Raw genomic sequence first — 143,832 nt, 5'->3', positions numbered from 1 at the left:
TGCTCAGATGTGAGGAGCCAGAGTGTGAATGGGACCTGCTTCTCTGGTGCTACCTCCTTTCAACATGGACCTGGGCCTATGGCAGCCAGTGGGTATCACTTCAGATAAGGCTTAGGACATTGAGGCCCAGGACAGAGCTTTCTGCATGCCCGGTCCTTGTTGTTCTGAAGAAGTCAAGTGTGAATGGGGAGGTGGTCGAGCTGTCCTAAGGGCAAGGGTCTATCCTCCTAGAGCTGTGAACCTGGCAGGAACTTCCCTCCTAGACCCAAGGTCCCTCCGAAAAGGGGGACTAGGCCATCTAGTGCAGAGACCTGGGCAGAAGAATCCTTGGGCTTCTCAGACCTGTTAGCAGGTAGACTGGCGCTTGCCCTCCCGCATTGATGGGGCTGCATTTTATATGAGATGGCAAACCCCCCAGCCAGAGTGTCCCAGCTATACCCAGGGATTGGACAAGCATCCTCTGGTGAGTGGGAGGTGGTGGCACCAGGCACCAGGAAGGCTTGTCTTTGCTCTCCAGACACCCTCGTCTCCCCCTCTTGAGCCTGGGTTTGGCAGGGGTGGGGCCCATGGAGGCCTTGGAGCTGGGTGGGATTGGGCAGTTGGGGGCTGGGCTGTACCAAGAGACTGACCCTGAGGGCTTACAGCCCAGTGCTTCGCACCCTGGCTCGCCTGAAGCCCACCATGACGCTGGAGGATGGCATGCGGCAGGCCATGCAGGAATGGCAGCACATGAGCACCGTTGAGAGGATGGCCTTTTATGAAATGGCAGCAAAGTGAGTCAGGGTCCTGGGCCATGGGCGACATGGTGGGGTGGGTGGTGGGTGATGGGCAGGCCCCAGGGCAGGATCTGGCTCTGGTGCTAGCAATCAGAGAGGATGCAAGAGGAGGCTGGCACCTGACACCTCCTGTTCCCTGAATCCCCAACCCCTATTGGCCTCCAGAATCCCCTCTGCCACCTGGAGAGCTTGGCTCTTCCAGCCTGCCTGTCCCAGGAGCTCTGCCCTACCGTGATGCTGATGTGGGGAGGCCTCAGGATGGCCTTGGGGAGCACGGCAGCCCAGGAGGGGGACCCCTGAAGGCATGGGGTCTGTGCAGTTGTGAGGACTCCACCCGGCAGCCTGGCACCCCTTCATGCTGGGTGCCTGGCCGTCACTGACCTAGCGTGTGGTAGGCCTCTCCTCATCAGCGGTGGCTGGAATGGGCAACCGGCCATCCTTGGGGAAGCCCATGGGTCTCTGGCCCTCCCTGTCATTTCTGCATGTGAATCTCCTAGTTTCCAAACAAAACCAAAGGAGCAGCTAGCTCTCAGTGGCAAGAGATGCCTCACCTCTAAGTGTAGGATCCCCAATCCAGCCTGTGCTGGGCCCTGTCTCATGCGTGCTTTCCCAGACTCTCACTCCCAGCCCCAGGTTCTGGGCTCGGGCAAGGGCTCTGTGGGGACACATACCTGACCAGGCCACTGGCCATCTCCATTGTTTGGGTCAGACAAGGTCTGGGGGCACATGAGCAGGGGCCCCCACCACCCACCATGTGTCCCTAAGCCTGGTCCCAGAGATTGACCTGGGTCTCTGCTGGGCCATGCCCTCCAGCTCCAGGGCTGGTCAGGCAGGAGGAGGCCCAGATCTTAGACCTGCACCAGAGCAGCTCCCTGCTGCAACAGCACCTCACAGGGCCCTAACAGCCCCAAGGACACCCTCTCCTCACCCCCTCGGTCCTGCTGCCCTGGGTGGGCTCCAGAGCCCAGGTGGTTTTCTCACTGGGGCCTGTCCCTCAACACCCCCCAGGTTCCTGCAATTTGAGGCAGAGGATGAGATCAGGATGGGGAACGTGGCCTGCACAACGTGGGCACAGGGCATGCCTCCTCCAGCTCCAACAAAGCTGGCTCCTCAGGAACCCACATCCCGCAAAAGGGGCACTCAGTCTGTGAGTCACCTTCCCCCTGGACGTCAAGGCACAGGTAAGAGAGGCCTAGGCCTGGTCCCTGTTCCCAGATTGGTCCTTTTCCCTCAAGGGGGCATTGGTCTTTCAACACGGATGGCCCCCGAGGGGTCTCAGTCACCCCTTTCCCCTCTGGGGTGTGGACCTGGTCCATTTAGAACCTCATCACCCTCCTCCCCATCTAAGGGGCCCCTGTGAAATCTGCCTAACAAGTGTGCTGGTGGGGAGACCCTTGATCATTAGATGTTCCACACGTTCTCACACCTGACTTTTACCTGTCCCTGACTTGAATCTGGCCTCCCACAAAACCTGAGGCTCTGGCTGCTCCTCCCCCTTCCCACAGGCATATCCATTGCCCCACAACAATGCCCTCCCCTGTGGCTGCTCAGGGTCAGCATCTGGACGCTGGGTCCCCTCACTTTCCCTTCCTCCTGCTCTGCCTCAGCCTGTGCTCCAAGGAAACACGGCCCCAGGGTCCAGCACACCCACCCAAGGCCACGCAGAGCCTGGCAGCTGCTGGAGAACAAGGCCCCCAAGGAGATTCCCCCTGAGGCTCGCAGGGAGCATGGGGACATTCCGCAGGCACTGGTGGGTCCTGGCCCCTCAGCCACAGGGGAGTCAGATATGGAATGTCGAGAGGATGGATATGAGCTGCCACAGGACGAGGACGGCTGCTTCCCAGACCTGGATCTCCTCAGCTACGTGGACAAGCTGTGTTCCCAGGAGGACGTTGACACCAAGGTGGCTGGCTCTGGAGTCTGAGACTCCAGGATTCCAGGGAGGGATGCTCTTAGCACCCTAATTCTGGCTTTGGCCCAGGATAATGGGATTTAGGCTCTGGTCCTTGACCCTGACATCTGTGTGTCTTCCTGTGTGTCTGAGTGTACTTTGGTGCATAGGATGTGTATATGTGGATGTGAAAGTTGTACATGTGTGTGTCTCTCTCTCTTTGTAGGCCTTTGTGTGTCTGTGTCGGTGCCTATGTGTTTGTGCTTTGGAGCCCATGTGTCTGCATGTGCACCTGCTTGTGAGTGTGTGTGTGTTTATGTGAGAGTAGACAATACCTATGGGAGTTTGAAAGCTCCCCCTTTGTGAGGGGGACTCTGGATTGGCCTCTGCTAGTCACGTTTCCCCCAGGCCTTCCCACCTCCCAGGGCACTCCTGCAAAGGCTGCTCACAGCCTCTTCCTTCCATTCCAGGTGGAGGCAGTCATTCACCCCCGATTCCTGGCAGAGTTGCTTTCCCCAGAACCAGAGCTGGATCTCTCGGGCCTGGCTGAGGAGCTGCAGCAGGAGGACGGACTCTCCCCTGAAGAGGTGGCCAGGGGAGGGACTGACACTAGGGAGACTGGGGGCAGGGGGGGTAGCCAGGGGACCCTGGAAATCCAGGAGGAAAGGACCCAGGTCAGCCAGGGTCGGGGAGGGCCCTAGAGCAGGAGGCCCTGAAGGCTCTGTCCTTCCCTCCCCTGACGGAGAGGCCCTGCACCCAGGAGGCTGCCCAGGTAGGAGCAGGACAGGAGGAATGGAAGGGGAGGAGGGGAGCTGGGGACAGGGCAAGGACCCTGCTTGGGAGAAGGTGCAGGAGGAAGGCAGGAGGGCCACAGGCTCTGTCTGTGGATGTGAGTCCCATCTCACCTCCCCCTGCCCATAAGCCCCGGCTCTCCCTGGAGGGTACAGAGCTTTCACTGTCCACCTCTCTCCCACCAGCTGGTGCAGACACAAGTCCTGGCCTTGGAGGATGATGACAGGGTGTCAGTCACCCCCAGTCACAGGGCACCCCACCTGGACTCAAGACCTTCAGAGTCTGTGGCCCAACAAGATGCCCAGAGGAATGAGCAAGGCCCACAGCCCGGGGTCAGAGATGAAACCTGGACACCCCAGATGGATTTCCATGGCCATCTAAGGCACCACCAAACAGACAGGGGCCTGTTCAGGCACAAAGGCTCTGTGCCCGCTCCAGGATATCAGGAGCCCCCTCAGGCTGGAAGTGCACAGCCATGTCCTCACCAGGGCACCAAGCGCTCGGGCCCTCCATCAGGACCCAGGGCCAGCAAGGTTCTCAGGGAGGCCTCTCCTCTTAGTGGAGCCCCAGGGCTGGGTCACGGGTTCAGTGAGGATGAGGAGGAGCTCCCCAGCCTGGCCTTCCTCTTGGGCCTTCACCACAGCCTGCTGCCCTGGGGGCTGCCACAGAGCCCTGTCCCTGCCTCGGGTCTTGTCTGCACTGCAGGGCAGAGGGCCCAGCAAGCTTCCCAGACCCCCTTTCCCCAGAGAATGGGCCTCAGCTCAGGCCCCCTGGAAGCTGCCAAGTGTAGAAAGCAGGCTCAGTGTGGAGGCCTGGCTGCTGCTGAGGAGCTGGGGATGGAGAGCTGCTTTTGTGCCATTCAGCCCTCTGGACACTCACCAGTCATGGGAATGGAGGTTGTAGGCATCCCTTACCTCTAGAGAGTTTCTCTTTGCCTCTCTGAAGTGGCCAGATGACAGGCTGGGGTGATTCTCCAATCATCCAGGGTGTCCCGTGTGGGGGGCTTAGCCAGAGAAGAAAAGGCTTGTCTGTCAGGACAGGACGTTGTGCTTCACTGCCTTGTGGGTGGGAGAACATCCAATAGTCTCAGCTGGATTACTGCAGTGTACAATATGGTGAAAGCAGATGCCTCATAGTCCCAATGAGGATGAAGCAAAGGGAGTGGGGAGTGGAATTTCATGGCCTATTAATGTCCTGGGTGGAGTATTTCATCTTGTCAAGCTCAGTGGTCCCACCCTCACCAGCCCACTGGCATCAACCCCCTGGTAGCTTTCAAGTGAGCAAAGCCTAGGACTTTCACTAGACCAGGCGTAGTGTTCCTGTTGTGGTGAAGAGGGTTAAGGATATAGGGTTGTCTCTGGGAACTTCCATATGCCACAGGTGCAGCCCCCAAAAAAGAAGAAACAAAAACAAAACCCCTGAAAAGTCTAGAATTAATGTTAAGGTGCAGGGACTGTACATGAGGAATTCTCTAATGTTATTCAATCCATAAAAAATGAAATAATGGGAGTTCCTGTTGTAGCTCGGCTGTAAGAATCCTGACTAGTGTCCATGGAGACATGGGTTTGATCTCTGGCATCGCTTAGTAGGTTTGGTTTCTGTCACTGCTGTCAGCTGTGGTGTAGGTGTCAGACACACCTCAGATCCTGCTTTGCTGTGGCTGTGGAATAGTGCAGCAGCTGCAGCTCTGATTTGACCCCTATCCAGAAACTTTCATATGCCACAACACAGCCTTAAAAAAAAGAAAAAATTGGGAGTTCCCATCGTGGCTCAGCGGAAACTTATCTGACCAGCATCTGTAAGGATGCGGGCTTGATCCCTGGCCTCACGCAGTGGGTTGAGGATACTGCGTTGGCTTGAGCTGTGGTGTCGATCACATAGCAGCTCAGATCTGGTGTTGCTGTGGCTGTAGCTCTGATTAGCCCCCTGGCCTATGAACCTCCATATGTTGAAGAGTGTGGCCATAAAAAGACCAAAAAAGACAAGAAAAAATTGAATGCAATAGAAATTGCAGAAATGAAAGTTGAACAGACCATAACCAAATAATATTTTAGGGAGATTCCATGTGGCTCAGCAGATGAAGAATCTGATTGGTGTCCATGAGGATGCAGGTTCAATCCCTGGCCTCATTCAATGTGTTAAAGGATCCAGTGTTAACATGAGCTGTGATGTAAGTCACAGATGTGGCTTGGATCTGGCATTCTCTGATTTGACCCCTAGCCTGGATCTTCCATATGCTGCAGGTGTGGCCCTAAAATGACAACCAGTCAATCAATATAATAATCAAACCGTGGTTTAATGGGCAATACATTCACAGAATCATAGAAATTACCAACATCCACAAGGTGGGGATTTGTTTCGTATTTGTTTCCAGTGAGCCGTGATGGGAACTCTGAGTGTTGCATCTTGTCAAACTTCCTGATGCTAACCTCACCAGCCTACTGGCATCAACATCCAAATAGCTTTAGGAAGAGCAAGACCTAGGATTTTAAAAAGACCAGGAATAGATTTCCTGCTGTGGGGAAGAGGGTTAGGTATCCAGCATTGTTCCAAAGAACTTCCATATGCCACGAGTGTGGCCCAAAAAAAAAAGGAAAAAAAAAACAAAACAAAAATAAAACCGAAAAAAGTCTAAGATTAACATTAAGGTGCTTGGACTGTAAATGAGGAATTACACTAATGTTCTTCAAGCCATAAAAGGAATGACATAGACAGTGTTCCTGTCACAGCTCTGAGGTAATGAACCCAACTTCTATCCATGAGGACATGGGTACAATCCCTGGCCTTGCTCAGTGGGTTAAGGATCCGAAGTTGCCATGAGCTGTGGTGTAGGTGTCATGTAGGTTTGATCCTGCATTGCTGTAGCTGTGGCATCGGCCAGCAGATGGAGCTCCAATTCCACCCCTAGCCTGGGAACTTCCATATGTTGAGAGTACACCCCCCCAAAAAAAAAGAAAAAGAAAAAGAATGAAAGAGAAATTAATAGAAATTTCATTCAATAGAATCAGCTGTAGCTCACATTTGACCCTTAGCCAGGGAATCTATATGCTGTAGGTGGAGCCTAACTTGACAAAAAATAAATAAATAAAATCAATAGTGGTTTAATGGATGATACACTCACAGAATCAGAGAAATGACCACTGTCCACAGGGTGGGTAAAGGAGGTTCCTAATTCCAGCGGCAGCATGACTGGAGCTTGTCTGAAACAGAGGCAGGTGCTGGGCAACCTTTGCATATGATATACACCAAGGGGAAGCCTGCCCATTGACAACAGGGAAAGGCTCAACCCCAAAACCCTCAACATGGATCCAGAGCATTGGCTGAAGGAACACACTTGACAGAGGCTGTGGGCCGCCTAGTTTGGGTTCTTCTCCTTACCAAATCATGGTATGTTTCTCTAAGAACAAGGCAAGGAGTAACCCTTTTCTAAATCACAGACATCATATCTTAACGATACAGCTCTTACAATTGTGCAGCCAATGTGCTTTGTTTGAAGGGCATTTTTAAGTGGTGGGTATGGAGCAGTGTGTTCCAGAGAGGATTTGGGCCATCTGGCTCACGGGTGACCTCTTGCCACACAGGCCAAGTGACACATCTGTAACCAGGGTGATTTCCCAGGCACTGCCTGCCTTCCTCAGATGGCAGGGATACAAAGGGTTTGAAATGGGGAGCACAGAGCACAGAGCCATCACCTACGGTCCCCTGACCGCCTCTGCCTGGGGGGGAGGAGCTTCCTGCTGTCACAGAAGCTATTGCTAGCACACCAGTCATTGGAGGAGTTCTGGATCCCCAACATTTTCCTACTCAGCAGCAGGCAGGAGAGAGCAAGGATGGTCCACGGATGTAGCTAAGGGTCCTTTTTTTAGGGGAACTTGCTCATTTTCAAGAGGTGCAGGTACAGCATATGGCAGTTCTGAGGCTCGGGGTCAAATCAGAGCTGCAGCTGCAGGCCACAGCCACAGCAATGACAGTTCTAAGTCTTGTCTGTGACCTACACCACAGCTCACAGCAACACTGGATCCTTAACTTAGTGAGCGAGGCCAGGGATCAATCATGAACGCTCATGGATACTAGTCAGGTTCATTTCCGCTGCACTACAACGGGAACACCTAGAGGAGAGTTTTTAAAGAAACAGCTAAAATGAGGTCACTAAGGTGGCCCCTAATACAATATGACTGGTGCCCCTATAAAAAGGGGAAATTTAGACCCAGAAACACACAGAGGGATGCTGATGTGAGGGCACAGGCAGAAGATGGGCATCTAGAAGCCAAGGAGAGAGGCCTCAGGGCAAACCAACCATGCGCATATCTTGATCTCAACAGTTACTTGATACATTCTTGTTGTTTAAGCCCCATTGCCCGTGGGATTGGTGATGGCAGCTGGAGCTGACTGATATACTCTCTCTGAAGGCCTGTACACTCCCACCACAGGATGGAGCCTGCAAGTGAAGACACCCTCTCTGTCCCCAGCTGGGCTCCACCAGCATCCTCACCCCTGCCTTCCTCCTGAGACAGCTTCTCTGCCAGGGCCTGTTTCCTTGTCCAGGGAGTCAGACAGTGGACCTCAATGGAAGAGGTACGGATGGAGGTCAGGAGGGGCTGTAGGGCCCCAAGGCAGGAGCAGGAGGAGTCTTTCATTTGTTTATTTGGGATTGCAGGCTTGGTTTGTGGGGTGGCCACTGTTGGACAGAAATGCCAAGATGGGGCCATGGAAAGCTGATGGAGCTGGTGGGGGAGGGGCCGCAGTTTCCAGAGAAGAGACTGGACTCTGAGGCAGAGACAGGAGCACAGGAGCTTGGCGGGTCAGCACCAGGCCTGCCACGGGACCCGGAGCACAAACAGCAGCAGGGTCCAGGTCTCTGAAGGCACAAAGGCTGTGCCAGGCCCAGGCGAGCCAGCAGCCTGCAGAGACTGGGATGGAACCTGGGTGTGAGGAGGAGGGGCCATGGGCTCAGGGAGGGGTGTGCACTTCTGGATCTCGTCAATCCAATGGGAGAAGTAGCTGACATTGGTGAAGATGCTGGGGTAGGTGGGATGTCGGCAGTCCAAGCCCCAGCTGGCCAGCCCCACCAGAACCCATGAACTGAGGAGGTCACAGACGAGGGGCCCCCCGGAATCGCCCTAGGAAAGAGAGGGGAGTTACTGTGAGCAACTGAGTTAGGTCAGAGGAGTCTCTGCCATCTACGGTCCCTCAGGTGGACTTCTGGGAAGGTCCAAACACCAGCATCCCACAGCAGACCAGCCTGTTTAAGCCATGCAGGGAGGCAATGGTATCATGTTTTAGGAGGCCCCTGATTGACCTCAGGACAATCACAGGTTTCAATCTATGATCATATGGACCCCTGTGCCCAGAGACAGCCTGGATATCCCTGACAAGGCACTGTCCAAGGAAGAGAAGGGACAGCTACACCCACAGTGCCCAAGAGAGTTGGTCTGGGTGTGGAGGCTGGCCAGCTCAAGCCCCTGCCGACCTCAGCTCTTGCAAGACCCTGGGCTGCACCAGCACACCCCTTACCTGGACCCTCTTCATTTTTCATTCATTTAGTCATTTGGTTTACTTTCAACACCTTGGTTGAGCAATTTCAGAAGATGCCCATACCCTGGCCTGGCGGAGGCAACCTCTATTGCTCAGGGAGTCGGTGGGGGTTAGAAAGAAATCTGCTGGGACTTACTAGAGTTCATGCTCTCAGGGCAGGGCCATCTGGTTGGAAATCTCCTCATGTCATCAGCCAAAGGGAGGGTCTGGTCCTTGTGGCTGGGGTTAGAGGGGCAGGGGCCTTAGTCATGCTTGCTGCTCCTCCACTTACCCATCCAACATGTGCAGCAAGCAGCCAGGAAGCCTCTGCCCTGGGCACAGGGTCTCCTCCTTTGTGGTGCTTTTGTCAATAAGCCAACCAGCCTGCCATTGGCAGATGTGACATGTGGAAACAAGCCATGGGAGGGTCAGGACAGGAAGGGAAGGGCACTTCATCAAGTGGAGGTGAAAGGCTACTCTTCTTGCACTAGGAAACACAAGGTAGAGTTTCCAAGCGGGAAACAACTGAACTTTCTGAAGCAGGAGCACTGGGAGGAGTAAGTGCAGACCAGGGAAGGAGGGGTATGCCAGGTGGGTGGGAGGAAGAGCAGTGACATGTGGGGAGTGAGGAAAGTATATGGGACGAGGGGTCTCAGGGCCTATGGCAGAGGGTAGGATTTGATCCCCATGGAGAACTGTCTAGGTCATGTCTAGTGCCTGGATCAGTCCAGTGCTGTGTGGAGAATGAACCAGCTGGGAGGCAGCTACAGGAGAGATTACTGATGGAGAGGGGCCAGGTGGTAAGAACAGTCAGATTTGGAACAATAGTTTGAAGCTGCCTATAGGACCTGTCAAATCTGAGCCTTTCTGTCATTAACCATGGGGTAAGTGCAGAGGGATAGAAGCAGGCTGAGCATGGAGTCCTGGGGTCCCAGCATTTAGAGGTGGGAGGGGAGGGGACCAGGCATAGAGCAGAGCATCTGGTGAGTGCCTGGGCCCAGGAAACAGGAGGGAGACTTGCTTAAGTGCCAAGTGAGAGGAGGACTCAGATCCACAGGCGGTTCTGGTGAGACAAGCTATTGGGGATGGTGGCCTTGAGGTTTTGGATAGCAAGCTGGGGACACTCCTAGGTGGAGTGGGTTAGATTCAGGACTGTTGGGAGGAGTCTTTGGGGGAAGGGAGGTAAAGAAACTGAGCAGTAGATGGTGCGCATGGAAGGGGCATCAGAGGACATGGAGCAGGAGAGACTCTGGGCATGGCAGGGATGGAACTTGAGGCTGAGAAGAGAGGGAAGACGCTGGGATAGACGGTGTGTAGGGTTTTCAGGATGAATGACTCTAGTCTGATTGGCTTCTTTTGGGGTTCTCAGTGAAACAAGCAAGATCTCCAGCTGAGAGGGCGGGGTGGGGGAAGTGGCAGGTTGAAGGAGAGCGAAGGGTACATGGTGTGGCTGGCCAAAAACACCCCTCAGAGATGCCCATCCTCACCCCTGGAACCTGTGGCTATTAGCTCATGTGGCAAAGGGGACTCTGCAGCAGTGATGGAGTTGAGGATCTTGAGCTAAGAAGGTTTTCCTGGATTCTCTGGGTGGTCCAATGTAATCAAGATCCTCATAAGGAAAGAGAGACGCAGGAGGTCAGAGTCAGAGCAGAAGATGTGACGGAAGCAGAGGCAGAGGTGTTGCACTTTGAGGACGGAAATGCTGTGAGCCAAGGAATGAGGGTGACCTCTAAAAAGCTGGGAAAACCAAGAAAACATTCTCCCCTAGGAAAGCCTCCTGAAGGAACCCACCTGGCCAACACCTTGATGTTAGACTTTTGACCTCCAGAAATATAAGATAAATTTCCGTGGGTTTAGCCATTCACTTGGAGGGGATTTGTCACAGCAGCTCCAAGTAAGGCACCTTCTTGGGAACGTGCCATCATTACTTCAGCCCTTCCCCTCTGTGGTCCCCACCTGGGGTGGCCTCAGCCCTCTGCACGGTGGACCCCCTCCCAGCTGTGTGAGGCCAGTGGAAGGCCTTTCCCTGTTCACTGCAGCCCTCAGGGATTCACACAGGGGACCCATGCAGTTGCGGAAATGATGACGGATTCTGAGTCAGGCTCCAATAGCCTCCTGATTCCTGGGGAGCTCTCAGAAGGCAGGAGAGAGCCTCCTCTGGGACCATCTGTTCTGCTGCATCCACTTTTCTAGGGCAGATGTCGGTACAGCTCTCATAGCCTCAGGGGGCGTCCCTTGAGAGGTGGTGATGTGACTACACCAATAAATTTCCTCCAAGGTTAACTGCGCTACCTGACTTTTCATTATTGTTTCTATATTCTTTAAGGTGGACTCTGGAGGTCTTTAAAAAATTGAGATGTTCCCATTGTGGTTCAGCAGGTTAAGAGCCTGACTAGTACAAATGAGGATGCAGGTTCAATCCCTGGCCTTGCCTAGTGGGTTAAGGATCTGGCATTGCCACAAGCTGTGACATAGGTCCTAGAAGTGGTTCAGATCTGGCATTGCTGTGGCTGTGGCAAGGGCTGGAAACTGCAGCTTCCATTCAACCCCTAGCCTGGGAACTTCCATATGCTGCAGGTAGGGCAGGAATAAAAGAAAGGAAGGAAAAGGAAGGAAGAAAGAAAGGAAGGGAAGAAGGGAGAAACCCCAAATCTAAGGTATCACATGAAACGTGAGCTACAGTTTGCACTACTGTAGATACAAAGCAAACCTTGCGTGTGCACTCTTGCATGTGTATGCATGTGCATGCATGTATGTGTGTGTGTGTGTGTGTGTGTGTGTGTGTGTGTGTGTCTGTGTCTGTGTCTGTGTCTGTGTTGGGCAGGGCCGGAGCAGTGAATTCCACCTTCAGCAAGAGGTTGGGTCTAAGCCAGGTACAATCCAGAGAGAGGGAGGCAAACCAGGTCAGGAGACTGGAAGCCAAAACTTGTTAAGTACCTACTGAATGCCAGGCACAGTGCTGCATTTCTATAGGAACCTTCTTCAGTGGAGGCCATGAGCAATTCCATTTCATGGGTGAGGAAACTTAGCTAAGGCCACAACCGAAGTCAATGGAACCAGGTCTGTCTTGCCCCACAGTCTGAGCATTGAGTGCCTTGGCAGGCTCTCTCTCCTCAGACCTGTTTCTGGACCCCCTGTGCAGAGGGAGGGGCCCTTGTGGGGAGAGGTGGGAGCCCCAGGTTGGAGGGTGGGGTCCAGAGCAGGTGACATGGCAGAAGAGGAATCTAGGTGGAATCTCTCAGTCAGGCGGTGGTAGGTGAAAGGGGAGGCAGGAGGGGGGTCATTTGCTGGGACTCCCGAGTGTCCAGCTCAGGAGAGAAACCAGCGGAAGAGTGGGGTTGAGGGGCACTACGAATATCCAGCAGGTGAGCAGACACAAGGCTCTGGCCTTGAGCTCCACTGGCATAATTCCTGCAGGAGAAGGGAGGTGGACAAGGCTGTAAGGGAGGTCCATGGTGACAGCCGGATGTGGACTGGGCAGGGTGGGGGCTGAACACTTGTTCCACTTCCGGGTGGAGCTGGCTCTGTGAGGAGGCCAGACCAGGCCAGGCAGCTACAAATCTATACCACTGTTTAAGAACTGGGAACCAAGAAATATGGGTCTGCCTTCTACCAGCAGCTCACTGGCCTGCCATGAAGATATCTATCCATGTGGCCTTCTCATGGGCTAGGCTAAAGTCACAATCCCAGTCATCTTGTCCCTCCTGTGTGCATCTCCTGGGGTGCCAAGGCATAGTGCCACAAACTGGGTAACTATAAAAACAATGCAAATGTATCCTCTCACGGTTCTGGAAGCTGGAAGTCTGAAAGCAAGTGTCTCTGTGTCTAGCCCTCTTCACATAAGTCATTGGTACAGGGCCCACTTGAAATTTACAATGGTCACATCTCAAGATTCTGAACTAATCACAGCTGCAAAGACTTATTTCCAAAGAAGGTCACATTCTGAGATTCCAAATGGATACGAATTTAGGGGACACTATCCAACCCCCTACACCACCCTTTCAACAATCCCATGAAGGAGGCCTCAGACTCCTACACCGTGAATAGGACACAGGCTCAGATGGTGAAAAGACCACCCAAGGGCAGAGCAGTGCCTCTAACTCCAGAACCCTCACCCTCTGCCCTCCACTCCACGATGCCATCTGTGTAAGAGCTTGGCAGCCAATGCCAGCTCAGGGTGCTGGGCCCTGAGGGGATGTGGTGAAGGCCTGGAGGCCAGGTGAAGCTTGGAGTCAGAACACGCAGGCCCTCCTTATTTTATGGGAGTGCTTTCCCTCTTTGGGCCTGTTTGCCCACTTCTAAAATAGGACACTACAGAGAGTGGATAGACATCTTCACAATTCAACAGTACACTCATGTCTGGAATGTATATCATAGACACATGTACCAACAGCCCCTAAAGAAAAAGACACAGGGGGAAAAAAACGGAAGGTAAATTAGGAAGAAGATATTCAACGGCAATAAACGTACGGAAGTATATTTCATCCATCATCAGGAAAATGCAAACCACATAAATCATCACCATTAGGAAGGATGGAAAGTGCCAAGTGTTGGTGAGCTTGTAAACTCTCAGCCACTGCTGGAATGTGTGGAACTGGTGCAAGCCCTCCGGAGATGTTTGGTAACATCTGCCAAAGCTGAACATGCAGATAGCTTTTAATCTAACAGTTCTCCTCAGGGGCTTCTGTGAAATCAAATAGAAAACCTCTGGAAGTGAAATGAAATGAAAAACCTGGAAGCTACTAAAATATCCATCGAGAGCAGAACTGACCATAGAATTCAATTCACACGATAGTGTCTTGCAGGGCAATGAGGCTGAACAAACTATACCTACGTGTGACAGTGTGGATGGACCTCACAAACATAATGTTAAGACGTGAAAATCTGACAACTGGAAATAAGTTCTACTTATGGAAAATTCAGAATCTAATATAAAGTGTTAAGGTGAAGATGAGAGTTTCCATTGAGTGTTGGTGACAAGAAGAGGAGAGGAGTGTTGGCCACCTGGGGTGTAGCACTGTGAAAGTTCATGCAACTACACACGTAGGGAAAGAGTATGAATGCCTTCTTCTGTATGTATATTTCAATAAAGGTTTTAAAATATGCCTCCAGAATTGATGCTGCTGGAGTGTCCTACCAGTAGTAGATGTCCTCCTGTGCAATGTGCTGAGGAAGGGGCTAGCCTGGGGGACACTACCAAGAGATAGAGCCTGGGAACATAGGTAGAGGGACGAAACAGAAGGTACCAGGGGTCTCCACAAAGAGAGTGGAGGCAACACAGCCTCCCACCATGGAAACTGAGGCCCTGAGAACAGGCCAGGGAAGAAGGGAAATGACCTCACTTACATGGCAGATGGCCTTTCCTGTAGAGAAGTCCCCAACACACAGCATCTCCTCATACACGGAGAAGTTCTTGCTGAGCCTGTGTCCATATACCAGATTACAGAACTGGTTCTCAATGAGGCCTACCTTAGCCTCCTGGAGATGGAAGGGTGTGGGCAGAGGCGCTGTGAGGATAAGAAGGAAGTCAGTGAAGTTTGCTAGAGCTTAGCTACAGGCTCTTCTGCCTTACTGCTCACCATCACCCCTGCATCATAGGGTTTTCTCAGCAAAGCTGAGCTTTCAGCTCTCTATCAGTCTTCTACCTATGCCTAATAAGGCCTCCCCTGCTTCTCAAACGTTTCCAAACTCATCCTATTCCCACCACCTCTCTCATAGCAATAGACCACACCACTCGTAGTCCATAAAGAAAAAAGGCAAATCCTAGCAATGCATACCAATCACTGATGCTTAGCAACCATTCACCAACCCACCTACCCTCTCACAAACCATCCTTTCCACTTCCATTTGTCAGTCATTACCTTTCCTTCCCTCCACTAATTCCTCCATCCATCATCTACCCATCTTGTCTCATGCCCCATTCATCCACTCACCCTTCCATCTATCTGCTGGCCTATCCATCTTTGGATCTATCTCCCCATTCTCCCTCCATCAATCAATATATCCACTCTCTCCATCCCTCTTCCCACCCACTCAACCATCTTCCCCTCCAGGCACTCATCTTCCCTCCTATCCATCCCCCATCCATCCTCTCATTCAATCACTCATTTATTCATCTGTCTTCAGGTTAGCTATTGTTTAGACACTAGTGATAGAGGGGAACATTTTTAGTTGGGGAACCAGGGTAAGTGAAGTAAATAAGTAGGATCATTTAGCTCTGAGAAGTGTGGTAAGGAAATACAACAGGGAAATGTGACATTATGGATTGCCTGTTTTAGGTTTCACATCAAGGAAAACTCTTCAGAGGAGGAGCTGAGTTGTATATCAAAGAAATGAGTCACCCAGATTAGCAGGGAGAGCCTGTGAGGCTGGGGAAACAGCCAAGGTAAAGGTCCTGAGGTGGGGACAGCCTCAGAATATTCAAGGCAGGAAGGGGCCTGGTGGCTGGGATGGCGTGGGTGAGGGTGCAGTGGGAGCTGAGCAGAGAGGAATGGGGGCCAACATTGCACAGGGCCTGAGAGCCAAGGTAGGACATTTGGACAGTTTTCTAAGCATAAATGAGAAGGCACTGAGGATAAAGAGCAGGGAACTGGCACAACACCTGCTTCAAAGCAAACACTCAGGCAGTTGTGTGGAGACTAAAGTAGGGCACACAGGGTGGGAGCTAGCAGACCAGTCTGGAGGTCCATGCAAGAACGGGTGGTCTACAGGACCAGGGTGGAGGCATTGCCACCTACCCCGCTGCCAGGCCCTGGGGCATAGGCTGGGATATTAAAACAAGAAAGACAGAGTCCCTGTCCTCAAGGAAGAACCAGACTGTGTGTGTGTGTGTGTGTGTGTGTGTGTGTGTGTGTGTGACAATGCTGGGGACCTGGTTATCTGACCTGAGGTTGGGGATTGTTACTGATACACTATTGAGAAGGGCCAGCAATGCTGGCACATCCCACCCAGTGAAGACAGGGTCTTATCAAAATCTGACCTCCTATCCTGAGAAACACCTACCAAATTACAACCTTACAAATAATTGCAAATACACATTCTTTTCCCCCTAATTCTGCCACATAAGCTTGTGCCCAACCATAAACACTCTTTTCTTTAATAAACACTCTTACTCATGAGTTTTTGCCTGCATTTCTTCCCTTTCAATCTTAGAAAAACACAAACTTTTTCTGTGTTACTCAGTTCACCTAATAAACCCACAAAGTAGACAGTTGACCTGGGTTGGGAGAAGAGCAAAGTGAGGTTCAAAGAGTGAAACACTCTTAAGTTGTAGTCATTCTAACTTGACCTTGGAGGCTCACAGGTCAGAAGTCATAAATATGTTTTCTTTCCATTTTTCCTAAGTGCCTCCAATGGAAAATCTTGGTTCCTCCATGGCCTAGAAGGGGCCAGGCCCCAAGCAGGACCTCTGAGTTGAATCAAGTCATCTTAGATCTATAGTTGATTAAAGCCTTGAAATCAAGAAGCTGACAGGTTCCAAGAACCTGAGTTCTTAACATCCAACAGTCAAAGATTCCCAGATTTTCAGAGCTTTGCACTTTGGGAACACTGAATTTTAGAATCACACACTTTCAGAACTAGAACCAGAATGGTTCAGTCCTCTGGAAATGAGGCACAGTGGACCAAGGTCCAGCCATTGTTTTGCCTGGGCACCCCTACTTCCCTCCTCCCCTCCTCTGTCCTCCTTCCCTTCTTCCTCCTCCTCACTTCCCCCTTATCTGCCCTCCCACCCCAGCCTCTCCCCTACCCCCTCACTTTCCTCGTTGAGCATCCCCCAGCCAGTTATCCAGCAGGATGCATTATTAAGCAGCTGCAAGCCAGGGGCTGGGAGGCAGGCAGGGATGATGTAGGAAGTGAAGTTCACAGGAAAGAGCAGCTGTAACATGGCTATGTCACTTCCGAAGGGATGAAGCTTCTCAAAGTCTGGGTGCATGACAATCTGGCTCACGGACATCTCCAGGGTGTGCTGAGTGTGTTCAAACAGCTGCGTGCTTCCTAACAGGACCCGGTAGTTCTCTGGAGCATGGGATTTTCTGGAGGAGGAAGAGCATGCTGTCACCATCATCCCTGTGTGTGGGCTAGGTCTCTTCCCCTGCATATTCATCTAACTGCTGACATCCACCTGGACCCCTGCACCCCCCATGATGCCAGCCTTGGTCTCTGCATTCCTAAAGTTCAGGAGCACTTCTTTCTTGAGACTGATATTCTACTTACAACCTCAGACATATGGTTTCTCCACCATATCCAAGAATCAGAGGAGCATTGAATCCTTGTGCTGGAAAGGTCTTTGGTGGGCTCATCAAATGAAGGCCCTTGGATTGTTTACAGGAGATGTTCTGGATTGATCCCAGCTCTACTTTTACCTTCCCAAGGCTCCTACAACCCACCTTATGGCCCCACAATTTTCCTGACCCCTCCCTTCTTTAACCACCTTCCTGCCCAATAGCTGTTTCTCCGCTCAGTTAGAAGCACTTGCCAAAGATCTGTAAGGTAAAGGAGCAACTGAGTGTAGGAAACAGAACCTTGCATTTGCCCTGAACACAGCTGCTCCCGTAGAGTAGGTGCTGATCAGATTCTGAGCTCCCAAAGCTCCAGCTCCCAGACCTGGGCTGTGATGTTCCAACTCCCTGGGGATGCCTCCTCATCTGTTCACAAGCTGGGCACTGAGCAGACCCAGGAGGGCCAGGTGTGTAAGACTCCTGAGCAGCCACATCACTCTCCCAGGGTGCCCCATCTCCCACCTGCACAGCCTGGCATCACATCTCCCACATGCACACTAGTGACCATGATTCCTCCTGGGCACACAGTTTTGCAAGAGTAAAAAGTAGAGGCATTTAGCTGCTCAACAGACATGAGGTCCCATGTCCCTGCCTAGACTCAGAAACCTGGAAATGTGGGGACCTTGAGAAACTGTGATCTGAGATTGGTCCTCACTGCATGGCAGCCAGAATGGACACTGCTACTCTTCTGGGGCACATCTGTGTTGGGAGACAGGCCCAGGGGCTGAGGGCAGAGTCTGGGGAGGGTCTGGGAAAGGGAGCCAGGAGGACAGTCCAGGTAGAAGGTACACAGGTCAAAGGCAGGAATGACATGGACCTCTGGGCCACAGACAGCCCGAGAGGAAAGCCCAGAGGAGCTGGGGTGGGACACCCTCACTCCTCCCCTGCCAGTGCCTCTGCTGGCACCCTAGGAAAGAGGACTCACTTGAGAAGCAGTGGGCAGCAGAAACCAGCCAGCGGGAGTTGATGAGGACAGCTCCACAGACATGCAAGCCCTGGTACATCAGGCTGGCCTGCCATGGCCACTGGCCAGCCACCACATCCTGACCACCAGAGATCCGCCACATCACCTTGGGTTTCCCACACGCTGTGGAGACTCCCCTGCCACCTACAATAGAGACATGGGTGAGACCCCAAATGCCACTACCAGGGAGGCCCCCTCCACTTCACAGATGGGAAAACCAAGGGCAAGTGTCCAGTGGCCTGGCCAAAAGGACACGGCTGCCTGGACTCTGCCTTTACCAGCTGCCACTGAGAATTTGACAGCAGAGCACAATGGAGCAGGCTTTCTGAGCATGAAGGCCCAGGGCTATGGTGAGATGCCAAGGGTGACCAAAGGTGGCAACAGCTCATGGCAGCATATCTGCTGAGCTGGACATCACTGAGGGAGTCTGCCAAAGGCTGGCCATGTGCCAGGCCTTATTTCCCTGAACTAACACACCTCAACAACTCAAGGTCTCCGAAGTTGCCAACATTATGCACTCAAATCATAGCTTCTAAGGGCCGGTGCCCCTCCACTTTGCCCCAGTATCTTAGAGAAGCAGATCTGCAGGCAGGAGTCTGGGGTGATGTGTGACCATGGAACTTAGCAGGACCCCATGAGGCCCTCCCCTAATAGACCCCCACCCATGTCCTCTGACTGCCTTTTGTCTGTAGAAAACTTTAGTCACAGAGTACATTTACCTGGAGAAGTGGAAAAGTGCAGGAAGAAAGGAAAATAGTCAAGCAAAGCAAAATAATATTTTAACGATTAAACAGAGTAAGAATATTTAGCTCCTCCTCAAGGACTATAGATAATATTCTGAGCCATGTCCTTGGAAATGTTTTGCAGATACTGAAACCCCACCAGGTGGAAGAAGTTACCTATATGCTGCACACAAGCACATAGACCCAAACAAGGTGGAACCAGAAGGTGGATGAGGTTGACTCCCATGTACCTCACCACTCACCAATCCGAAGAAAGTCTACAAGCTGATCAAGCCCTGCTCTTTGAACCTCACTCAGCCCTCGAGGTGGGGGCACACAGCCTTGAGGCTGTTACCCCACTGTGGCCCCCTCTGCCTGGCAAAGCAATAAAGCTGTTCTTTTCTACTTCACCCACAACTCTGTCTCTGAGATTCAATTCAGAGCATGTCCACAGAGACTGAGCTTCAGCATCAACCTGGGGAAAGTCACTCCCTGCCTCTGACTCAGGATTCTCCATTTACAAATAAGAGGGGTGGGCGTTCCCTGGTGGTCTAGTGGTTAGGACTTGGTGCTTTCACCACTACAGCCAGGGTTCAATGCCTGGTCCAGGAACTGGGAATCCCACATTAAGCTGCGGCCAGCAGCGGAAAAAATAAATTAATTGATTAAAAAACACTCTATGCAGTGGCCAAAAAATTAAATAAATAAGAGGGAGTGGGCTAATGAAGACAGCCATGGTTCTGGGACCCACACGTGAGGGCAGGGGTGAGGCCAGGGCCCCTAGAGCAGGCATCCTGCTCTAGGGCCTGGGCCCCAGGGACTCAGGGCTCCCCATTCAGCAGTCCTGGGCTTTCCTCCACCCAGCCTCAGGCTGGACCCTGCCAGTGCCCACTTGCACAGCCCCACAAGGGTCCTGGGGCAGTTTCCATCCCAGAGGCCCCTCAGTAGGGGTCCTGTGACCCACCTGTGTTAAGGTGGTCTCTGGGCTGCCTGGTTAGATGGACCTGACCGCAAACAAAAGAAGAGGTTCAGTGACCCTGGGCACCAAGCCCTGGTCACAGTCAAGCCCCCTCAGGCCCTGCAGGCCCACCTTCTCAGCCCCACACAGAGGCCCCCACGCACCTGTGGCTTCCCAGGCCAATGGCTGTGCTTCCGGAGTCAGAGGCCCACCCTCCACCGCTCGCACGGCTGCAGGAGCTGGGCCGGGGTCGGCCCAGGACCCTCGCAGGTTTAGGGTGGTGGTGGGCGACCATGGCGGCAGCAGCACCAGCTGCAGCCAGAGGAGGGCGGAAGGCTGGCCTCCTACTTGCCGAAGCCTCTCCTCTGAGACCATTGTCAGTGTTGTGGACCTGGGCCTGAACCTGGCCTGACTCAGCCCTAGGCCTAGACCCTGCCCCCGCCCTGGCCAAGGCTTTGACCCCGCCCCCACCGCGCCTTGACCCCGCCCCAACCCAGCCTTGATCCCACGTGACCTTCCTATTAACTTTCTTTTTTTTGTCTTTTCGCCATTTCTAGGGCCGCTCCCCTGGCATATGGAGGTTCCCAGGCTAGGGGTCCAATTGGACCTGTAGCCGCTGGCCTACACCAGAGCCACAGCAACACGGGATCCGAGCCGCATCTGCGACCTACACCACGGCTCACGTGACACCGGGTCCTTAACCCACTGAGCAAGGCCAAGGATGGAACCCGCAGCCTCATGATTCCCAGTCGGATTCATTAACCACTGAGCCACACCAGGAACTCCCCTATTAACTTTTAAAATAACTCCACTGAAAAATTATTTCTATGCCATGAAGTTCCCGTATCACAAGCGACGTTTCAATGATTTCCAGTACATTTTTCTTCACTCATTTGTTTATGTTTGTATTTAAATCAATCTTCTATTTTGGGAGAGTTTTAGATGTATGAGTAAGTTGCAAAATAATACAAAGACTTTGCGTATCCCCCTACCCAATTTCCCCTCTTGTTAAGATCTTATATTGTTACGGCACATTTGTCACAACTAGTGAGCCAATATTGATACATTCATATTAACTCAATCCGGAGTTCCCGTCGTGGCGCAGTGGTTGACGAATCTGACTAGAACCATGAGGTTGCGGGTTCAGTCCCTGCCCTTGCTCAGTGGGTTAACGATCCAGCGAGCTGTGGTGTAGGTCGCAGAGGCGGCTCAGATCCTGCGTTGCTGTGGCTCTGGCGTAGGCCAGTGGCTACAGCTCCGATTCAATCCCTAGCCTGGAAACCTCCATATGCGGCGGGAGTGGCCCAAGAAATAGCAACAGCAACAACAAGAACAAAAGACAAAAAAAAAAATTTAACTCAATCCATTAGCTCTCTTTTTTTCAGTTTTTTTTAAAGTTTAAGGCATAGAGCTTAATGATTTCACTTACATACAATCATAAAATGATCATCACAATAAATTTAGTGAACATCTATCACTCATATAGATACAAAATTAAAGAAATAGAAAAAAAATCACTCATAAATTGTTGAGTGCCTCTTCAGGCAATCTATGAATTGGTTTTCAGAGTCAAACACCAAGGTTTGACTTGATGTTTCCTTTCACTTCTTTATCCATCAACCCAATTTTTTGTCCCTCAACCCACTCTGCTTCCTATCTGGCTCTTAACTTACTTCAACAGAGGCTAGACTTTCTGAACAAAATTCACAATTTATCATCTGATAAACACTTCTGTAGTAATGGTGCCATGGAACAAAGTATTTGAAATTAGGATTGTCTCAGCAGATCCAATATGTGCATAGCTGTAGGTATATAATTCCTAATGAAGAAGTCCTTGTGCTCCAACCAATATCCAGCAGCACCAGCCTAATATTCCTTTGTTCTGGAGAGCCCCAGTGCATCAAAAACGTGGTTGTGCAGCCCACAGGTCCACGACCAGAAATTATTATTGTTAAATATTTAACTTTTTCCCTGTAAATAATTTAATATTTTAAACTAATAATACCTTCTCATGGATCACAATCCAATTGTGCAAAATGGAATATGCAGTGTTGAGTCATGCGTCCTCCCACCTCTTTCCCCTGTCCACCCAGTCCTCTTTCCCACAGGGAACTAGTGTTTACTTAAATCCTTCCATAGATGTGTTATGCAAAGAATTTAGAATGCAATATATTTGCATTTTTTAAAATGCAGGGTTTTCTTTGATTCAAACTTAATATATTTTCAATACATTTGCAGATGTTTACAATGACTATCTTCTTACATTAACGAGATTCCTTTCTAGATGGGAGTAGACTTCCAGAACAAGAATTTCTACACCCCTTAAAATCAAAAGTTTTGGAAAGAATAAAATGGTCAGGTGTATTTAATTAAAATAGTAAGTACCCAAATGAATTAGAACTTCAGGTAAACAATATGTTGTGTTTTAGTATAATCATTTCCCATTCAATATTTTGGACATAGTTTTACTGAACATTTTTTCATTTTTATCTGAAATTTATTATTAAACTTAGATCTCGTACTTTATCTGGAAACTCTTCAAAAAAAAGTATAGCACAGTAAACTAAATTGTTAATTACTCATTGTAAGAATCCTTAACTGGATTAAAGATTCTTGAATGTGCCACTTGGCTCCAATAGAAGACACCCTAGTTGCACACACACACACACACACACACACACACACACACACACACACACCTTCAGCCTCTTTTGATGATATGGGATTTGGAAGAGCTATCATTCAGCACTGGGTTTATGTGTCAAAATGAAAGAGTATTTGTGTTTCATAGAAGAAGATTGGTAGGAAATTGGTCAAGGGAGATGAGAGGTGAAGACTTCAGAGGATTGCAAGCAAATCTCTTGAATTTCAAGCTTTACTGTCTGCTAAATGTTTCTTGCTCCTTGCAAAAAAAAAAAAAAAAGTTGCATGCAAAATGGTGGCTATTGAAGAAAGGCATTGAATTTTGAAGCCAGGCCCAGGTTCTTTCCTCTTCTTTCTAACAGTTGTGTAGGAAAGGCATTTCTAAACTCCTGACCAATTTACTTGTGATTTCTAAGGGTTTTTTTTTCTACCTCTAAATTTGAAAATGGTCTATGTTTGGTACTTTCAGAGAGTGTTTTCTTGGCCACTTGAAGGGAGTGACTTACACAGTGTTCATCCATTTTAATATTTCCAAGGCATTTAGTGGTCTGCAGTACAGAACTGTCTTCTTACAGGTTCTCTCTCTCTCTCTCTCTCTCTCCCTCCCTCCCTCTCTCTTCTTTTAGGGCTGCAACCTCAGCATATGGAAGTTCCCAGGCTAAGGGTTGAATCATTGGAGCTGCAGATGCTGGCCCATGCCACAGGCACAGCAAAACAATGCTGGATCTAAGCCACATCTGCGATCTACACCATAGCTTGGGGCAACACTGGATCCTTAACCCACTGAGAGAGGCCAGGGATTGAACCCAAGTCTTCGTGGATACTAGTCAGGTTCGTAACTTCTGAGCCACAATGAGAACTGCAACACTTCTCTCTTTCATTCTCTTTGGTAACTATTCTGTGTACTCTACCTTGACCTTAGCTGAGAAGATGAGGTGAGAGCAATTCAAGGCAAATCATGGTGAACTTTAAAAAAAAAAAAATAAGTGTTGAAAAAATACTCAGTTTGGAGACATTTCTCATGACTTGAGCATTTATCATGGAAAACTTTAAATTATTAACCAATAGCTTCATATTAGGGGAATAGTGTGGCAAGATAATGTACCCTGGCACTCCAGAAAGGCAGGTTTCCTTGTTGCTTCCTCCTCTTGTCTAGTCAGTCAGTAGTTAATAAACGATTCTCACTCATGGCTCTGACACAGAATTTCAATGAGTCTTCTCTGGACTACTGACATAAAAACCTGCAAAAACTTGTGAAAAATTATCCAGTTCCAATTCTACAATCACTTTTGTGCTATATCAAAATCCTAGACCACAAATATAATCAAATTAGTCCAGATGTAACTTGGGGAGACAGACAACAGAAGGGCATAGATAAAACTCCTTTGGACAATGATGTCTGACTATTCCTGCAAGAAACTGGGGGTGTGGTATTGACTGCTGAGAAAAAAAAAATCTGTATATGGATCACAGACCTCCGAAAACACATGATATTCTACACAAGCATGGAATATTAGCGGTATGGTGAGATACAATGTTTGTGTCTTGTAGAATGTTCAGTCTCTGAGCTTAGAGCCTTTGGTGGTGTTAGATGTGAGGGATCTTCAGAGGTATTCTATGCAGTAGAAATGAATGACCAGTGAAAGAATCTGATGATTGAAATTTCTTTGGCAAGTATAACAAACTCAAGTCAGTACGTTGATTCCACTACTATTTTTTTTCCAACTGAAATTGTGTAATATATTGCTGAAAAGTAGGAGGAGAGAATAAAATTTGGGAACGCTATGTCAACTGGAATTGACCCAAACTGTCAAAACTTGCTCAAAGTTACAACAAAAACCCTGCAGAGGCAACATCTATGAATCCACATCTATTGAAGAACCCCCACGTATTAAAAAAAACTCACTAAGTAAAAACATTATAGCAGAATCAATTCATTTGGAAAAACTCTAGGAATGGAGGAGCCAAGAGACAGTAGCTCTTAGAGTGTTTCTCAGGTCTAAAATTCTTCACTAGAATTGTTCTTTAATGGCACTATCAGGCTTGCTAGGAAAAAGAATCTACTATTTCTGGGGAGAAAAAAACTAAGGAAACCCAAGAAACTGCAGCCCAAAGGGCGTGAAAGCACTTGCCCCAGTTTGAAGATACTGTGCTTAGGCTGGTGCTCTCCAAAACTCTTTCACAAGGGTCATATCTAAATGAATGGATTTCACGTTTGCAATTTTAAAATCCCAGGGGCTCATCTCACAACCCCTAGTTTTAAGAAGAGAGGACCACAAAAGTTCTGAGAAGACCTTGCCATAAAATCTTCCCAGGGGATCCCAATCCTCCGTTGCTTTACTCTCATAGCAACCTCCAAGGACAGCTCCGCAAGGCCCCACCCCTGCACGCATGCGCACACCCACTAGGGGCGGGGCTCCCCGCATGCGCACCACTGTCCTCCAGCTGCTCAGAGCATCTGTTGAGGCCTGACTGCTTGGGAAGCCAGTAACACCTGTGCCAGCGTGGAGGGTGGGGTTCCAACGGTCATCCCGGCTGGGGGCGGGGCCAATCATGGCAGCATTTAAAATCAATTATTTGAAAGCAGGAGTAAGGAAAACGGACTTTTCACCTCTTGGGCGTCCTGCTGTGCACTCTGAGTCACTCTGTGGGTTATTTGTGGCCTTGTCCAAGTGAGTTCACCACCGCCCTGTGCCCCTCCCCCACCGCCACCAACTGGAGCTCGGTGTCCCTGCAGTGTTTACACCAGGGTTGTTGGCACCACTGTGGAGCAGGTTGCATGAAGGCTTCAGTGATTTCCGGGCCTACCATGAGGCAGGTGAATAAAATGTGTGAACAATTAAACAGGTGCCAGTCTAGTGTTTGCATTCTAAAGCGTATGAAAGCTAGAAGGAAGGTTTTCCAGTTTGAGAATGCTCACCCAGTTCACAAGAAATAGCTCAGGACACTGGAAATTGAGTGGAAAATGAATAAAGATCTATTGTACATCCTCATAGTTTCACCAGTGTCTTCCATTTTAACATAAAAATGTCAATCAACACATGTTCAAACTGCATATTATTGTCAGTGATGGGGGCAACTTTGCTGAATCTAACAATAAGCATTGATTTGTAGTCTAATACTCTCAAGAAATGACAGAATTGGAGTTTCCTCCTGGCTCAGCTTGTTAAGGGTCCATGGTTGTCACTACTGTAGCTTTGGTTACAGTTGTGACAGGCTGTTCATTCTCTGGCCATAGACATGCTTTGGACTGGCCATGCCACCAAAAAACAAAAACAAAAACAGATATTCTAGCATAGATTGGCAAGTGATGCAAAAGTTCAATAACAATCAAGAAATGCATTAGGTAAGAATCAACTGGGTAGGAGACAGAAATAAGATGGCTGAATAGAAGGACTGGAGATCAATTTCTCTCCTAAAAAACAACAAATTTACAACCAAATGCTGAGCAATTCTCAACCAAATGGACCAGAAACTTTCAAAAAGATATCCTATTCCAGAAGACAAAGAGGAGGACACATCAAGAGGTGGTGGGTTGATTACAGGATATATGCAACCCCATACCTCCCGGTGGGAAGATCCACAGACAGGAAAGTAACTGGTTCACAGAAACTCACCTACAAGAGTGAGAGTTCTGAGCCCCACATCAAACTCCCATGCCTGGGGATCTGGCACTGGGAGAAAGAGCCCCTGGAGCATCTGGCATTGAAGGCCAGGGGGCTTGTGCACAGGAGCTCCATGGGACTGGGGGAAATGGAGACCCCATTCTTAAAAGGCACACCCAGACTTTCTCATGCACTGGGTCCCAGGGCAAAGCAAAGTCTCTATAGTAATCTGGGTCAAACATGACTGCAGTTCTTGGAGGACCTCCTGGGAAAACAGGGTTGAATGTGGTTCATTGTGGGGGAAGGGCATTGGAAGCAAAGCTCTCAGGAATGTTCATCAGCAGCTGCCTTTCTCTGCAAGTGGCCATTTTGAGAAAATCTGGCCGCACACATCAGTGCTGAGAAGCCCCAGGCCAAACAACATAGTTTTGGAAGTCCTAGCCACAGCAATCAGGGAAAAAAATAAAAATAAAAGGAATCCAAATTGGAAAGGAAGAAGTAAAACTATCGCTATTTGCAGATGACATGATACTATACCTAGAGAATCCTAAAGACTCTACCAGAAAACTGTTGGAGCTCATCCATGAATTTGGCAAAGTCGCAGCATACAAAATTAATACACAGAAATCAACGGCATTGCTATACACTAATAATGAAAGAGTAGAAAGAGAAATTAGGGAAACAATCCCATTTACCATCACAGCCAAAAGAATAAAATACCTAGGAGTAAACGTACCTAAAGAGACAAAAGTCCTGTCCTCTGAAAACTATAAGACACTGATGAAAGAAATCAAAGATGACACAAATAGATGGAAAGTCGTACCATGTTCTTGGATTGGAAGAGTCAATATTATCAAAATGAGGGCATTCCCGACATAGCACAGTGGTTAATGAATCCAACTAGGAACTATGAGGTTGAAGGTTTGCTCCCTGGCCTTGCTCAGTGGGTTAACGATCCGGCGTTGCCGTGAGCTGTGCTGTAGGTTGCAGACGCGGCTCAGATCCCACATTGCTGTGGCTCTGGCGTAGGCCGGTGGCTACAGCTCTGATTCAACCCCTAGCCTGGGAACCTCCATATGCCGTGGGAGTGGCCCACGAAATAGCAACAACAACAAAAGACAAAAAAAAAATTATCAAAATGACTATACTACCCAAAGCAATCTACAGATTCAATGCAATCCCTATCAAATTACCAAGGACATTTTTCACAGAACTCAAACAAAATATTTTAAAGTTTGTTTGGAAGCACAAAAGACCCAGAATAGCCAAAGATATACTGAAAAAGAAAAATGGAGCTGGAGGAATCAGGCTCCCGGACTTCAGACTCTACTACAAAGCAACAATCATCAAAACCATATGGTACTGGCACAAAGACAGAAATAGATCAGTGGAACAAGGATACAAAGCCCAGAATTCAACCCATGCACCTACAGCCAACTAATCAATGACAAAGGAGGCAAGAATACCCAATGGAGAAAAGACAGCCTGTTCAATAAGTGGTGCTGGGAAAACTGGACAGCCACATGGAAAAGAATGAAATTAGAACACTCCCTAACACCATACACAAAAATAAACTCCCAATGGATTCAAGACCTAGATAGAAGACCAGACACCATAAAACTAGGCCAAAGACTCTCTGACATAAACAAGAGCAACATCTTCTCAGATCCACCTCTTAGAGCAATGACAGTAAAAGCAAAAAGAAACAAATGGGACTAAATGAAATTTAGAATTTTATACACAGCGAAGGAAACCCTAAACAAAACTTAAAGACAACCCACACAATGGGAGAAAATCTTGGGAAGTGACTCGATTGACAAGGGCTTCCTCTCCAAAATGTATAAACACTTTCTGCAGCTCCATACCAAAACAAACAAACAAACAAACAAACAAACAACCCCATCAAAAAATGGGCAGAAGATCTAAACAGACAGTTCTCCAAAGAAGACATACAGATGGCCATGGTATTTAGTTCCTTTTAACGGCTGAGTAATGTTCCATTGTGTATATGTACCACTTCTTCTTGATCCACTCCTCTATCGATGGACATTTAGGTTGTTTCCGTGTCTTGGCTATTGGAAAGAGTGCTGCGATGAACATTGGTGTACATGTGTCTTTGCGAGTCATGGTTTTCTCTAGATAGATGCCCAGGAGTGGGATTGCTAGACCAAATGGTAATTCTATTTTTAATTTTCTGAGGAATCTCCAACCTGTTTTCCACAGTGGTTGCACCAATTTACAATCCCACCAACAGTGTACTAGGGTTCCTTTTTCTCCACACCCTCTCCAGCACTTATTGTTTGTAGACTTTTTGATGATGGCCATTCTGGCTGGTGTAAGGTGATACCTCATAGAGGTTTTGATTTGCATTTCTCTAGTGATGAGTGATGTTGAACATCTTTTCATCACTGTGCCACAATGGGAACTCTGGGAATTGTGTATTAGTGCATGTGTTTCTTATGGTGGTTTTTCAGGAATTTTGTGGTTTGGGGTGTGTGAGGGTAGGTCTATGACTATTTTATGGGACTGGTGATATGCTGTATATGTGCAGATGAATGGATTGTGTGGGTTGTGTGGTGTGAGGTTATTATGAATTTGTATTTTGGAAGATGACTCGAGTTATTTCATTGTAATTATTTAGGAATGTGGGATTATGTATATATAGGCAACGTGAAGCTTTATGTGCATTTGAGGGTACATGGTGGTATGTTTCCATATATGTAGTGTGCTGGGTAATTGTGGGTATATTTGGGGCTTGTGGTGAGAAACATGTTTGTTGAGTTTCTGTGTGTATTCAAGGAGCATAGCAGATTGGATGAATATTTTCTATGGTATCTATTTGCATTTTTCATTAGGAGGTTATTTTTGTACCTGGAAATTTTTTTTGCATTAATGTAGTAATGGAGTTATGTGTACGCAGAAGAGTGGCAGAATTGTATTTGTACTGGAGGTATGTGGTATGGTTCTATGTGAATATTTAGGGGTGTGGAGGTTTGAGATGTGTACTTTGGGACTTTCAAGGGGTTTTATGTGTATTCATATATGATACGTTGGAGAATTGTCCTTGTGTCCAGGTGTATGTACTGGTTTATGTGTATGTGCATGTATGAATTCATGGGGTTTGGGGCTGTTGGAAACGTTCACAGTGGTTTCCCAGGATGCTGGGATTTTCATGTTTGGAAATATTTGGGGCTTGTAGTGGTAATGTTGTATTCTGGAAATGCAAGGATGATGAATAGTGTTTGGGGGTCTGTATATATTTAAAGATTAGGAATATTCATGTGTGTGTGTGTATGTCCATGAGAGAGTAGTGGTCATGAAAGTATAGTAGCTACAGTTAAAGGATGTTGCTTTTCCCCCACTTAGTGCAATGATTATTGGACTTTTAGTTTTCATTCTATTAGTGTGGTGTATTGTATCTATTTATTTGCATATAGTGAACCACCTTGCATCCCAGGGGTAAATCCCGTGTGATCATGGTGTATGATCCTTTTTTTTTTTTTTTGCTTTTTATGGCCACACCCATGACATATGGAGATACCCAGGCTAATCAGAGCTAGAGCTGACAGCCACAGCCACAGCAATGCCAGATCCAAGCCATGTCTGTGACCTACACCACAGCTCATGACAATGATGGATCCTTAAACCAATGAGCGAGGCCAGGGATCAAACTTGCAACCTCATGGCTTCTAGTTGGATTTGTTTCCACTGAGCCATGATGGGAACTCCCAGTGTATGTTCCTTTTAATATGCTGTTGAATTTTTTTCTGTTGTTGTTCTGGTCTCTACTTTACCTAATTCTGCTCTGATTTTTGTTAGTACCTTCCCTCTGCTAACTTTGGATGTAGTTTGTTCTTTTTAAAAAATATTATTTTTCAGAGTTCCTATTGTGGCTCAGTGGTAATGAACCTGAGTAGTATCCATGAGGATGCCAGTTCAATCCCTGGCCTTGCTCAGTAGGCTAAGTATCTGGTGTTGCCATGAGCTGTGGTGTAGGTCACAGATGCAGCTCGGATCCTGCATTGCTGTGGCTCTGGTGTATGCTGGCAGCCACAGCTCCAGTTTGACCCCTAGCCTGGGAACTTTCATATGCCACAGATGTGGCCCTAAAAAGACCAAACAAACTCTCCACAAACTGAGTATAGAAGTAATAAAGACAGTATATGAAAAGCCCTCAGCTAACATCCTCAATGGTGAAAGTTTACAGTTCTTCCTCTAAGATTCGAAACAGGACAAGGATGCTCACTCCTATCATTCCTATTTAACATAGTACTAGAAATCCTCGCCAAAGCAATTAAGCATAAAAAAAGAAATAAAAACATCTGCATTAGAAAGGAAGTTAAGATTGTCTCTGTTTGCACATGATATGACCTTGTAGATAGAAAATCCTAAGGTCTCCAACAAGTAAACTTGTTAAAACTAATCAAAATGAAGTTGCAGGATACAAAATCAATATACAGAACTTAGCTTTTTTTCTATATGCAAACAAAGCAAATATCTGAAAAAGATACAAAGAATATAGTCCTCTTTGCAACAACATCAAAAACAGTGAAATACTTTGGAATAAATTTAACCAAGGGGGTGAAATTTCTATGTAATGAAAATTATATGTCATTGATGAAAGAAATGGAAAATGACACAAAAAATGGAAATATATCCCATATTCATGGTTAGAAAGAATAAAATTGTTAAGTTTTTCTATACCACCCAAAGCCATTTATAGATTCAACACCACTCATCTCAAGATTCCAATGACACTTTTCACATAAATTCAAAATTTATCACAAAACTTTAGTAACCAAATCAATATGGTACTGGCATAAAAACACATACTTATACCAGTGGAACAAAATAGCTAAACGCACCCATATGTAGTCAATTAATTTATGATAAATTAGCTAAAAACATACAGTCTCTTCAATAAATGGTGTTGGGTGACCAGATGGCCTTGTGCAAAAAAAGTGAAACTAGACTCCTATCTTACACCATACATAAATTTAACTCAAAATGTATTAAAGACTTGAAGTAAGACCTGAAACCACAATATAGGTGGTAAGCTCCTTGCCATTGGTCTTGGCACACCAAAAGCAAAGGCAACAAAACTAAAAATAAATAAATGGGACTATATCGGACTCAACAGCTTTTGCACAGCCAAAGGAACGACTGACAAGATGAAAAGGCAGCCTACATAATGGGAGAAAATATTTGCAAACCATCTATCTGATGAGTTAATATTCAAAATAAATGGAACTCATACTACTCAATAGCAAAAAATAAGTCATCTGATTTAAAAGATGGATGGAAGCCCTGAATAGACAGTTTTCCAATGCCAATAATCAATAGATACATGAACAGTTCTCAACACCAGTAATTAATTAGTAGGGGAATAGAAAACGCACACAAGAGGTCAACTTATACCTATTAGAATGGCAAGAATGTGTAAAAAGGGGAACCTCTGTGCACTTGGTGGGAATGTACATCAGTAAAACAACTATAGAAAACAGTATGGAGTTTCCTTTAAAAACTAAATATAGAACTATCACAATAATCCAGCAAACCCACTTCAGGGTATTTATCAGAAGAAAAAAAAACAAAACACTAATTCGGAAAGAGATGTGTACCCTTGTGTTCCCTGCAGCATTATTTACCATAGCGAAAATATAGATACAACCAAAGTGTCCATCAACAGATGACCGGATAGAGAAGATGTGATATATATAAACAATGGACTATTAGCCACAAAAAGGAAATCTTGACATTTGTGACAACATAGATGGACCTGGAGAGTATTATGTTAAGTGAAATAAGCCAGACAGAGGAAGACATACTGTGCAGTTACACTACCTGAAAAATAAATGAACAGACATAAACAGAGTTATAGATACAGAGTCCAAATAGGTGGTTACCAGAGGGGAGTGTGGAGGGGATGAGTGCAATAGGTGAATGAAACTAAGATGTACCCACTTTCAGTTACGAAATACGTGAGTCATGGTGTTGAAATATACAGCATGGGAAATATTGTTACTATATTGTATTATCTTTGTATGGTGACAGATGGTAGCTAGTTTATCATGGTAATCATTTCTAATGTATAGAAATATTGAATCACGACATTATGCACCTGGAACTAACAGAGTGTTGTAGGACAATTATACTCCAATTAAAAATTTTTAATTAAAGAAATAAGTAACAAATGTTGGTGATGATGTGGAGAAAGGGAACACATGTGCACTGTTGGTAGGAATGTAAATTCATAAGACCACTATAGAAAACAGTATATAGGTTCCTCAAAAAACTAAAAATAGAACTACCATATGATCCAGCAATCCCACTTCAGGATATTTACCTGAAATAAATGAAGTCATTGCTTCAAAGAGACATCTGCACCCCCATGTTCAATGCAGCATTATTCACAATTGCCAGAACATGGAAACAAGTGTCCATCAACAATGGATGAAGAAAATGTGATACATGTATATATATATATATATGTCTAATCTTAAAGGCATTATGCTAAGTGTGAAATACATATACCATGTAATGTCACTTATATGTGGAGTCTAAAAACAAGACAAAACAACACATACACACACAAACTGAGTTCATAGATACAGAGAACATATTGGTGGTTGGCAGAGGCAAGGGGCTGGGGTGGAGAAATTTGTACAATGTATCAAACAGTATAAACTTCAAGTTATTAAATAAGTTATGAGTATGGAATAAGCCTAGTGACTACAGTTACTAATACTGTTTGCATATTTGAAAATTGATAAGAGAGTAGATCTTGCCCTTATTAGAGTTCCTGTCATGGTGCTGTGGAAACGAATCCAACCAGGATCCATGAAGTTGCAGGTTTGATCCCTAGCCTCACTCAGTGGGTTAAGGAGCCATGAGCTCACAGATGTGGTTCAGATCTGGCTGTCCTGTGTCTGTGGAATAAGCCAGCAGCTGTAGCTCCAATTAGACCCCTAGCCTGGGAACCTCCATATGCTGGGGGTGTGGCCCTAAAAAGAAAAAGAAGTCCTTAAAAATATTGTAGTTATGTATGGGGATGGATATTAACTAGACTTATTGTGGTTATCATTTCACAATATATACAAATGTAGAATCATATTTTAATCTGAAAATAATATAAGGTTATAGGTCAATTATACCTCAATTTAAAAAGGAAAGTTAGGAGTTCCCATTGTGAATCAGTGGTAACAAACCTGACTAGTATCCATGAGTATGTGGGTTGGATCCCTGACCTCGCTCAGTGGATTAAAGGATCTGGCATTGCTGTCAGCTGTGGTATATGTCACAGATGCAGCTCAGATCCCATGTTGCTGTGGCTGTGATATAGATTGGCAGCTGCAGCTCTGAGTCAACCCCTAGCCTGGGAACCTCCATATGCCATGGGTGCGGCCCTAAAAAATAAACAAACAAACAAACAAATAAATAAATAAAAAGAAAGATAATAAAATTCTCCTGGTAGGGGGGAAAAATGTGCTTTCCTGCTGTTAGGAATATTCTACATCGTTCAGCTATTCTGCTCCTGACTAAAGAGGTCTGGAAAAAATTATATGTGTGTTTGCTCATAATGAAGTTAAAAGGAAAAAAAAATATAGGCGTTCCCATTGTGGCACAGTGGAATTGAACCCGACTTATATTCATGAGGATGCAGCATACAGTTAGATCTGCTTAGATATGTACGTATTGCTGTGGCTAAGGCTATATACACATTTGGTTTGGTGGGCAGCTGTATATTCCCTCTTGGGACATGCTGGAGGCCACCAGTAAATTTCCTCCCAGGTTAACTTTGCTACCTGAATTTTCATTGTTGTTTCTATATTCTTTAAGGTGGGCTATGAAGGTCTTTAAAACATTGAGATACAGTTTACATATAATAGTGTATTCATTTTGATATATGCATATATTGCAAAATGATAACCACGGTAAGTTTAGTTAACATCCATCAGCACACATAGCTATATTTTTTTTCTCTTTTCTTTTTTAGAGCTGCACCTGTGGCATATGGAAGTTCCCAGGCTAGGAGTTGAATCAGAGCTATAGTTGACAGCCTACACCACAGCCACAGCAATACCAGACCTGAGCTGCATCTGCAACCTATGCCACAGATTGTGGCAATGCCAGATCCTCAACCCACTGAGCAAAGCCAGAGATTGAACCCGCATCCTCACGGACACTATGTCGGGTTCTTAACCCACTGAGCCATGACGGAAACTCCCAATTTTTTTCTTATGATGAGAACTTCTAAGACCTACCCTTTTTACCACTTTCAATTATACAATAGAATATTGTTAAGTCAACAGGATGTAAATTACGTTCCTAGGACTTATGCATTTTTATAACTTTCCAGTTTGTACTTTTTGACCGTGTTCACCCACTTCCTCCACCGTCCACCTCAGGCAACCACCAATCTGTCTTCTGTCATCTATGAGGGTTTTTTTGGGGGGGGTTGCTTTGGGTTTTTTTCCTGTTTGTTTTTCACTGCACATATAAGTGAGATTATATAGTATTTGTCTTTATCTGATTTGCCTCACTTACCATAATGCCCTTGAGGTCCATCTATGTTGTTGCAAATGGCAGAATTTCCTTCTATTTTTTGGCCAAATAATATACCATTACATACACACACACACACACACACACACACACATAACATTCTACATATAGATATATATACACATACATGATATATATATCATGTTATATATATATATATATATATATATATTAACCAAATATATATCTCCTAGGTTGTAGGTCGCAGATGTGGTTGGAATCTGGCACTGCTGTGGCTATGGTGTAGGCCAGTGACTACAGCTCTGATTTGACACCTAGCCTGGTGCAGTCCCCAAAACACAAACACACACTTAATGTGTGTACATGTGTGTGTGTGTGTGTGTGTAACTTTGGTTGTTTTCATGTCTTGGCTACTGTGAATAATGCTGCAGTGAACACAGGGGTGCCGCTATCTCTTTGAGATAGTGGTTTCATTTCCTTCAGATAAACACCCTGAAATGGGATTGCTGGATCATATGGTAGCTTTTTTTGGTTATTGTAACTGAAAGAATTTAATAATATTTATAGTTGTACAATGATCATCACAACCCAATTTTACAGCATTTCCATCCCAAACCCCAGCGCATCCCTCCCCTCCCTCAACCTGTCTCCTTTAGAAGCCATAAGTTTTTCAAAGTCGGTGAGTCAGTATCTGTTCTGCTAAGAAGTTCATTGTATGCTTTTTATAGATTCCACATAGAAGTAATAGCATATGATATTGGTATCCCACTGTCTGACTAACTTCAGTTAGCATGATAATTTCTAGGTCCATCCATGTTGCTGAAAATGCCATTATTGTATTCCTTTTTATGGCTGAGTAATAGTCCATCGTATGTATGTAGCACATCTTTATCCACTCCTCTGTCGATGGACATTTTGGTTACTTCCATGTCTTAGCTTTTGTATATAGTGTGCTGCAATGAACATTGGAGTACATATGTCTTTTGTGTGTGTGTTTTTTAGGACCACACCAGAGGCATATGGTGGTTATCAGGCTAGGGGTCCAATCAGAGCTAAAGCCGCTGGCCTACACCACAGCCACAGCAATGCCAGGTTCAAGCCACGTCTGCAACCTACACCACAGCTCATGGCAACACTGGATCCTTAAGCCACTGAGCAAGGCCAGGGATTGAACCTGCATCCTCATGGATGCTAGTCAGATTCATTTCTGCTGAGCTATGAAGGGAACTCCACATGTATCTTTCTGAGTCATGGTTTTCTCTGGATAGATGCCCAGGAGTGGGATTGCTGGATCAAATGGTAGTTCTATTTTTAGTTTTTTGAGGAATCTCCATAATGTTTTCCAGAGTGGTTGCACCAATTTACATTCCCACCAACAATCTAATAGGGTTCCTTCTCTCCACACCCTCTCCAGCATGTATTGTTTGTAGACTTTTTGATGATGGCCATTCTGGCTGGTGTGAGGTGGTACCTCTTAGTCATTTTGACTTGCATTTCTCAAAGAATTAGTGATGTTGAACATCTTTTCATGTGTGTTGTTGGCCATCTGTATGTCTTCTTTGGAGAATTGTCTGTTTAGACCTTCTGCCCATTTTCTGGTGTGCTTGTTCATATGGTAGTGCTATTTTTAATTGTTCAAAGAACTCTACTTTTTTTCCCATGGGGTCTGTACCAATTTACATTCCCATCAGCAGTGCAGAAGTTTTCCTTTTACTCCACATCCTCACCAACATTTTTTATTTCTTGTCTTCTTGATAACAGTCATTCTAACAGGTGCGAGGTGCTATCCCTTTGTGGTTTTTATTTGCATTTCCCTGATGATTAATCATGTTGAGCACTTTTTCCTCTGTTGACCAGTTGTATGAATTCTTTGGAAAACTGTCTATTCAGGTCCTCTGCCCATTTTAAAATCAGAGGGTTTTTTGTTTCTTTGGTTTTGTTTGTTTGTTTGTTTTTCTTTATTGGCTTTTTTAGGGCCACACCCATTGCATATGGAGGTTCCCAGCCTAAGAGTTGAATCAGTGCTGTAAATTGCCGGCCTACACCACAGCCACAGCTACGCCAGATCTGAGCCTCCTCTGTGACCTACACCACAGGTCATGGCAATGCCACATCCTTAACCCACTGATCCAGGCCAGGGATTGAACCCACATCCTCATGGGTACTAGTCAGGTTCTTTAACCACTGAGCACAATGGGAACGCCTAGTTTGTTTTTTTTCTTGTTTCACATTACTTCATAGTGTTGCATGAATTATTTATGTATTCGGAATATTAATCCCTTTTCTGATGTGATTTGCAAATATTCTCCCATTCATTAGGTTGCCTTTTCATTTTGTTGATGGTTTCCTCTGCTGTGCAAAATCTTATAAGTTTGTTTTGATGTGTTTTAACTGGCACCAGCCCCATCCTCCACTCTCCAGATCCATGGTAGCTTTGAAAACTAACAGCTCCCAACCACAGTGAAAACTAGCAGGCTGCCAGCTCCAGGAGGGGGCAGAACGAGGGTTAGAGTTTTTCCTAAGCTCCATTACCAGAGAATTACCATTATTTGATCTGACTGATGATTCCTTGGAACCCCTACTTTAAGGCTATGTATTTGACCTTAGCGAGAGTTCAACCACTGTCAAAAGGCTTCTTTGAGAGCACTTGTCTCAAAAATTACAGGCAATTGTTTAAATTTACAGCTGCCTGAGGCAGGGAATACTAGTGGGGACAGACAATAGACCAGCCAAATAATATAAAAGAAAAAACTGGGGGATAAAATATTCACAGGGGCTTTGAAAAGTTCTTAGGAAGCTAAAAGTCCACCAATGCCTAAAAATGAAAAAAGGAAAATAAAAACCTCTCCCGGTTTTCTCACATTGATTCTGTGTTTAGGCACTCCTTTATTGCCTAGCCAGGCAAGTTACAACTCTGCCTTCACCTTCACTTCCTGTTTGTGCTGACCTTAGAGATCAGCCAGAAAGGAAGGCTCAGACACTTCTCAGGTCTTCTCTGAGCATGTGTCATGCCTAGGTTATACACACTTCTATACACATAAATGTACCACCATACACAAGTCCATTTGAATGCCCTAATTTCTCAGAGAAACTTTCCCTAAGCTTTTGGCAGGTTTATTATTATCTCTCAACCATATCTTTTGCCCTAAGCTACAGCAGTTTGTTCATTTGTTGTACAATTTTTTGAGGAATGCTACCTGTGTAGGCAATTTTCTGGCCTGAGCAAATTCCAAATTATGTTAAACAGACAAGCACCTTCTATCAATCTTTCAGGTGATACCTAAGACAGGTCAAACAGACAAACATGAGTCACCGTAAATAAGGTCTTCTCTACTCCCTTTAGCCAGGGACAAGGGTTGAAGGCTGCTTTCTTCAAGACTGCTACCAAGGGTGGGGAATTGTGCAGGTCAAGGACAAGTAACAATGTTGCAATGCATTCCTACCATTTTAAAGTTGGCTTTTTTTGATTCATTTTTCTCTTTGTTGCTATAAACCTCCGTTTTCAACAATTCTGACTATGGTGACTCTTACATTTTTTGCTTGATTTTTTTCAGTGTTTCTATGGAGGGATAGGCCCCTGGAACTATCTAATCTGACATTTTTTTACTGATGTCACACCTTTAGTAAGGCAGGTCTATAACGAATGAATTATTTGTTTTTGTTTAGCTCAAAATAAGTTCATTTCCCCTTTGTCTTTGAAGGATAGTTTTATTGGATATAGAATACTTCATTTGACTTTTATTTTTCTCTCAGAACTTTGAATATATCCTCCTACTGAAACAGGAGGGGAGGGGAAGGCATGACCATTACAAGAATGACAGCCATTGAGTAGAACAGTGGTTAGAACATTGACAAAAAGTGGTGAGAGCCTATTAGGCCTAAGATGGTAGAAGATTCAACTTCCAGTAGATCTTGAAACTCATTACATGCTCATTGTAACACATTAGCATGCTGAATGACATACTTACAGGTGCCATGGCAGTTCCAAGGCTGACCATTAGAGGCCAAAAAACTGGGCAGTGGCCCAATTCCTGGAAATGCCTACCCCTTCCCCAAAATAGTTGGAATAATCCTCCCACTTGTTAGCCCATAAAATTATCCAGACCATAAAAACTAACAACCCCACATGTCAAGCCAGCTCTCCCTTTCTGAGAAAGTCCTCATTCTGTCTATGCAATATGTATCTTTCTAAATAAGTTCACTTCCTCTTTACTATGGCTTGCTCTTTTCTCTCCTGCACAAAGCCACGAGCCCTCACTTGGAAGCCTTTCCCAGAAATTTACCCAAGACCCAAGACATGACCATCCATTAACATGACATTTTCTTGCAACACTACTGCCTCCATGGTTTCTGATGAGAAATCAGCTCTTAATATTATTTAGACAAAAAGACGGATCTTCATCAAATTAAAAACTTTTGTGCAGCAAATGGCATAATCAAGAAAGTAAAAAGATAACCTACAGAATAGAAGAAAATATTTGCAAACCACATCCCTGGTAAGTGTTTGATATAGAGAATGTAGAAATAACTTGTATAATTCAACAACCAAAAGCAACTCTTATTTAAAAAATTGGCGAACGACTTGAATACACATTTCCCTAACATGATTACTGTTCAACACCTGTAGTCATGAGGAAGATGAAATGTGGTGAGTTTTTCTATTGGAGGAGAATGCAAACTGGTGATCTGAACTGTTAACATTACATCACTTGCAATTTTCTGAAACCTTATCTTTTCAGCTGAGTTCCTTAAATTAATGTCAGGGTTTCAGAAATGTAGCATCTACCAACCCTCGTGATTATTTCAAGTATGAAAGTAGAATTAAATAAATTATATTATATACTAGAATGTCAAAGCTCTGTGTTTATGGGGACATCTGATTTCTTAAAGATTGACTTGAAGAAATATATCTATGAGCATTCTTTTAAGCTGTTAATGTGCAAAGATCGTTTGGTAGCACATCATCATCCCTAAAACAACCTGACGCTTCATAACAAACACCATCATTTTATTTTTATTTTTTAATTTATTTATTATTACTTTTTTTTCTTTTTAGGACCCAACCTGTGGCAAATGGAAGTTTCCAGGCTAGGGGTCAAATCAGAGCTGCAGCAGCCAGCCTACACCACAGCTACAGCAATGCCACATCAGAGCCACACCTGTAACCTATGCCACAGCTTGAGGTAATGCTGGATCCTTAACCCACTGAGTGAGGCCAGGGACTCATGGACACTATGTTGGGTTCTTAACACATGGAGGCACAAGAGGAACTCCCACTTTTACTTTAAAATGAAGTAAAATACTAATAATGGCTTGGAGTTCTTTGATATAAAACAAGAGAATCAACACAAACTTAGGCCACTGCTGAAAGTTGAAACCCATGGGTGCACACACTTGTATATCAATATAAAATATTTTTCATAATAGAAGAAATTTTTCATAATAGAAGATAAGTTGGTGAAAATACATCTGCTGGAGGAACATCGATATTGACTATTTCCACAGAATTCTTATCAAAGCAAGGCTTCTTTGACACAGAGATAACTTTTTGTTCTGGGAGAAAAGAATATCACAAAGATTACAAACATATATGATATTCCATGAATTATTAGTAGTTTCATGACTAAATAAGTATACATAATACATTTCAGGAAGATATCATTAATAATAACAGATAATCAGCATCTAGTATGGTATTCATCATAAGATACAGTTCCTTGCAAAAACTCTGTTGAAGTTTATTAGCCATTATAGTCAATCAGCCACAATGTGCGAACTTTGGCATTTATGAAAATATCCACAGGGTACCTATGTCTTCAGTCATTAAAATTCAGGTTATGTCCTAAGTGGGGGTGACTGCCAGCATGTCCTGAGAGCAGAACCTCATCCCATGGAGCTCATGTGAGGCTTATCATCTTGGCTTCCATAAACCCAGTGCACCTGCATCAGCCCTGAAATGCTGCCACCTTCCCTGGCACTCTCAGGTCAAGAAGAATAAAAACCTTGAGCTCAAATGGACTTCAGAGCTCATCTGACTCACCACCTCATTCAGGAAACTAAATTGAAGGAGGCCATGATATTTTAGCAAGTAGAAATTCATCTCTTCCAATTTCCCCATGAGGCCAGCCATTGTAATTTTAAAAGGTGACAAATGTACTAATTTATTCATGGTATCATGTTACCTCAAAAGGAACCTGTCCTGGAGTTCCTGTCATGGCTCAGTAGTTAGTGAACCCGACTAGCATCCGTGAGGATGTGGGTTTCGATCCCTCACCTCACTCAGTGGGCTAAAGGATCCAGCATTGCCATGAGAGTGGTGTAGGTTGCAGACACAGCTCAAATCCTGCATTGCTGTGGCTCTGGCATAGGCCGGTGGCTACAGTTCCAGTTGGACCCCTAGCCTGGGAACTTCCATATGCTGTGGGTGTGGCCCTAAGAGACAAAAGGGCCAAAAAAAGGAATCTGTCCTTCTGTTTCTTCTGCAGCAGTAGACTCTCACTCTTCCACCTCTGTCCTGAAGTTCGCATCTGTGAAACCATTCAGAGAAGAATTTCTAAAGTTGAGAACATGTTAGCAAAAGAAAATAAAAACATAAAAAAGAGGATATTATAGTAATTCACTTCTCACTGTAGTAGTACTTCCAAACTGGAAATCAATTCTAAGAATATTAATAGGAGAATCATTAAACTACTACAAGTCAGTCATTTACTGGGCATTTCAATGAAGTGACATTTCTAGGACTTGGAGATGCAGTAATAAACTGTGGAGCTACATCACTCATCTCATGACCATTATAAGGAACATCAATTTAAGTGCAGCTTTACTGGTGTGAAATGTAGAAAAGTTGGCATTTAAAAAGCACAATGGGATTGGTGGCATCTCTGCAGGGCCAGGACAAAGGTTTGATCCCTGACCCGGCACAGTGGGTTAAAGATCCAATGTTGCCATACCAGTAGCACAGGTCACAACTGTGGCTTGGATCTGATCCCTGGCCCAGAAACTCCATACGCCTTCAGGGCAGCCAAAAAAGAAATGAAACATGAAAAAATGAAAAGAAAGTATGTAGGAGTTCCTGCTGTGACAAGGTGGGTTTAGAATCTAACTAATCGAAGCAAAGGCACCAGTTTGATTCCTGGCCTGGTGCAGTGGGTTAAAGGATCTGGCTTGCTGCAAGGCATGGGGTTGCAGCTGTGGCTGGAATTCAGTCCCTGGCCTGGGAACTTCCATATGCCTTCGATGCAGCCATTTTAAAAAAATTGTGTAACTTTGCACCAGCAGCATCTGTTTCCATGCTCTGTTTCCAAATGCAAGGTTTAAATCTTGCTGCTGGAGTAGAAGGAATGAACGCCTTTATTATGATCTCTTATTCTTGTGGGAGAAGGCAGGTCTCTGCTTGACGTTTTTTCCTCCACTCATCGTAGGATCAAAACTTAAGTTTCCCTGTAGTTGTGGCTGTCAATGCTGGAGAGAGTCATTTCAATAAAACATAACCTTATTTTATCCCATGTTGATAAAATAACAGTAGTCCTGTGTAGAGATTGCCAGAATCCATTCTACAAGAATTCTGCTTCTTCTGGTCTACTCATGATTTCTTCCCCTGCTCAAACTACTAAAGAAATTCCTATGAAATTACCCCCAGCACCAACAGAAGGAAAACTGGAAAATTCACAAATATGCACACAGTAACATGCTCTTAAACAACCAGTGGGCTAAAGTAAAGATCACAAGACAAATTAGAAGACACAAATGAAAGAAATGTAAACATGCTGTACCAAAATTTTTGTGATGCAGTGAAATATGCTCAGAAGGAAATTTGTAGCTTTAAATGCCTATGTTCCTACATTAAAAAATGTCTCCAATTAGCCACTTAAATTGGCACCTTAAAGCACTTGGAAAAACTCAAAACTAGCAGAAGGAAGGTAATAATGAAGATTAGAGTGGAGATAAAGAACAGAGAAACAAGAGGGTAAATAAATGAACCAAAGATATTTTCAAAGAGGAACAAAATTGAAAAATCTTTGAGAAAAGACTCCGATTAAAATAAGAAACAAAAGTGAGGAAATTACTACAGACCTTAATACCAAAGATAGCATTGAACTGTACTCTTAAAAATGGTTAAAATAATGAGGAATTCCCATCATGACTCAGTGGAAACGAATCTGACTAGAATCCATGAGGACACAGGTTTGATCCCTGGCCTCACTGAGTGGGTTAAGGATCCAGCATTGCCATGAGCTGTGGTGTTGTAGACATGGCTCAAATCCTGAATTGCTATGGCTGTGGTGCAGGCTGGTAGCCATAACTATACTTCGACCCCTAACTTGGGAACCTCCATGTTCCACAGGTGAGTCCCTAAAACGACTTAAAAAAGAAAAAAGAGAGAGTTAAAATGATGAATTTCATGTTATGTAAATGTACCTCAATGAAAAAGCTTACATTTGTGTGGATTCACACCTACAATCTGTCCTGTTCCTTTGATCTATGTGTTTGTGTGTGGTTAACCTCTTACTATTACCATACTGTCTTGATAACTGTGATTTTATAGTAAGTCTTAAAATCAGATTTTCTTCTTTTCAAAATTATTTTGGCTGTTCAAGTTCCTCTCACTTTCTATATAGCATTTAAAATTAAGTTGTCAATATATACAATGAGTGATCCTGGGATTTTGACTGGAGTTGTGTTAAATCTATAGATCACTTTTTTTAAAATTAGCATCTTAACCATATTTAATTTTTCACTCCATGATCATAATATATCTCTCCATTTATTTAGATTTTTAGATGTCTTTTGATCTTCTTCATTCGCTTTTTTTTTTATTTTTAAGCATATAGCTCCTGCACACATTTTCAGGTTTATATCAAAGTATTTCCTTTTTCTTAAATAAAAGGTATTTTAAAAACAGATTTATGAGAAGCCGCCAGGGTCTTCTCTGAGTTTCTCTGTCTTCTAGGTTCGCGTTCGTTGCGCAGCTACGATGCCTCGTGGAAGCCGAAGCCGCAGTTTCCACATGGCCCCTCCGGCTAGCCGGGCACCTCAGATGAGAGCTGCACCCAGGCCAGCGCTGGCAGCTCAGCCACCAGCAGCAGCTCCACCATCTGCTGTTGGCTCCCCTGCTGCTGCACCTCAGCAGCCAGGTCTCATGGCCCAGATGGCAACCACTGTAGCCGGCGTGGTTGTGGGTTCTGCCATCGGCCACACGATAGGTCATGTGATCACTGCGGGCTTCGGTGAAGGAAGTAGTGCTGAGCCCTCAAGACCTGACATCACTTACCAGGAGCCTCAGGGAGCCCAGCCAGCACAGCAGCAGCAGATTGGCCCATGCTTCTATGAGGTGAAACAGTTTTTGGAGTGTGCCCAGAACCAGGGTGACCTTAAGCTTTGTGAGGGTTTCAGCGAGGTGTTGAAACAATGCAGACTGGCAAATGGATTATCTTAAGCAAGAAGCTCCATTGAAGACATGAAAAATAACCCCCCATGACCTGGTTGATTTAGCATAAAAATGTGATTGATCATGAAGATATAAAGTGTGAAATCAAGATTAAACCTCTCCTCTATCACTAATAGCTTTCGTGCTTCAGAATTGCAGTGGAGGAGAGTATTCTTCTGATGTGGAAGTTCATTGAGTATTGAGTTTGGGGCTGGGCAGATGTTTATGTGGCCTCTGAAACATGCTTTTCTGATGTTATTGTTTGTGAATTAATTAGAATAAAGAGATTTTCTTTCAAAAAAAAACAAAAAAAAACCAGATTTATACATTAATATTGTATAAATTGCATTTTAATTTTTGTATGTTGACCTTTTATTTTTCTTTTTCATTTCTGGCCACCCTGCAGCATATGAAGTTCCTGGGCCAAGGATCTGATCCAAGCCAGAGTTGTGACCTAAGTCACAGCAGCAGCAATTCCAGATCCTTCACCCACTGTGCTAAACGGGAGATGGAACCTCAACCCAGTTCTCCCAAGATGCTGCCGATCCCTGTTGTGCCACACCAGGAACTCCATATGTGGACCTTTTATTAGGCAACTATGCTAAATTCACTTGTTAAGTCTAGGATCCTTTAAAAATAGACTCTAGAGACTTCTACTTTAATGATCATGTCATCCGTTCCAATCTATATGGTTTTTTCTCCCCTTGCTTTATCGTACTGGCTAGTCAGCTTATGATGTTAAAAATAATGTATCTTTGCTTTGTTCTTGATCCTGGGGTAAAATATGAAACCTTTCATACTAATCCTGATGTTAATTATAGATTTTTTTGTAGGTACCATTTATTAAGGAAGTTTCTTTCTATTCCTAATATACTAGAGGGATTTTTTGGGGGGTAGCACCCTGCAGCTTATGGAATTCCCGGGCCAGGGATCAGATCTGAGCCAAAGTTGCGACCTACACCAGAGCTGTGGCAATGCCAGATTCTTTAACCCACTGTGCCGGACAAGGATCAAACCTGCATCCTGGCACTGCAGAGATGCTGCCAATCCCATTGTGCCAGAGGGAACGCCTACCAGAGTTTTATGATGAATGGATTTGGAGTTTTTCAATTGATTTCAATTTTCTTTTTTATATCAATTAATTTTGAATTTTTTTGTCCAGGGATCAGGATACTATAACTCACAGGCCAAATCCTGCTCATCAACTGTTTCTGTAGAGGCCATAAGCTAAACAAATTTAAAAAAATGTTTTTACAAATTTTTAAAGGATTGTAAAAAGAAGAAGAATATAATACACTACAAAAACTGTATGACACCCAGTGGGCCCTAATTAAACTCAAAAGCTTCTGCACAGCAAAGGAAATCATTTAAAAAAAAAGACAACCTACAGAATGGGAGAAAATTTTTGCAAAGGACTCAACTGACAAAGGTTTAATCTCTAAAATATACAAACAACTCATACAATTCAATAGCAAAAAAACAAACAACCCAATTGAAAAATGGGCAGAAGGCCTAAAAAGACATTTCTCCAAAGAAGGCATATAGATGGCCAGCAGGCACAAGAAAAAATGCTCAGCATCACTAATTATTAGAGAAATGCAAATCAAAACTACAATGAGATACCACCTCCCGCCAGTTAGAGTGGCCATCATTAACAAGTCAACAAAAAACTGCTGGAGAGGATGTGGAGAAAAGGGAACCCTCCTACACTGTTGATGAGAATGTAAATAGGTAAAACCAGTATAAAAAACAATAAGGTAATATCTCAGAAAACTAAATATGGAACTACCATATGACCTACTCCTGAGCATATATCCAGACAAAAAAAAAATTCATTGAAAAAGATACATGCACCTGTATGCTCATGGCAGCACTATTCACAATAGCCAAGACATGGAAACAATCTAATTGCCCATCTGAATAGGTGTTTAGGAAGATGTGGTGCATATATACAATGGAATACTACTCAGCCATAAAAAGGACCAAATAATGCCATTTGCAACAACATGTATGTACCTAGAGACTCTTCTACTGAGTGAAGTAAGTCAGAAAGAGAAAGACAGACCCCATATGATATAACTTACATGTGGAGTCTAAAATATGGCACCAATTATCTATCTACAAAACAGAAAAGATCATGGACATGTAGGACAGAATAGTGTATGTAGTGGGGCTGGGGAGGGACTGGGATGAATTGGGAATCTCAGGTTAGTAGATGAAAACTCTTGCATTTGGAATGGATAAGCAAGGAGATCCTGCTGTATAGCACAGAGAACTATATATCTAATCACTTGTGATGGAACATGATGGAGGATAATGTGAGAAAAAGAAGGTATATATATATGTGTGTGTGTGTGTGTGTGTGAGACTAGGTTACTTTGCTGTACAGCAGAAATTGACAGAACATTGTAAATCAATCATTTTTTTAAAAAAAGGTGTAAGTTCTATCCCTAGATTCTTATGTTTTTAAATACAAGGATATATATGGCTATCTAGTTGTTCTAGCACTATTTGTTGAAGAGACCATCTTTTCTCCATTGTGTTGCCTCAAGATCAGTTCACTATACTTACGTGAGTCTCTCTCTGGGTTCTTTATTCTGTTTCAATGATCTGTTTGACCGTTCTTTCACCAGTACCACATGGTCTTGATTACTATAGCTTTATCATAAGTCTTGAAGTCAGGCAGTGTCAGTCCTCCAACTTTACTCTCCTCCTTCAATACTGTCTATACTGGGTCTTTCGCCATTCTGGATAAATTTTAGAATCACTTAGTTAATATCCACAAAATAAGGCCAGCATTTTCAAAGAGACTGCACTGAATCTATAAATCAAGTTTCAAAGGGCCAACATCTTGCCAATATTGAGTTTCCCATGCATGGACATGAAATATCTCTACATTTACCTAGTTCTTTATTTTTTTATCAGAGTTTTATAGTTTTTCTTGTATCGATCTTGAATGAATTTTGTTAGATTTATACCTAAGTATTTGATTTCTTGAGGCTAATGTAAATGGCAATGTGTTTTAAATTTCAAATTCTACTTGTTTATTGCTACTACAAAGAAAGTGTTAGTTTTAGCACATTAAACTTGTATCCTGTGATCTTGCTATAAGAACTTATTAGGCAGGGACGTGGGCTCCAAAGCTCAGAGCCTCGACACAGGCAGGTGGGCGGGCGCCACGCTCACCACCCCCATGGACGTGATGGGCCTCTGGTGGTCCTGAAAGGTCACCAGCTGCAGGCCATGGATGGTGAAGAGCACCAGCTCCGACCCGGACACCAGCAGGATCACCTGAGAGCCGTGGCCCTTCATGATGTGAGGAGGCATCATGGTCTCTGGCAGGAGGAAACTTGTGATCTGTTCTCCTTTTTGAAATAAAGACACACAGACTGTCATTTCTTAGTAGCAGCTGCGGGTCTAGAACAGACATGCCTCACCTAAGATGGTGGAAAAAGCAATGGCTTTGTGGTCACAGCTGTGTTCAGTCCTGACCCATGCATTTGTTCCCCTAAGTCCCCCGGGCACTGGCTCTGAGATACTGACTGCGATGCCTCACAGGGGCTGGGAAGGCCCAAGATGACATGACAGTGGAAATGACCCAAGGATGAGGCTTCTGCCCTGCCTTCTCCCCTTCCCCATCTAAGACAGGATGATGTAAGAAATGGCCACATGAGAACTACGACTTTTATGACATCTGCCAAAAACTTGGTGAAGATACTTTTATACTGTATAGTGTTACTTGTTAAAAATTTTTTTTACTTGATCATTTCCTTATGGAATTTAGCACCAGGAAAATAAAATTACCTCTTCTGAAGAATTCATGTGTTTTCTCACATCAGACAAAGGATTACATTACACATCTTGTATCCCTTTTTTCCTTGGCTGCCAGGAAGCTCAGAGTAAAATTTATGGTCAAATGATGACAGGAAAACAAATGAACATAATACAAAAGAAAAAATGCTAATGACCACAGGGAAAGCCTATCAGAGGGATGCAGGGTTTGGGAAATAGAGGAGACAAAAAAGGAGATGGATGTGGGTCTTATTTTCCTACTGGATGAGGAGTTCATTAGGGAAGAGAGAGTTGTGGCTTTTATTCACCTTTGTGTGCACTCAGTGCTGAGAACAGTGACTCTGACCTAGTTGTGAAAGAGAGAGATGAATGCAGCAGGGAGACCAGTCAGGAGAGGGGAGAGAGTGGACCGTAGGTGACGTCTGAGGCCCAGGGCCAGGCACAGGGTCCACTACACAGCACACGCCCAACTGCTCAGCCGTTACATAAATCCCAACAAGAAAACCTTTGTTGGAGTTCCCGTCGTGGCGCAGTGGTTAATGAATCCGACTAGGAACCATGAGGTTGCGGGTTCGGTCCCTGCCCTTGCTCAGTGGGTTAACAATCCAGCGTTGCCGTGAGCTGTGGTGTAGGTTGCAGATGTGGCTAGGATCCCACGTTGCTGTGGCTCTGGCGTAGGCCAGTGGCTACAGCTCCGATTGGACCCCTAGCCTGGGAACCTCCATATGCCATGGGAGCGGCCCAAAGAAATAGCAAAAAGACAAAAAAAGAAAAAAAAAAGAAAACCTTTGTTGGCTCACTATGATTCACTGAGAGGAAAGAAAAAGTGCCCCAAAGGAAACATGAGCAATCTGTGCTTGAAGCATCATAAGGCATGGTGGTGACAGCCCTAATACGGGTATCCTTACCCACAGTCCACTTGATCCCTGGACTTCTTGGCCCCTAGCTCATAGGTCGTGACAACCAACTGCATGCTGTTTTCATTTCTGTGCATCACCATTAGCCGGGCTGCCTTGTCAGGGGCCCAACAGGTTCTGGACGTCTGCCAGATGGGGAGAGTGGTGGAGGCAGAAGGCTCATCCTCTGATGGACACAGCAAAGAGTGAGTGTGGAACACCTGGGGAGAGACTGCCACATGTCAACACCGTCTCACATCTCCTCACCGGTGAGGGAGGGGACTTCTCCAACCTGGGAGCACTATGAAAACCGCTCCCACAGACCCAACCACCACGACCTTACTGGGTCTTACAGGAGTGGCCTGTGCCACCTGTGGACCCTCCTTTCCCGACCACACCAAACACGAAGTGAGGTTAATCCAGCCCAAGTGTGGCCCTGCTGGGAACATGGTAGCACACTGGTCCCAGGGAGGGCGATGTGATGGGTGAATCAAATAAACGGATTTTCTGCTTTTGAGCAGCTGCATGTCACCATCTTGCTTTGGCCTCCAATGTCTTCCTCGGTAATTCCTCTCCTATCTCCTTGCAGGCTGCTTCCAAACACCCGCTTCTCAGTGCTGCCCATGGATCCTGTGGCCTCTCTCTGCTGGCTGCCCTCTTCAACCACCGGCCTCCCCTGGCTACAGGCTCCAGCACAGCCAGTCTGTCCTGCTCTGCCACTGCTCTCTCTTGCTGTCCTTCCTTGGCCACCAGCCCAAGTACATCTTAGAGATCTTCTCCAGCTGCCTGCTTTTCACCATAGTCTAATTTTCAAATACAACCCCTGGCACTCAGAACGAACATCTCTGAGCCCATGAATCGCTGGCAGATGCAGCCCCTCACATGGGCCAGCTACGTGCAGGCCTCCAGGTAATGGATGCTGTCCCTGCACTGTCAGCATCTCCTCCATGCCCGGCCTGGACCCTCTCTTCCTCACTCTTGCTGAAGACAGTTCTCGGGCCACCAAATACCTCATGAGCCTTTCCACCAAGAAGTCTCTAAGGCCCCAAACCCCTTCAATATTGAACTCTGCCCTCTCTAGCCAGGGAGCTGACCCCTTTCAACCTGTGGGCAACAGGGCAGCATGGAAACAGCAGAGGCTCCGGGGAGAAGCCAGCATTGTGTTAAGTCAGCTGGTGGCCCGTGAAGGCCACCACTGCTCTCAGCCACCACCGTCACTCATCGTCATCATCCCCATGGGCTAAGGGGCTTGGTGTTACACAAGAAGCTGCCCCCCAGATGCACCCCACAAGCCTAGGGCACAGGACCTGCCACCTTGCGTGCACAAAGCCAAGTCCCTTGGGCAAGGGACACAGCCCCACTACTGACCTTTGGGCCCTACTGAATGTGGGGTTGACGCAAACACCCACGGCCAGTCAGGAGAGCAAAGGAGACTGGCGGGGCTGTTGGGAAACATGCTCACCCTGGAGAGCAGCTGCAGCTGGGGCACCGTCAGCATGTAGAGTGCCCCTCGGCACAGGCGGCCTGCAAGCCAGGGGACAAAAACTGAATAAAGAGCTAAAATGAATCAGAGAGAAAGTGTCCAAGAAGATAAGCGAGGAAGATCAAATAAACGCATAAATGAAGCTCCTACAGAGGAGAAGTTAAATAATTTACAGCCTGGCATTTACAGTCCATGTACAATGAAACTTTCTGGAGGTAAAAGAAAACCTGAATCATGTACTGAAAGGGTATATAAGCTCCTGGGAAAGTTGAGCTATGACGATACCTACAAACACATCTATATTCAAGAGAGTGGATCAAAGCAGAAAGGTGGGAGTTCCCATTGTGGCTCAGTAGGTTAAGAACCTGACTAGTATCCATGAGGAGGTGGGTTCCATCCCTGGCCTTGCTCAGTGGGTTAAGGATCCAGTGGTGCACTAAGCTTGTGGTGTAGTTCACAGATGCGGCTCGGGCCCCGAGTTGCTATGGCTGTGACATATGCCGTCAGCTGCAGCTCCAATTCGACCCCTGGCCTGGGAACTTCCATATGGCATGGAAGGAAAAAAAAAGGGCAAAGCGGAAAGGTGGTGGAATATGAGAGGAAAGGTGCCAGGCACACGCCAAGCCTTAGAAAACAGGAGTAGTGATCCTGATTAGCAGAAGAGATACAGGATTCAGGCCCCAAGTAGGAAATGAAACAAAAGTGAAGGCCCTTTGCCATGCTAAAAGCTGTAATTCACAATGAAGTAATAATACTTAGACATACCTAGGAATCAAACACCCCAATCACATTTACAGAGCAGATACAAGAAAGAGTGGAATGAAATTCACTGATAATTAATAAATTATGTGTTTAAATATATTATTAAAATAATAATAATAATATGGTGGAGTTCCCATCATGGTTCAGTGGTTAACGAATCTGACTGGCATCCATGAGGACACAGGTTTGAACTCTGGCCTTGCTCAGTAGGTGAAGGATCCAGTGTTGCCATGACCTGTGGTGTAGATTGCAGTCGTGGCTTGGATCCCACATTGCTATGGCTGTACTGTATGCCAGCAGCTACAGCTCTGATTAGGCCCCTAGCCTGGGAATCTCCATATGGCATGGGTGTGGCCCTAAAAAGCAAAAAAAAAGTATGTATATGTATATAATATATATATATATATAATATATATATATATAGAATAATATAATTCTCAGCCTAAGACAAGCCAAGTAGATAAAAAGTAAATAAATATAAGACATAAACAACATAATTAAGAATGACTAGGAGTTTCTGTTGTGGCTCAGTGGGTTAAGAACCCAACTAGTGTTCATTGCAGGTTTGATCCCTGGCCTTGCTCAGTGGGTTAAGGTTCTGGCATTGCCACAAGCTGTGGTGTAGTTTACAGATGCAGCTTGGATCTGGCATTGCTGTGGCTGTGGTGTAGGCTGGAAGCTGCAGCTCTGATTTGACCCATAGCCCAGGAACTTCCATATGCTGCAAGTACAATCTTAATAAGGTAAAAAAAAAAAAAGAATGACTACCTTTGGACCTCTGCACCCTAATAATGGAGAGCACAGTCCTCACAAGCACACACAGTTAGAAAAACTGAATAAAGGTTGGCACAAGATGAAGAATATGGGAGTTCCCCTTGTGGCTCAGCAGTAATGAAACCAATTAGTATCCATGAGGACATGGGATCGATCCCTGGCCTCGCTCAGTGGGTTAAGGATCTGGCATTGCCATGAGCTGTGATACAGGTCGCAAATGTGGCTCACATCTGCTCTTACTGTGGCCGTGGTGCATGCGGGCAGCTAGAGCTCTGATTCAACCCCTAGCCTGGGAACTTCCATATGCCATAGGTGGGGCCCTAAAGAGAAAAAAAAGAAAGAATGTGACTGGTTGCTGCAGAGGTGCAGGTGTGATTCCTGCACAGTGGGTTAAAGGATCAGGCATTGCCACAGCTGCAGCTTATATTCAACCCTTGGCCCAGGAGCTTACATATGCTGGGCATGCAGCCATAAAAAGAAATAATTTTTTTTTACATTTATGTATGGCAAAGTAATAAAAACAATATCCTCTGGTCACAGTGATATAAAACTAGTAAGCAATAGCAATATTAAACAGACAAGACATTAGTATAATCACAAAAAAAATGGGAGAAAGTTCATATACACAAAAAGAAATAATACGGGGGAAAATTTTTTAAGCAGAGGGAATTTAAAGAAAAATTATCAAGAGAATATTCTACAGAATTGTGTGCATAAAAAAATTGAAAACCTAGATACACTGGGTAGTTTCCTAAGAAAATGCAACATATCAAAATGATCTTAGGAGACAGAAAAGCTTGAGCAAACCAATTTCCATAGAAGACAAAGAAAATTACCCCACAAAAAAGTATCCAGCACCCGATGATGAAAAACCTACAGAAATGCGGACATTTATGCCATGTTCACTGCTTCTTAAGATATTGGTTGTCCTGAAATCAATCAATAGATTCAAAGTAACCAAAATCCCAGGAAGCAGTTTTGTAGAAATTGACAAGCTGTCTTGAAAAATTTTAGGGAAATGGATATATTTTCAAAAAAAAATGCTGGAGGTCACAATTTAACTATACTCTGCAGGAAACAAGACCCTGTGCGACCGTCATAAGGCCAGACATACAGATAAGTGGAAAGTGACCCACACATTCAACATATAATACATGAGACACAGACAGCTGATATTTTCATAAATGAAGGTGACGATGTAATTCGATGAGGAAAGGATGGTCTTTCCTACAAATTCTGGATATCCATTTGTAAATAAAAATGAACCCTGGAGTTCCTGTTGTGGCTCAGTGATCATGAACCCAACTAGTATCCATGAGGATGTGGATTCAAACCCTGGCCTTGCTCAGTGGATTAAGGATCTGGCACTGCTGGGCGCTATGGTGTAGGTTGCAGATGCAGCGCAGATCTGGTGTTGCTGTGGTTGAGGCATAGGGTGGCAGCTGCAGCTCTGATTCTATCCCTAGCCTGGGAATGTCCATATGTGAGGGTACAGACTCAAAAAAAAAAAAAAAAAAAGGAATAAAGAAAGAAAGGAACTTGACACTGACCTTGCTCACAAATGTAATTTAACTTGAAATAAGCCACTGACCTACACAGAGAACAACTTTGAAATAATGCCTGGGACAGGGGAAAACTCACAAAGCTGAGCCAAGGAGTCAAGGTGCTGCGTACGCATTTGGAGACCTTTTCAGGTTGTTAGCAGTTCAGGACACTGTGGGTGCAGAACTGAGGTTGCCTGGCCAGCTGGGGCCAGGGCCAGTTCTTGCTCCCAGGCCCACCCACAGCATGGTGGCCAGCACCTGGTTCACACAAGGCCCCCAGACCTTTGAGTCTCCGACTTCCTCTTCTGCTACCAGCTAGAATAAACCCTGTGCCCTTAAAGCACTCATGGAATTAGAGCCCACCCAGGTCATCTCTCTTTAGCTGGGTAACAGAAATTTCTCATGATGCTATAAGCTTTGACCACTTCCCCTGAAATTCCACGCATTTGCTCAATATACTTTTCGGCCGTATACTGAGGTGCATCCTAAAGTAGCATGGTTGTATCTTCCTGGGAGGTTGACTTAATTATTATCTGGAGATGACCCCTAATATCCAGGAAAGACTAGGACCTTCCAGCCCTCCCATCCAGCATTACTAGCTGGGTCAGCTTGCTTCTGGTTCTCATCCCCAGGGCACACCATTTTCCCATCCTTCTATTTATTTGTTTTGCTTTAGGTTTTATTTTTCTGTTATAGTTGATTTACATTGTTCTGTTGATTTATGCTGTAAAGTGACTCGGTCATACACACACACACACACAAATTCTTTTTTTTCACATGGTCCTCCATCAGGTTCCATCACAAGTGAGTGTCTAGATGCAATTCACTGTGCTATACACCAGGATCTCACTGCTTATCCACCCCAAATGCAATAGTTCATTTTCCCATCCTTTCAATTCCACCCTTCCTAAGTGTTCTGTTTTAGATGAGTCTTATATTAGTTTCCTAGGGCTGCAGTAATAAAATCAGTGGCTTAAAAAAGCAAAAATTTAGGAGTTCCCATTGTGGCACAGCAGGAATGAACCCAACGAGTAACCATGAGCACATAGGTTCGATCTCTGGCCTCAGCAGGTTAAGGATCTGGTGTTGCCGTGAGCTGTGGTGTAGATCGCAGATGCAGCTTGGATCCCAGGTTGCTGTGGTTGTGGTGTAGGCTGGCAGCTACAGCTCTGATTTGACCCCTTGCCTGGAAACTTCCACATGCTGCCAGTGTGGCCCTAAAAATAAAGCAAAACAAACCAAAAAAGTCAGCAAAAGTTTATTCTCTCACAGTTCTAGAAGCCAGAAGCCTCAAATCAATAGCCAGCAGGGCCATGCTTCCTCTAAAGGCTCTAGGGCTATCCTCGGCTTGTAACAGCAGATCCAGGGTTGATTCTGTCTGCACCTGGCTTCTCTGTGTGTGTGTATCTCTGTGCCCTCTACTCTTCTTACAAAGATACCACCCATGAGATTAAGGGCCCAAACGAAATCCAAGATGATTTCCTCTTGAGATCATTAAGTACAAAGAAAAGGTACCATTTCCAAATAAGGCCACATTCTGAGGCTCTGGCTCAGGCTCAGCACAGCCACAGAAGCCTCTCTGCTATGACAGAAATGACCTCTTCAGGATGCAGGCAAGCCTGGCCATCTGGGGCACACTCTCCCAGGAGGAAGTAGCTTCCTGCCACCCTCAGACCCTTGCCACAGGCAATGACACTAGAGAAGGCCACCCTATGAGTACATGGAGAAAGAGAATTCTCACACTGTACAGCACTGCCAGCATCCTATGCCGTTGGCACTTCTAGAGCACTGCACTGCCCAGATCCCACACAAAGGACACAACCAGCACTCCACACAAATGGCTTACCTTCAGGTTGTCCTCTTTGCCTTCCATCTCCACCAACTCCTAGCCCTGGAGGTGCATGTCCACACTCCTGGGCCATTGCCAGTGGTATGGCCATGCGGCCAGCAAGTGCAGAAACAAAACTCACCCAAGGTTTTCCCTCTGGGATGAAGACCTCAGGACCTCTTGCCTCCCAGACACCCCAAACAGAAACAACAGTAACATATGTCTCTGCACATTCCAGGCACCCTAAACTCTTGACTGACAGGGATTAAGACACTCACTTCACTTTACTGTTTCTTATTTATCTATGTTGTTTTTTAGGGCCACACCCACAGCATGTGGAGGTTCCCAGGCTAGGGGTCTAATCAGACCTACAGCTGCCAGTCGACACCATAGCCACAGCAACATGGGATCCGAGCCACATCTGCAAACTACACCACAGCTCATGGCAATGCCAGGTCATTAACCCACTCAGTGGGTCCAGGGATCAAACCCACAACCCCATGGTTCTTAGTCAGATTCCTTTCCACTGTGCCATGATGGGAACTCATTTCACTTTAAAAACACACAACCCTGAGCTCTTGAGCAAGTCACTGAAGGGAACCTGCCCCCATCTGCTAGCCTTAGATGCCAGGCCTCACAGAGCACCATGTGGCTTACCAACACAAGTTCAGGTTCAGGGAAATGAAATATGAGGCTTTCAGTCATCAAACATCAGAAGTGAGTCATAATAAAGGGTTGGAGTCCACTTTCAATATTTGACAGCCGATAGCTTTTAAGGCCCATCACTCTCTCTTGCCCACAGGCAAGCTGATAAGGGGAACCTGCAGAGAATTCAAACCAGGAAATCCTGGCCCAGGAGTGAGAACCCTCCCTCAAGCCCCACCCCCCAAACCTCTGGGAAAACCAGAGCCTGGAACTCCTCCCTGCTCCCTCAGCCATTCCCAGAGCTGCCTCCTGGAAGCCCACCCTGCTCTCTAAAGAACAGATTAACCTTTCACACCCCGTGGTCATGTGTGGCATCATCAGGCTTGATAACCAAGGCAAATTTTGGGTCTGGGTGGATCCTGCCCCACCACAAGACACATTCATCTTCCTCTCAGGATTCAGAAGCTATATGCTATATACTGTTCTTCTGGGAGTTAGACGAGAGATTATTGTGTGTAGCCTGCCTTATAAAGGATACTGCTAATTGTTCATTTAATCTTCTCGGATAATTCAAGGAACTTGGACTTTTCAGTTCCTCATAACCTTCTCCAAACCTAAATGCTAAAGTCACGTAGTTTACTTCTGCATATAGTTAACAGTCCACAAGGCATTGTTGTTGCTATTTTATACAGTGGATATTAATTTAGATTTCCTCATGTTTCCTTCATCATGGCCGTTGCTCATCAATCCTTCCTGCTTCTCTGAAATTTAATCTGTGATCCTTTTCCCTCTGCCTGAAGAAGTCTCATTAGTATTACACTGAAGGTAGTTTTATTTCCTCTGGCTACTGTTAGGTAGAGTTTTCTTAGGTTTCCATTGTCACAGGTCACTCTGATAGGTCTAGCTGCAGATTTATTTTTATTTCCCCTGCTGGGGGTTTGCAGGGCCTTCTTGATTCCATGGATTAACATCTTTGGTCACTTCGGAAAAACATCTACCATCATCTCTTCAAATGTTTATGTCCCCCTGCCTCACCTGCTCCTAAGACATCAAATAAATAAATACTAAAATTTTGCATGGATCCTTGATGGCCTTGTCACTGAAAGTGTGGTCTGTAACCTGATAGCATCAATATTCTGAAGAAGCTTCTAAAAAACTCAGAATCTCGGATGTCCCCAGGAACCCAGTGGATCACAACCTTCACTCAAACAAGATCCACAGGTGATTCACACCCCATTCAAGTCTCAGAAGCACTGGTCTCTGTCTCTCAGCCTCTCTTTCAACTAACCACTCCTGATACTTTTACCTTCCAGTTCTTTAATTGTTAAATTCTTAACTCTTTAAGTGATACAGAGAATGCACATGGAAAACCACACAGAACTTAAACACAAGAGCTCAGTAAGTGATCACAAAGTAAATATTCATGTCACCACCCAAGTTTAGACACAGAACACACCTGGTGGCCCACGAGCTCCCCTGACCCTCCCCAGGCTTTTTGTGAGTCAACTGTCCCCTGTGCTGCTAAATCATCCACTGAGGTCTAACCTTTGTTATTTGGTTTGAGAATTTCTTTCTACTTGGTTCTTTTCCAAATCTGTTATACCATTTCTCATGGCTTTAAATTCTCTTGAAATGTATCTCCCTGAGCATCAGAACCACCACAGGTGTGCTGTTGTCTGTGTCTATTAACTGCAGTATCTGAAGCCCCTGGGGCTCTACTGACATTGCTGTTGATGCTATAGGTTCTAGTTCACATTCTTATCTCATGTGCCTATTTACCTTTAAGTGTGTGTGGAAAAGAGAAGCCTGGGGTGATGTTATCCTCTTCCAGAAAGGATTTCCATTTACTCCCTCCTGGTAACTGGGCAGCTGCAGCCAACACAGGGACTGTTCCCTTTCAGACATGACAACCCTCCCAAAGTAAGATGATTCACAGGGCCCCAGCCCTTGTCTAATTGTCTGTCAAAACTCTGCTCTGCCTCTTAGCCTTGGAGTGAACACCTCCAGGGAAAAAGCAGCCCCAGTGTCAGGTTCAGCACTTGGAATCTTGGCTTAGAAACTTCACTCTTTTTGGCTCTCTGACTTGATGTATATTCTAATTTTTCTAACTGTCCTTCACCAACAAGTAAGTGTGATTCGTGTGGTCTGCCATTCCCAGGGGAGAACCACAGCACTTCCTCTTCATCTAGACCATGTATTCCCCAGTTGCTTTTTATTTACACTTATTATTCCAAAGTCTCCTTTAAACAACGACAGAATTGTTTATAACAAATCTGTCATCAGGGGAGTTCCCGTCATGGCGCAGTGGTTAATGAATCTGACTAGGAACCATGAGGTTGCGGGTTCGATCCCTGCCCTTGCTCAGTGGGTTAACGATCCAGTGTTGCCGTGAGCTGTGGTGTAGGTCACAGACGCGGCTCAGATCCCGAGTTGCTGTGGCTCTGGCATAGGCTGACGGCTACAGCTCCAATTAGACCCCTAGCCTGGGAACCTAGCATATACCACAGGAGCGGCCCAAGAAATGGCAAAAAGACAAAAAAAAAAAAAAAAAAAAAAAAGAAAGAAAGAAAGAAAGAAAGAAAATCTGTCATCAGCTCCTGCTTTTTTTGTTTATGAGCTTAGGTCCTTTACAGAGTTAGTTCTGTTCACATAGGAAACTGTCCTTGGATGCCTGCCCATCCTGATGTCTGGGAGGCCAGCTTGCCCACACTTTCAAAGACCTCTTCCCTCTAAGAGGATTATGCTGCCCCAGGTGAGGGCTACTCCTTGATCTGCTAGCACACACTCACTTTCACTCTTTCTCAGGAGTCAAATGCTCCCTCCCAGTGATTAAGAATCATCTCTCAACCAAATGTCCTCGCAACAGGCCTTCATCACCTCAGGCAAATGCCTGCATCCTGTCCAACATGCTTCAGTTTTCCTTTAAGTTGGGCCCTCACACTGGAGTTCCTGTCATGGCACAGCGGAAACGAATCTGACTAGGAACCTTGAGGTTGCAGGTTCGACCCCTGGCCTTGCTCAGTGGGTTAAGGATCTGGCATTGCCGTGAGCTGTGGTGTAGGTCCCAGACACAGCTAGGATCTAAAGTTGCTGTGGCTGTGGCATAGGCCAGCAGCTGTAGCTCCAATTCAACCCCTAGCCTGGAGAAGCTCCACATGCTGTGGGTGTGGCCCTAAAAAGAAAGAAAAAAAAAAAAGGAACAGCTGTTACGTTGGGCCCTCACTGAGACTTGAAAAAGGGGAGCATGCAGTAGTGAGAAGGAACTGCAAGAGGAGGAAAGACTCTGAGGGAGACCAGGAAACAGAAAAGCTGGGGTGTGCAGACAAAATGTGCAGGTAGGAGTTCCCACCATGGCTGAATGGTAACGAACCTGACTAGTGTCCATGAGGACACAGCTTTCATCCTTGGCCTTGCTTAATGGGACAAAGAGTCCAGCGTTGCTGTGAACTGCGGTGTAGGTCACAGATGTGGCTAGGATCCTGTGTTGCTGTGGCTTTGTGTAGGCCAGGAGATGCAACTCTTGTTCTACCCATAGCCTGGGAACTTCCAAATGCTGCATATGTGGCCCTAAAAGCAAAAAAAAAAAAAAAAAAAAAAAAAAGAAGCACAGGCAGCCCATAAGGTTGGACCTCACTGTGAGAGAGCAAGAGGCTGCAGAAACTGGGCAAGCAGCAGGCCGCCAGCATGCTAGAGCTGAAGGGGGACGAGGAGTCTGCCCTCTTGCGGCAGGCAAGAAGCTAGGGGGACAGAACAAAACAGGGTGATCACTTGGTCTGCCACATGGAAGGCCTGGCTTGAGATGCCACCCAACACGGCAGGTCTGATGCAAGTGTCCACAGACCCTGGGAAAGAGCAGAGGCTCCTGAGAGTGGGGTCACTCCTCAGCAGGAGGGGGCCCTCTGGAATGTCACAGGCCTCCAATGCAGACGAGGAGCTAGGCAGGCAGAAGGAGGCCTGCTCACACCTGTTCTCTGCTTTCCATACTTTGATCAGGCCCTGCTCATCCATGGTGACAACCAGCTGCAGTCACGGGTAGGTCACCAAATTCACCAGAGCCATGGGCTCTAAAGGGCTTGACCAGACCTCCATGCCCTGGGCAACAACACAATGAATGGAACAACTTAGGGAGGGCCCATTTATTTCCTAAATGCTATTTTCATTCGTTCACCCATCACCCACTGTGCACTGGGGATATACAGCCAAAAAGGGTCTGATCCTCATCCTTACAGGAAGCAGAGTACAGGAGCCAAGAGACACAGAGGTAATACTCCACCACAGAGGAGAAGGTGTGTCCTGTCTCACGGAGGAGAGCAGAGTCTGAGCATGGGTGGGGAGACACCTGGGGGCTGGCCCCCCATCACCAGGAGCACTGAGGGTGGGGTGGGGTGTGATGCTGGTGCAGTCTGTCTGAAGCACTTCAGTGGTTACCTACAGCTCAACTGAGGAAGGCTGGACAGGGAAGCAGGTCCCAATACCATCCCCTGATTGGGACCCAGGCAGGACCCAATACCATCCCCTGATTGGGACCCAAACTATGCTTAGGACCTGAGTCATGCTCAGGGCTTGGGCTGCACACAGAGAACTTCCACGTGGAGCATCTCGTTCAGTCTTTGGGGAACCCAGTTTTACAAAGAAGCTAATTTGGGCTTGTGGATGTCAACAGTTTCTGTTGCACGTCTGCAGCTGCCCTGCTCAGAACACCCTCTTTGCCAGGGCTGTGCCCAGCAGCGCCACCATGGGCCAGGCTTGGCCAAGGCCTGTGCCCTGTCATGGCCATTGGCAGAGATGGAAACAACTGATTCCACGGTCTCCCCCAGGATTCTGAAAGCTGGAATGGCACAATAAAAAGCACGGGTGCCAGCAGGCCCATGGCACAGGGCATCCAAGAATCAATACTGTAATTGCTACTTCAGTGTTTCCCAGCACTTTCTCTCCACCTGGGGTAATTACGGTTCTTTTTCTATCTTGTGCTATTGTGCCAGCATGATCTTTGTCCAATCATGACATCCCAGTGTTCTTCCACTAGTTTCCTTCTTCCCCCTCACATCAATATTCAACAGTTGATTCCTGCTGGTTAAACAGCAAGACCATCACTGGGAGGAGCTCAGCACTGGTGACCAGCTCATGTCTCAGAGAACAGAGATTATTCAGAAAGAATAGAGGTCCTGTCATGGCTCAGTGGAAACAAATCTGACTAGGAACCATGAGGATGTGGGTTTCATCCCTGGCCTCGCTCAGTGGGTTAAGGATCCAGTACTGCTGTAAGCTGTGGTGTAGGTTGCAGATGAGGCTTGGACCCCACATTTCTGTGGCTATGGCTGTGGTGGAGGGGCAGCTGCAGCTCTCATTCTACCCCTAGCCTGGGAACTTCCATATGCTGCAGGTGCAGCCCTAAAAAGACAAAAAGAATAAAAAGCAACCGACAGAACAACACTATATGATACTGAAAACTAAATATAGCAAGACTGGCATTCCAGAATTCTCAAGCACATCAATGCACAGTTAGCCTAAAAATAAAAACATCACACAAAGACTCCCTCCATGTTTGGAAGAGCTTTCATGTGAACAGTTGTTTTCCATCATCAATGACTAAAACTAAATATACCTCCTAGTTGTCAGTCAGTAGCCAGAAGATCTGATACATATATCTTGGGACAAAAGAAAAGATGTCACGTTCCAAAGGAGGAACAAAGAGAAAACATTAACAATTTAATGATTAAAATATTTTCCAATTTTTAACTTTAATTGTTTGAATTTCTGGACTTCCCGTCATGGCGCAATGGAAACAACTAGGAACCATGAGCTTGCAGGTTTGATCAGTGGGTTAAGGATCCAGCATTGCCATGAGCTGTGGTGTAGGTCACAGATGTGGCTCAGATCCCATGCTGCCATGGCGGTGGTGTAGGCTGGCAGCTACAGCTCCAATTCAACCCCTAGCCTGGAGAAGCTCCACATGCTGTGGGTGTGGCCCTAAAAAGGCAAAAAAAAAAAAAAAAAGGCCCTGTTTGGTGGGGGGGGGAACCCCCTCGGTAGGCCATGCGGGGAGGCAGGGCCTCGGCAGGCCGTGACGTGGGGGGGCGGGGCCTCGGAAGGCAGCGCGCGGGGAGGCGGGGCTTCGGCAGGCCGCGCGCTGACAGGGGTACCTGCGGTAGACCCATGCGAGGGAGGCGGGGCCTTGGCAGTCCTTGTACGGGGGGGCGGGGCCTCTGCAGGACGTGTCCCGGGGGGCGGGGCCTCGGCCGGCTGTGTGACTGGGGGGCGCGGCTTCTGCGGTACGCGCGCGGAAGAGGGGGGGTCCTCGGCAGGCCACGTGCCAGGTGGGAAAGGCTTCTGCAAGCCGCGCAAGGGGAGGCAGGGTATGGCAGGCCCTCCGCCGGGGGTGCGGGGCCTCCGCAGGCTATGTGACTTGGGGGAGCGGATTCTGCCGGCCGCGCGGGGAGGCGGGGCCTAGGCAGGCCAAGTACTGGGGGGGCGGGGCCTCGGCAAGCCACGCGCGGGGAGGCGGGGCCTCAGCAGGCCAAGTGCCCAGAGGGCAAGGCTTCTGCAGGCCCTGCGCGCGGTGGGGCGGGACCTCAGCAGGCCAAGCGCCAGGTGGGCGAGGCTCCTGCAGGCCCTGCGCGGGGAGGCGGGGCCTCGGCAGGCCGCGTGCCAGGTAGGAGAAGCCTCTGCAGGCCCTGTGCCGGGGGGCGGGGCCTCGGCAGGGCGCGCGCGGGGGGGCGGGGCCTCGGTAGGCGGTGCGACTGGGGGGCGAGGCTTCTGCAGGCTGAGCGGGGGAGGCGGGGCCTTGGCAGACCGTTTCCTGGGGGGCGGGGCCTCGGCAGGCCGCGCGCAGGGAGGAGGGGCTTCGGCAGCCCATGTGCCAGTTGGGCAGGGTCTCGGCAGGCCCTTTGTCGGGGGGAGGGGCCTCGGCAGGCCGTTTCCTGGGGGGCGGGGCCTCGGCAGGCCGTGCGCGGGGAGGCGCGTCTTCGGCTGGTCGCGCGCTGACAGGTGGGGCCTCACCAGGCCGCGTGCCAGGGAGGCGGGGCCTCGGCAGGCCATGTGCAAGGTGGGCGGGGCCTCGGCAGGCCCTCTGCCGGGGGGCGTGGCCTAGGCAGGCTCTGTGACTGGGGGTCGAGGCTTCTGCAGGCCGAGCTGGGGAAGCGGGGCCTCGGCAGGCCATTTCCAGGGGGGGCGGGGCCTCGGCAGGCCATTTCCTGGGGGGGCGGGGCCTCGGCAGTCCGTGGGAGGCGGGGGCACACGGCTCACACCCAATCCCAGGCACAGCCTAGTTCACAGTCCGCTGCCATCTTGAATCGCGGTGTTGCTCTTAGTTTCCTCAGGAGCCGTTTTTAACGGCTGGCGCAGCTGCTTCCCTAACTGGGGTCTGCAGTGCAGGCGTGGTGTCTCTGCACTGCGCCCTGCAAGCAACTGAAACCCGGCCAAGCACAAAGGAAAAGAAAAGGTAGACTTTGCTTTATTTCCCAGACTGTACTTTTATGAGCAGGGAATTGTTAATGGGCTTTGGAGGTGACAGTTGAACTGCTGAGAAGAAGGAGGCCTGAGGGGGGAGCAGAGGAGTCCAGGGCGCCAGAAGAGCCAGTGGGGAGCAGGTGGTGGTGCTGAGGGAGTGAGGGGGCGGTGGGGACGACGGAGATGAGATGTTAGGGTGGTGGTGAGATGGGAGGGTGGTGGTGAAGTGGGAGGTCGGTAATGAGGTGGGAATAAGGCGGGGTGGGTGGTGATGAGGTGAGAGGACAGCTAGAGGAAGTGGAGAAGGGGCTGACTGCAGGGCCAGCAGTGAGAGGGCTGTCACACAGCGCAGGAATCTTGACAGGCATCCAGCTTGAGAGGAAAGCCTTCAGGAAGGAGCGGTGTTGGGTGTCATTCAGATGGGCCCAGTTATGGTAGATTGAGGACGTTATCAGCACTACTAAATATCAAATAGACAACCTATCAGCATCTTGTACGAACCTGTAATGGAAACGAATCTGGAAAAGACTAGATATACACATGCAGGGGTATAATGGAATCACTTTTCTGCACACCTGACACACAACATTGGAAATCAACTCTACTTCAATAAAAAAGTTATTCAGGAGGGGACAGGAGCAGAGTAATAATTAGATTATTGTGGGGACAGTTGCCAACTTCCAGCCCCCTTTGGTGCTGGGCTCCTCCTTCGTCCTCTCCCAGGTGCGAATGCCTCTGACCCTCTGCCCAGACGTGACTCTTGCTAGAATGTCCATGTTAGAGGGGCTGTGACTCTTTAAAAGGAATTGTTCCCAGGTGGGGTCCCCAGGGTCCCAGGCCTGGCTTGCCAAGAGTGGTCATGAGGGGCCAACTCTCATAAAAGCCCTGGGACTGAGAAGGCCTGCATCAGCTTCCACTTGGAGCCATGGAGGTGGCCAGTTACAAATGCCTTTTTAATGTTGCTCCCAACACTCTGTAACATATCAGGCCATTGCTTCAGGTAACTTCATCGTGAGGCCACTTTCCATTTTATTTCATATTTTCCTGAAGGGATATTGTCCTTGTCAAGCAGACAGGAGCTGACGAGGTGAGGGATCGTAACAATGTGTTATAACTTTGTAAAATTTCTCACCCAGCTCCCTCCCATCATCAACTCAAGACCTAAGATACCTGAAAAGCATCTCTTCTCTCCTCCTTTTTCTTCCTCTGGCTGGTCCTGACCAGAGGGCCCTAGTGAGAGCGGCTCCTGATAATGTCAGGATCTTCTTTGGAACCTGCAGCATAATTCATTTTCCCCAGAATGGATGTGGAGCCTCCCAGTGCTTCCAAATTGGGCTGCACCAACTCTCAGACTTCTGTGTTCCATTTTCTCAATGCTCCAATGAATTGTCAAGACAAAGCTTTGTGTCAAGATAGAGAAGCATCTTTTCCCAGGCCTGCATTTCTGCCTGGGAAACAGGAGCCCAAATCCTAAATGTGTCTATTTGGTCAGCTTACAGTCCAAACAGCGATTTTGGAAATGCGGAGTTTGCAGAGCCTGATGCCTCTCCTTCAGTTTAAATCTGCACAGTTGTCACCAGTTACAGACTATGGCAGATGGCTTGCAGTGTGTAGAGGAGGACGATGGACAAGGAATCAAAGAGAGAAAAGAGCAGCGCATGTCCTGGTTCAGCTCCTCCAAGTTGCCATTAAAAGTGCATAATTTCACCAGACTAGCCTCAAACATCCACGGTCAATTAAAAGCTGTCTCCGGTCAATGGGTTGTGACACAGAGTTTCTATGTTCTAGGGACACCTTCTACCCTTTAGACAGACTGCCTTTCGCCCTGAAAAATGGCATCCAAAGCCCCACTGTCAGCTAACAAGTGTGTAACTTGCATTGGGGGCACCTTCAGGTTTCATGGCATTTCCTGTCTCTTCACCATGTATAGGCTATGCGTTAAAACTTCCGAATTCCCCTTTTCTATTCTCAAGGGTTCCCACACCCCAGGTGATGATGGAATCCACAATTATAATAAGCAACTTCCAAACAAAACTAAGGGCCCTGCTTTCCTTACAACCATTGCTCTTTTCCCTATACTTCTTCAAACTGGCCCAAGACATTTTAAGGCTGCTGTCTTTGGCTTCTGTGCAGAAAAGAGTGCCTCCTGGTTTCTTCATCTGCTGAAGATGGACCTAGTCCCTTCTCATTTCTTAACCTAAGCTGTGAACCTTTTGCTAATGATGATTTGTAGTCTGAGCTCTCTGGGGTCCAGAGAGACCTCTGCAGGTGCCTGTCAAATGCTCCACCTGAGAAAGACCAAGCCAAGCTAAATCAAGCACCATGGCTTGACTCAGCTTTCCAAGTTCTGCAGCAGAACAGCAACCCCCCACCCCCACCAGGAACAGAACCTCCCATCAACAGCTTCCTCTCTCCCCCTGGGTTTCTCCCAGTAATTTTTTGAAGATTGCCCGGGGCTGCCAGCCTCATCTGCCTTTTCACTTGGCTCGTTCCTCCTCTCCCAGCTATTTGCTAAAATACAGGGCTTCCTCCCCCTCTTGTTAGAACAAAACTTGCTAGGAAGTTGACCCTAGTCTTCTGAGGCTTCCTCATGTTGTCCCAAAGCCTGTCAGGTAATTTGTAAGTTTGTTAGTTTAAGTGGCAGAGCTAAAGGCTTTTCTCTAACCAACTGATTGGTTTCCCCTCTGCCTCTGAGCAAGCTTCATTCTAGAGTCACAGATGTCCAGGCACAGCCTTCTGAGTACACTCTCCTCTTGACTTTGAAATCTTCACTGGGCTTTGCCTGCATCTATGCTGGACGATGAGCCTCGGCAACACATGAGGACTTCCATGCCTCACTGGTCAGCACCACTGTGCTGTTGGGCTGGAGCCTCCATCCTCCATTCCTATATCCATGCCTACTTTTCAGGCTCACTGGTGAAGAAGTAGGATGAGGAAGCAGGAAAGGATCAGAGGCAAGGAGCATGGTCTCACTGACAGTCCATAAGCCTGAATATCTGAGGTTCAGCTCCTTTTATGCAGGTTTCACAGCTGAGAAACTGAGCCCACCCAATCCTCATTCTGTCTTCACACAACAAGGCTGGCATGGGCAGAGTGCCATCAGGAGAGAACACAGCTCCCACCATGGAGAACCCCTCTAAACTTGCTTGCACCAAAGTCTAGTTCCAACAGCATGTGGCCCGTGGAAAATGCAGCTGCGGTCAGTAACTGAGGTTCTCAGACAGCCTTGCCCTTGCATCCTAGCTCCTGGCACATGCTCCTTTCTGGTTTGCCTACCATGAAGCACGTGACCCCTCTGATGAAACACATATGTGATGACTGACATCCTGGGTTTCTGCCCATGGCAAGTAGGCCCCTGCAGTCACTGGACCACAGTTCTCCCCCACCAAAGGACCCTGCAGGCCATGGAGCACCATGGCTTACAGCAGGGTTTAGGCCCCCATCACTAATGTCATCCCACTAAGTATGTGCCAAGAAGACTCTTGTTAAGCCTAGAACCTAATTTGATATGTGGAAGATCCATCTTCACATAAGACCTCAGACTGGTGACAGTTTGGTTTACAGAGAGAGGGTCACAGTCCCAGAGGAGAGATCTACCCAGCAAGGGTGCTCAATGAGGAAGACAGAGCTTTATCCCCTTATTCCTGCAGCATCCACCCTTGACCTTCATGGTTCACTTTGGTCTCAGGCTTTCTCCCAGGGTTGAAGTGAGTGTGTGGGTGTTGTTCTGTACCTCTCTTAGGTCTTAATTATACAGCCAGCACTCAGCCTCCTCCCACACTCTGGCCCCTCAATCAGCCCTGGACACCTAATGTGGATATGACAGACATGCAGCTGCTGCAACAGCCCCTGATGAGTGCCAAGACCAGCCTTCCCAGTGAGTCCACTCAGGACCTGAGGCATTGCTCAGCTGGCTTGCTGCCTCCAGCAGCACTCAGTCAGGTGGTGGTCCTTCCTCACCCAGCAGAGCCAGGCTCTCCTGGACTGTTAACATGGAATTTGGAGGGAATCTTGTGCCTCAAAGAGCATCACTCTTCTGGGGAGAGAAGAGGAATGCATGAGACAATATTAAAGCCAAGGCTGTGTGGTGAAAGTTTAATAGAACAAATATATGGCTGGCTGGCTGAAGAATGATAAAGTCACTCTGATGATGAGGACTTTACTGCACTGGTTTCCAGACCCTTGTTTGCTAAATAAATTTATTTACTTGGACTCCAAGCTACTGGGTGACCTTGGTCCAATGACTCCATTTCTTCCAGCCATTGTTTCTTTATTGTAAACTGAGAGGATGGGGCTCTGTGAGTGATTCTTAGAGTATCCTCGTACTGGGGGAGGAAGTCTCATATTTTTGGAGCATAAATACTCTCTACCAGTTACTGGGCATGTTTTCAGGGGGTGCAGAGTTGACCCTAGTCTTGTTGCTCTTGTGCTGGTGGCAGGAAGCCATTGTTGCTGCCTTCCAGGACATTGTTGTCCGATGGGGAATGTGTGATGGGGTCTTTCTAAATCCCCTGACCAACCCCTCCCCCTGGTCAAATAAATTCCAAAACTATTTAAAGAAACCTCTGAAAGACTGAGATGAAAGTATTTGTACTGTAGATGTCCCCAAGATGATTCATTTATTGGTTGATGAATTTTAGAATGTATGATTAGATTTAGTCTAAGATCATAAGTCCTTTCTTATGAAATGTACATGCAGCTAGCACCCATGTCTGCATTATTCTCTGGGACTTGAGGAAGAATCTTGTTTGAAAGGCACTGCTATCAGGAAGCAAAGTGTTTGGGGTGTGTGCAGCCTGAGCTTGGCCAAGAGTTGAGTCCCTCTGGTTCATGCAGCTCTACCAGATAACCTGCTGTCACATAACCTACTGCGATGTTTCATCCATGTAGAGTATGTTAGCAGCTGTCCGGTGGGGCCTATAGCAGCTCACTGCAGAAAGGAGTGTGGAGAGAGGGGTGGCTGAAGTGGGTATGGGGTCCAGAACAGGGCTCTGTGAGGGGAACCCAGGAAAGGTGTCTGTGTCAAGACTGATCACCCCCCAGCACCATTGGATTGATTGAGGGAGGGAGAGTGTGATATGAAAAATAGCAAACCCAAGGAGTTCCTGTTGTGGCACAGTGGAAACAAATCTGACTGGTATCCACGAGGATGCAGAGTTGATCCCTGGCCTCACTAAATGGGTCAGAGATCCAGCATTGCCGTGAGCTCTGGTATAGGTCATAGACATGGCTTGGATACCTCATTGCTGTGGCTGTGATCAGCAGCTGTAGCTCTGATTAGACCCATAGCCTGGGAACTCCCCTATGCTGCAGGTGTGGCCCTAAGAAGCAAAAGGCAGAAAAATAGCAAACTCGGGATATGCAATACACACATATATATTTTAGATTTCTTACATGTATAGCCATGGCACTGACAGTTGATAAAATGGGTTCATTGATAAAACCGTAGGTATTGGCAAGATTCTTATGTTTCTTAAAGAGAGATTAATACATATAAAAGTTTAGAACTGTTAAGGAATGAATGGCTTAGGGATAACAATTAATTGTCTAGTTGTGAAAACAGCCTCTCTGCCTAGATTCTGTAGGCAGGAGTACAGTGAAATGTCAGGTTTTCTGGGGTTTTCTTTGGCTGTACCTGCAGCATAGAGAAACAGGCTAGGGACTGAATCCCACCTAAGCTGGAACTGTGGAAATGCCACATGCTTAACCTGCTGCACCCCCCGTGGGAACTCCACAAGATGTCATTTCTTACAAATTTTCTAAAATTTAATCTTTTCCCCGTTTCAAACGACTCACCTCTATTGGTTGAAATTAGTAAGTTTTGTTATAAAATTGAATAGCAAGAGGACACTGGCTACATACACGTTCCAAGTGGCTTGTCTCCCTTCTAGAAACCACCAACCTGCCTGTTGCCATCCTGCCTCCCCAACTAGAGCAAGGCCTCTTGAACCACCTCCAAGCAGCTGTCCTCCCCAGGGCAGCCTCAGGTTTCTACAGGCTCCCCAGCTGAGATGTCCCTGGGGTGCAGTGCACTCGCCTTCCTCTCCTTCCGTCCAACTCCATGTCTGCAGTGAAGGGTCCCAACGGAAACCCAGGGATTTGAGGGAGGCCCTTTCTCTTGGAAAACAGCCCCTGTCTAGAGGCTTACCGCCTTCTGAAGCCATTGCCACAGGCATGGGCCTGGACCACCACAGGCTGGTGGCCTCAACGTGGACAGTCCAGAGCAGGACCCAGTGAGGGACCTGCCCCAACAGATGCTCAGGACGCAAGTAAAGGAGCCCAAGTTTGAATCTCAACAGTAGAATGCGGGCCTCCAATCATTCTGCAGTGGGGGAGGGGCCGAGGGCAGGTGAGCCTGGGTGGGGGTGGGGTGCCATTCCATGCTGGCCTCTGCAGGGAGGCAAGAACCAGACGTTTCTTCCACCTTATGCAGGGGCCAGACAATTGTCCAGTGCCTCGTCAGGCAATGTATGTGGTGGTTTTCAGAGTCACAGCACCGAGGTTTGTCTTGATGTTCCCTTTCCCTTCGTTATTCATCAACTTGTTTGTTGTCTTTCAACCTGTTCAGCTTCCGTCCTGGCTCTTGGCTTCCTTCCCCAGAGGCTAGACTTTCTAAACAAAATTCACCATTTATCATCTGATAACCACGTGGGTTTTCATGGCCACCTGGAACCCAATGTTTATGGTTTGGCTTCTCTCAGCAGACCCACCATTTGTGATTGGTGTGTGTCCGTCTTTCCTAAGGAAACCGTCCTTGTGTGCCAACCAGCATCCAGCAGGACCCACCTTCCTCATGTTCCTTTGTGCTGTAAAGGCCCAGCCTATCCAAAAAGCCGCTGCACAGCCCACGTGTCCAAGACCAGAGATCAGTCTGACGTGTTTCCCATATTATGACATTGCTGGTAAGTATTGTATGTTTTACCTTTTTAATGATTGAATGTAATATTTTCAACAAATCCTCCCTTCTCAGGGATCACCATCCATTTGTGCGAGATAGAATTTGCAGTGTTGAGTCCTCCTCCCCCCTCTTTCCCCTGTCCACTCCGTCCTCGTTCCCACTGGTAATCAGAGATACCTGTTTCATTCACATCTTTTCAGAGATCTTTTGGGCAAGGAACATTGAATGCAATCCATTTGCCTTTTCAAAAATTATTTCTTTGTCTCTGAAAATTAAAATGTGCACAGGGATGTAAAATGTTGGAGGATAATGTGAGAAAGCGATTATATATGTATAATATATGTGTATATATATGTGTGTGTGTCTGTATGACAGGGTCCTTTTGCTGTAAAGTTGAAATAGACAAATCAGTGTAAATCAACTGCAATGGAGAACTTAACAGTTATAAGGTAAGAGTTCATCTTGAAAAAAAGTAAAAAGGAAAAATAGAAAATTAAATCTTGTCTCCGTATATCTGAGTATATTATTTTTGTCGCCTTCATACTGCCATTGTGGCTCCTCTGTTACTGGACTAACCTTTATTATGGGAGTTTCTACATTCTCTTGAAATTCAAGGAACTGAAAGAACAGAGTGTTCAAAGCCAGGCAATATCAAAAGTAAATATTCAGCTCCATTTGAATTTTTCATTTCCTATACAGAGTGCCTGCCTTTAGCCTTAACTCTGTCCTATGCAACATTTTGGACATATCTTTACTGAAAGTTCTTTCCCTATTTATCTGAAATTTACCTTTCACTTTGAATCAGCATTTATCTGGCAAGACTAGCCAAAAAGGGTAACATATTAGGCGCTTAGTAGTGAGCAGTTCTAGAGAGGATGAGAACGTGGACTAGAAACTGAAATGTGCATTTTGGTCCAACCCAAAATAAAATGGCAAAGGGACCCCAAATCTGCAGGATGAAATGTCAATGGAAGAGGCAGGATATAGGATTGAGTGTTTGTGCTTCGTGGGGTTAAGGACAGAAATAAGGGACAAGAAGACAAGTTAATGTACTAAATATCCCAGAGATCTGGGTTTTTTTTTTTGGTCTTTTATTTATTTTCCTTTTTAGGGCCAGACCTGCAACATATGTGAGTTCCAGAATAGGAGTCAAATCGGACCTATGGCTGCAGGCCTATGCACACCCACAGCAATGTGGGATGCAAGCTGTGTCTGTGACCTACAGCATAGCTCAAGGCAACACCAGATCCTTATTTCACTGATGGAGGCCAGGGATCAAACCCACATCCTCGTGGATACTTGCCAGGTTCGTTTCTGCTGAGCCACATTGGAAACTCCTTGTATTTCTAGGATTTAAAAAATCAACTCCCCGTGAAATGCGTGTGCACCTTGAGAGAGTGCCAGTATTTTATCCACCAATGTCCACTCTCCTTTTGGACAAAGCCAATCCCATCTAAGACCTGGCTTGCAAGCCCTGCTTATAAGCTTGTGAATTTCCTGTCTGCATCCCATAGCCTTCCACTTTAGAATCTAGGCTCATCATTACCTATGGTCCCATCTGCATCCCTTAGAAAACAAAACAGAGACACAAATGAGAAACAGTTCTCTGACTCTTATTTTCATGTTGGGAATTAATGTCACCTTATCACTCTCCTAATGATATGAATGAGTAGTCATGTTTTGTGTGGTGAGAAGAGAGGACAATTAGGAAACTTGCCAAGGGAGATAAGGGGTGGAAACCTAATAGGACTGCAACCAAATCTCTTGGGAGGTGAAATTCATTCTCTGCTGTAGCACCACTACAATTCCTACTGATGGTAGGGTGTCGGGGAAGGCAAGAGAGGTTTATAAGGAGTGTCCCACATTGAGAAAAAGACTTGGGAAGATGCTTCAGAAGCTTCTTAGCCCTTGCAAAGAAAAATGGACTCAAAAGAGAGTGAGAAGCTGAGGTGAGAGGATTTCAAGCAATATCATGGTGAGCTTTCTATCAAGTACCTCTTGATGGGGGATTGAAAAAATAAACAATTTGGAAATATTTCTCTGTATTTGAGCTCTTATAATGAAAACTTTAAATGTTTTTCAACCAATAACTTCATATGAGAGGATTGGTGAGGCAGGCATTGTACCCAGGCTCTCAAGAAGGGCAGGCTCCTTGTTGTCTCCTCCCCTTGTTCAGCCATTCAACCGATTATTTATAAGATCCTCACTCATAGCTCTGATATAGTATTTGAATGCATCTTCTCAGGGACCCTGATAGAAAATCACATTGTGGAAAAGTGACATTCCAAATTCTGCAATCAATTTTTGTTTACTACCTCAAAACCCTACATCCTAGAGGCAGAGATAATCAAATTAGCTGAAATGTAATTAGGGAAAACCAGTCATGGATGTGGGTGTCTCAATGTCTTTTGGACCCTTATCTCTGATTATTCCTGCAGAGAGCTTCAGGGCAGGCACTGACAGCTGAGGAGAAACATCTCTGGAAATGAATCACAAGCATCAGAAGACAGGTAATCTCCCACTTGCTGATGGAAATTTAAAGGCACTGAGAGATTCCAGGTTTGTGTCTTGTGGACGTTTCAAGTCTGTGCCCTTGGGAGCTCTGGGTGTTGTTAGATGTAAGGGCTCATGAGAGGTATCCTGTTGATGAAGAAATGCTCCAACGTTGCAGCTAACCGGAGAACAGTCCTGATGGTTCACATTTCTTTGCAAAGTATGACAATGTCAGGTCAGTAAGTTGAATCTGCTGCTATTTATTTGTTGGTTGATTGCCAATGGAAATTCTGTGATGTAGTCAAAGAAGTAGGGAGGGAGAGTACAATTGTTCCCAAAGTACCTGCTGTGCTATAATTGGCCAAGATTGTCAAGTTTACTTCACAAGGATAACCAAAACCTTACAAAGGAAACACCTATGAATCAACCTTTATTGAAAAACTTCCATGCATTAACTAACTACACTGAGAGCAAAACATTCGAGTAGAACAAATGCATTTGGAAAAGCTCTAGGCATGGAAACAGGAGAAATTTCTCTCAGAGTGTTTTCCATGTCTACAATTCATTGCTAGAAATTCTTTTTAATGGAACCCTAAGGCTTGCTAGGTAAAAGGACCTAATATTTCTAGAAAAAACAGTAAGCAAAACTAAGGAACTGCAGCCCAAAGGGCATGAATGCCCTTGGCCCAAATTGAGGATACCGTGCTTAGGCTGGAGCTCTCCAAACTCTTTCATGGGGATCATATCTAAATGGACGGTTTTCAAGTTTGCAATTTGAATGTGGGAGATCATCTCACAAGAGAGAGGTTGAAGAGGAGAAGGTCAGAAAGATCGCAATGAGAAGACATATCAAAAAAACTTCCCAGAGGATGCCAATTCTCCATTATATTCCTCTCTTGCAAGAATTCCTGGGCTAGGTATTCACACATCCCACGCCAGCAAGCATGCACACGTCCGCTAGTGGCTAGGGCTGTCAGGTGCAGGGACTACCCTCCACCAACCGCTCCTAGCATCTTTTGAGGCGGGTCTGCTTGGGAATCCAGTAGCACATGCATGAGGGCAGAGGGTGGTTTCCCAACGGGTGGCCCGCCTGGGGGTGGGGTCAGTCATGACGGCCTTTCTGCTTAATTCTGTGAAGGCCCTGGTAAGGCATATGGGGACTTTTCACGTGTTGGGTGTGAGCCCTCAGCACTCTTTTTCACTCTGTAGGATATCTGGGCCCTCCTCTGTGTGGGTTCATGCCGGCATGGAGTTAAGGTCCGGAGCAGTGTTTCACCACAGTTTATTGGCAGCACTGTGGGTCGGGCTGCATGAAGACTTGAGTGATTGCAGGGCCTCCAGAGGCAGGTGCATAAAGTTTGTGGGCCATTAAAATGTGTGCCATTCCAGCATGCAGTTCTCAAGAGTAGGAAAGCTAGACAGAAACATTTCCAATTTGAAAACCCTCATGCACTTCCCAGGAAGTAGTGCAGGTCACTGGAAAATCAGTGAAGAGCCAAGGTACATGATCATAGTTTCATTGGTGTCTCCTTCAGAACATAAAAATTACTGTCAATGCTCATATTCAAAAGGCATGCTTGGGTCCATGGTGGGGACAACTTTCCTGAATGTAGTGCTCACCATCTCTTTGTAGTCTGATGTAAATCATGAATGATGCACAAGCCTAGATGGGGTTCAGACATATTTAATAGGTTGTTGGGAGTCTGGTGGGTGGTCAGATATCTGGGATGGTTAGGTCTATGGATATGTGTGTATAAGGGGAGTTCATGCCTGTGTTTTGGTGAACGTTTTTAAGGGTGAGTGTTATATTTGAAGGGTTTTGAGATGTAACAGAGGCACACTCAAGGAGTTGGTGTTTAGGTGTTTGTAAGTTGGTGTTCAGGGGAATATTTGGCACGTGGTGTTTTCACCCATGAGGTTTGGGATTGTGTGTCTAATGGTGGACTTGGATTATCTGCCTATGCATAAGGGCCATGTTTGGTCATTACGGGGGACTGTTTGTTTGGGTGTACAATCCGTTTATGTTGTATATGTGGGGAATGTAGTGAAACTCCGTGGCTGGGACTTCAACCCAGCCAAAATTGAGAGTGGGACTTGAATCAACCTGCACGGTAGCTTGGCACTTGAACCCAGGATCCCAGGTTAGGAGTGGACTGGAAGACAATGATTACTTTTTTTTCTTTTTTTGGTTTTATCTGCCACATGTGGAGGTTCCCAGGCTCAGGAGTGAATGCCACAGCAGCGATCTGGATGGCTGCAGTGACAAAGTTGGATCCTTAACCTTCTGTGCCACAAAAGAATGACTCAAACTCCTCAAAACCACTGTCTTTTAAGGAAAAACCTCTCTCCCAGTGTCAGGACTCATGAAGCTCAGGCTTTTCTGACTCATTGCAGAATGAATTCAGCTTGAGACAAAGCAGCAGGCAATGAGCGAGTTTTTTAGCATAAGACACTTGTGAGAGAGAGAGAAGCAGGCTGGCAAGGGAGCAGAGCAGCCCCAAGAACCAAGAGAGCTCCATTTCTGTAATCCAAGGAAAAGAGGAGAAGGGAGAAGTCTGCCTTCTTCCTCATTTGGGGGCAGATGGCAAGGCTTACATCTTTTGTCCCTCACTTTGCCCCTACATGGCTTAACCAGGTCAGTCAACAATGCTATTGAAGTCCTGTGTGTATTACCAGGAGTGTGGTAACATGTACAATATGGCAATTCATCTCAGGTTTCCAGCTAATGTCCCCATTTACCTAGTTTTGTCCCCTGTCATCTATATTTCTGTCTTGGGTATGTGAAAAAATGCTGTTTTTCAAGGACTACTAACTCCATGATTCATGCAACAGGATTTACTCTTCCTATCTGTTGTCCTATGTTTTAAGTATGGGGGTTTGTGGCTTCAGCATGTCTGACACATACAGGCCCCTGGTCTTCCTTCAAGTTAGTGTAGATCATAGCTGGGTTCCATTCCTTGAGTGCTCCTCAGCTTACACCAGTTCCCCAAACTCATAAACCTTGTCTTTCACCCCCAGTGGGACTTTTCATGTATTTTAAGTGTCCGAATCTATCCTTATCTTTAGGATGATTATTTGTGTATTTGTAGCATGTGGTATGCTTCTTGGCTTTTCTGTGTAGCAGTTTTTCAGGAGCTGTGTGTGTGTCTTTTGATGTGTTTAGGGCAAGTCTGAAACTTTTATGAGACTGGTGAATATTCCATAGGTGGCTGTCCTGTGTTTCTGTGCTTCTGTATTTGCATGACGGCTGGGGGGGGAGTGTGATTTTATGTATATGCAGAGCATGTATTATATGTGTATTTGGAACTAAATGCATAGGGGTTATACGTTGCCATATTTGTAATGTCCTGGGTAATTGTGGGTATATTTGGGGCTTGTGGAGAGGAGTTGTGTGTATGAGTTTGTGTGTGTATTCAAGGGGCACGGTCATTTGGTAGCATATTTGCTGGGGCTATGCGCTTGTATTTTTCAGTAGGGACATTTTAGGCCTAAATATTTGGGGAAGTGCACATGTGTGTTTCTTTGTTATTTATTATTTATTTATTCATTTATTTTTTTTCCGCTGTACAGCATGGTGACCAAGTTACACATACCTGTACGCACAGGTTTTCACCGCATTGTTGTGTGGCAGTGTAAGTATCTAGACAGAATTCTTAATGCCACACAGCAGGATCTCATTGTACATCCATTCCAAGATCAATAGTTTGCACCTGTTAACCCCAAGCTCCCAATCCCTCCCACTCCCTCCCTCTCTCCCTGAGCAGCCACAAGTCCATTCTCCAAGTCTATTATTTTCTCTTCTGTGGAAATGTTCATTTGTGCTGTATATTAGATTCTAGTTATAAGTGATGTCCTATGGTCTTTGTGTTTCTCTTTCTGACTTATTTCCCTGAGGATGAGAGTCTCTAGTTCCATTCATGGTGACACAAATGGCCTCATGTCCTTTTTTATGGTTGAGTAGGATTCCATTGTGTATGTATACCACATTTTCCCAATCCAATCATCTGTTGATGGACATTTGGGTTGGTTCCCATGTCTTGGCTATTGTGAATAGAGCTGTAATGACCATGCAGGTGCATGTGTCTTTTTCAAGGAAAGTTTTGTCCGGATGTATGCTTAAGAGTGGGATTGCGGGGTCATAGGGTAGTTCTAGGTATAGATGTCTAAGGTACCTCCATGTGGTTCTCCATAGTGGCTGTACCAGCTTACATTCCCACCAACAGGGCAGGAGGGTTCCCTTTTCTCCACAGCCCCTCCAGCACTTGCGATTTGTGGACTGATGAATGATGGCCACTGTGACTGGTGTGAGGTGGTATCTCATGGTAGTTTTGGTTTGCACTTCTCTAATAATCAGGGATGTTGAGCATTGCTTCAGGTGCTTGTTGGCCATCTGTGTATCTTCCTTGGAGAAATGTCTCTTCAGGTCTTTTGCCCATTTTTCCATTGGGTGGTTGGCTTTTCTGCTGTTGAGTTGCATATGTTGCTTGTATATCCTAGAGATGAAGCCCTTGTCCATGGCATTGTTTGAAACTATTTTCTCCCATTGTGAAAGTTGTCTTTGTGTTTTCTTGCTGGTTTCCTTTGCTGTGCAAAAGCTTGTGAGTTTGACTAGGTCCCATTGGTTTATTTTTGCTCTTCTTTATGTTGCCTTTGGAGAAGGACCTGTGAACATATTCATGAGGTTGATGTCAGAGAATGCTTTGCCTATGTGCTCTTCCAGGAGTTCGTATGTGTGTTTCTAATGGAGAGATGAGGTTCTGTGTTTATTCAGGGGAGTTGGAGACTTGCATTGATGTGTAGGAGAAATATGGGCTATGGTTATGTGTTAGTAGATGCAGGTGTGTGAGCTGGCTCCTCTTATCATTTGATAGATGGAAGTCACTTCATATGTGGTTTTCTGGAGATATGTCCATGGGTCTTACTTGCATATCCATGTTTGTAGGTCTATCCCCAGGTGCATGACTGCCAAGTCTTGTTCGCATGGCTTGGAGTTGTTAGGAGTGTGCAAAGTATGTTCCTTTGGAGAATGCTAAGGTGTTATGTGTTTGTTGCTAATGTTTGTTAATAGGTACTAAGAGATGGTCTGTCTGTGTCTATCCAGGGGAGGGTAAAAGCATACATACATTTGACACACATACACTTAGAGTGCCCTTTGGTGTCTATGTTGGGGGAGGAGGAGGGTGGTTGTATTTTGAAGAGGTGGCATCACGCCTAGTGTTTGGGGCATCTGTATGTCCAAGGGTTGGGAATATCTGTATGTGTGTGTCCATAGGTGTTTGACATTTGTATATGTATCTTAGTCAGTGTAGGCTAATTGTGGCTGTGTGTGTATTTGAGTTCCTGGAGCTTATGTGGTATGTATTCTGAGAGGTGTGAGAAGTCTGTGTGTTTGGAAACCAAGAAACGGTGTAGGCTGTGTGTGTGTTCAGGAGTCCTGGATTGGCTGTGTTTTAGGGCTATGGCATGGCATACAGGCTATGCATGAGACAACTGAGGACTTGCTGGTTTTCGTGAGCCTGTACATGTAGGTATTCCACATGGACAACTGGTTGGTAGGTAGGTTGCACCTGTTTTATTCAGGCCCATGTTTTGGATGTGTATAGAGTTGGAGTGTTACCAGCTAGAGTTCTTGGCCTTCCTTAATCAAGAGCAGTTGATGAGATGCTGGAGGAGAAACCCAGTGAAGGCTTTATTCAGACCACCTGCTTCAGCATAGAGGCACTGAAGCAATCACCAGGTTCCCTCGTTCACCTTCTCACTGAGTAGCGGTGAGCTAGTTCCTTCTATGGGGTGAGGATAGGGGCATGTCCAGGGATTGGGCCGGGGGGTGGCTGAGGGGGCTTGCCCACCCCACCCCTTTAGTGTGGTGCATGTAGGGGGCATGCATAGTCCTCTGCTTTTGCTCTCTGTTCTTCAGAAGTGGCAGTTGTATTTTTCTCATGATTTGTCCGCAATGTGCAAGCAGAGTTCTTTCTCATTGTTTATACTTTTGCTGTATTTTGTTCCCCAGGAGATGTTTGTCCAGGTGCATTCCCTGCAGCCACTGCAGCCACCGCAGCCAAGGGTGCCAGGTCCCAACCTGTCTCAGTAGGAGAGGTAGTGGAAAATTCCAGGTGTGTAGGAATTTGTCTGTAAAACTTTAGAATTTGTGTCTATTGAGATATGTAAACTTAGGCGGTCAGTTTGTATGGTGATTCACACTGAGGATTAAAAGGTACATGTGTGCTCAGAAGACACACACACACACACACACACATACGTATGTGTGATGTCCTTTGCTTACATCCCCTGGTGGGTGTTGAGGTCCTCCTCAGAGTGTAAGTGGATTGTGTGCACATGCATATATGAAAGGGCACTGGAACTGGTTCAGACTAGCTTGGGATAATCGGCTCTGTGTTCAGTTACCTCAGCTTTGTAATTTGAGTTTGCTCATGTTTGGAATATTCATACCATGCAGATATCACATCTGAAATGTCACCTGAGTTTCTTGAAGAGCTTCAAAAATGCATTTAGAGCATATCACTCATCTGTGTGTTATGACTTAATTATGTGGCAAGCCAGAATCTTCAGGCATCATTGGTGTGTGTGTATATCACATTATATTTGAATTGTGAGTGGGGCATCCTGGGCGATGTGCCATTTTATGTGTGCCTTGGCCCTTCATTCTGAATCACAGCATTGCTCCTCTCAGGTTGATTCAATCTTTAGGGTCAAGAATTCCTCCCTCCAAATGCTGGTGAATTCCAGTGGAAATCATGTGGATGGATTTAGGGTATCTGTACCTTAGGCAGGGACACACATTCAGCATTTGTATGGTCCTAGAATCTGGGGCCCTAGAAGGGTGAGGCTGATTGCAGATCACTCTCTAGCACAGAACCTTCTCAGGTGTGTGGTTGGCTGACAAGCGGCAGTCAGGAAGTCATGGGGATTCATGGATAAGAGGTAAGGTGGGCAAGTGTTCTCCCAGGAAAACCCCCTGAGAATCAGTTGGGCAAGCACAGGTATTCCTGGCTCTTCTGTGGCACAGCTGGTATGCAAGGACACCGTGCACATGGGGTCCAGATGGTTCAAGTCTCTAGAGCCATGTGTCCCTGTGCCCAGTTGCCCCAGTGTGGTGGGAACTACTGTTGGTCAGGCTGGTAAGCTGTATGAGCAATTCTCCACCACCATATCTCTGTGGAAACCTAAGTCCTCAGGGATAGGCAGGACCTCTAGGGTCAGTGAGCTGACAAGGACAAAGGTGGGGAGGCCTTGTCTCTAAGGGAGGCTTGGGGAGTGAGGCCTGGAGAGCCTGGGGAGTCCTTCTCTGAGGAGATATGGCTCTGATATTCCCAAACCTTTAGACATGGTCCCTGTTCTTTTCTGAAGGTTCAGGATGCTTCTAACAATGGGGAGTTCATCTCAGGTCCTTGGTTCTCAGATGACCTGACCCTATTTTTCTTTATTCCACATCCAGCCATCAGCCCAACAGGGAGCCATATGCTCACCATGTCCACCAGCTGACCCTACAGCCTCCTGCTTCCCTTCCCAAAATAGACCCCTCTATTTTGACTCAGCCCCTGGATTCCATACAGTGAACTGTTAGTGACCTCTAGGATGATATTCAAGAGCCTCAACCTGAGTGGGCTTGCAAAATAGTAACCTTTTATAAGCCATTCCTAACATCTTCCCTGCTCACACTGATAGGTGGACAATTCCATCATAGTCACAAAGAAGGGTGAATCTGTGGCAGCCTTTGGAGCCTGTGGAATCTCATTTTATAGCATTTGGGGTTCCATACATTTAAAAGGTCACTCAGCCTGCTTCAGCTTCCCTTTTAGCAGATTGATAAATGAAAGAAAGAAAATAATGGTCTCCGGAGGAGACAGTTTGGGGAATGGGGGGATGTGCTTGGGCTGTGGATGGAAATCCTGTGAAATTGGATTATTATGGTCATTGTGCAATTACAGATGAGTAATAAATAATAATAGTAAAATAAAATAAATAAATCATGGACGGTAATGTACAGCATGGTGACTGCAGTTAATACCGCATTGTGTGTTGGAGAGTAGCTGAGAGAATGGATCTTAAGAGTCCTTGGATGCCCTAGTGGAGAGTGGGTTAAGGATCCAGTGGTATCATTGCTGTGGCTCAGGTCACTGCTGTGGCGCAGGTTCAATCCCTGGCTCAGAAACTTCTGCATGTCACAGGCACAGCCAAAAGGAAAAAAAAAAGTCCTTATCACAGAAAGAAAATGTGTAACTCTTTGTGGTAATGGGTATTAACTAGGTTTACTGTGATCATTTTACACTTGACAGTTTTAGCCACTACTCTTCCTATTCGGATGGCTTTTATTTCTTTTGTTTGTGTGTTTGCTGTGGATAGAACTTCTAGTAATATGTTGAATACCATTGGTGCTGAGAGTGGGCATCCGTGTCTTGCTCCATATTTTCATGGGAAGGCTTTCAGCTTTTCTCCATTGAGTATTATATTTTCTGCGGGTTTGTCATAAATGGCTTTATTTATGTTAAGGATTGTTCCCTCTTAGACCCACTTTATTAAGAGTTTTGATCATGAATATATGTTGGACTTTGTCAAATGCTTTTTCTGCATCTTTTGAGATGATCATGTGGTTTCTGACTTTTTTGTTAATGTGGTGCATGGCATTGTTTGATTTGAGTGTGTTGAACCATCCTTGTGAACCTGTGGTGAATTCCACCTGGTAACGGAAAGTTTTTCAAAGTCTATGAGTCATTTTCTGTTCTACACAGAAGTTGTATCCATATTTTTTTAGATCCCACATATAAGTGATAACATATGATATTGGTGTCTCACTGTCTTACTAACTTCACTTAGCATGATACTGTCTATATCCGTCCATGTTGCTGCAAGTGCCATTAGTTCTTTCGTTTTAATGGCTAATATCCCATGGTGTTTATGTACCACCTCTTCTTTATCCATTCTTCTGTTGATGGACATTTAGGTTGCTTCCAGATCTTGGCTATTGTAAAGTGCTTCAGTGGACACTTGGGTGCCTAGGTCTTTTCAAGTCATGGATTTCTCTGGATAGATGCCCAGGAGTGGGATTTCTGGATCATATGATAATTCTGTTTTTAGTTTTTTTGAGACATGATCATAGTGTTTTCCACAGTGGCTGTATCAATTTTCATTCCCACCAACACTGTTAAGAGGGTTCCCATTTCTCCACATCCTCTACAGCACTTATTTATTGCAGACTTTTTGATGATGGCCATCCTGGTGGGTATGAGGGAGTACCTCATTGTATCTTGATTTGTATTTTTTTAATAAGTAGTGATGTTAAACATCTTTTCTTGTGCTTTATGACCATCTGTCTGTCTCCTTTGGAGAATTGTCTAAGTCTTCTGCCCATTTTTTTGGAGGTGATTATAAATTTTGGAGATGAATCCCTTGTCAGTTGCTTCATTTGCAAATATTTTCTCCCATTCCATGGGTTGTCTTTTTTTTGTTGTTTAGGGTCTCCTTTCCTGTGCAAAACCTTCTAAGTTTATGTATGTATGTATGTATGTATTCATTTGTTTTTTTTTATTATTTTTAATTCATTGATTTTAGATTATAATGTTTTTTTCAATTATAGCTGTTTTTCAGGATTCTGTCAATTTTTTACTCTATGGCAAGGTGGCCCAGTCTCACCTACATATATATCTTTTTTCTCACATTATTCTCCATCATAAGTGTCTAGACATAGTTCCCAGGGCTATATTGAATTTTATTACATTTATAGTTTTTCAGCAAACATAACAACCTGATTTTACAGCATTTCCATCCCAAACACCCAGCCCACCCCACTTACTCCCCAACTTGTCTCCTTTGGAAACCATTAGTTTTCCAAAGTCTGTTAGTCTATTTCTGCTCTGCAAAGATATTCATTGAATCCCTTTTTTAGATTCCACCTATAAGTGATGTCATATGATGTTTGTCTTTCACTGTCTGACTAACTTCACTTAGAACAATAATTTCTAGGTCCATCCATGCTGCTGTAAATGGCATTATTTCATTCTTTATGATTTATTTTATTTTATTTTTTTTGCATTTTAGGGCCAAACCTAGGGCATATGGAAGTTTCCATTTAGGGAAACCACAGCTGCAGCTGCTGGTCTACACCACAGTCCAAGCAACATGGCATCAGCCACATCTATGACCTACACCACATTTGACAGCAATGCCAGCTCCCTGACTCATGGAAGAAGGCTTGGGTTCAAACCTGCATCTACATGGATACCAGTCAGATTCATGACCACTGGGCCACTGTGGGAACTCCCATCATTCATTTGTATGATTGGGTAATATTCCATTGTGTATATGGACCACATCTTCTTTATCTCCTCCACTGACGATGGACATTTAGGTTGTTTGCATGGCTTGGGTATTGTACCTAGTACTTCAATGAACATTGGAGTACAGGTATCTTTTCAAGTCATGTTTTCTCTGGAGAGATGCCCAGGAGTAGGATTGCTGGATCAAGGGTAATTCTATTTTTAGTGTTCTGAGGAATCTCCACACTCTTTTCCATAGTATTGCACCAATTTGCATTCCCACCAAAAGTATGATAAGGGGTCCATTTTCTCCACCCCTCTTCAGCATTTCCAGGTTGTAAACTTTTTAATGATGGCCATTCTGGGTGGTGTAAGGTAGTTCCCCTAGTAGTTTTGATTTGCATTTCTCTAAGAATTAGTGCTGTTGAACATCTTTTCATGTGTTTTTTGGCCATCTGTTATGTCTTCTTTGGAGAATTGTCGGTTTAGGTCTTCTGCCCATTTTTTGATGTGGTTATTTTCTTGTTTGTAATTGAGCTGCAGGGGTAACTATAAATTTTGGAGATGAACCCCTTGTCAGTCTCTTCATTTGCAAATATGTTCTCCCATTCTTTGGGTTGTCTTTTTGTTCTGTTTAGGGTTTCCTTTGCTGTGCAGAAAGTTTTAAATTTAATTAAGTCCCATTGATTTTTTTGTTCTTATTGTTATTACTCTAGGATAATGAGAAGATATTGCTTTGGTTTATATCAGAGAGTGTTTGGCCTATGTTTTCCTTCAAGAGTTTTATGTTATCTCGTCTTCTATTTAGGTCTTTCATCCATTTTGCATTTATTTTTGTGTGTGGTGTTAGGAAGTATTCTGATTTCATTCTTTTCCATGTGGCTGTCCAGGTTTCATGGCATCATTTATTGAAGGTACAGTCTTTTTTCTATTGTATGTTCTCGCTTCTGTTGCCATAGGATTAGTTGACTGTAGGCATGTGGGTTTAATTCTGGGCTTTCTATCCTGTTCCACTGATCTACATTTCTGTCTTGGTGCCAGTACCATATGGTTTTGATGCTTAGTAGAATAATCTGAAGTCAGGGAACTTGATTCTTCCAGCTCTGTTTTGCTTTCTCAGGATGTCTGGCTATTCTGAGTCTTTCATGCTTTCAAACAAACTTTTAGATATTTTCTTCTAGTTCTACAAAAACTGTCCTTGGTAGTTTGATAGGGATTGCATTGAATCTGCAGATTGCCTTGGGTAGTACAGTAATTTTGATAATATTGATTCTTCTAATCCAAAAAGATGGTATTTTCATCTGTTTGTGTGACCTTTGATGTCTTTCATCAGTGTCTTATAGTCTTCAGAGTACAGGTCTCTTATGTCTTTAGGTAGGTTTATTCCTATGAATTTCATTCTCATTGATGTGATGGTTGATGGGATTGTTTCCTGAATTTCTCTTTCTGATCGTTCATTCTTAATATATAGAAATGCCATGAATTTCTGTGTATTAATTTTGTATTCTGTGACTTTTCCAAATTCATCAATGAATGCTAACAGTTTTCAGGTAGCATCTTTAGGATTTTCTAGGTATAGTATCATGCCTCCGCAAATAGAGTTGTACCTCTTCCTTTCCAATTTGGATTCCTTTTATTTCATTTTCTTCTCTGATTGCCATGCCCAAGACTTCCAAAACTATGTTGAATATTAGGGGCGAGAGCAGACATCCTTCACCACAGAGGGAATTCTTTCAGCTTTTTACCATGCACAATGATGTTAGCTGTGTGTTTGTCATATATGCCCTTTAGAATGTTGAGGTAGGTTCCTTCTGTACCCATGTCTGAAGGGATTTTATAGGTGTTGCATTTTGTGAAAGTCTTTCTCTGCACCTATGGAGAGGATGATATGGTTTTTATTCTTCAGTTTGTTAATGTGGTGTATCATACTGTTGGATTTGTGGATATTGAAGAATCCTTGCATTGCTGGGACAGATCCCACTTGATCATAATGTACAAACCTTTCAATGTACTGTTGGATTTGGTTTGCTAGTATTTTGGTGAGGATTTTTGCATCTAGATTCATTGGAGATATTGGCCAGTAGTTTTCTTTTTTTGTGGCATCTTTGTCTCGTTTTGATATCAGGGTGATGGTGGACTTCTAGAATGAGTTTGGAAGCGTTCCTTCCTCTGAAAGTTCTTGGAATAGTTTCAGAGGAATAGGTGTTATCTCTTCTCTAAATGTTTGATCGAATTCCCTGTGAAGCCATCTGGTCCTAGACTTTTATTTTTTGGAATTTTTTAAATCACAGTTTCAATTTCTGTGCTTGTGATTGGTCCATTCGTCTTTTCTAGTTCATCTTGGTTTAGTCTTAGAAGATTGTAGTTTTCTAAGAATTTGTCCATTTCTTCTAGGATTTCCCTTTTATTGGTATAGATTTATTGGTATGTAGTAGTCTCGTAGGATCCTCTGTATTTCTGTGATGTCCTTTGTAACTTCTCCTTTTTCATCTCTAATTTTATGGATTTGAGTCCTCTGTTTTTTTTTCTTTTTTTTGATAAGTCTGACTAAGGGTTTTTCAATTTTGTTGATCTTTTCAAAGAACCAGTTTTTATTTTTATTGCTCTTTTCTATGTTTTTCTTCATTTCTATTTCATTCATTTCTGCTCTGATCTTTATTATTTCTTTCCTTCTTATATCTTTAGGTCTTGTCTGTTATACTCTCTCAGGCTGCTTTAGATGTGAAGATAGGTTGTTTATTTGAGCTTTCTCTTGTTTCCTGAGGTATGCTTGTATTGCTATAAACTTCCCTCTTAGAACTGCTTTTGCTATAGCCCATAGTTTTTGGAGTGTTTTATTTTCATTGTCATTTCCTTCTATGTATTTTTGAATTTCCTCTTTGATTTCTTCAATGATCCATTGGTTGTTTGGTAGCATATTGTTTAGCCTCCATGTCTTTGTGTGTGTGTGGTTTTTGGCAATTTTTTTCTTGTTGATTTCAAGTTGAATAGCGTTGTGTTTGGAAAAAGATGCTGGATATGATTTCCATTTTCTTAAAGTTACCAAGGCTTGATTTGTGGCCCAGAATGTGATCATTCCTAGAGCAAATTCCGTGTGCACTTGAGAATTGTATTCTGCTGCTTTTGGATGGAATGTCCTATAACTCTCTATTAATTCCATCTGGTGTAATGCTTCATTTAGGGCCTGAGTTTTCTTGTTGATTGTTGATTTTCTGTCTGGATGATCTGTCCATTGCAGTAAGTGGGGTGTTAAAGTCCCCTGCTCTATGGTATTGTTGTTAATTTCTCCTTTTAAGGTTGTTAGCAGTTGCCTTATATATTAAAGTGATCCTGGATTGGTCCTTTGATCATTATGTAATGCCCATCTTTGTCTCTTATCATATTCTTTATTTTCAGGCCTATTTTGTTTGATATGAGTATCATTACTCCAGTGTTTTTGATTGCCATTTGCATGGAATATTTTCTTCCATCTTCTCATTTTCAATTTGTATGTGTCCCTAGAAAGTGAAGTGGGTCTCTTGAAGACAGCATACGTATGGGTCTTGTTTTTGTATCCATTCAGCCAGTCTAGATCTTTTGGTTGGGGCATTTAGTCCGTTTACATGTCAGCTATTTACTGATTTGTATGTTCTTATTGCCATTTCATTAACTGTTTTGGATTTGTTGCTGTTGCTCTTTTTTCTTCCCTTCTTCTCTTGTTCTCTCCTTTTGTGGATTGATGACTACCTTTAGCATTGTATTTGAGTTGATTGCTCTTATTTGTGTGTGTATCTATTGTAGGTTTTGGTCCTGTAGTTACCCTGAAGTTTTGAGATAGGCGTCTCTCTCTCTCTGATTATTTTAAGTTGTTGGTCTCTTAATTGGAAGTGCATCTCCAGTGTCCTGCATTTGTACCCTCCTCTTCTCCCAATTTCTGGTTTTGGTAGCATATTGAAGCGTGGATGATTTCCTACATTTACCGTGTCTATGCCTTTACTGTGTCTATGCCTTTACTGGTGATCCTTGTCATTTGTAGTGTTTTGGTTTCTAGTTGTGGCCTTTTCTTTGCCTCAGGAAGTTCTTTCAGTATTTGTTGTAAATCTGGGTTAGTGGTGCTGAAGGCTCTTAACTGTTGTTTTTCTGTAAAGCTTTTGATTTCTCCTTCAAATCAGAATGAAAGCCTTGCTGGGTAGAGTAATCTTGGTTGGAGATTTTTCCTTTCATCTTGTTAAGTATATCGCGCCACTCCCTTCTGGCCTGCAGAGCTTCTGCTGAAAAATCAGCTGAAAAGCTTTTCAGGATTCCCATGTATGTTATGTGTTTGTTTTCCCTAGATGCTTTCCATATGTTCTCTTTGTCTTTAATTTTGTCCAGTTTCATGAATATGTGTCTTGGGGTGTTCCTCCTTGGGTTTATTTCATATGGTACTCAATGTGCTTCCTAGATTTCAGTGAGTGATTCCTTCCCCATGGTAGGGAAGTTTTGGCCTATTATCTCTTCAAATAGGTTCTCTGGCCTTTTCTCTCTCTCTTCTTCTTTTGGCACCCCTATAATGCAGATGTTGGTGCATGTAATGTTGTCCTAGAGTTCTCTTAGACTGTCTTCCAATCTATTCAATCTTTTTTCTTTTTCTGTTCCACATCAGTGATTTCCAATAGTGTGTCCTCCACCTCACTTGTTCATTCTTCTGCCTCATGTATTCTGTTGTTGGCTGCTTCTAATGAATTTTATATTTCAGTTATTGTATTTTTCATCTCTGCTTGCTTCAGTCTTAAATTTCGTATTTCTTTGCTCAGTGTTTCCTGTAAATTATCAGTCTTTGCCTCCCATCTGTTTCCAATGCCCTGCAGCACATTATGATCATCAGTCTAAAGTCTTTTTCCTGGAGGCTGATACTCTCCAGATCACTTAGCTGTTTTTCTGGGGTTTTTCTCTCTCCTTCATCTGGGTTATGGTTCTCTGCCTTTACATTTTTATAGGTTTTTGGTGTGGTCTCCTTTTTCCAGAAAACAATGTGGTAGCCCCTCTTTCTTCTGAAGTCCGCACCCTTTGTGGCTGAAGTTGGTGTGGGGGCTTGCTATAGGCTTCCTGATGGGAAGGACTGGTGCCTGCCCACTGGTAGGTGGAGCTGCTTCTTATCCCTCTGGAGGATGGGTCTTTGCTCTGGGTGAGATTAGAGGCAGTTGTGTGATTAGGGTGTCTTTAGGCAGCCTGTTTACTGATGGGTGGGGCTGTGATCTCACCTGGATTCGTGTTTGACCTGGGGCTTCTCAGCGCTGATAGGTGGGGCCGGATTTCCCCAAAATGGCCACCTCTAGAGGAACACATGCCAGTGAGCACTCCTGAGACTTTTGCTTCCAGTGTCCTTCCCCAGCAGTGATCCACAGTCACTCCCTGTTTTCCCAGGAGATCCTCCAAGAACTGCAGTCAGGCCTCCCCAGATTCCCATGGAGTCTCTACTTTGTCTGGGACCCTGTGGATATGAAAGCCTGTGTGTACCTTTCAAGAATGGGGTTTCTGTCTCCCCCAGTCCCATGGAGCTTTAGCACAGAAGCCCTACTACCCTCAATGCCAGATGCTCTGGGGGCTCTTTCTCCCAATGCCATACCCCCAGGTATGGGGATCCAATGTGGGACTCAGAACTCTCGCTCCTGTAGGTGGGTCTATGTGACACAGTTCCTTTCCAGTCTGTGTGCTGCCCACATGATGCTCATGGCTTGTGTATGTCACATAATAGGCCTTCCTACCATCTTGATGTGGTTTCCTCTTTGTTTCTTGGAGTAGGATATCTTTTTTGAAAGTTTCCAATCCATTTTGTTGAAGGTTGTTCAGCATTTGGTGGTAATTTTGTTGTTTTGAAGAGAGCAGGTGAACTCCATTCCTTCTGTCCTGCCATCTTAATCCAGTCCCCTTCTCCTCATTTTTCAACTGGGTTTTGTTTGTTTGTTTGTTTTGTTTTTGCTGTTGAGTTGTATAAGTTGTTTGTATGTTTTGGAAATTAAGCTCTTGTCAGTTACATTATTTGAAACTCTTTTCTCCCATTGCATAGATTGTCTTTTTGCTTTTTTTTTAAGGTTTCCGTTGCTGTGCAAATGCTCGTGGGCTTGATTAACTCCCATTGGTTTATTTTTGTTTTTTCATTCTGTTGCTTTGGGAGACCGACCTAAGAAAACCTTTCAATGTTTGATGTCAGGGAATGTTTCGCCTATGATCTCTTCCAGGAGTTTTATGATGTCTTATCTTATGTTTAAGTTTTTAAGCCATTTTGAGTTTATTTTTGTGTATGGTATGAGAGTGTGTTCTAGTTCCATTGATTTACGTGGAATTGTTCTGCTTTCTCCATACCACTTGGGGAGGAGACAATCTTTCTCTGATTTTGTATTCTTGCCTCATTTGTCAAAGATTGTTTGACCATAGTTGTCTGGGGTTATTTCTGGGTTCTGTATTCTGTTCCATTGGAGTGTATGTCGTTTTGGTACCAGTACCACACTGTCTTGATGATTGTAGCTTTGTAATATTGTCTGAAGTCTGAGAGCGTTATGCCTCCTGCTTGGTTTGTGTTCCTCAGGATTGCTTTGGCAATTCTGAGTCTTTTATGGATCCATATCAATTTTTGGATTGTTTGTTCTAGTTCTGTGAAAAATGGCATGGGTAATTTGATAGGGATTGCCTTGAATCTGTTGATTGATTTGGGTAGGAGGGTCATGTAAATGATATTAATTCTTCCAATCCAGGAGTGTGGAACATCTTTCTGTTTCTTTGAATCCTCTTTAAGTGTCTTGAGTGAAGTTGTAGAGTTCTCAGCATGGAAGTCTTTCACCTCCTTGGTCAGGTTAACAGCTGTTGCCTTATGTTTTGAGGTAACCCTCTTTCGGGTGTATATGTATTTAACATCCCTATGCATGCTTCTTGGATTGATCCTTTGATCATTATGTAATGACCTTGTTTGTCTCTTATAATATTCTTTTTTTTTAAATATTTTTTTTTATTTTCCCACTGTACAGCAAGGGAATCAGGTTATCCTTACATGTATACATTACAATTACATTTTCTCCCCCACCCTTTCTTCTGTTGCAACATGAGTATCTAGACATAGTTCTCAATGCTATTCAGCAGGATCTCCTTGTAAATCTATTCTAAGTTGTGTCTGATAAGCCCAAGCTTCCGATCCCTCCCACTCCCTCCCCCTCCCATCAGGCAGCCACAAGTCTCTTCTCCAAGTCCATGATTTTCTTTTCTGAGGAGATGTTCATTTGTGCTGGATATTAGATTCCAGTTATAAGTGATATCATATGGTATTTGTCTTTGTCTTTCTGGCTCATTTCACTCAGTATGAGATCCTCTAGTTCCATCCATGTTGCTGCAAATGGCATTATGTCATTCTTTTTTTATGGCTGAATAGTATTCCATTGTGTATGTATACCACATCGTCCCAATCCAATCATCTGTCGATGGACATTTGGGTTCTTTCCATGTCCTGGCTATTGTGAATAGTGCTGCAATGAACATGCGGGTGCATGTGTCTCTTTTAAGCAGAGTTTTGTCCGGATAGATGCCCAAGAGTGGGATTGCGGGGTCATATGGAAGTTCTATGTATAGATTTCTAAGGTATCTCCAAACTGTTCTCCATAGTGGCTGTACCAGTTTCCATTCCCACCAACAGTGCAGGAGCGTTCCCTTTTCTCCACAGCCCCTCCAGCACTTGTTATTTGTGGATTTATTAATGATGGCCATTCTGACTGGTGTGAGGTGGTATCTCATGGTAGTTTTGATTTGCATTTCTCTTATAATCAGCGATGTTGAGCATTTTTTCTTTGGAGAAATGTCTCTTCAAGTCTTTTGCCCATTTTTCCATTGATTGATTGGTTTTTTTGCTGTTGGGTTGTATAAGTTGCTCATATATTCTAGAGATTAAACCCTTGTCAGTTGCATCATTGGAAACTATTTTCTCCCATTCTGAAAGTTGTCTTTTTGTTTTCTTTTGGGTTTCCTTTGCTTTGCAAAAGCTTTTCAGTTTGATGAGGTCCCATGGGTTTATTTTTGCTCTAATTTCTATTGCTTTGGGAGACTGACCTGAGAAAATATTCATGATGTTGATGTCCGAGAGTGTTTTGCCTATGTTTTCTTCTAGGAGTTTGATGGTGTCCTGTCTTATATTTAAGTCTTTCAGCCACTTTGAGTTTATTTTTGTGCATGGTGTGAGGGTGTGTTCTAGTTTCATTGCTTTGCATGCAGCTGTCCAGGTTTCCCAGCAATGCTTGCTGAATAGACTTTCCTTTTCCCATTTTATGTTCTTGCCTCCCTTGTCAAAGATTAATTGACCATAGGTGTCAGGGTTTATTTCCGGATTTTCTCTTCTGTTCCATTGGTCTGTCTGTCTGTTTTGATACCAGTACCACACTGTTTTGATGACTGTGGCTTTGTAGTATTTCTTGAAGTCTGGGAGAGTTATGCCTCCTGCTTGGTTTTTGTTTCTCAGGATTGCTTTGGCGATTCTGGGTCTTTTGTGGTTCCATATAAATATTTGGATTGTTTGTTCTAGTTCTGTGAAAAATGTCCTGGGTCATTTGATAGGTTTTGCATTGAATCTGTAGATTGCTTTGGGTAGTATGGCCATTTTTACAATATTGATTTTTCCAATCCTTGAACATGGAATATCTTTCCATTTCTTTACATCTTCTTTGATTTCTTTGATTAGAGTTTTATAGTTCTCGGCATATAGGTCCTTTACCTCCTTGGTCAGGTGTATTCCGAGGTATTTGATTTTGTGAGGTGCAATTTTAAAAGGTATCATATTTTTGTATTCCTTTTCTTAAGTTTTTTTTATGGTATACAGAAATGCAACTGACTTCTGAATGTTAATTTATATCCTGCCACTTTGCTGAATTTATTAATCAGTTCAAGGAGTTTTGGGGTTGAGTCCTTAGGGTTTTCTATGTATAGTATCATGTCATCTGCATACAGTGACAGTTTGATCTCTTCTCTTCCTATATGGATGCCTTTTATTTCTTTTGTTTGTCTAATTGCTGTGGCTAAGACTTCCAAAACGATGTTTTGGTGAGAGTGGGCATCCCTGTCTTGTTCCAGATTTGAGTGAGAAGGCTTTCAGTTTTTCCCCATTGAGTATTATATTTGCTGTGGGTTTATCATAAATGGCTTTGATGATATTCAGGAATGTTCCCTCTATACCCACTTTGGCGAGGGTCTTGATCATGAATGGATGTTGAACTTTGTCAAATGCTTTTTCTGCGTCTATTGAGATGATCATATGATTTTTGACTTTTCTTTTGTTAATGTGGTGTATGACATTGATTGATTTGCGTATGTTGAACCATCCTTGTGAACCTGGTCATGGTGTATAATTTTTTTGATATGTTGTTGGATTCGGTTGGCTAAGATTTTGTTGAGAATTTTTGCATCTATGTTCATCAGTGATATTGGGCGGTAGTTTTCTTTTTTGGTGGTATCTCTGTCTGGTTTTGGCATGAGGGTGATGGTGGCATCATTGAATGTCTTTGGGAGTATTCCTTCTTCTTCAACCTTTTGAAAGAGTTTAAGGAGGATGGGCACCAGTTCCTCTTTATATGTTTGATAGAATTCGCCTGTGAAGCCATCTGGCCCTGGACTTTTATTTGTAGGGAGTGTTTTTATGACATCTTCAATTTCATTTCTAGTGATTGGTCTGTTCAGTTGGTCTGTTTCTACTTGATTCCGTTTTGGCAGGCTGTAAGATTCTAGAAAATTGTCCATTTCTTCCAGATTGTCAAACTTGTTGCCATACAATTGTTCATAGTATTCTCTTATGGTTTTTTGTATTTCTGCTGTATCCGTTGTGATTTCTCCTTTTTCAATTACAATTTTTGTTATTTGGGTTCTTTCCTCTTTTTAGTGAGTGTGGCCAGGGGTTTGTCAATTTTGTTCACCTTTTCAAGGAACCAGCTCTTGGGTTTATTAATTGTCTCTATTGTTTTTTGAGTCTCTATTTTATTGATTTCTTCTTTGATCTTTATAATTTCCTTCCTTCTGCTGACTTTAGGTCTTTTTTGTTCTTCTTTTTCCAATTCATTTAGGTGGAGAGTTAAGTTGTCAATTTGGGATCTTTCTTCTTTTTTGAGAAAGGCCTGTATTGCTATAAATTTCCCTCTGAGCACTGCTTTCACAGCATCCCATAGATTTTGAGAGGTTGTGTCTTCATTATGATTTGTTTCAAGGTAGTTTTTAATTTCCTTCTTGATTTCCTCATTGACCCATTGGTTTTTTAGTAGCATGTTGTTTACTCTCCATGTAGTAGGTTTTTTCCTCATTTCTTTTCCCATGGTTGATTTCTAATTTCATGGTGTTGTGGTCAGAGAAGATACCTGAGATAATTTCTATGTTCCTAAATTTGTTGAGGTTAGCTTTGTGTCCCAATATGTGGTCGATTCTTGAGAATGTTCCATGTGCACTTGAGAAGATTGTGTATTCTGATTTTTTTGGATGTAGTGTCCTGAAGATATCAATTAAGTCTAACGTTTCTATTGTTTCCTTTAGGATCTCTGTTGCTTTATTGGTTTTCTGTCTAGAGGATCTGTCCATTGATGTGAGGGGGTATTAAAGTCTCCTACTATGATTGTAGTCTCATCAATATCTCCCTTTATGTCTGTTAATATTTGTTGTATGTATCTGGGTGCTCCTATATTTGGGGCATATATGTTGATGATAGTAACATCCTCTCCTTGGATGGATCCCTTAATCATTAAGTAGTGTCCTTCTTTGTCTTTCTTTATGTCTTTCGTTTTAGAGTCTATTTTGTCTGACATGAGCATTGCGAGTCCTGCTTTTCTGTCATGTCTATTGGCGTGAAATATTTTTCCCCACCCTTTCACTTTCAATCTATATGTCTCCTTTGTCCTAAGGTGAGTTTCTTGTAGGCAGCATATTGAAGGTTTTTGCCTTTTTATCCACTCAGCCATTCTGTGTCTTTTGATTGGGGCATTCAGTCCATTGACATTTAAGGTGATAATTGATAGATGATTATTTATTGCCATTTGAACCTCGTGTTCCAGTTGATTCTATGGTTCTCCATTCTTCCTTTCTTTTTTTTTTTTTTTTTAATGGATGGTCTCCTGTTATTATCTGCTTGAGTGTATTTTTTTTTTTTTTTGCAAATGCAATATTTGGTTTTGGCTTGTGGTTGCCCTGTTTTTAAGTATGCTAACCCCTTCCCATAATTGTGTGTTTTAGCCTGATGGTCCTGTAAGTTCAAACTCTTCATTACTATATTAAAATTAAGAAGAGAAACATACAAACAAACAAAAAGGGTTATTTACTTCCTAACATCCCTTGCCCACATTTTATGGTTTTGATGACTCTTTTTTATTTTTTTCTTTTTAATTTTATTATGTTTGAAGCATGTTCATGATTAAATCTGTATGCTGGCTTATTTGAGTGACTGCTCTCTGATTGCGGTTTCCTCAGTCCTAGTTCTTCCTCTTCTTCTTCTTTTTTTTTCTTTTCTTTTTTCTTCCCTTTCCTACCTTTCTTTTTGGTTTAGAGAAGCCCTTTCAATATTTCCTTTAACCTGGGGTTTGTGTTGCTGTATTCTTTAAGTTTTTGTTTGTTGGAAAAAATTTTTATTTCCCCTTCTATTTTAAATGATATTCTTGCTGGATAGAGTATTCTAGGTTGCATATTTTTTTCCTTTTAGCACTTTAAATATCTCTTGCCATTCCTTCCTGGCCTGTAGAGTTTCTGTAGAGAAATCAGCTGATATTCTTATGGTAGTTCCCTTGTAGGTAACATTCTGTTTTTCTCTTGCTGCCTTTAGGATCCTCTCTTTATCACTAACTTTTGCCATTTTTATTATGATGTGTCTTGGTGTGGGTCTGTTTGGGTTCAGTTTGTTTGGGGCCCTCTGTTCTTCTTGTATCTTGAACCCAGTATCCTTTAGATTTGGGAAGTTTCCAGCGATAATTTCTTCAAATATATTTTCCATCCCCTTATCTTTTTCTACTCCTTCTGGAATTCCTATTATGCATAGATTGGCCTGCTTTATATTATCCCATAGGTCTCTTATATTGCTTTCCAGTTTTTTGATTCAGTTTTCTGTCTGTTGACCGGATTGAGTGATTTCCATTATTCTATCTTCCATATCACTGATTCGTTTTTTTGCATTATTCATTCTGGTTTTTACTGCCCCTAGTTCAGTTTGCATCTCTGCAAATGAATGTTCTAGTTTTTCTTGGCTCCTCCTTATATTTTCTAGTTCCTTTCTGAGGATATCTGCATTACTGTTCATATCTTCTCTTAATTCCTTCAGTATTTTCACTATTTCTCTTTTGAACTCCAGCTCTGTCTGACAGAAGAGATCTGTTTCATTGTTGACTGTTTTAGGTGAGTTCTCCTGTCATATAGGACATTTTATGTGAATTGTGAGTGGGGCATCCAGGGTGTTGCGCCCTTTGATGTGTGCATTGGCCCTTCTTTCTGAATCACTGCATTGCTCCTGTCAGGTTGAGTCATTCTTTCGGGTCAAAGAATTCCTTCCTCCAAATGCTGGTGAATTCCAGTGGAAATCATGCAAATGGATTTAGGGGTGTCTGTACCTTAGGCAGGTGCACACATCTTCAGCATTGTATGGTCCTAGAATCTGGGGCCCTCGAAGGGTGAGGCTGATGGCATTAACCCTGTACAGCAGAACCTTCACAGGAGTGTGGTTGGCATGAGAAGCAGCAGTCAGCAAGTTGTGGGGATTCATGGATAAAAGATAAGGTAGGCAAGTGCTCTCCCAGGAAAACCCCGTGAGATTCAGTTCAGCAAGCACAGGGATTTCTGGCTCCTCTGTGGCACAGCTGGTAAGCAAGGACACCGTGCACATGGGGTCCAGATGGTGCAAGTCTCTAGAGCTGCCCAAGGGTGTTGGAAAGTATTGTAGGTCAGGCTGGTAAGCTGTATGAACAATTCTCCACTACTGTATCTCTATGGAAACCTAAGTCCTCAGGGATAGGCAGGACCTCTAGGGTCAGTGAGCTGACAAGGACAAAGGTGGGGAGGCCTTGTCTCTAAGGGAGGCTTGGGAGTGAGGCCTGGAGAGCCTGGGGAGTCCTTCTCTGAGAAGATATGGCTCTGATATTCCCAAACCTTTAGACATGGTCCCTGTTCTTTTCTGAAGGTTCAGGGTACTTCTATCTATGGGAAGTTCATCCCAAGATCTTGGTTCTCAGATCAGATGACCTGACCCTATTTTTCTTTATTCCACATCCAGCCATCAACCCAACAGGGAGCCATGTGGTCACTGTGTCCACCAGCTGACCCTACAGCCTCCTGCTTCCCTTCCCAAAATAGACCCCTCTATTGTGACTCAGCCCCTGGATTCCATACAGTGAACTGTTAGTGACCTCTAGGATGATATTCAAGAGCCTCAACCTGAACAGGCTTGAAAAATAACAAATAACTTTTTTTGTCTTTTTGCCATTTCTGGGGCTGCTCCCATGGCCTATGGAGGCTCCCAGGCTAGGGGTCAAATTGGAGCTGTAGGCACTGGCCACAGCCACAGCAACACAGGGATCCGACCCACATCTGGAACCTACACCGCAGCTCATGGCAATGCGGGATCCCTAACCCACTGAGCAAGGCCAGGGATCAAACCTGCAACCTCATTTGGTTCCTAGTCGGATTCATTAACCACTGAGCCATGACAGGAACTCCAACAACTAACATTTTATGAGCCATTCCTAAAATCTTCCCAGCTCACACCAATAGGTCAACTATTCAATCATAGCCACAAAGAAGGGTGAATCTGTGGCAGCCTTTGGAGCCGTGTGGAATCTCATTTTATAGCATTTGGGATTCCATACAGTTAAAAGGCCACTCGGCCTGCTTCAGCTTCCCTATTCATTAATCGATTAACTTCTGAGATTAGCAGATTGATACAGAAAAGACAGAAAAGAAGATGGGAGGCTATAGGCCTACCTGAACTCCTGACGCTAGTTGAGCATTTTGTAAAGGACCTGGCAGCAAGATCACAAACAAAAACCACCAAGCTATGAGCTTTATATCTCCAACAGATCCAAGGGAAGAGACACAAAAGAATACTTGCACCTTCCCAAGACCCCCTCCTAGGGGTCCATGATCATTTCAGTGACCCAGCGTTGGTGTTTCATTTGTAATCAGCTAGCCACTGGGAAAAAAAAGCTGTCCTCAAAGGTCTTGTGCAGACTCTTCACAGGAGATACTCTCATACCTACCTCAATGTGAGGGCTCCCCCATCAACCCTTACCATAGTTGACAGAACACCAGAGGTTCTATTACCAGCAATTACCTGAAACAACCTAGAAGAAAGGAAAACGAAAATTAATAGAAAACCTGGCTCAATTTTAGTTGATACAAGAGCTATACTCAGTACTTGAAACCCCACTCATTCTTTCATTTGAAATCTACGTGAAACCCTAAGCCTAACTGTAAACATAGCCAACTCTTAACATGCTACCCCGACCATAGCTGTGCCTTCTACTTTAAATTCCATCCTCATAAAACAGTACACCCCTCAGAGTAAGAAGGATGTTTCCAGAGTGCGGGTATCTAATAAGTTCAGAGAGAACTTTTATCTCAACCACTATTCTGTTTTGCTATGCACTATAGCCCAGTTAATCTATGTGACAGAGATCTCCTTTCTAATGTAAAAGGGCTACTATGTTTTCCCTGTGATGGAGATCTCACCTTAAAATTTCTTGATCATCCCCAACCCTGATCATTTATATCCCTTATACTCTGTCCTGAACATAAAAGAGGAAGAAGCTCAACAAAAGTTCTCTAATTGATTTGAGATGTCTGAAAATGTGTGGGCTACTTCTGACCCTGACATTGGAAGAATAAAAAATGCAGAACCTATAAGAATTCAGATAGATGTGGCTAAACCTCTCCCTAAGTTTCCTCCATAACCGTTAAAGCCTGAGGCAATACAAGGCCTCACACTCATTGTAGGAGGCTTATTTGCTCAGGGGTTTCTCATGTCCTGTGTGAGTTCCTGCCACAGGCCAGTCTTGCCTATTTGGAAACCTAATGGGATAGGTGTTTGCCCAGGAGCTGGGGGCTATTAATAAAGTAGTCATCCTCCATTTACCAGTTGTTCCAAAACTGGACACCCTTCTGCCACAAGTTTTAACTGACTTGAAATGGTTTACTGTTGTAGTTTTTTGTTCAAATGACTTCAGCATCCCTGTAGATCCAACAGCCAATATCTATGTCTATGTGTCTTTCCTTGGAACCATCAGGAGTAGACCTGGACGGTTTTGCCTCAAGTGTTTCCTGAGGCCCCTTCTTTCTTCCCCCAAGTAACTCACCAAGATTTAAGTACCTTCTATAGAGTTCCCATTGTGGCACAGCAGAAACAAACCCGACTAGGGAACATGATGTTGTGGGTTCAATTTCTGGCTTCACTCAGTAGGTTAAGGATCTGGCATTGCTGTGAGTTCTGGTATAGGTCACAGATGCAGCTTGGATCTAACATTGCTGTGGTGTAAGCTGGCAGCTGTAGCTCCAATTAGATCCTTAGCCTGGGAATCTCCATGTGTGGCACGTGCAGCCCTAAAAAGGAAAAGAAAAAAGCTAACGTTTTAAGTGTTTTCTAGTTCCCTGAGAAATCACCCATTTTACAAGATGCAGATGATCTCATGGTGTACTCTGCCACTATACAATTCTATGAGGCATGCATAAAAGCTTCCCTTTATTTGCTGCAATAGGTATCTGAAAAAGAGCACATAGAGAAAATTTCAGTTATCTCAACACTGGACATTATATAGGGCATAATCTAAACACTAAAGGAATCCAGCTGACTTCCACAAGAATTAAGCTCACACAGGACATTCCCAGGCTCACAACTAAGAAATCCACATTGTGGATTTCTAGATTTAGCTGGTTATTGCAAACTCTGGGTTCCAAATTTTATGAACTTACTGAAGTTCTAGTTCCTTAACCCCATCCTTGGGAAGATAAACATGAGCAGGCTTTTCTAAAGTGAAAACTACTGCTACAAGAGCCACCTGCCTTAGGGTTATTCAACTATTCAAGCATTTTACTTTATTTGTGCAGGAAAGGGATAACTAGACCCTGGGAGTTATGGAAGCATGTAGTAAACATAGCCCTACTGCCTGTTGTAGCATGCAACTTGATTCTGTTGCTCATGCCTGTCTCCGTTGTCTTGAAGTGACAGCCAGACCTGCAAAGTTAGTGAAAGCCTTGGCAAATTCCACACACTCTCCAGTCTTCTTAACTGTGAAATGACTCAGTGTTTTCCTGCAGGTAGATTAACTTCCTATGAGATCCTTGTGCTCTCACCACCTCATCTATATCTTAAACATTGCAATGCTCTCAGTCCTGCTACACTACTACTTTTATCTCAACAAGGAAAGCACTATGACAATGAGGTAATAATGTCCCATTTTGTGACACTGTCCTGATTAATGATATCTCTAAACCAATCCCAATCAAATCTTGTGTGTTGATGAGTTATGCTTACAATTGAGAAGGGATTTTCAAGCTAGTTATGCTGTTTCTACCCATGATGACCTAGTCAATGTTGGAGATGTCCTCAGGCAGAGCTCTGTGCCCTTTCCAGAGCATGCCAGTTGTCAGAGGGAGGATCTGTCAGTGTTTAAAATGATAGCCAGGATGCTTTTGACCAAGACGTTGGATCCAGTTCTGACAGAGGCCTGGAAAGGTTATAAAGGTGACAGCACTTTGAGATGATCTGTGATGCTTACAAAATGCCTGACAGTTCTCCCTCCTGTCCTTACTTGTTCCTCAAATGTGGCCTTAAGTGGTTTCTGGTCTGTACACTTTCCCATCTATGTGGGACACATTACCCAGGATGGAGGCTTCCTGCCGCTGAGAGGTGAGGACTACTGAATTTGGAAAACCTGACTTTTGATCAGTGACCCTTTCAGAGAAAGATCCTGATCTTTGAAGATCAAGGAGAGCTGTGAACATGAATTTACGGTACCTTAACTCAACTTGGAGTTGAGAAGGCCTGTAGAGGGAGCTCTCACACCTTACCCTTCATGGTAATTACCCTAAAAGGAGAATGTCAATTACTGACCCCAGCAGGAAGCTAGGAACCTTGCATTCCCAAACAGGAAGTTCACTTGGTTTCTACCCCAGCAGGAGGAGGGAAGACTGCCTTCTTATGCAAAAGCAAACCCTCCCAATTAAAAAAATGCTACAGTGTAGCCAATAAGAAGCCAACATCACCTGAACTTTTACTTTTCTCCAGTGAACTTTTCTTTCTTTGTCTTTTTTTCCTATTGATGTCATTTTCCCCTTGTCCTACCCTTCTTACTATAAAAGACTTTCATAGTGTGTAACCCCTTGGAGGAGCTCTCTGTTTGCCAGGTGGGATGCTCCCTGATACATGAGTCTTTTAATGAACCCAATTAGATCTTCAGATTTACTCAGTTACTTTTTTTTTTTTTTTTTTGGAGTGCCAATATCACTTACTTGGACGTCCCAGTTACTGCTTCTCCTAGTACAAGTGGATGCCTAGTGGCTCAGATTGCCCCATTCATTATCCATCCCCACTAAAATGTCAGTACAATGAATTGTGGTTACGGGCATAATGAAATTCTGCCTTCTCATATTTTTTAAAACATGGTTTTTAATTATTTTATATTTTAATTCATTGAGTTTTATTATATTTATAGTTGTACAACCATCATCACAACCTAATTTTACAACATTTCTAACCCTAAGCCCCATGCTGTCTCCTCCCAACCTGTCTCCTTTGGTAACCAAGGATATTCTTTTCTTTTCTTTTTCCTCAGAGAAATTTTTATTGTATTTTATTTTATTTTACTTTTTAAATATTTGTTTGTATAATGATTTTTGTGTTTTAGCAGTATAGCTGGTTTACAGTGTTCTGTCAATTTTATACTATACTGCATGGCGACCCAGTTACTCATACATGTATACATTTTTTTCTCACATTATCATCCTCTGTCATAAGTCACCAGACATAGTTCCCAGTGCAACACAGCAGGATGTCATTGCTAATCCATTCCAAAGGCAATAGTCAGAGTTCCCGTCGTGGCGCCGTGGTTAAGGAATTCGACTAGGAACCATGAGGTTGCGGGTTCAGTCCCTGCCCTTGCTCAGTGGGTTAACGATCCGGCATTGCCATGAGCTGTAGTGTAGGTTGCAGACGTGGCTCAGATCCTGTGTTGCTGTGGCTCTGGCGTAGGCCAGTGGCTACAGCTCTGATTCGACCCCTAACCTGAGAACCTCCATATGCTGAGGGAGCAGCCCAAAGAAATAGCAAAAAGACAAAAAAAAAGAAAAGGCAATAGTCTGCATCTGTTAACCCAAGCACGCCATCCATCCCACTCCCTGCCCCTCCCCCTTGGCAACCACAAATCTATTCTCCAAGTCCATGATTTTCTTTTCCATGGAAAGATTCCTTTGTGCCATATATTAGATTCAAGATATAAGTGATATCACATGGTATTTTCCTTTCTCTTTCTGACTTACTTCACTCAGGATGAGAGCCTCTAGTTCCATCCATGTTGCTGGAAAAGGCATTATTTTGTTCTCTTTTATGGCTGAGTAGGATTCCATTGTGTATATATACCACATCTTCCTACTCCAATCACTTGTTAATGGACAATTGGGCTGTTTCCATGTCTTGGCTATTGTGAGTAGTGCTGTAATGAACATGTGGGTTCATGTGTCTTTTTCAAGGAAACTTTTGTCTGGATATATGCCTGAGAGTGGGATTGCCAGGTCATAGGGTAGTTCTAGGTATAGATTTCTAAGGTATCTCCCTCCATACGGTTCTCCATAGTGGCTGTACCAGCTTACATTCATTCCCACCAACAGGGCAGGAGGGTTCCCTTTTCTCCACACCCCCTCCAGACTTTGTTACTTGTGGACTTATGAATGATGGCCACTCTGACTGGTGCGAGGTGGTATCACATGGTAGTTTTGATTTGCATTTCTCTTATAATCAACGATGTTGATCATTCTTTCATGTGCTTCTTGGCCATCTGTATATCTTCCTTGGAGAAATGTCTCTTCAGGTCTTTTGCCCATTTTTCCATTGGGTTGTTGGGTTTTTTTGCTGTTGAGGTGCATAAGTTGTTTGTCTATTTTAGAGATGAGGCCCTTGTCAGTTGCATCATTTGAAACTATTTTCGCCCATTCTGTAAGTTGCCTTTTTGTTTCCTTTGCTGTGCAGAAGCTTGCTGATTAGGTCCCATTGGTTTACTTTTGCTTTGATTTCTGTTGCTTTGGGAGACGGACCTGAGAAACATTTGTAAGGTTGATGTCAGAGATTGTGTTGTCTATATTCTCTTCCAGGAGTTTGATGGTGTCTTCTCTTACATTTAATTCTCTCAGCCATTTTGAGTTTATTTCGGTGCATAGTGTGAGGGTATGTTCTAATTTTGTTGATTTGCATGCAGCTGTCCAGGTTTCCCAGCACTACTTGCTGAAAAGACTGTCTTTTCCCCATTTTATGTTCTTGCCTCATTTGTCAAAGATTAATTGCCCGTAGGTGTTTGGGTTTATTTCTGAGTTCTCTATTCTGTTCCATTGGTCTGTCTGTCTGTTTTGATACCAGTACCACACTGTCTAGATGACTGTGGCTTTGTAATATTGCCTGAAGCCTGGAAGAGTTATGCCTCCTGCTTGGTTTTTGTTCCTCAGAATTGCTTTGGCAATTCTGGGTCTTTTGTGGTTCCATATAGATTTTGGGATAGTTTGTTCTAGTTCTCTGAAAAATGGTGTGGGTAACTGGATAGGGATTGCATTGAATCTGTAGATTGCTTTGGGTAGTATGGCCATTTTTACAATATTAATTCTTCCAATCCAGAAGCATGGAATGTCTTTCCATTTCTTTACATCTTCTTAATTTCCTTGTTTAATGTTTCATAGTTCTCAGCATATAAGTCTTTCACCACCTTGGTCAGATGATTGACTTTTTTGGGGTGCAACTTTAAAAGGTATCATATTTTTGTATTCCTTTTCTACTATTTCACTGTTTGTATACAGAAATGCGAGTGATTTCTGAATGTTAATCTTATATCCTGCTACTTTGCTGAATTTGTTGAGCAGTTCAGGTAGTTTTTGGGTTGAGTTCTTGGGGCTTTCTATATATAGTATCATGTCCTCTGCATACAGTGACAGTTTTACCACTTCTCTTCCTATTCAGATGCCTTTTGTTTCTTTTGTTTGTCTGCTTGCTGTGGCTAGGACTTCCAGCACTATGATAACAGTGGTGGTGGGAGTGGGCATCTGTGTCTTGTTCCAGATTTAGTGGGAAGGCTTTCAGTTTTTCTCCATTGACTATTATGTTTGCTGTGGGTTTGTCATAAATGGCTTTGATTATGTTAAGGAATGTTCCCTCTAGACCCACATTGGTAAGAGTTTTGATCATGAATGGATGTTGGACTTTGTCAAATGCTTTTTCTGCATCTATTGAGATGATCATGTGGTTTCTGACTTTTATTAATGTGGTGTATGACATTGTTTGATTTGTGTATGTTGAACGGTCCTTGTGAACCTGGGATGAATCCCACCTGGTCATGGTGTACGATCTTTTTGATATGTTGCTGGATTTGGTTAGCTAAAATTTTGTTGAGAATTTTTGCATCTGTATCCAGCAAGGATATTGGCTGATAATTTTCTTTTTTGGAGGCATCTTTGTCTGTTTTTGGAATTAGCATGTCGGTAGCATCACAGAATGTCTTTGGGAGTGTTTCTTCTTCTTCAACCTTTTGGGAACATTTAAGGAGGAAGGGTAGGATTTCCTCTTTGTGTGTTTGGTAGAATTCTCCTGTGAAGCCATATGGTCCTGGACTTTTATTTGTAGGGGATGTTTTTATGACATAGTCAATTTCATTTCTAGTGATCCGTCTGTTCAGTTGATCTATTTCTTCTTGATTCAGTTTTGGCAGGCTGTAAGTCTCTAGAAAGATGTCCATTTCTTCTAGGTTGTTGAATTTGTTGGCATATAATTATTGATAGTAGTCTATGTTTTTTTGTATTTCTGTAGCATCAGTTGTGACTTCTCCTTTTTCATTTTGTTTATTTGGGTTTCTTCCCTCTCCTCTTCTTGGTGAGTCTAGCCAGAGGTTTGTCTATTTTGTTTATCTTTTCAAAGAGCCAGCTCTTGGTTTGATGGATTTTTTCTATTGTTTTTTGAATCTCTACTTTATTGATTTCCTCTTAGATCTTTATGATTACCTTCCTTCTGCTGACTTTAGGTTTTGTCTGTTCTTCTTTATCTAATTCATTTAGGTGGTGGGTTCAGTTTTCAATTTGAGATTTTTCTTCTCTGTCGAGGAAGGCCTGTGTTGCTATGAACTTCCCTCTGAGCACTGCACCTAGAGATGCAGATGCACAAGAAGGCCTGGGATGCTCCACCACCAACTCCAGGGACTCTTGGACTGGGGAAAAGGCTGAACCAGCAAATCCCAAAGAATGGGGACTGAAAACTCATTCCAAGCCAAATGGAGAGCTATAGCTGTCACCAGCAGTTCCCAGCATGGAATCCATGGGCTGCGTCAAAACAGATGGGTCCAGGGGAGGCAGGAGGTGGCTGTAGGGTCAGCTAGTGGACACAGTGATCATGGGCCTCCCTGATGGGTTTGCAGTTGGAGGCAGAATAGGAGGAAAAAAGGCTCAAGTCATCCGATCTGAGAACCACGAGACTGGGATGATCTTCCCACTGCCAGAAGAATCCTGAACCTTCAGAAAAGAACAATGACCATGTCTACAGGGTTTGGGAATATTGGAGCCATATCTCCTCAGAGTAGGACTCCCGAGGCTCTCCAGGCCTCACTCCTCAAGCCTCCCTTAGAGACAAGCCCTCCCCACCTTTGTCCTTGTCAGCTCACTGTTCCCTGAGGTCCTGCCTATCCCTGAGGACCTAGGATTCCATACAGATAGGTTGGTGGAGAATTATTGATACAGCTTACCAGCCTGACCCACAATAGTTCGCACCCTCCTGGGGCAACTGGGCACAGGGACACATGGCTCTAGAGACTTGAACCACCTGGACTGCATGTGCAGGGTGTCCTTGCCTACCAGCTGTGCCACAGAAGAGCCAGAAACACCTGTGACTGCCCAACGGCTTCTCAGGGGATTTTCCTGAGAGAGCACTTGCCCACCTTATCACTTATCCATGAATCCCCATGACTTCCTGACTGCTGCTTGTCATGCCAACCACACACCTGTGAAGGATCTGCTCTACATGGCCATCTGTCCACCAGGCTCACCCTTCTAGGGACCCAGATTCTAGGACCATACAAATGTTGAAGGCGTGTCCACCCGCCTAAGGTACAGATGCCCCTAAAACCATCTGCATCATTTCCACTGGAAGTCACCAGCACTGGGGGAGGGGGGAATTCTTTGACCCGAAAGAATGACTCAACCTGACAGGAGCAATGCCGTGATTCAGAATGAAGGGTCAGTACACACATAGAAGCCCCAGATCCCCCACTCACAATTCACATAAAATGTCCCATACGTACATATAAACTGATGCCTGAAAATTCTTGCTTGACACATACATACATCCAGACACAGATGAGCAGTGTGCTGGTAAATGCTTATCTCTAGGAAAGTCAGGTAAGACTTCATTTATGGTATCTACATGGTCTAAATATTCCAAGCACGAGAAAATTCAAACTACCAACCTGATGTTACCAAACACAGAGCTGACTCTCCCAAGCTAGTATGAACCAGTTCCAGTGAAGTCCACACCTTTCCATATGAATATGGAATCCACACAATCCACTTACACTCTGAGTGGGATCCTCAACTCTCACCTCAGTTATGTAAGCAAAGGACATCACACGTGTGTGTGTGTGTGTGTGTGTGTAAATATATACGTATTGGACACACATGCACATTTCTACACTCAGCCTGATAACTGTAGAAACAGGCCACCTAAATTTACATACCTAGATATACACATAGTCTAAAGTTTTACAGACAAAGTCCTATATACCTTGAATATCCAACTGCCTCTCTTACTGATACAGGTTGGGACCTGGCACCCTTGGCTGCAGGGGCTGCAGTTGTTGCACCTGGACAAACATCTCCTGGAGAATGAAATACAGCAAAAGTATAAAGGATGAGAAAGAACTATGTGCTTGCTCATTTGGGACAAATTGTGAGAAAAAAAAAAAAACTTCCACTTCTGAAGAACAGAGAGCAAAAGCAGGGTACCATGCACACCCCCTACATGCACCACCACTAAAGGGGAGGGAAAACCACCTCAGCCACCCCCCTGGCCCAACCCCTGGACATGCCCCTACGCTCACCCCATAGAAGGAACAAGCTCACCCCTGCTCAGTGAGCAGGTGAACAAGGCAACCTGGTGATTGCTTCTGCACCTCTCTGCTGAAGCAGGTGTCCTGAATAAAGCCTTCCTGATTTTCTCTTCTGGCATCTTATCAATTGCTCTTGATTAAGGAAGGCCAAGAACCCTAGCTGGTAACACTCCAACTCTATACACATCCAAACCATGAATACAAACAGGTGCAACGTACCTACCAACCAGCTGTCCATGTTGAATACCCACATTGCTGTGGCTGTGGCATAGGCATGAAGCTGCAGGTCTGATGTGACTCCTAGCCTAGGAACTTCCATATGCAGCAGGTGTGGCCCCCAAAAGGACAAATAAATAAGAAGGGGAAAAACTGATCTCTAGGACCTTTAGTTCTTTAAGGCAAAGTTCTGCATCTATTTACCCCAAGCTCCCAGTCCCTCCCACTCCCTTCCCCTCCCCGTGGCAACCACAAGTCTATTCTCCAAGTCCATGATTCTCTTTTCTGTGGAAAGGTTCCTTTGTGCTATATATCAGATTTCAGATATAAGTGATATCATATGGTATTGGGCTTTCTCTTTCGGACTTTCTTCACTCAGAATGAGAGTCTCTAGTTCCATCCATCATGCTCCATCACAAGTCTAAGATGTAGTTCTCTGTGAATATTTTAATTTTCAACCAGGAAGAAAGAAATATTTTTTTAAATGAAAATGATGGGGTGGTTGGGGAGCTTGGGTTAATAGATACTAACTATTGCCTTTGGAATGGATTAGCAATGAGAACCTGCTGTGCTGCACTGGGAACTATGTCTAGTCACTTATGATGGAGCAGGATAATGTGTGAAAATAGAATGTGTACATGTATGTGTAACTGTGTCACCAGGCTGTACAGTAGAAAAAAAATTGTATTGGGGAAATAACTATTAAAAAATAATAATAACAAAGGCAGAATCAGGTCTGAAACACCAGCTGTCCTCCCTTAAGCTGGACAATAAAGACTTTTACAAATATATAAAACAATGAAAAAAATAAAAGATATATACTATGTAAAAAAATAAACGTGGATTGCATTCAATTTTACTTGCAAAAAACAGCTCTAAAAACATTTTAGTGAAACAGTTAACACTGATTTCTAGTGGAAAGAATCCTTTCTGCTATATATTATATAAATATTCTTCTTTGCACAAGTGGATTGTGATCCCTGAGAAGTATGATTTGTTCAAATGTTACATTAAATGATTTAAAAGGTAAAACATAAAATATTTACCAGCAATGTAATAATACAGGAAAAAGTAGTAAAGATTTCTGGTCTTGGACAGTAGGCTGTGTGACAAATCGTTGATAGACTGGGTCTTTCGGCACAAAGAAACATTAGTAAGGTCCTGCTCTTGATGCTACCAGCCCATGGTGGTCCAGGCCCATGCCTGTGGGAATGGCTTCAGAAGGCCGTAAGCCTCTAGACAGGGGCTGTTTTCCAAGAGAAAGTGCCTCCCTCAAAACCCTGGGTTTCCGTTGGGACCCTTCACTGTGGACATGGAGTTGGACTGAAGGAGAGTTAGGCGAGAGCACTGCACCCCAGGGACATCTCAGCTGGGGAGCCTGTAGAAACCTGAGGCTGCCCTGGGGAGGAGAGCTGCTTGGAGGTGGTTCAAGAGGCCTTGCTCTGGCTGGGGAGGCAGGATGGCAGCAGGCAGGTTGGCGGTTTCTAGAAGGGAGACAAGCCACTTGGAACGTGTGTGGAGCCAGTGTCCTGTGGCTGGCCCTGGGTGGGTCATGGGGAAAGCCTAGCCCCGCCTTGTGGTCCTCAGGCATCTGAAGCTCGCCTCACCAAACCTCTCTAAGGGGTTGGAACTGGAGCATACTCTGGCTAATGGGGGCGTGGAATGGGAGGGTATAGTCAGAAAATGATTCAGTGCTGGTGGGTGTTGTCTGTGGCCACATGCTCAGGAAAGGGTCTGCTCTGAGCTGGGCAGGATGTGACTCTCACTGCCACGGCCCAGAACGTTTCCCTCCATCCCGCCCAGAACTCACTTCTCAGGTCAGGCAACTGTGGCCTTGGATTCCACAAGGGATGGGCAACCAGGTGACTTCACCCAAGCTAGGACTCGTGGGCCTGAGGTGTTCTGTATTGGTTTCCCTTTTGTGGAAATACGTCTCTGCAGACAGGGCGCAGCATGTCAGGTGTCTCACGGCAGAAGCTGAGGCCTGGCTTTGAGATGAAGTGTGTGTTCCTATTTCAAGTCACTACTACTACATGTGGAGAGAGGCTGGTGCAGGTGGAATGCCTATGAAGGCTGCTTCCTTTGTAAAGGGGGGGGTGAAGCAGTGTAGCACAGAAGCAGGAAGATCATCTAGTCTGCTACTCTGAAACCTCCTAGGACACCTGTGGAGGTCAATTCGGTGCCTCGTGGCATGTACCTCCTTCTCCTGAATGGGCGGTTTTCTCACAATGGCACCTGACTCCTGCCTGCTTCTCAGGTTGTCCTCACTTTCCATTATTGGGAGCTGGAAGGGGAAGGACCCCAGGCAGCCTCTACTCCCATGACCCAAGTCACATGAGCCGCCCTGGACCCATGCTTCTCTTCGGAAGCCAACCCTGGATGGGAAGTGGCAAAAATGCAGGGGACACACACCGACTTCTCAGACTTCTCTCTGAGGAGCAGAACTGCATGGTGGGAGGGATTCAGGGCCATCGGGATGGGGTGGCACACCTTAGCCCCCGTGAAGTGTCCACTCTGAGTGGTTCGGAGAGGCAGGTGCATGCTTGGTGGGGCTGCTCTGCGTTTGTCTAAGGGTTCTGTATGCAGAGCGATCTTCTCAGCCTTTGAGAGGTGTTGTGTGAGGTCAGGAATGAAAGACAGAACAGATATGTGCTGAGCATCCCGAGAGGAAGGGTTAAGGAGGATATGAGGCCCTTCGACTTTAGACAGTGGAGGTCCATCAAAGGCCTCACGGTGCCTGGAAGGACCTTGGAGAAGGCCCTTACCTGCCAGTGACCTTGCTGAGGGGCATGCTCAGAGTAGATGGCCTCTCAGGTCCAGGACGTGGGGACAACCTGTGAGGACGAGGTGTCAGGGAGCTCCTCAGGGAGGCTCTCCAATCCCTGCTGCTGAGCTGAGCATTTCTCGGTAGACAGGGGCAGGCAACTTGGTGCGGTGGTCAAGATCGTGAAAATCCCACCACGACATCTGCACAACACACAGGTTCCTCGGGCCAAATGCCCTCTCCCACTGAGGTGTGCCCTCTGAGTCCCCAGAGAGCTTCCATCCATGTCGCCCCTTCTCCTCTTCCATTCACCCCTTTCCTTTCTCTCCACAGCATCTCTACTGCTGGGCACGGATGTGGTCATGCCCCCTGGGGCCTCACGCTCCTATCCTCCCCTCACTCCTGGCTCCCAACCCCAGCCAGCTTGGGAGCAGCACCTGCCACCGCCCATGGCCCCATTACTCCTGCCTGGCAGCACCCTATTGCAGCCACCTCACCCCATGACACCTCGGGTGACTCCTGCTGACCATGGCCCCATTGCCCCAGGGCTTGGCAACATCCCTGTCCCAGTCTGGTCAGGAGGGAGGTCAGCATTGCCCCACCAGTCTCAGGCCTTTGGGCGCCCTCAGGCCCCCCTCAATGGGAATGCTTCCAGGGCCCTCCTGGGGAGTGCTTTGTGTCCTGCACCCCTTTGCATAGCAAGCCCTGTGGGGGACAGTGGGGTGGCTGCCCCAGCTATTGCAGCAGCTCAGGCTGGCAAGGGAGGCTTGGCCCCAGGCCTTCCTCCTCAAGCTGCACCGCCAGCTGTCCAGATGGCCTTCATCCTTCCCCCAGGGAGCTCTGGGCCGTGGCCACATGGCGCCTCTGGGGCAGGCAGCCTTCATGCCTCCCAGCACACGGGCCCTCAGGAGGACGCCTCTCACCATAACAGCGTCTATCAGAACTTCCGACGCTGGCAGCGCTTCAAGTCCCTGGCCCCCAGCCACCTGCCCCAGAGCCCCGATGCGGAAGCTCTCTCCTGCTTTCTCATGTAAGTGACCTCTCAGACCCTCATTAGCTCAGCTGGAGCCTTCGCATATACAGGACCTTGGCATGGACTCCCTGCTTAGGTTTCCAGGCATCCTTTCACCTTGAAAGAAGGAGCATTGACAGCAATAGACCATCTCCATTGTTTGGGTCAGACAAGGTCCGGGGGCACATGAGCAGGGGCCACCACCACCCACCAGGTGTCCCCTAAGCCTGGTCCCAGAGATTGACCTAGGTCTCTGCTGGGCCATGCCCTCCAGCTCCAGGGCTGCTCAGGCAGGAGGAGGCCCAGATCTTGGACCTGCGCCAGAGCAGCTCCCTGCTGCGACAGCACCTCACAGGGCCCTGACAGCCCAAGGACACCCTCTCCTCACCCACTCGGTCCTGCTGCCCTGGGTGGTTTTCTCACTGGGGCCTGTCCCTCAACACCCCCCAGGTTCATGCAATTTGAGGCAGAGGATGAGATCAGGATGGGAAACGTGTCCTGCAGAACGCGGGCACAGGGCATGCCTCCTCCATCTCCACCAAAGCCTGCTCCTCAGGAACCCACATCCCGCAAAATGGGCACTCAGTCTGTGAATCACCTTCCTGCTGGACGTCAAGGCACAGGTAAGAGAGGCCTAGGCATGGTCCCTGTTCCCAGATTGGTCCTTTTCCCTCAAGGGGGCATTGGTCTTTCAACAGGGATAGCCCCCGAGGGAGTCTCAGTCACCCCTTTCCCCTCTGGGGTGTGGACCTGGTCCATTTAGAACCTCATCACCCTTCCCCCTGTCTAAGGGGCCCCTGTGAAATCTGCCTAACAAGTGTGCTGGTGGGGAGACCCTTGATCATTAGATGTTCCACACGTTCTCACACCTGACTTTTACCTGTCCCTGACTTGAATCTGGCCTCCCACAAAACCTGAGGCTCTGGATGCTCCTCCCCCTTCCCACATGCATATCCATTGCCCCACAACCATGCCCTCCCCTGTGCCTGCTCAGGGGTCAGCTTCTGGGCGCTGGGTCCCCTCACTTTCCCTTTCTCCTGCTCTGCCTCAGCCTGTGCTCCAAGGAAACACGGCCCCAGGGTCCAGCACACCCACCCAAAGCCACGCAGAGCCTGGCAGCTGCTGGAGAACAAGGCCCCCAAGGAGATTGCCCCTGAGGCTCGCAGGGAGCATGGGGACATCCCACAGGCACTGGTGGGTCCTGGCCCCTCAGCCACAGGGGAGTCAGATATGGAATGTCGAGACGATGGATATGAGGTGCCACAGGACGAGGACGGCTGCTTCCCAGACCCGGATCTCCTCAGCTACGTGGACAAGCTGTGTTCCCAGGAGGACTTTGACACCAAGGTGGGCTGTGCCTGGAGTCTGAGACTCCAGGATTCCAGGGAGAGATGCTCTTAGCACCCTAGTTCTGGCTTTGGCCCAGGATAATGGGATTTATGCTCTGGTCCTTGACCCTGACATCTGTGTGTCTTCCTGTGTGTCTGAGTGTACTTTGGTGCATGGGATGTGTATATGTGGATGTGTAAGTTGTACATGTGTGTGTGTCTCTCTCTTTGTAGGCCTTTGTGTGTCTGTGTCGGTGCCTATGTGTTTGTGCTTTGGAGCCCATGTGTCTGCATGTGCACCTGCTTGTGAGTGTGTGTGTGTGTGTTTATGTGAGAGTAGACAATACCTATGGGAGTTTGAAAGCTCCCCCTTTGTGAGGGGGACTCTGGATTGGCCTCTGCTAGTCAGATTTCCCCCCAGCCTTCCCGCCTCCCAGGGCACTCCTGCCAAGGCTGCTCACAGCCTCTTCCTTCCATTCCAGGTGGAGTTGTTCATTCACCCATGATTCCTGCCAGAGTTGCTTACCCCAGAACCAGAGCTGGATCTCTCAGGCCTTGCTGAGGAGCAGGAGGAAAGACTCTCCCCTGAAGAGGTGGCCAGGTGAGGGACTGACACTAGGGAGACTGGGGGCAGGGTGGGAACCCAGGTGACCCTGGAAATCCAGGAGGAAAGGACCCAGGTCAGCCAGGGCCGGGGAGGGCCCTAGAGCAGGAGGCCCTGAAGGCTCTGTCCCTCCCTCCCCTGACGGAGAGGCCCTGCACCCGGGAGGCTGCCCAGGTGGGTGCAGGGCAGGAGGAATGGAAGGGGAAGAGGGGAGCCGGGGACAGGGCAAGGACCCTGCTGGGGAGAAGGTCCAGGAGGAAGGCAGGAGGGCCACAGACTCTGTCTGTGGATGTGAGTCCCATCTCACCTCCCCCTGCCCATAAGCCCCGGCTCTCCCTGGAGGGTGCAGAGCAGTCACTGTCCACCTCTCTCCCACCAGCTAGTGCAGACACAAGTCCTGGCCTTGGAGGAGGACGACGGGGTGCCAACCACTCCCAATCACAGGGCACCCCACCTGGACTCAAGACCTTCAGAGTCTGTGGCCCAACAAGATGCCCAGAGGAATGAGCAAGGCCCACAGCCCGGGGTCAGAGATGAAACCTGGACACCCCAGATGGATTTCCATGGCCATCTAAGGCACCCCCAAACAGAGAGGGGCCTGTTCAGGCACAAAGGCTCTGTGCCCTCTCCAGGATATCAGGAGCCCCCTCAGGCTGGAACTGCACAGCCATTTCCTCGCCAGGGCACCAAGCGCTCGGGCCCTCCATCAGGACCCAGGGCCAGCAAGGTTCTCAGGGAGGCCTCTCCTCTTAGTGGAGCCCCAGGGCTGGGTCACGGGTTCAGTGAGGATGAGGAGGAGCTCCCCAGCCTGGCCTTCCTCTTGGGCCTTCACCACAGCCTGCTGCCCTGGGGGCTGCCACAGAGCCCTGTCCCTGCCTCGGGTCTTGTCTGCACTGCAGGGCAGAGGGCCCAGCAAGCTTCCCAGGCCCCCGTGCGCCAGAGAATGGGCCTCAGCTCAGGCCCCCTGGAAGCTGCCAAGTCTAGAAAGCGGGCTCAGTGTGGAGGCCTGGCTGCTGCTGAGGAACTGGTGATGGAGAGCTGCTTTTGTGCCGTTCTGCCCTCTGGACACTCACCAGTCATGAGAATGGAGGCTGGAGGCAGCCCTTACCTCTAGAGAGTTTCTCTCTGCCTCTCTGAAGTGGCCAGATGACAGGCTGGGGTGATTCTCCAATCATCCAGGGTGTCCTGTGTGGGTGGCTTAGCCAGAGAAGAAAAGGCTTGTCTGTCAGGACGGGACTTTCTGCTTCACTGCCTTGTGGGTGGGAGAACATCCAATAGTCTCAGCTGGATTTCTGCAGTGTACAATATGGTGGAAGCAGATGCCTCATAGTCCCAATGAGGATGAAGCAAAGGGAATGGGGAGTGGAATTTCATGGCCTATTAATGTCTTGGGTGGAGTATTTCATCTTGTCAAGCTCAGTGGTCCCACCCTCACCAGCCCACTGGCATCAACCCCCTGGTAGCTTTCAAGTGAGCAAAGCCTAGGACTTTCACTAGACCAGGCGTAGTGTTCCTGTTGTGGTGAAGAGGGTTAAGGATATAGGGTTGTCTCTGGGAACTTCCATATGCCACAGGTGCAGCCCCCAAAAAAGAAGAAACAAAAACAAAACCCCTGAAAAGTCTAGAATTAATGTTAAGGTGCAGGGGCTGTACATGAGGAATTCTCTAATGTTATTCAATCCATAAAAAATGAAATAATGGGAGTTCCTGTTGTAGCTCAGCTGTAAGAATCCTGACTAGTGTCCATGGAGACATGGGTTTGATCTCTGGCATCGCTTAGGAGGTTTGGTTTCTTTCACTGCTGTCAGCTGTGGTGTAGGTGTCAGACACACCTCAGATCCTGCTTTTCTGTGGCTGTGGAATAGTGCAGCAGCTGCAGCTCTGATTTGACCCCTATCCAGAAACTTTCATATGCCACAACACAGCCTTAAAAAAAAAGAAAAAATTGGGAGTTCCCATCGTGGCTCAGCGGAAACATATCTGACCAGCATCTGTAAGGATGCGGGCTTGATCCCTGGCCTCACGCAGTGGGTGGAGGATACTGCGTTGGCTTGAGCTGTGGTGTAGATCACATAGCAGCTCAGATCTGGTGTTGCTGTGGCTGTAGCTCTGATTAGCCCCCTGGCCTATGAACCTCCATATGTTGAAGAGTGTGGCCATAAAAAGACCAAAAAAGAAAAGACAAAATTGAATGCAATAGAAATTGCAGAAATGAAAGTTGAACAGACCATAACCAAATAATATTTTAGGGAGATTCCATGTGGCTCAGCAGATGAAGAATCTGATTGGTGTCCATGAGGATGCAGGTTCAATCCCTGGCCTCATTCAATGTGTTAAAGGATCCAGTGTTAACATGAGCTGTGATGTAAGTCACAGATGTGGCTTGGATCTGGCATTCTCTGATTTGACCCCTAGGCTGGATCTTCCATATGCTGCAGGTGTGGCCCTAAAATGACAATCAATCAATCAATATAATAATCAAACCGTGGTTTAATGGACAATACATTCACAGAATCATAGAAATTACCAACATCCACAAGGTGGGGATTTGTTTCGTATTTGTTTCCAGTGAGCCGTGATGGGAACTCTGAGTGTTGCATCTTGTCAAACTTCCTGATGCTAACCTCACCAGCCTACTGGTATCAACACCCAAATAGCTTTAGGAAGAGCAAGACCTAGGATTTTAAAAAGACCAGGAATAGATTTCCTGCTGTGGGGAAGAGGGTTAGGTATCCAGCATTGTTCCAAAGAACTTCCATGTGCCATGAATGTGGCCCCCCAAAAAAGGAAAAAAAAACAAAAATAAAACCGAAAAAAGTCTAAGATTAACATTAAGGTGCTTGGACTGTAAATGAGGAATTACACTAATGTTCTTCAAGCAATAAAAGGAATGAAATAGAGGGAGTTCCTGTCACAGCTCTGAGGTAATGAACCCAACTTCTATCCATGAGGACATGGGTACAATCCCTGGCCTTGCTCAGTGGGTTAAGGATCCGGTGCTGCCATGAGCTGTGGTGTAGGTGTCATGTAGGTTTGATCCTGCATTGCTGTAGCTGTGGCATCGGCCAGCAGATGGAGCTCCAATTCCACCCCTAGCCTGGGAACTTCCATATGTTGAGAGTACACCCCCCCACACACAAAAAAAAAGAATAAGAAAAAGAATGAAAGAGAAATTAATAGAAATTTCATTCAATAGAATCAGCTGTATCTCACATTTGACCCTTAGCCAGGGAATCTATGTGCTGTAGGTGGAGCCTAACTTGACAAAAAATAAATAAATAAAATCAATAGTGATTTAATGGATGATACACTCACAGAATCAGAGAAATGACCACTGTCCACAGGGTGGGTAAAGGAGGTTCCTAATTCCAGCGGCAGCATGACTGGAGCTTGTCTGAAATAGAGGCAGGTGCTGGGCAACCTTTGTATATGATATACACCAAGGGGAAGCCTGCCCATTGACAACAGGGAAAGGCTCAACCCCAAAACCCTCAACATGGAACCAGAGCATTGGCTGAAGGAACACACTTGACAGAGGCTATGGGCCGCCTAGTCTGTGTTCTTCTCCTTACCAAATCATGGTATGTTTCTCTAAGAACAAGGCAAGGAGTAACCCTTTTCTAAATCACAGACATCATATCTTAACGATACAGCTGTTACAATTGTGCAGCCAATGTGCTTTGTTTGAAGGGCATTTTTAAGTGGTGGGTATGGAGCAGTGTGTTCCAGAGGGGATTCGGGCCATCTGGCTCACAGGTGACCTCTTGCCACACAGGCCAAGTGACGCATCTGTAACCAGGGTGATTTCCCAGGCACTGCCTGCCTTCCTCAGATGGCAGGGATGCAAAGGGTTTGAAAGGGGGCACAGAGCACAGAGCCATCACCTACGGTCCCCTGACCGCCTCTGCCTGGGGGGGAGCAGCTTCCTGCTGTCACAGAAGCTATTGCTAGCACACCAGTCATTGGAGGAGTTCTGGATCCCCAACATTTTCCTACTCAGCAGTAGGCAGGAGAGAGCAAGGATGGTCCACGGATGTAGCTAAGGGTCCTTTTTTTAGGGGAACTTGCTCATTTTCAAGAGGTGCAGGTACAGCATATGGCAGTTCTGAGGCTCGGGGTCAAATCAGAGCTGCAGCTGCAGGCCTACACCACAGCCACAGCAATGACAGTTCTAAGTCTTGTCTGTGACCTACACCACAGCTCACAGCAACACTGGATCCTTAACTTAGTGAGCGAGGCCAGGGATCAATCATGAACGCTCATGGATACTAGTCAGGTTCATTTCCGCTGCACTACAACGGGAACACCTAGAGGAGAGTTTTTAAAGAAACAGCTAAAATGAGGTCACTAAGGTGGCCCCTAATACAATATGACTGGTGCCCCTATAAAAAGGGGAAATTTAGACCCAGAAACACACAGAGGGATGCTGATGTGAGGGCACAGGCAGAAGATGGGCATCTAGAAGCCAGGGAGAGAGGCCTCAGGGCAAACCAACCATGCGCATATCTTGATCTCAACAGTTACTTGATACATTCTTGTTGTTTAAGCCCCATTGCCCGTGGGATTTGTGATGGCAGCTGGAGCTGACTGATATACTCTCTCTGAAGGCCTGTACACTCCCACCACAGGATGGAGCCTGCAAGTGAAGACACCCTCTCTGCCCCCAGCTGGGCTCCACCAGCATCCTCACCCCTGCCTTCCTCCTGAGACAGCTTCTCTGCCAGGGCCTGTTTCCTTGTCCAGGGAGTCAGACAGTGGACCTCAATGGAAGAGGTATGGATGGAGGTCAGGAGGGGCTGTAGGGCCCCAAGGCAGGAGCAGGAGGAGTCTTTCATTTGTTTATTTGGGATTGCAGGCTTGGTTTGTGGGGTGGCCACTGTTGGACGGAAATGCCATGATGGGGCCATGGAAAGCTGATGGAGCTGGTGGGGGAGGGGCCGCAGTTTCCAGAGAAGAGACTGGACTCTGAGGCAGAGACAGGAGCACAGGAGCTTGGCGGGTCAGCACCAGGCCTGCCACGGGACCCGGAGCACAAACAGCAGCAGGGTCCAGGTCTCTGAAGGCACAAAGGCTGTGCCAGGCCCAGGCGAGCCAGCAGCCTGCAGAGACTGGGATGGAACCTGGGTGTGAGGAGGAGGGGCCATGGGCTCAGGGAGGGGTGTGCACTTCTGGATCTCGTCAATCCAATGGGAGAAGTAGCTGACATTGGTGAAGATGCTGGGGTAGGTGGGATGTCGGCAGTCCAAGCCCCAGCTGGCCAGCCCCACCAGAACCCATGAACTGAGGAGGTCACAGACGAGGGGCCCCCCGGAATCGCCCTAGGAAAGAGAGGGGAGTTACTGTGAGCAACTGAGTTAGGTCAGAGGAGTCTCTGCCATCTAGGTCCCTCAGGTGGACTTCTGGGAAGGTCCAAACACCAGCATCCCACAGCAGACCAGCCTGTTTAAGCCATGCAGGGAGGCAATGGCATCATGATTTAGGAAGCTCCTGATTGACCCTCAGGACAATCACAGGTTTCAGTCTATGATCATATGGACCCCTGTGCCCAGAGACAGCCTGGATATACCTGACAAGGCACTGTCCAAGGAAGAGAAGGGACAGCTACACCCACAGTGCCCAAGAGAGTTGGTCTGGGTGTGGAGGCTGGCCAGCTCAAGCCCCTGCAGACCTCAGCTCTTGCAAGACCCTGGGCTGCACCAGCACACCCCTTACCTGGACCCTCTTCATTTTTCATTCATTTAGTCATTTGGTTTACTTTCAACACCTTGGTTGAGCAATTTCAGAAGATGCCCATACCCTGGCCTGGCAGAGGCAACCTGTATTGCTCAGGGAGTCGGTGGGGGTTAGAAAGAAATCTGCTGGGACTTACTAGAGTTCATGCTCTCAGGGCAGGGCCATCTGGTTGGAAATCTCCTCATGTCATCAGCCAAAGGGAGGGTCTGGTCCTTGTGGCTGGGGTTAGAGGGGCAGGGGCCTTAGTCACGCTTGCTGCTCCTCCACTTACCCATTCAACATGTGCAGCAAGCAGCCAGGAATCCTCTGCCCTGGGCACAGGGTCTCCTCCTTTGTGGTGCTTTTGTCAATAAGCCAACCAGCCTGCCATTGGCAGATGTGACATGTGGAAACAAGCCATGGGAGGGTCAGGACAGGAAGGGAAGGGCACTTCATCAAGTGGAGGTGAAAGGCTACTCTTCTTGCACTAGGAAACACAAGGTAGAGTTTCCAAGCGGGAAACAACTGAACTTTCTGAAGCAGGAGCACTGGGAGGAGTAAGTGCAGACCAGGGAAGGAGGGATATGCCAGGTGGGTGGGAGGAAGAGCAGTGACATGTGGGGAGTGAGGAAAGTATATGGGACGAGGGGTCTCAGGGCCTATGGCAGAGGGTAGGATTTGATCCCCATGGAGAACTGTCTAGGTCATGTCTAGTGCCTGGATCAGTCCAGTGCTGTGTGGAGAATGAACCAGCTGGGAGGCAGCTACAGGAGAGATTACTGATGGAGAGGGGCCAGGTGGTAAGAACAGTCAGATTTGGAACAATAGTTTGAAGCTGCCTATAGGACCTGTCAAATCTGAGCCTTTCTGTCATTAACCATGGGGGGAAGTGCAGAGGGATAGAAGCAGGCTGAGCATGGAGCCCTGGGGCCCCAGCATTTAGAGGTGGGAGGGGAGGGGACCAGGCATAGAGCAGAGCATCTGGTGAGTGCCTGGGCCCAGGAAACAGGAGGGAGACTTGCTTAAGTGCCAAGTGAGAGGAGGACTCAGATCCACAGGTGGTTCTGGTGAGACAAGCTATTGGGGATGGTGGCCTTGAGGTTTTGGATAGCAAGCTGGGGACACTCCTAGGTGGAGTGGGTTAGATTCAGGACTGTTGGGAGGAGTCTTTGGGGGAAGGGAGATAAAGAAACTGAGCAGTAGATGGTGCGCATTTACACAGGAGCCGTGGAAGGGGCGTCTGAGGACATGGAGCAGGAGAGACTCTGGGCATGGCAGGGATGGAACTTGAGGCTGAGGAGAGAGGGAAGACGCTGGGATAGATGGTGTGTAGGGTTGTCAGGACGAATGACTCTAGTCTGATTGGCTGCTTTTGGGGTTCTCAGTGAAACAAGCAAGATCTCCAGCTGAGAGGGCGGGGTGGGGGAAGTGGCATGTTGAAGGAGAGCGAAGGGTACATGGTGTGGTGGCCAAAAACACCCCTCAGAGATGCCCATCCTCACCCCTGGAACCTGTGGCTATTAGCTCATGTGGCAAAGGGGACTCTGCAGCAGTGATGGAGTTGAGGCTCTTGAGCTAAGAAGGTTTTCCTGGATTCTCTGGGTGGTCCAATGTAATCAAGATCCTCATAAGGAAAGAGAGATGCAGGAGGTCAGAGTCAGAGCAGAAGATGTGACAGAAGCAGAGGCAGAGGTGTTGCACTTTGAGGACGGAAATGCTGTGAGCCAAGGAATGAGGGTGGCCTCTAAAAAGCTGGGAAAACCAAGAAAACATTCTCCCCTAGGAAAGCCTCCTGAAGGAACCCACCTGGCCAACACCTTGATGTTAGACTTTTGACCTCCAGAAATATAAGATAAATTTCCGTGGGTTTAGCCATTCACTTGGAGGGGATTTGTCACAGCAGCTCCAAGTAAGGCACCTTCTTGGGAACGTGCCATCATTACTTCAGCCCTTCCCCTCTGTGGTCCCCACCTGGGGTGGCCTCAGCCCTCTGCACGGTGGACCCCCTCCCAGCTGTGTGAGGCCAGTGGAAGGCCTTTCCCTGTTCACTGCAGCCCTCAGGGATTCACACAGGGGACCCATGCAGTTGCGGAAATGATGACGGATTCTGAGTCAGGCTCCAATAGCCTCCTGACCCCTGGAGAGCTCTCAGAAGGCAGGAGAGAGCCTCCTCTGGGACCATCTGTTCTGCTGCATCCACTTTTCTAGGGCAGATGTCCCTACAGCTCTCATAGCCTCAGGGGGCGCCCCTTGAGAGGTGGTGATGCGACTAAACGAATAAATTTCCTCCAGGGTTAACTGCGCTACCTGACTTTTCATTATTGTTTCTATATTCTTTAAGGTGGACTCTGGAGGTCTTTAAAAAATTGAGATGTTCCCATTGTGGTTCAGCAGGTTAAGAGCCTGACTAGTACAAATGAGGATGCAGGTTCAATCCCTGGCCTTGCCTAGTGGGTTAAGGATCTGGCATTGCCACAAGCTGTGACATAGGTCCTAGAAGTGGTTCAGATCTGGCATTGCTGTGGCTGTGGCAAGGGCTGGAAACTGCAGCTTCCATTCAACCCCTAGCCTGGGAACTTCCATATGCTGCAGGTAGGGCAGGAATAAAAGAAAGGAAGGAAAAGGAAGGAAGAAAGAAAGGAAGGGAAGAAGGGAGAAACCCCAAATCTAAGGTATCACATGAAATGTGAGCTACAGTTTGCACTACAGTAGATACAAAGCAAACCTTGCGTGTGCACTCTTGCATGTGTATGCATATGTATGCATGTGCATGCATGTGTGTGTGTGTGTGTGTGTGTGTATGTGTGTGTCTGTGTTGGGCAGGGCCGGAGCAGTGAATTCCACCTTCAGCAAGAGGTTGGGTCTAAGCCAGGTACAATCCAGAGAGAGGGAGGCAAACCAGGTCAGGAGACTGGAAGCCAAAACTTGTTAAGTACCTACTGAATGCCAGGCACAGTGCTGCATTTCTATAGGAACCTTCTTCAGTGGAGGCCATGAGCAATTCCATTTCATGGGTGAGGAGACTTAGCTAAGGCCACAATCCCAGTCAATGGAACCAGGTCTGTCTTGCCCCACAGTCTGAGCATTGAGTGCCTTGGCAGGCTCTCTCTCCTCAGACCTGTTTCTGGACCCCCTGTGCAGAGGGAGGGGCCCTTGTGGGGAGAGATGGGAGCCCCAGGTTGGAGGGTGGGGTCCAGAGCAGGTGACATGGCAGAAGATGAATCTAGGTGGAATCTCTCAGTCAGGCGGTGGTAGGTGAAAGGGGAGGCAGGAGGGGGGTCATTTGCTGGGACTCCCGAGTGTCCGGCTCAGGGGTATTCTCAGCCTGGAGAGAAACCAGCGGAAGAGTGGGGTCGAGGGGCACTACGAATATCCAGCAGGTGAGCAGACACAAGGCTCTGGCCTTGAGCTCCATTGGCATAATTCCTGCAGGAGAAGGGAGGTGGACAAGGCTGTAAGGGAGGTCCATGGTGACAGCCGGATGTGGACTGGGCAGGGTGGGGGCTGAACACTTGTTCCACTTCTGGGTGGAGCTGGCTCTGTGAGGAGGTCAGACCAGGCCAGGCAGCTACAAATCTATACTACTGTTTAAGAACTGGGAACCAAGAAATATGGGTCTGCCTTCTACCAGCAGCTCAGGGGCCTGCCATGAAGATAGCTATCCATGTGGCCTTCTCATGGGCTAGGCTAAAGTCACAATCCCAGTCATCTTCTCCCTCCTGTGTGCATCTCCTGGGGTGCCAAGGCATAGTGCCACAAACTGGGTAACTATAAAAACAATGCAAATGTATCCTCTCACGGTTCTGGAAGCTGGAAGGCTGAAAGCAAGTGTCTCTGTGTCTAGCCCTCTTCACACAAGTCATTGGTACAGGGCCCACTTGAAATTTACAATGGTCACATCTCAAGATCCTTAACTAATCACAGCTGCAAAGACTTATTTCCAAAGAAGGTCACATTCTGAGATTCCAAATGGATACAAACTTAGGGGACACTATCCAACCCCCTATACCACCCTTTCAACAATCCCATGAAGGAGGCCTCAGACTCCTACACCGTGAATAAGACACAGGCTCAGATGGTGAAAAGACCACCCAAGGGCAGAGCAGTGCCTCTAACTCCAGAACCCTCACCCTCTGCCCTCCACTCCACGATGCCATCTGTGTAAGAGCTTGGCAGCCAATGCCAGCTCAGGGTGCTGGGCCCTGAGGGGATGTGGTGAAGGCCTGGAGGCCAGGTGAAGCTTGGAGTCAGAACACGCAGGCCCTCCTTATTTTATGGGAGTGCTTTCCCTCTTTGGGCCTGTTTGCCCACTTCTAAAATAGGACACTACAGAGAGTGGATAGACATCTTCACAATTCAACAGTACACTCATGTCTGGAATGTATATCATAGACACATGTACCAACAGCCCCTAAAGAAAAAGACACAGGGGGAAAAAAACGGAAGGTAAATTAGGAAGAAGATATTCAACGGCAATAAACATACGGAAGTATATTTCATCCGTCATCAGGAAAATGCAAACCACAATAAATCATCACCATTAGGAAGGATGGAAAGTGCCAAGTGTTGGTGAGCTTGTAAACTCTCAGCCACTGCTGGAATGTGTGGAACTGGTGCAACCCCTCCGGAGATGTTTGGTAACATCTGCCAAAGCTGAACATGCAGATAGCTTTTAATCTAACAGTTCTCCTCAGCGGCTTCTGTGAAATCAAATAGAAAACCTCTGGAAGTGAAATGAAATGAAAAACTTGGAAGCTACAAAAATATCCATCGAGAGCAGAACTGCCCATCGAATTCAATTCACACGATAGTGTCTTGCAGGGCAATGAGGCTGAACAAACTATACCTACGTGTGACAGTGTGGATGGACCTCACAAACATAATGTTAAGACGTGAAAATCTGACAACTGGAAATAAGTTCTACTTATGGAAAATTCAGAATCTAATATAAAGTGTTAAGGTGAAGATGAGAGTTTCCATTGAGTGTTGGTGACAAGAAGGGGAGAGGAGTGTTGGCCACCTGGGGTGTAGCACTGTGAAAGTTCATGCAACTACACATGTAGGGAAAGAGTATGAATGCCTTCTTCTGTATGTATATTTCAATAAAGGTTTTAAAATATGCCTCCAGAATAGATACTGCTGGAGTGTCCTACCAGTAGTAGTTGTCCTCCTGTGCAATGGGCTGAGGAAGGGGCTAGCCTGGGGGACACTACCAAGAGATAGAGCCTGGGAACATAGGTAGAGGGACGAAACAGAAGGTACCAGGGGTCTCCACAAAGAGAGTGGAGGCAACACAGCCTCCCACCATGGAAACTGAGGCCCTGAGAACAGGCCAGGGAAGAAGGGAAATGACCTCACTCACATGGCAGATGGCCTTTCCTGTAGAGAAGTCCCCAACACACAGCATCTCCTCGTACACGGAGAAGTTCTTGCTGAGCCTGTGTCCATATACCAGATTACAGAACTGGTTCTCAATGAGGCCCACCTTAGCCTCCTGGAGATGGAAGGGTGTGGGCAGAGGCGCTGTGAGGATAAGAAGGAAGTCAGTGAAGTTTGCTAGAGCTTAGCTACAGGCTCTTCTGCCTTACTGCTCACCAACACCCCTGCATCATAGGGTTTTCTCAGCAAAGCTGAGCTTTCAGCTCTCTATCAGTCTTCTACCTATGCCTAATAAGGCCTCCCCTGTTTCTCAAACTTTTCCAAACCCATCCTATTCCCACCACCTCTCGCATAGCAATAGACCACACCACTCGTAGTCCATAAAGAAAAAGGCAAATCCTACCAATGCATGCCAATCACTGATGCTTAGCAACCATTCACCAACCCACCTACCCTCTCACAAACCATCCTTTCCACTTCCATTTGTCAGTCATTACCTTTCCTTCCCTCCACTAATTCCTCCGTCCATCATCTACCCATCTTGTCTCATGCCCCATTCATCCACTCACCCTTCCATCTATCTGCTGGCCTATCCATCTTTGGATCTATCTCCCCATTCTCCCTCCATCAATCAATATATCCACTCTCTCCATCCCTCTTCCCACCCACTCAACCATCTTCCCTCCAGGCACTCATCTTCCCTCCTATCCATCCTCCATCCATCCTCTCATTCAATCACTCATTTATTCATCTGTCTTCAGGTTAGCTATTGTTTAGACACTAGTGATAGAGGGGAACATTTTTAGTTGGGGAAACAGGGTAAGTGAAGTAAATAAGTAGGATTATTTAGCTCTGAGAAGTGTGGTAAGGAAATACAACAGGGAAATGTGACATTATGCATTGCCTGTTTTAGGTTTCACATCAAGGAAAACTCTTCAGAGGAGGAGCTGAGTTGTATATCAAAGAAATGAGTCACCCAGATTAGCAGGGAGAGCCTGTGAGGCTGGGGAAACAGCCAAGGTAAAGGTCCTGAGGTGGGGACAGCCTCAGGATATTCAAGGCAGGAAGGGGCCTGGTGGCTGGGATGGCCTGGGTGAGGGTGGAGTGGGAGCTGAGCAGAGAGGAATGGGGGCCAACATTGCACAGGGCCTGAGAGCCAAGGTAGGACATTTGGACAGTTTTCTAAGCATAAATGAGAAGGCACTGAGGAGAAAGAGCAGGGAACTGGCACAACACCTGCTTCAAAGCAAACACTCAGGCAGTTGTGTGGAGACTAAAGTAGGGCACACAGGGTGGGAGCTAGCAGACCAGTCTGGAGGTCCATGCAAGAACGGGTGGTCTACAGGACCAGGGTGGAGGCATTGCCACCTACCCCGCTGCCAGGCCCTGGGGCATAGGCTGGGATATTAAAACAAGAAAGACAGAGTCCCTGTCCTCAAGGAAGAACCAGACTGTGTGTGTGTGTGTGTGTGCGTGCGTGCGTGTGTGTGTGCGTGTGTGTGTGTGTGTGTGTGTGTGTGTGACAATGCTGGGGACCTGGTTGTCTGTCCTGTGGTTGGGGATTGTTACTGATACACTATTGAGAAGGGCCAGCAATGCTGGCACATCCCACCCAGTGAAGACAGGGTCTTATCAAAATCTGATCTCCTATCCTGAGAAACACCTACCAAATTACAACCTTACAAATAATTGCAAATACACATTCTTTTCCCCCTAATTCTGCCACATAAGATTGTGCCCAACCATAAACACTCTTTTCTTTAATAAAGACTCTTACTCATGAGTTTTTGCCTGCATTTCTTCCCTTTCAATCTTAGAAAAACACAAACTTTTTCTGTGTTACTCAGTTCACCTAATAAACCCACAAAGTAGACAGTTGACCTGGGTTGGGAGAAGTGCAAAGTGAGGTTCAAAGAGTGAAACACTCTTAAGTTGTAGTCATTCTAACTTTACCTTGGAGGCTCACAGGTCAGAAGTCATAAATATGTTTTCTTTCCATTTTTCCTAAGTGCCTCCAATGGGAAATCTTGGTTCCTCAGTGGCCTAGAAGCGGCCAGGCCCCAAGCAGGACCTCTGAGTTGAATCAAGTCATCTTAGGTCTATAGTTGATTAAGGCCTTGAAATCAAGAAGCTGACAGATTCCAAGAACCTGAGTTCTTAACATCCAACAGTCAAAGATTCCCAGATTTTCAGAGCTTTGCACTTTGGGAACACTGAATTTTAGAATCACACACTTTCAGAACTAGAGCCAGAATGGTCCAGTCCTCTGGAAATGAGGCACAGTGGACCAAGGTCCAGTGGTTGTTTTGCCTGGGGAGCCCTACTTCCCTCCTCCCCTCCTCTGTCCTCCTTCCCTTCTTCCTCCTCCTCGCTTCCCCCTTATCTGCCCTCCCACCCCAGCCTCTCCCCTACCCCCTCACTTTCCTCGTTGAGCATCCCCCAGCCAGTTATCCAGCAGGATGCATTATTAAGCAGCTGCAAGCCAGGGGCTGGGAGGCAGGCAGGGATGATGTAGGAAGTGAAGTTCACAGGAAAGAGCAGCTGTAACATGGCTATGTCACTTCCGAAGGGATGAAGCTTCTCAAAGTCTGGGTGCATGACAATCTGGCTCACGGACATCTCCAGGGTGTGCTGAGTGTGTTCAAACAGCTGCGTGCTTCCTAACAGGACCCGGTAGTTCTCTGGAGCATGGGATTTTCTGGAGGAGGAAGAGCATGCTGTCACCATCATCCCTGAGTGTGGGCTAGGTCTCTTCCCCTGCATATTCATCTAACTGCTGACATCCACCTGGACCCCTGCACCTCCCCATGGTGCCAGCCTTGGTCTCTGCATTCCTAAAGTTCAGGAGCACTTCTTTCTTGAGACTGATATTCTACTTACAACCTCAGACATATGGTTTCTCCACCATATCCAAGAATCAGAGGAGCATTGAATCCTTGTGCTGGAAAGGTCTTTGGTGGGCTCATCAAATGAAGGCCCTTGGATTGTTTACAGGAGATGTTCTGGATTGATCCCAGCTCTACTTTTACCTTCCCAAGGCTCCTACAACCCACCTTATGGCCCCACAATTTTCCTGACCCCTCCCTTCTTTAACCACCCTCCTGCCCAATAGCTGTTTCTCTGCTCAGTTAGAAGCACTTGCCAAAGATCTGTAAGGTAAAGGAGCAACTGAGTGTAGGAAACAGAAACTTGCATTTGCCCTGAACACAGCTGCTCCCATAGAGTAGGTGCTGATCAGATTCTGAGCTCCCAAAGCTCCAGCTCCCAGACCTGGGCTGTGATGTTCCAACTCCCTGGGGATGCCTCCTCATCTGTTCACAAGCTGGGCACTGAGCAGACCCAGGAGCGCCAGGTGTGTCAGACTCCTGAGCAGCCACATCACTCTCCCAGGGTGCCCCATCTCCCACCCGCACAGCCTGGCACCACATCTCCCACATGCACACTAGTGACCATGATTCCTCCTGGGCACACAGTTTTGCAAGAGTAAAAAGTAGAGCCATTCAGCTGCTTGCCAGACATGAGGTCCCATGTCCCTGCCTAGACTCAGAAACCTGGAAATGTGGGGACCTTGAGAAACTGTGATCTGAGATTGGTCCACACTGCATGGCAGCCAGAATGGACACTGCTACTCTTCTGGGGCACATCTGTGTTTGGAGACAGGCCCAGGGGCTGAGGGCAGAGTCTGGGGAGGGTCTGGGAAAGGGAGCCAGGAGGACAGTCCAGGTAGAAGGTACACAGGTCAAAGGCAGGAATGACATGGACCTGTGGGCCACAGACAGCCCCAGAGGAAAGCCCAGAGGAGCCGGGGTGGGACACCCTCACACCTCATCCCCTCCATCTCCTCCCCTGCCAGTGCCTCTGCTGGCACCCTAGGAAAGAGGACTCACTTGAGAAAGCAGTGGGCAGCAGAAACCAGCCAGCGGGAGTTGATGAGGACAGCTCCACAGACATGCAAGCCCTGGTACATCAGGCTGGCCTGCCATGGCCACTGGCCAGCCCCCACATCCTGACCACCAGAGATCCGCCACATCACCTTGGGTTTCCCGCACGCTGTGGAGACTCCCCTGCCACCTACAATAGAGACATGGGTGAGACCCCAAATGCCACTACCAGGGAGGCCCCCTCCACTTCACAGATGGGAAAACCAAGGGCAAGTGTCCAGTGGCCTGGCCAAAATGACACGGCTGCCTGGACTCTGCCTTTACCAGCTGCCACTGAGAATTTGACAGCAGAGCACAATGGAGCAGGCTTTCTGAGCATGAAGGCCCAGGGCTGTGGTGAGATGCCAAGGGTGACCAAAGGTGGCAACAGCTCATGGCAGCATATCCGCTGAGCTGGACATCACTGAGGCAGTCTGCCAAAGGCTGGCCATGTGCCAGGCCTTATTTCCCTGAACTAACACACCACAACAACACAAGGTCTCCGAAGTTGCCAACATTATACACTCAAATCATAGCTTCTAAGGGCCGGTGCCCCTCCACTTTGCCCCAGTATCTTAGAGAAGCAGATCTGCAGGCAGGAGTCTGGGGTGATGTGTGACCATGGAACTTAGCAGGACCCCATGAGGCCCTCCCCTAATAGACCCCCACCCATGTCCTCTGACTGCCTTTTGTCTGTAGAAAACTTTAGTCACAGAGTACATTTACCTGGAGAAGTGGAAAAGTGCAGGAAGAAAGGAAAATAGTCAAGCAAAGCAAAATAATATTTTAACGATTAAACAGAGTAAGAATATTTAGCTCCTCCTCAAGGACTATAGATAATATTCTGAGCCATGTCCTTGGAAATGTTTTGCAGATACTGAAACCCCACCAGGTGGAAGAAGTTACCTATATGCTGCACACAAGCACATAGACCCAAACAAGGTGGAACCAGAAGGTGGATGAGGTTGACTCCCAAGTACCTCACCACCCACCAATCCGAAGAAAGTCTACAAGCTGATCAAGCCCTGCTCTTTGAACCTCACTCAGCCCTCGAGGTGGGGGCACACAGCCTTGAGGCTGTTACCCCACTGTGGCCCCCTCTGCCTGGCAAAGCAATTAAGCTGTTCTTTTCTACTTCACCCACAACTCTGTCTCTGAGATTCAATTCAGAGCATGTCCACAGAGACTGAGCTTCAGCATCAACCTGGGGAAAGTCACTCCCTGCCTCTGACTCAGGATTCTCCATTTATAAATAAGAGGGGTGGGCGTTCCCTGGTGGTCTAGTGGTTAGAACTTGGTGCTTTCACCACTACGGCCAGGGTTCAATGCCTGGTCCAGGAACTGGGAATCCCACATTAAGCCGCGGCCAGCAGCGGAAAAAATAAATTAATTGATTAAAAAACACTCTATGCAGTGGCCAAAAAATTAAATAAATAAGAGGGAGTGGGCTAATGAAGACAGCCATGGTTCTAGGACCCACACCTGAGGGCAGGGGTGAGGCCAGGGACCTTAGAGCAGGCATCCTGCTCTAGGGCCTAGGCCCCAGGGACTCAGGGCTCCTCACTCAGCAGTCCTGGGCTTTCCTCCACCCAGCCTCAGGCCGGACCCTGCCAGTGCCCACTTGCACAGCCCCACAAGGGTCCTGGGGCAGTTTCCATCCCAGAGGCCCCTCAGTAGGGGTCCTGTGACCCACCTGTGTTAAGGTGGTCTCTGGGCTGCCTGGTTAGGTGGACCTGACCACAAACAAAAGAAGAGGTTCAGTGACCCTGGGCACCAAGCCCTGGTCACAGTCAAGCCCCCTCAGGCCCTGCAGGCCCACCTTCTCAGCCCCACACAGAGGCCCCCACGCACCTGTGGCTGCCCAGGCCAATGGCTGTGCTTCCGGAGTCAGAGACCCACCCTCCACCGCTCGCACGGCTGCAGGAGCTGGGCCGGGGTCGGCCCAGGACCCTCGCAGGTTTAGGGTGGTGGTGGGCGACCATGGCGGCAGCAGCACCAGCTGCAGCCAGAGGAGATCCACAGGATGGCCTCCTACTTGTCGAAGCCTCGCCTCTGAGACCATTGTCAGTGTTGTGGACCTGGGCCTGAACCTGGCCTGACTCAGCCCTAGGCCTGGACCCTGCCCCCGCCCTGGCCAAGGCTTTGACCCCGCCCCCACCACGCCTTGACCCCGCCCCAACCCAGCCTTGATCCCACGTGACCTTCCTATTAACTTTCTTTTTTTTGTCTTTTCGCCATTTCTAGGGCCGCTCCCCTGGCATATGGAGGTTCCCAGGCTAGGGGTCCAATTGGACCTGTAGCCGCTGGCCTACACCAGAGCCACAGCAACGCGGGATCCGAGCCGCATCTGCGACCTACACCACGGCTCACGTGACACCGGGTCCTTAACCCACTGAGCAAGGCCAAGGATGGAACCCGCAGCCTCATGATTCCCAGTCGGATTCATTAACCACTGAGCCACACCAGGAACTCCCCTATTAACTTTTAAAATAACTCCACTGAAAAATTATTTCTATACCATGAAGTTCCCGTATCACAAGCGACGTTTCAATGATTTCCAGTACATTTTTCTTCACTCATTTGTTTATGTTTGTATTTAAATCAATCTTCTATTTTGGGAGAGTTTTAGATGTATGAGTAAGTTGCAAAATAATACAAAGACTTTGCGTATCCCCCTACCCAATTTCCCCTCTTGTTAAGATCTTATATTGTTACGGCACATTTGTCACAACTAGTGAGCCAATATTGATACATTCATATTAACTCAATCCGGAGTTCCCGTCGTGGCGCAGTGGTTGACGAATCCGACTAGAACCATGAGGTTGCGGGTTCAGTCCCTGCCCTTGCTCAGTGGGTTAACGATCCAGCGTTGCTGTGAGCTGTGGTGTAGGTCGCAGAGGCGGCTCAGATCCCGCGTTGCTGTGGCTCTGGTGTAGGCCAGTGGCTACAGCTCCGATTCAATCCCTAGCCTGGAAACCTCCATATGCGGCGGGAGTGGCCCAAGAAATAGCAACAACAACAACAAGAACAAAAGACAAAAAAAAAAAAATTTAACTCATTCCATTAGCTCTCTTTTTTCAGTTTTTTTTAAAGTTTAAGGCATAGAGCTTAATGATTTCACTTACATACAATCATAAAATGATCATCACAATAAATTTAGTGAACATCTATCATTCATATAGATACAAAATTAAAGAAATAGAAAAAAAATCACTCATAAATTGTTGAGTGCCTCTTCAGGCAATCTATGAATTGGTTTTCAGAGTCAGAGCACCAAGGTTTGACTTGATATTTCCTTTCACTTCTTTATCCATCAACCCAATTTTTTGTCCCTCAACCCACTCTGCTTCCTATCTGGCTCTTAACTTACTTCAACAGAGGCTAGACTTTCTGAACAAAATTCACAATTTATCATCTGATAAACACTTCTGTAGTGATGGTGCCATGGAACAAAGTATTTGAAATTAGGATCGTCTCAGCAGATCCAATATGTTCATGGCTGTAGGTATATAATTCCTAGTGAAGAAGTCCTTGTGCTCCAACCAATATCCAGCAGGACCAGCCTAATATTCCTTTGTTCTGGAGAGCCCCAGTGTATCAAAAACGTGGTTGTGCAGCCCACAGGTCCAAGACCAGAAATTATTATTGTTAAATATTTAACTTTTTCCCTGTAAATAATTTAATATTTTAAACTAATAATACCTTCTCATGGATCACAATCCAATTGTGCAAAATGGAATATGCAGTGTTGAGTCATGCGTCCTCCCACCTCTTTCCCCTGTCCACCCAGTCCTCTTTCCCACAGGGAAGTAGTGTTTATTTAAATCCTTCCATAGATGTGTTATGCAAAGAATTTAGAATGCAATATATTTGCATTTTTTAAAATGCAGGGTTTTCTTTGATTCAAACTTAATATATTTTCAATACATTTGCAGATGTTTACAATGACTATCTTCTTACATTAACGAGATTCCTTTCTAGATGGGAGTAGACTTCCAGAACAAGAATTTCTACACCCCTTAAAATCAAAAGTTTTGGAAAGAATAAAATGGTCAGGTGTATTTAATTAAAATAGTAAGTACCCAAATGAATTAGAACTTCAGGTAAACAATATGTTGTGTTTTAGTATAATCATTTCCCATTCAATATTTTGGACATAGTTTTACTGAACATTTTTTCATTTTTATCTGAAATTTATTATTAAACTTAGATCTCGTACTTTATCTGGCAACTCTTCAAAAAAAAGTATAGCACAGTAAACTAAATTGTTAATTACTCATTGTAAGAATCCTTAACTGGATTAAAGATTCTTGAATGTGCCACTTGGCTCCAATAGAAGACACCCTAGTTGCACACACACACACACACACACACACACACACACACCTTCAGCCTCTTTTGATGATATGGGATTTGGAAGAGCTATCATTCAGCACTGGGTTTATGTGTCAAAATGAAAGAGTATTTGTGTTTCATAGAAGAAGATTGGTAGGAAATTGGTCAAGGGAGATGAGAGGTGAAGACTTCAGAGGATTGCAAGCAAATCTCTTGAATTTCAAGCTTTACTGTCTGCTAAATGTTTCTTGCTCCTTGCAAAAAAAAAAAAAAAAGTTGCATGCAAAATGGTGGCTATTGAAGAAAGGCATTGAATTTTGAAGCCAGGCCCAGGTTCTTTCCTCTTCTTTCTAACAGTTGTGTAGGAAAGGCATTTCTAAACTCCTGACCAATTTACTTGTGATTTCTAAGGGTTTTTTTTTTCTACCTCTAAATTTGAAAATGGTCTATGTTTGGTACTTTCAGAGAGTGTTTTCTTGGCCACTTGAAGGGAGTGACTTACACAGTGTTCATCCATTTTAATATTTCCAAGGCATTTAGTGGTCTGCAGTACAGAACTGTCTTCTTACAGGTTCTCTCTCTCTCTCTCTCTCTCTCCCTCCCTCCCTCTCTCTTCTTTTAGGGCTGCAACCTCAGCATATGGAAGTTCCCAGGCTAAGGGTTGAATCATTGGAGCTGCAGATGCTGGCCCATGCCACAGGCACAGCAAAACAATGCTGGATCTAAGCCACATCTGCGATCTACACCATAGCTTGGGGCAACACTGGATCCTTAACCCACTGAGAGAGGCCAGGGATTGAACCCAAGTCTTCGTGGATACTAGTCAGGTTCGTAACTTCTGAGCCACAATGAGAACTGCAACACTTCTCTCTTTCATTCTCTTTGGTAACTATTCTGTGTACTCTACCTTGACCTTAGCTGAGAAGATGAGGTGAGAGCAATTCAAGGCAAATCATGGTGAACTTTAAAAAAAAAAAAAAAACTAAGTGTTGAAAAAATACACAGTTTGGAGACATTTCTCATGACTTGAGCATTTATCATGGAAAACTTTAAATTATTAACCAATAGCTTCATATTAGGGGAATACTGTGGCAAGATAATGTACCCTGGCACTCCAGAAAGGCAGGTTTCCTTGTTGCTTCCTCCTCTTGTCTAGTCAGTCAGTAGTTAATAAACGATTCTCACTCATGGCTCTGACACAGAATTTCAATGAGTCTTCTCTGGACTACTGACATAAAAACCTGCAAAAACTTGTGAAAAATTCTCCAGTTCCAATTCTATAATCACTTTTGTGCTATATCAAAATCCTAGACCACAGATATAATCAAATTAGTCCAGATGTAACTTGGGGAGACAGACAACAGAAGGGCATAGATAAAACTCCTTTGGACAATGATGTCTGACTATTCCTGCAAGAAACTGGGGGTGTGGTATTGACTGCTGAGAAAAAAAAAATCTGTATATGGATCACAGACCTCCGAAAACACATGATATTCTACACAAGCATGGAATATTAGCGGTATGGTGAGATACAATGTTTGTGTCTTGTAGAATGTTCAGTCTCTGAGCTTAGAGCCTTTGGTGGTGTTAGATGTGAGGGATCTTCAGAGGTATTCTATGCAGTAGAAATGAATGACCAGTGAAAGAATCTGATGATTGAAATTTCTTTGGCAAGTATAACAAACTCAAGTCAGTACGTTGATTCCACTACTATTTTTTTTTCCAACTGAAATTGTGTAATATATTCCTGAAAAGTAGGAGGGGAGAATAAAATTTGGGAATGCTATGTCAACTGGAATTGACCCAAACTGTCAAAACTTGCTCAAAGTTACAACAAAAACACTGCAAATGCAACATCTATGAATCCACATCTATTGAAGAACCCCCACGTATTTAAAAAAAACTCACTAAGTAAAAACATTATAGCAGAATCAATTCATTTGGAAAAACTCTAGGAATGGAGGAGCCAAGAGACAGTAGCTCTTAGAGTGTTTCTCAGGTCTAAAATTCTTCACTAGAATTGTTCTTTAATGGAACTATCAGGCTTGCTAGGAAAAAGCATCTACTATTTCTGGGGAGAAAAAAACTAAGGAAACCCAAGAAACTGCAGCCCAAAGGGCGTGAAAGCACTTGCCCCAGTTTGAAGATACTGTGCTTAGGCTGGTGCTCTCCAAAATTCTTTCACAAGGGTCATATCTAAATGAATGGATTTCACGTTTGCAATTTTAAAATCCCAGGGGCTCATCTCACAACCCCTAGTTTTAAGAAGAGAGGACCACAAAAGTTCTGAGAAGACCTTGCCATAAAATCTTCCCAGGGGATCCCAATCCTCCGTTGCTTTCCTCTTTCATAGCAACCTCCAAGGACAGCTCCGCAAGGCCCCACCCCTGCACGCATGCGCACACCCACTAGGGGCGGGGCTCCCCGCATGCGCACCACTGTCCTCCAGCTGCTCAGAGCATCTGTTGAGGCCTGACCGCTTGGGAAGCCAGTAACACACGTGCCAGCGTGGAGGGTGGGGTTCCAACGGTCATCCCGGCTGGGGGCGGAGCCAATCATGGCAGCTTTTAGAATCAATTATTTGAAAGCAGGAGTAAGGAAAACGGACTTTTCACCTCTTGGGTGTCCTGCTGTGCACTCTTAGTCACTCTGTGGGTTATTTGTGGCCTTGTCCAAGTGAGTTCACCACCGCCCTGTGCCCCTCCCCCACCGCCACCAACTGGAGCTCGGTGTCCCTGCAGTGTTTACACCAGGGTTGTTGGCACCACTGTGGAGCAGGTTGCATGAAGGCTTCAGTGATTTCCGGCCCTACCATGAGGCAGGTGAATAAAATGTGTGAACGATTAAATGGGTGCCAGTCTAGTGTTTGCATTCTAAAGCATATGAAAGCTAGAAGGAAGGTTTTCCAGTTCGAGAATGCTCATCCAGTTCACAAGAAATAGCTCAGGACACTGGAAATTGAGTGGAAAATGAATAAAGATCTATTGTACATCCTCATAGTTTCACCAGTGTCTTCCATTTTAACATAAAAATGTCAATCAACACATGTTCAAACTGCATATTATTGTCAGTGATGGGGGCAACGTTGCTGAATCTAACAATAAGCATTGATTTGTAGTCTAATACTCTCAAGAAATGACAGAATTGGAGTTTCCTCCTGGCTCAGCTTGTTAAGGGTCCATGGTTGTCACTACTGTAGCTTTGGTTACAATTGTGACAGGCTGTTCATTCTCTGGCCATAGACATACTTTGGACTGGCCATGCCACCAAAAAACAAAAACAAAAACAGATATCCTAGCATAGATTGGCAAGTGATGCAAGAGTTCAATAACAATCAAGAAATGCATTAGGTAAGAATCAACTGGGTAGGAGACAGAAATAAGATGGCTGAATAGAAGGACTGGAGATCAATTTCTCTCCTAAAAACAACAAAATTTACAACCAAATGCTGAGCAATTTTCAACCAAATGGACCAGAAACTTTCAAAAAGATATCCTATTCCAGAAGACAAAGAGGAGGACACATCAAGAGGTGGTGGGTTGATTACAGGATATATGCAACCCCATACCTCCCGGTGGGAAGATCCACAGACAGGAAAGTAACTGGTTCACAGAGACTCACCTACAAGAGTGAGAGTTCTGAGCCCCACATCAAACTCCCATGCCTGGGGATCTGGCACTGGGAGAAAGAGCCCCTGGAGCATCTGGCATTGAAGGCCAGGGGGCTTGTGCACAGGAGCTCCATGGGACTGGGGGAAATGGAGACCTCATTCTTAAAAGGCACACCCAGACTTTCTCATGCACTGGGTCCCAGGGCAAAGCAAAGTCTCTATAGTAATGTGGGTCAAACATGACTGCAGTTCTTGGAGGACCTCCTGGGAAAACAGGGTTAAATGTGGTTCATTGTGGGGGAAGGACATTGGAAGCAAAGCTCTCAGGAATGTTCATCAGCAGCTGCCTTTCTCTGCAAGTGGTCATTTTGAGAAAATCTGGCCCCCACACATCAGTGCTGAGAAGCCCCAGGCCAAACAACATAGTTTTGGAAGTCCTAGCCACAGCAATCAGGGAAAAAAATAAAAATAAAAGGAATCCAAATTGGAAAGGAAGAAGTAAAACTATCGCTATTTGCAGATGACATGATACTATACCTAGAGACTCCTAAAGACTCTACAAGAAAACTGTTGGAGCTCACTCATGAATTTGGCAAAGTCGCAGCATACAAAATTAATACACAGAAATCAACGGCATTGCTATACACTAACAATGAAAGAGTAGAAAGAGAAATTAGGGAAACAATCCCATTTACCATCACAGCCAAAAGAATAAAATACCTAGGAGTAAACCTACCTAAAGAGACAAAAGACCTGTCCTCTGAAAACTATAAGACACTGATGAAAGAAATCAAAGATGACACAAATAGATGGAAAGTCGTACCATGTTCTTGGATTGGAAGAGTCAATATTATCAAAATGAGGGCATTCCCAACATAGCTCAGTGGTTAATGAATCCAACTAGGAACTATGAGGTTGCAGGTTTGCTCCCTGGCTTTGCTCAGTGGGTTAAAGATCCGGCATTGCTGTAAGCTGTGGCATAGGTCCCAGATGCTTGGATTCCATGTTGCTGTGGCTCTAGCACAGGCCAGCAGCTGTAGCTCTGATTAGACTCCTAGTGCGGAAACCTCCATATGCTGTGGGTGCAGTCCTAGAAAATACTTTTTAAAAATTATCAAAATGAGGAGTTCCTGTCATGGCGCAGTGGTTAACAAATCCGACTAGGAACCATGAGGTTGCGGGTTCAGTCCCTGCCCTTGCTCAGTGGGTTAAAGATCCGGTGTTGCCATTAGCTGTGGTGTAGGTTGCAGACGCGGCTCGGATCCTGCGTTGCTGTGGCTCTGGCGTAGGCCGGTGGCTACAGCTCCGATTCAACCCCAAGCCTGGGAACCTCCATATGCCGCGGGAGTGGCCCAAGAAATAGCAACAACAACAAAAGACAAAAAAAAAAAAATTATCAAAATGACTATACTACCCAAAGCAATCTACAGATTCAATGCAATCCCTATCAAATTACCAAGGACATTTTTCACAGAACTCAAACAAAATATTTTAAAGTTTGTTTGGAAGCACAAAAGACCCAGAATAGCCAAAGATATCCTGAAAAAGAAAAATGGAGCTGGAGGAATCAGGCTCCCGGACTTCAGTCTCTACTACAAAGCAACAATCATCAAAACCATATGGTACTGGCACAAAGACAGAAATAGATCAGTGGATCAAGGATACAAAGCCCAGAATTCAACCCATGCACCTACAGCCAACTAATCAATGACAAAGGAGGCAAGAATACCCACTGGAGAAAAGACAGCCTGTTCAATAAGTGGTGCTGGGAAAACTGGACAGCCACATGGAAAAGAATGAAATTAGAACACTCCCTAACACCATACACAGAAATAAACTCCCAATGGATTCAAGACCTAGATAGAAGACCAGACACCATAAAACTAGGCCAAAGACTCTCTGACATAAACAAGAGCAACATCTTCTCAGATCCACCTCTTAGAGCAATGACAGTAAAAACAAAAAGAAAGAAATGGGACTAAATGAAATTTAGAAGTTTCTGCATCAGCGAAGGAAACCCTAAACAAAACTTAAAGACAACCCACACAATGGGAGAAAATCTTGGGAAATGACTCGACTGACAAGGGATTCATCTCCAAAATGTATAAACACCTTCTGCAGCTCCATACCAAAAAAAAAAAAAAAAACACAAAAACAAAAAGAAACAAACAACCCCATCAGAAAATGGGCAGAAGATCTAAACAGACAGTTCTCCAAAGAAGACATACAGATGGCCATGGTATTTTGTTCCTTTTAATGGCTCAGTAATATTCCATTGTGTATTTGTACCACTTCTTCTGGATCCACTCCTCTATCGATGGACATTTAGGTTGTTTCCATGTCTTGGCTATTGAAAAGAGTGCTGCGATGAACACTGGCGTACATGTGTCTTTGCGAGTCATGGGTTTCTCTGGATAGATGCCCAGGAGTGGGATTGCTGGACCAAACGTAGTTCTATTTTTAATTTTCTGAGGAATCTCCAACCTGTTTTCCACAGTGGTTGCACCAATTTACACTCCCACCAACAGTGTACTAGGGTTCCTTTTTCTCCACACCCTCTCCAGCACTTATTGTTTGTAGACTTTTTGATGATGGCCATTCTGGCTGGTGTAAGGTGATACCTCATAGAGGTTTTGATTTGCATTTCTCTAGTGATGAGTGATGTTGAACATCTTTTCATCACTGTGCCACAATGGGAACTCTGGGAATTGTGTATTAGTGCATGTGTTTCTTATGGTGGTTTTTCAGGAATTTTGTGGTTTGGGGTGCGTGAGGGTAGGTCTATGACTATTTTATGGGACTGGTGATATGCTGTATATGTGCAGATGAATGGATTGTGTGGGTTGTGTGGTGTGAGGTTATTATGAATTTGTATTTTGGAAGATGACTGGAGTTATTTCATTGTAATTATTTAGGAATGTGGGAATATGTATATATGTATATATATACATGAGTCATGGTGTTGAAATATACATAATGGGAAATATTGTTACTATATTGTATTATCTTTGTATGGTGACAGATGGTAGCTAGTTTATCAAGGTAATCATTTCTAATGTATAGAAATATTGAATCACGACATTATGCACCTGGAACTAACAGAGTGTTGTAGGACAATTATACTCCAATTAAAAATTTTTAATTAAAGAAATAAGTAACAAATGTTGGTGATGATGTGGAGAAAGGGAACACGTGTGCACTGTTGGTAGGAATGTAAATTCATAAAACCACTATAGAAAACAGTATATAGGTTCCTCAAAAAACTAAAAATAGAACTACCATATGATCCAGCAATCCCACTTCAGGATATTTACCTGAAATAAATGAAGTCATTGCTTCAAAGAGACATCTGCACCCCCATGTTCATTGCAGCATTATTCACAATTGCCAGAACATGGAAACAAGTGTCCATCAACAATGGATGAAGAAAATGTGATACATGTATATATATATATATATGTCTAATCTTAAAGGCATTATGCTAAGTGCGAAATACATATACCATGTAATGTCACTTATATGTGGAGTCTAAAAACAAGACAAAACAACACATACACACACAAACTGAGTTCATAGATACAGAGAACATATTGGTGGTTGGCAGAGGCAAGGGGCTGGGGTGGAGAAATTTGTACAATGTATCAAACAGTATAAACTTCAAGTTATTAAATAAGTTATGAGTATGGAATAAGCCTAGTGACTACAGTTACTAATACTGTATTGCATATTTGAAAATTGATAAGAGAGTAGATCTTGCCCTTAGTAGAGTTCCTGTCATGGTGCTGTGGAAACGAATCCAACCAGGATCCATGAAGTTGCAGGGTTGATCCCTAGCCTCACTCAGTGGGTTAAGGATCCAGCATTGCCATGAGCTCACAGATGTGGTTCAGATCTGGCTTTCCTGTGGCTGTGGTATAAGCCAGCAGCTGCAGCTCCAATTAGACCCCTAGCCTGGGAACCTCCATATGCTGGGGGTGTGGCCCTAAAAAGAAAAAAAAAAGTCCTTAAAAATATTGTAGCTATGTATGGGAATGGATATTAACTAGACTTATTGTGGTTATCATTTCACAGTATATACAAATGTAGAATCATATTTTAATCTGAAAATAATATAAGGTTATAGATCAATTATACCTCAATTTAAAAAGGAAAGTTAGTAGTTCCCATTGTGAATCAGTGGTAACAAACCTGACTAGTATCCATGAGTATGTGGGTTGGATCCCTGACCTTGCTGAGTGGATTAAAGGATCTGGCATTGCTGTGAGCTGTGGTATATGTCGATGCAGCTCAGATCCCATGTTGCTGTGGCTGTGATATAGATTGGCAGCTGCAGCTCTGAGTCAACCCCTAGCCTGGGAACCTCCATATGCCATGGGTGCAGCCCTAAAAAATAAATAAACAAACAAACAAATAAATAAATAAAAAGAAAGATAATAAAATTCTCCTGGTAGGGGGGAAAATGTGCTTTCCTACTATTAGGAATGAATATTCCACATCGTTCAGCTATTCTGCTCCTGACTAAAGAGGTCTGGAAAAAATTATATGTGTGTTTGCTCATTATGAAGTTAAAAGGAAAAAAAAAATTATAGGCGTTCCCATTGTGGCACAGTGGAATTGAACCCAACTAATATTCATGAGGATGCAGCATACAGTTAGATCTGCTTAGATATGTACGTATTGCTGTGGCTAAGGCTATATACACATTTGGTTTGGTGGGCAGCTGTATATTCCCTCTTGGGACATGCTGGAGGCCACCAGTAAATTTCCTCCCAGGTTAACTTTGCTACCTGAATTTTCATTGTTGTTTCTATATTCTTTAAGGTGGGCTATGGAGGTCTTTACAACATTGAGATACAGCTTACATATAGTAGTGTATTCATTTTGATATATGCATATATTGCAAAATGATAACCACGGTAAGTTTAGTTAACATCCATCAGCACACATAGCTATATTTTTTTTCTCTTTTCTTTTTTAGAGCTGCACCTGTGGCATATGGAAGTTCCCAGGCTAGGAGTTGAATCAGAGCTATAGTTGACAGCCTATGCCACAGCCACAGCCACAGCAATACCAGACCTGAGCTGCATCTGCAACCTATGCCACAGATTGTGGCAGTGCCAGATCCTCAACCCACTGAGCAAAGCCAGAGATTGAACCCGCATCCTCACGGACACTATGTCAGGTTCCTAACCCACTGAGCCATGACGGAAACTCCCAATTTTTTTCTTATGATGAGAACTTCTAAGATCTACTCTTTTTACCACTTTCAAATATACAATAGAATATTGTTGTCAACATGATGTAAATTGCGTTCCTAGGACTTATGCATTTTTATAACTTTCCAGTTTGTACTTTTTGACTGTGTTCACCCACTTCCTCCACCGTCCACCTCAGGCAACCACCAATCTGTCTTCTGTCATCTATGAGGTTTTTTTTTGGGGGGGGGTTGCTTTGGGTTTTTTTCCTGTTTGTTTTTCACTCCACATATAAGTGAGATTATATAGTACTTGTCTTTATCTGATTTGCCTCACTTACCATAATGCCCTTGAGGTCCATCTATGTTGTTGCAAAGGGCAGAATTTCCTTCTTTTTTTTGGCCAAATAATATACCATTACACACACACACACACACACACACACACACACACACACATAACATTCTACATATAGATATATATACACATACATGATATATATATATATCATGTTAGATATATATATGTATATATATATATATATATATATTAACCAAATATATATCTCCTAGGTTGTAGGTCACAGATGTGGTTGGAATCTGGAATTGCTGTGGCTATGGTGTAGGCCAGTGACTACAGCTCTGATTTGACACCTAGCCTGGTAACCTCTAAATGCCTCTGGTGCAGTCCCAAAAACACAAACACACACTTAATGTGTGTACTTGTGTGTGTAACTTTGGTTGTTTTCATGCCTTGGCTACTGTGAATAATGCTGCAATGAACACAGGGGTGCAGCTATCTCTTTGAGATAGTGGTTTCATTTCCTTCAGATAAACACCCTGAAATGGGATTGCTGGATCATATGGTAGCTTTTTTTTGGTTATTGTAACTGAAAGAATTTTATAATATTTATAGTTGTACAATGATCATCACAACCCAATTTTACAGCATTTCCATCCCAAACCCCGGCCCATCCCTCCCCTCCCCCAACCTGTCTCCTTTAGAAGCCATAAGTTTTTCAAAGTTGGTGAGTCAGTATCTGTTCTGCTAAGAAGTTCATTGTATGCTTTTTATAGATTCCACATAGAAGTAGTAGCATATGATATTGGTATCCCACTGTCTGACTAACTTCAGTTAGCATGATAATTTCTAGGTCCATCCATGTTGCTGAAAATGCCATTATTGCATTCTTTTTATGGCTGAGTAATAGTCCATCGTATGTATGTACCACATCTTTATCCACTCCTCTGTCGATGGACATTTCAGTTACTTCATGTCTTAGCTTTTGTATATAGTGTGCTGCAATGAACACTGGAGTACATATATCTTTTGTGTGTGTGTTTTTTAGGACCACACCAGAGGCATATGGTGGTTATCAGGCTAGGGGTCCAATCAGAGCTAAAGCCGCTGGCCTACACCACAGCCACAGCAATGCCAGGTTCGAGCCACGTCTGCAACCTACACCACAGCTCATTGCAACACTGGATCCTTAAGCCACTGAGCAAGGCCAGGGATTGAACCTGCATCCTCATGGATGCTAGTCAGATTCATTTCTGCTGAGCTATGAAGGGAACTCCACATGTATCTTTCTGAGTCATGGTTTTCTCTGGATAGATGCCCACGAGTGGGATTGCTGGATCAAATGGTAGTTCTATTTTTAGTTTTTTGAGGAATCTCCATAATGTTTTCCATAGTGGTTGCACCAATTTACATTCCCACCAACAATCTAATAGGGTTCCTTCTCTCCACACCCTCTCCAGCATGTATTGTTTGTAGACTTTTTGATGATGGCCATACTGGCTGGTGTGAGGTGGTACCTCTTAGTCATTTTGATTTGCATTTCTCAAAGAATTAGTGATGTTGAACATCTTTTCATGTGTGTTGTTGGCCATCTGTATATCTTCTTTGGAGTCTTGTCTGTTTAGACCTTCTGCCCATTTTCTGGTGTGCTTGTTCATATGGTAGTGCTATTTTTAATTGTTCAAGGAACTCTACTTTTTTTCCCATGGGGTCTGTACCAATTTACATTCCCATCAGAAGTGCACAAGTTTTCCTTTTACTCCACATCCTCACCAACATTTTTTATTTCTTGTCTTCTTGATAACAGTCATTCTAACAGGTGTGAGGTGCTATCCCTTTGTGGTTTTTATTTGCATTTCCCTGATGATTACTCATGTTGAGCACTTTTTCCTCTGTTGACCAGTTGTATGAATTCTTTGGAAAACTGACTATTCAGGTCCTCTGCCCATTTTAAAATCAGAGGGTTTTTTGTTTCTTTGGGTTTTTTTTTGTTTGTTTGTTTTTCTTTATTGGCTTTTTAGGGCCACACCCATGGCATATGGAGGTTCCCAGCCTAAGAGTTGAATCAGTGCTGTAAATTGCCGGCCTACACCACAGCCACAGCTACGCCAGATCTGAGCCTCCTCTGTGACCTACACCACAGGTCATGGCAATGCGAGATCCTTAACCCACTAATCCGCGCCAGGGATTGAACCCACATCCTCATGGGTACTAGTCAGGTTCTTTAACCACTGAGCACAATGGGAACGCCTAGTTTGTTTTTTTTTTTTTTCTTGTTTCACATTACTTCCTAATGTTGCATGAATTCTTTATGTATTTGGAATATTAATCCCTTTTCTGATGTGGTTTGCAAATATTCTCCCATTCATTAGGTTGCCTTTTCATTTTGTTGATGGTTTCCTCTGCTGTGCAAAAGCTTATAAGTTTGTTTTGGTGTGTTTTAACCGGCACCAGCCCCATCCTCCACTCTCCAGATCCATGGTAGCTTTGAAAACTAACAGCTCCCAATCACAGTGAAAACTAGCAGGCTGCCAGCTCCAGGAGTGGGCAGAACGAGGGTTAGAATTTTTCCTAAGCTCCATTACCAGAGAATTACCATTATTTGATCTGACTGAAGATTCCTTGGAACCCCTACTTTAAGGCTATGTATTTGACCTTAGCAAGAGTTCAACCACTGTCGAAAGGCTTCTTTGAGAGCACTTGTCTCAAAAATTACAGGCAATTGTTTAAATTTACAGCTGCCTGAGGCAGGGAATACTAGTGGGGACAGACAATAGACCAGCCAAATAATATAAAAGAAAAAACTGGGAAATAAAATATTCACAGGGGCTTTGAAAAGTTCTTAGGAAGCTAAAAGTCCACCAATGCCTAAAAATGAAAAAAGGAAAATAAAAATCTCTCCCAGTTTTCTCACATTGATTCTGTATTTAGGCACTCCTTTATTGCCTAGCCAGGCAAGTTACATCTCTGCCTTCACCTTTACTTCCTGTTTGTGCTGACCTTAGAGATCAGCCAGAAAGGAAGGCTCAGACTCTTCTCAGGTCTTTTCTGAGCATGTGTCATGCCTAGGTTGTACACATGTCTATACACATAAATGTACCACCATACACAAGTACATTTGAATGCCCTAATTTCTCAGAGAAACTCTTTCCCTAAGCTTTTGGCAGGTTTATTATTACCTCTCAACCATATCTTTTGCCCTAAGCTACAGTATTTTGTTCATTTGTTGTACAATTT

The 143,832-nt window shown here is 45.5% G+C and overlaps 3 protein-coding genes and 1 pseudogene across 3 annotated transcripts; 2 read left to right on the top strand and 2 right to left on the bottom strand.

Moving 5' to 3' along the window:
• Positions 1-8,261: 8,261 nt before the first annotated feature.
• Positions 8,262-20,271, bottom strand: LOC146396390 (putative serine protease 47). Its single transcript, XM_084995498.1, has 5 exons — positions 20,061-20,271; positions 18,174-18,360; positions 16,729-17,006; positions 14,320-14,480; positions 8,262-8,579 (listed from the first exon to the last, which is right to left on the bottom strand). The coding sequence occupies exons 1-5, from the start codon at positions 20,269-20,271 to the stop codon at positions 8,262-8,264; spliced, it is 1,155 nt and encodes a 384-aa protein (XP_084851624.1).
• A 23,330-nt stretch (positions 20,272-43,601) lies between these two features.
• On the top strand, positions 43,602-44,410 carry LOC146396389 (coiled-coil-helix-coiled-coil-helix domain-containing protein 2 pseudogene; annotated as a pseudogene).
• An 18,682-nt stretch (positions 44,411-63,092) lies between these two features.
• Positions 63,093-128,559, top strand: LOC146396388 (NUT family member 2G-like). The gene is made up of 11 exons (XM_084994476.1): positions 63,093-63,262; positions 70,015-70,172; positions 71,280-71,474; positions 72,607-72,678; positions 109,534-110,230; positions 110,663-110,835; positions 111,264-111,559; positions 112,023-112,141; positions 112,524-113,947; positions 116,345-116,917; positions 128,030-128,559. Exons 4-8 carry the CDS (start codon positions 72,654-72,656, stop codon positions 112,044-112,046), a joined length of 1,215 nt encoding a protein of 404 aa, XP_084850602.1. The 5' UTR covers positions 63,093-63,262; positions 70,015-70,172; positions 71,280-71,474; positions 72,607-72,653; the 3' UTR covers positions 112,047-112,141; positions 112,524-113,947; positions 116,345-116,917; positions 128,030-128,559.
• LOC146396387 (putative serine protease 47) lies at positions 117,145-134,049 on the bottom strand. The gene is made up of 6 exons (XM_084995497.1): positions 133,876-134,049; positions 129,007-129,154; positions 127,123-127,306; positions 125,656-125,933; positions 123,219-123,379; positions 117,145-117,462 (listed from the first exon to the last, which is right to left on the bottom strand). The coding sequence occupies exons 1-6, from the start codon at positions 134,047-134,049 to the stop codon at positions 117,145-117,147; spliced, it is 1,263 nt and encodes a 420-aa protein (XP_084851623.1).
• Between the last annotated feature and the right edge of the window lie 9,783 nt (positions 134,050-143,832).

The sequence above is a fragment of the Sus scrofa genome, chromosome 14 (assembly GCF_054392235.1).
Source record: "Sus scrofa isolate SSC_HxYL_T2T_F1_AM1 chromosome 14, Sscrofa_HxYL_maternal_Yorkshire_Landrace_v2.0, whole genome shotgun sequence".
NCBI classification, from domain to species: Eukaryota; Metazoa; Chordata; class Mammalia; order Artiodactyla; family Suidae; genus Sus; species Sus scrofa.
This window is presented reverse-complemented; position numbering and strand designations above follow the sequence as displayed.

What these genes read in the sequence shown, in the direction of transcription:
- LOC146396390 (XM_084995498.1), bottom strand. Translation starts at nt 20,271, where the DNA reads ATGGTCTCAGAGGAGAGGCTTCGGCAAGTAGGAGGCCAGCCTTCCGCC. An exon ending in ATTGGCCTGGGAAGCCACAG is followed by an intron (nt 18,361 to 20,060) that starts GTGCGTGGGGGC and finishes TCTCTATTGTAG; the next exon opens with GTGGCAGGGGAGTCTCCACA. An exon ending in CAGGAAAGGCCATCTGCCAT is followed by an intron (nt 8,580 to 14,319) that starts GTAAGTGAGGTC and finishes TCTCTTTCCTAG; the next exon opens with GGCGATTCCGGGGGGCCCCT.
- LOC146396387 (XM_084995497.1), bottom strand. Translation starts at nt 134,049, where the DNA reads ATGATTGGCTCCGCCCCCAGCCGGGATGACCGTTGGAACCCCACCCTC. An exon ending in GCTGCCCACTGCTTTCTCAA is followed by an intron (nt 125,934 to 127,122) that starts GTGAGTCCTCTT and finishes TTCCTCCTCCAG; the next exon opens with AAAATCCCATGCTCCAGAGA. An exon ending in CAGGAAAGGCCATCTGCCAT is followed by an intron (nt 117,463 to 123,218) that starts GTGAGTGAGGTC and finishes TCTCTTTCCTAG; the next exon opens with GGCGATTCCGGGGGGCCCCT.
- LOC146396388 (XM_084994476.1), top strand. Translation starts at nt 72,654, where the DNA reads ATGAATCACAAGCATCAGAAGACAG. An exon ending in TCACAAGCATCAGAAGACAG is followed by an intron (nt 72,679 to 109,533) that starts GTAATCTCCCAC and finishes TTCTCTCCACAG; the next exon opens with CATCTCTACTGCTGGGCACG. An exon ending in TGCTGGACGTCAAGGCACAG is followed by an intron (nt 110,836 to 111,263) that starts GTAAGAGAGGCC and finishes GCTCTGCCTCAG; the next exon opens with CCTGTGCTCCAAGGAAACAC.